Source organism: Marmota monax, unplaced genomic scaffold, assembly GCF_021218885.2.
Source record: "Marmota monax isolate L192 unplaced genomic scaffold, Marmota_monax_Labrador192_F-V1.1 WCK01_AAM20220418_F8-fsc00019, whole genome shotgun sequence".
Lineage (NCBI taxonomy): Eukaryota > Metazoa > Chordata > Mammalia > Rodentia > Sciuridae > Marmota > Marmota monax.
The window spans coordinates 7,879,294-8,023,472 of NW_026695242.1; the positions used below are offsets into that span (position 1 = coordinate 7,879,294).

Sequence of the window (144,179 nt, forward strand, 5' to 3'; positions counted from 1 at the left end):
CTACTCGGCTTCTCACTACTGGGACCAAAAGACCTGACAAGAACAACTTTAGAGGAGGGAAAGGTTATTTGGGGCTCATCGTTTCAGGGGCTCAGTTTGCAGACAGCCAGCTCCGTTCCTTGGGGCCCAAGGTGAGGCTGGGCATTTGATCCAAGGTCACGGCAGAGGACAGTGGCTCAGGACATCACACCAGGAAGCAGAGAGAGACTCTCCTCACTACACACCTCAAGGCGCGCCCCTGCCTCCTCCAGCCACACCCTCCTGCCTCCCAGTGGCCCCCCTTCCCCCCCACCCCGTCCGTCCCTATCTGGGTACCGAGGCTCTGGCTGGGCTGACCCTCTCCTAGCCACCACCTCACCTCTCAGCCTCTGGCAGGGTCTCACACGTGAGCTCATATCACCTTCCCACAGCGCGTATCCCTCCGTCCCCTCCCAGAGCCAGCTCTCCAGCCTTCCACACCAGAGCTCAGCGGCTCGGGCCCCCAGGTTCCTTTGCTTAAATCCTCCTTGGTCTCCCAGGGTGGCCTTCTGGCTTCTGATGAGTGTCCCTAAAGGATAGACCACACTGTGCCCAAGGTAGTGTGACACGTGAGATTGCTCTGAGCCTACCTGGGCCAGCCACACATCCTGGTTCCCAGTGAGTCCCCATGCTGTGGCCACCACCCAGAGTCCTGGCCTGAGTCCACATTTCTCTGGGCTTTCAATTAGGGTGCCTTGGGGAAAGCGAACCCAAAGACTGAGCCAACCCGGGTATCACTCTCCCTTCACTCTTTCCCCGGAACCCCCTCCCCGGAGGCTCCTGAGCCTCCTGAGTGCCACAGAGGGGACAGTAATGTCACAGTCCTAACAAGCATTCCCTCTTCAGGGCTTCTGTATTGGAAGCTGGGACCACTGACCTGAATTCAGCCAAAGAAATGACTTTCTAACGGTGGAATCTTGGACATGGGCATCTTGGCAGCAGGACAATTCGGGGATGGGAGCCTTCTTAGTGCCCTTCCCTTTACCTCTGGGCTGACACACTCCCATTTGGGGAGTAAGATTTTTCCTACACAGGGACAATGGATCTGGAAGGGGGTCACCAGCCCTACCAGTCCCGGGCACGCACTGGGACCCGCAGCCTGCTTTTCAACAGCAGGGTTTAGCAGAGCAGCCAGGACAGCTATCGCTTTAAGAATAACTCCTGAGCCTGAGAAGCGACAGTGGAGGGGATTGATTTTTGGGTCCTCCTGGAGACTGGGATCCAAAATCAATCTGGCAATTACCAGGCAAGGTGTGAAGTGGCCGCGGGTTCCACCCCCACCTCCAGGTCGCCTCCTTCGCTGCAGGCGGGGCCCCCACCCTCACCCCCACCCGGGTGCCACACACACACTGTGGGGCCCTGGCAGCTCCTGAGGACTCAGCCAGCCTGGCCTCTCTGGCCCTTGTCACCTGGGCAGGCACAGGAGAGCTGGGCTCTACAGCAGGAGGCCAGTCCCCCGGGCCCCAGGGCATCCTCATCCTCCACCCAGCCTGCTGCCCAGGCCTGGTTAATGGGCAGCTGGAACACTTAAGCTCAGCACCCCACTCCCTGTGAGCCCCCAGCCCACCCTGCCACCTACATCTGGGAAGACAGTGGCTCCAGAGGAGAGGGATGGGTTCCAGAGAAGGAAGGGCTGCCCCCAGAGAGGGGACCTGGTTTGAAGAAGCTCAGGAGGAGGAGGGCCCAGCTTTTCATTTCTGCCCCTCTCCTGTGCTGTGTGATGCTGGATGATTTCCCTGCCCTCTCTGGGCCTCAAGTCCTATCTATAACATGGGATTGAGACTGGAAGATCCGACGAAATGGGTGAGACAGGACAGGGGACACTCAGGACGTGAACCATGACACTACGTAGGATTTTCCAAAGCACACGTGGGCTTTGACAAATTTAGCCTCTAGGGTCCCCAGCAGAGGCAGGTATGGTTGAAGAGGCAGGGACATCCTTAGCCAGGTCCCCAGCGAATAAGGGCTCATCTGGGATCTTGAACCCTAGCTCCTGGCTCAGCCTCTTCCCTTCCCCCTGGCCTGGCTAGGGTGGGGGCCACTCCCTGGAGGGGCTCAGCTCAACCCTGAGCCGCCACACTCCAGGACCCAGGGCCACGGCTGTGAGGGACACTCCTTTGGGCCCAGAGCAGGATGGTCAGGCCTTGAGATTCCTCCCCAGGGCTCCCAGGCCCCTCCTGTAGCCGGAGCAGGGCCAGCCCCACCCAGCAGAGCGGGGGCCTGAGGTCGAGGTGCAGGGGGGAGCTCAGTGGTGGAGCGCTGGCCTAACAGGCTCCATCCCCAGCACCACACACACACACACACACACACACACACACACACACACACGCAGTCCACACCCGTCCAGCACAGACCCTCCGCCACCTCCTTTGATCCGAGACAGAATCTCCGACACCCAACACAAGACCTGCAGCACCTCTGGCTGAGAGACAGGGCCTTCCTCTTCCTCGGGGACCTGGAGGCTCAGGTCTGAGAGAGCTCTGACTCCTGCCCCCCTCCCCCTCAGCCTCCCCTCCCCCACCCTCCCGCCTAGCCAAGGACAAGGTTCCTCTAGCACCGCCAGCTGTACCCTAGGCCAGCAGTATGCAGGTCCACCGGCAGAACGGATCTGTCCATCCGCCATCCGTCCACTCCACACGCCCTCTGCCCAGTATCAGACCAGAAAGAAATCCAGCAGATCCTCTGTCCCCAGGGAGCCCTGTGGACCAGGCCACCTGGCCTGGGCCAGAGGGGAGGGCCCCAGGGCACCCAGCCACCAGCCCATACTCTTCCCCAAAGGTCAAGAGTGAAGGTCACCAGTCCCCCAGGGAATGACGCAGGCAGCCCCTACTCCCACCATTCCAGGGACCTCAGAGTGGCCAAGCAGAAGGACCCTCGGTGGTCATCTCGGAGAAGCCCCCTGTGCAGGCCACTGGGCCCCTGAGAAGGTGTGTCCATCTCCATGCCAAGCGGATGGCTGGCCCCCAATGCCCAGGCAGAACTGGGTGTGGACTCTGAGCCACTGGAGAAGTCCTCCTGGAGAGGGGGACACCACTGGGTCCTTGGGGAGGACCCCAGAGGCACAAAGCAGAAAAGTGGTGCTGGAGAAGAAGGTCCTGGGCGCAGAGCAGAGAGTAGGATGAGTCAGCGCGCAGGGCCTGAGGGTGGCCGACTAAAGCGCTGACGTGTGGACATCCCTCAGGCACGGGCAGGACACGGTCACCCCGGCTGCTGCCACCAGCCTTGCACTGGCCAACTCCTGTCTGCCCTGCATGGCACGCAGGGGTCACCTGAGACCTGCTGATCTGCATCTCTTCCTTGTTCTCTAGGAGGCCGGTTGATAGCTACCTTCACAATCTCCATGATCTCTTCAGTGCCCACATTTCTTTCCCTCGTTTTTCTTGCTCAGAGACAGTTTTTAAAAAATGAGTCCCTGAGCTCAGCCCTTCCCAGCCTCGTTAATTTTGTGCCCCACCTCATCTGTTCCAAGGACCTCCTTTCCCCCTGCCTGCCGCCGCCTTCCTCCCAACAGCTATATCCGGATTTCGGCTCGTCCTCGGTGACCTTGTGTGCCACTTAGAGTTCTGCGGGTGCTTTCTCTGCCAAGGAACGCTGGACGCCGGGGAACCACAGAGGTCATCTGCTCCTCACCCCCGACACTGGAGGCTCTTCCAGCATCCCCTGCCCAAGGTGAGCCGGCCTGGAGCCCTATCCTCCAAGGACAGGCTGCTGGCTGTCCACAGGGCAGCGGGTGTCACTGCACAGCCTCGCAGGGTGGCGCTAACCTGAGCCTCCCGTGCTCCTCTGACATCGTCCCCCTGTGACTTTCAGGATCCTGTCCACCGCCCCCACCATCAGCAGGGATCAGGACCCATCGTTCACTCCCTGGGACTCCTTCGGACCAGATGTCCCTTGGGTGCTTTGAATGTCCAGGACACGTGACAGTGGCCCTCCACCCTTTCTTGCGTTCCTGCTGGGGGTGACACAATCACCCTGATATCTCCAGCAGCTACCCGGGGACAGGGGTGACTTCTTCCTCATTTAAGCAGGAAGTTGCCACTGCCTCCCCACCTCTGGTGCCAGCGCTGCCTGCAGGGATCCCTGGAGCAGGTGGAACTCCTCTGCCCAGGACAGACCTCAGACACAGACACCAGCATGTTCCCTCCTCGTCAGACGTCCTCTACCACCCTGTCCCCCTGGCTCTGGGGCCCGAGCATGTCAGCATCTATCCAAGGGTAAGTCCCTCGGGCCATGTTCTGAGCAATGGCAGGACAGATGTCCCCTGTTACTGAGGCTCCCGCTTGTGCCAGACCTTTGGCAGCAGCTGCTCCCGCTTTGGGCTCTTGAGAAGCCAATGGAAGTCCCAAGTAGATTTTTCATGAATGTCCTACAAGCGATGCTTGAGCAATCGGCCATTCATCCCTGGATGGCGGACCACATTCTTTCTGCTGAATCCCGTGTCCTGGTTTTACCCCGGCGTCTCGCCCTGCAGAAGGAAACCTGTTGGGGCTTCCCTTGGTTGGGCTGTCCCTCACAGCCTGGTGACACAGCCAGACCCCACCTTCAGAGGCCACCCCACTCCTCGAAGGCAGAACTTCCCACATCTCACCCTCAGTCAGCCACGCACTCTGCGCTCTCTCTAACCCACCCCTGGCTTCAAAGTCCCCTAGTGGCTGTCCCCCGTCTGCATTCCAGCATCCCTAGGCTGGGGACAGAACATTCTCCATGCCTTGAAATCCTGCTCCTCCCTCATCTCCAGCCCCCCTCTTCTGGAGGCCATGCACAGATCCCCCAGGTACTGCCATGACCCTGAGAATGCCAGCCAAGTCCTGTCCCCTAGCTGCAATGGCCCTGCCCATATCCACACGTGACCCTGCACAGACAGTTTGGGGCCCAGGGGCTCTGCCACGTGGGGCAGTAGACCACCAGGCAAGGCACTTGAGGGTGTGGAGCGCAGGTATGGATAGAACCAGGAGTCAGGCAGGCAGAGGGCGGAGGTGGTGAGATCACCAGAGAGCAAAGGCAGGGAGCTGCCTGGCTCCTGGCTTTCCTCCTGCCCTGCCTTTATCTCCAGGCCACCGGGAGGAAGCTCTGGCCTTCATGAGGACCACGCCCCATGCCCCAGACAGACGGAAGCCTCCTCCTGCAGGTCCCTCTGCAACTTTGTCACACCAGGCCCCGCAGCTAGAACCTCAGGTGCCTCGGTGCTTCCAGGGGGCTTCTTAGCTCTGAGCGGGCACGTGCCCCTCCCTGGGAACAGAGACCAGACCCTGGCAGCCCCAGAACACTGGAGAGGAGAATTCCGAGGTTCAGAGAGGACACTCGCACGGCTCACCCTGGCTCTGGGGCCCATCAGGATCACCTACTATGGCCCAGAGTTCAGCCTCCTGTCCCCAGGAGCCTCTCTTTCCCCGAGGACACACAGGAGTCCTAGTCAGTTGAGGCCCTTTGGCTAAAGATCTCTCAGAGGAGTTGAGGCAAGGAAAGGGCTGAAAAGTGTGGCCTGGAGAGAAGCCATTGTTGACAGGAGGAACTGAGGCCCGGGGAGGAGGCCCAGGTGGAGCGTGCCGGTCGGCAGGCCCCCTGGCGCAGCTCCTGATGGAGGCCGCAGCTCCTTGCTCCGCAGCCTCTCGGGGGAGATCCGGTTTCCTTGCTGGTTTCAGCACGACCTTGGGCCAGTCACCTTCTCTCCCCACCTCACTTCCTCCTGCATTTTAAAGAGGCCTCCAGCTCAGCCTCGGCCTGCGAACCCGGCTGTGAGAGGGGGAGCAGGGCCGCGTGACCCTTCAGGACAGGGTCCCCCTGGCGCCCGGCAGGGCTGGTCTGAGGGACCAGGACTCCTCACAGACAGAGGGGCCCTGCCCATTGCTCCCCGCGTCTGTGCGTCCCGCCCAAGCCAGTCTCTCCAGCAGCTTTCCATCCTGATGTAGCCCTGTCCTTTAGGCGCACGTGTGCAAGAAGGTGTGTGTGGCCGGATGCTGGCTCGCACCAGCACACACAGGGGCCGGGCAGTGAGCCACAAGGAATGGGCGTGCTGCTCAGGGCGTGTGGGATATGAGGGAAAGCGACACAAGGCCCACTGAGAGCCACACAGAGCAGCCAGGGACCCGGCCGAGGATGGCGGAGGACACTGGGGAGGGCAACCTTAGGAACTGGCCGAAGACAGGCCCTCAGCCCCCTGCACAGCTGCAGAGAAAGAGGGAAAGAGCACAGGCCCCCAGACCCACAGCCACCCCGACCCCTCTCCTGTACCCTAGGCACAATAAGGGACCTTGAAAGCTGGCCTCAGGCCGGGAGGAGAAGAAGGGTCACTGGGGGGGGGGCGGAATTACCTCGGAGCACCCTCTCCAGCCACCAGCCGCACCTCCCCATTTCACAGAAGGGAAAGAGAGGCCCAGTGAAGGGAACAAATGTGAAGGGCCTTTGTCCCCCGATCTGCTGGCCCTGGCCGCCCCTCAGCCAGGTGGGCTGTGTTCCTGTGGGTCGGGAAGTGGGAGGAGGGCCAGACATCCGGGCGGCCTCGTTGCTCACTCTGAGGACCAGAGCCAGCCAGCCGGGACAGGCACGTCCCACAGGGCACTTTCTGTGGGATGACCAGCTCGGCCTGACTGCCCGAGACGTTCCTGATGTCAGCACTGAAACCCCAGATTCCTGGAGACCCCTCAGTCCCCGGCAAACCAGGACAACCAGTCCCCTCTCCGCCCCCCTGGAGGACCCTCCCACCGGCTTCCGTGCAGGGCAGGGCCAGGAAGGGACCAGGGGGACTGAGGAAGCTCTTCCCTCTGCTAGAACGTCCCCAGCTCCAGGGAGCCCATGACACCAGCTGGCCCTTCAGGGCCTCTCTCAGCACTGAAAGCTCTGGCTGGCAGCGGCCACTTTCCCGCCCCCTCCCCAGCTTTGTCCCATTCTGAGAGCTGATGGACAGACACCCGGCCTTCTTTTTCTTCCCTGACACCGTCCTTCAGGCCCTTGAAGGCTGTGGTCACACCCCATGGGTTAGTCTTTTCCAGAAAGTGATGTCCACCCTCAAAGTGCTGGGGATGAGCAGGGAGTGGACGTCAGGAGCCACATCACGGCCCCACTCTCACCCTGCCGCCCCCACCTCCTCACCCCCGGGGACCTCACCTCCCCACCCCCTCACCTCCCCACCCCGGGGCCTCTCTGTCTGAATCCACCAGGCCAGCCGTGCCCTCCTGGGGGGTTGGAGGCAGGGAGGGACCCCAGTGGCAGGGAGCAGGTGAGAGTGAAGGAGAAAGGCACAGGCCCTAGACACACAGGGACGCTGTGCTCTCGAGGGTCTGGCAGCAGATTCCACGTAGGGGAGGAGAGGGAGGCACAGAGGGTTCCTGGCCCTAAATGCCAACCTCGCCCTCCCAGCTGGCGTCTGATGCTGAGCCTGCCTCTGCTGTGGCTGCGGGGCCTGGAGGTGTCTCCTCCTGCTCCTCACGACACCTGGGCCCAGGTGACTCTGCTTCCAGGCAAGGACTGGGGACCCAGGAAGCACCGCAGACTCCTGAACTCACCAGCCGGCCGTCCCATGGCTCTCGAAGGTCCTCAGCCCAAGGCTGCCCACCAGAATCACAGTGGCGCCTTCTCGAGACCCCACCCCAGAGCCGCCGGACCAGGTCCCTGCCACCACGCAGAGCTCCCAGTCAGAGGTTGCTGGCTTCCTCTGGGGCTCGGCAAGGGTGCAGAACCACTGCCCCAGGCTTCCCCAGGGTCTGTCAGTCCCTGTCTGAGCCCCAGGTGGAACAGCACTCCCCTCCTTCCCTGTCCCCATCTCTGCGCTATAAACCTGTCCTGTAAAAGCCCATCAGAGTCCTGGCTGCCAGCCACCCGTGGCTGCTAGAGAAAGAGGAGGAGGCGAGAGGCTGCACCCTGCTGCTCTGTGACTCCCTCAGAGGTGTGCTTTATCACTTCCCAACATGCTCTGTAAACGCCACTCAGCTGCGTTTACAAATCACGGAATTCATTTGATACTGGGGACCTGGCTAGTGGCCTGGGAGAATCCAGCAGGAACAGATGGGGGCCCTGCAGGTTCAGCTCCAATCTAACTGTGCCATCGTTGGCCACCAAGTCACAGTGTCTCAGCAGCCTCTGCCTCACCATCTGTAAAATGGGGATGCAGGTGACAGGGGGGATTTAGAGATCCCAGGTGTACATTCAGGGCTCAAGGCCTGGCACAGAGGAGGCCTCAATGAAGGAGATGGCAGTGACAAGTGTTGGAGCGTCTTTGGGACCAAGGGTCGGAGAAGGTAACAGGGTTTCCAAACCCAAGGCTCCCATCTTGCACCTCTCTGGAGACTGGCCTTTGGGTGGGTTAGTCTGTTTTGTGGAACTGGGATCAAACCCAGGGATGTTCTACCCACTAAGCTACCAGCCCTTTTTATTTTGAGACAGGATCATGCTAAGTCGCCCAGTCTGGCCTCCAACTTGTGAGTCTCCTGATTCAGCCTCCCGAGTTGCTGGGATTACATGTGTGGGCCACCCTGCCCGCAACGGCCCCTTCTGTATCCCAACCCCAGGGTGAAAATGATCTGAAAACAGGGCACATGGGGTATCGCCATATCCCCCCCCCCGCTCCTCCTCCTTGTCTTCCTCCTCCTCCTCCTGATCTTCTTCCTCCTCTTTTTATACAGCAGCTTTAGGTTCTCTTCCCACATGACATGCTGTAGCCTCCCCACCTCCGAACTCTTTCATCCCTTTCAAGCCCTCCACGTTGATCCCTGGCTCCTGGATTAAGAAGGATTTTGCAGCCGATGCAGTGAGGCACGCCTGTCATCCCAGCAGTTTGAGGCTGAGGCAGGAGGATTGCGAGTTCAAGGACAGCCTCAGCAACTTAGCAAGGCACTAAGCAACTCAGCAAGACCCTGTTTCTAAATAAAGTACAAAAGGGGACTGGGGATGTGGCTCAGTGGTTATGCCCCCCTGGGTTCAATCCCTGGTACCAAAGTAGAAGAAGGATTCTGCAGCTTCCCCCACCCCACCCCACCCCGCCCAGGGTTTTATTTTTTCCCATAGTTTTACTGGTGCATGTAATATACATAACGATGGACTCATCATCACATACTCATACCTGCACACAATTGACTGCCTCGGTTTTGAGCCCTGTCTGCCACTGACCTTAGAGGGTATAGGGTGGCCCCGAGAGTGGCCTCCCCCTTGACCCTCCCTTAAGTTCCGATCTCCTCTCTCCCCAGGTGAGGGAGCTGCTGATGAAGAAGGGGAGGCCCTGGAGAGCCCGGGGCCCGCTCCTCCCTAAGCTCTCACTGGGGTCTGCGCGCCCACCACGTCCACACCAGTCACTTTGGATCCTGCAGCAGTTTGACAAAGCAGGCGGGGAGGTCAGAGCCGTGGCCCAGCGAGCTGGCGGTGCCGGGGCTTCGGGAGCCATCACGCTGGACCCTGGGCACTCAAACAGCAGAGAACAACCAGAGAGCAGGTGCCCGGAGCAGCAAGGGCCAGAGCCCAGGAGGCCAGTGGGCAGGAGCCCGGAACCTCACAGGAGGGGAGCCTTCCAGCTGAGACCCCTCTGCACCCCTTGTTTTCGCCACTTGGAGTGTAGACGGCGATGAGCAGGTGGGGGCCGTGCAGGGGAACTTCTGGGGCTTCCAGACCCCCGCCCCCGCCAGACCTTGTTCCAGCTCCTGGGGGGCCCGGGAGGGTGGGCAGTGGTAGGTCAGCCTCCTGCTTCATAAAGAAAGAATGGAGGCTCGGGGAGGGGACCTGGCCCTACCTCCCCATCTCCTGGCCGAGCCCATGGCCTCCCATCCCCAGGGCAGGACCGTGAAGCGTGCTGCTCAACTGTCGCTCTGCAGCAGGGCGCCGCGTGTCCCCACTTCCCCTCTGCCCTGGCATGTCACCCCACCTGCCCTGTGCCCACGCTGCACTGGGGGCTCTGTGCACGCCATCTCTGTCCCTTTCACCAAAGCCTCATGCAGAGGACACTCAGGAGCCCCTGTGTGCGCAGGAGGGAACCTGAGGCTCAGAGCAGTTGAGAGGCCAACTCCAGCCGGGGACTCCCAAGGTGTGTTCCCTTGTGGCCCTCAGCTCTCCCGCTGCCACCTCCAGCCAAGGACACATGTGCTGTGACCACGTGTTGCAGGGACTCCCTGAACGGTCTCCCCAGGGAAGGTGGGGAGAGGATCTGGGTGGACACTGAGCTGGACACCGACAGACGTGGGCTTTGTTATTCGACCATCTGTGCTGCCCGGTGCCCGCCCTCTTGATGTCACACGAGACGCCCGGCGAAGTCTCGAGACCCCAACGTGCCATATCCAAGGCAAGGACAGAGCGGGGTGGGCTGCTGCCTGAGGATGTGGGGCCTTGAGGGCCCAGGGGAGGCAGGAACAGAAGGACTGAGGCTCTGCGTCTTCAGGCAGGATCCTGTGGGCATGGAGACTGTGAGGCAAGGGGCCCAGGACCGCCACCAGCCCAAGATCGGAGTCCACACGTCCCTGGACCAGGCTCTGCCTCCAGCCCTGGTCCAGCCCGGCCACCCAGGAGCCGGTCCCCTGCACTGTCATCTCCTTGGGCTCTTCATTCAGGAATATGGGGGCCTTTATCAAGTCTCAGCGAGGTGCCACCTTCTGAGCAGCAGTGACACAGGGGACAGCAGCCCACAACAGAGCCAAGGTCAAGGTCTGGGCCCAGCCAAGTAGTTTCCACCAGCCCCCCAGCTTCCCAGCAGGCACCCCGCACACGGAGGGCTCACAAAAAAGATTCTGAAGGACACACAGTTGGCTGGGTACAGTGGCGCACGCCTCAGCTCCCAGCGGCTCTGGAGGCTGAGGCAGGAGGATTGCAGGTTCAAGGCCAGCCTCAGCAACTCAGTGAATCCCCAAACAACTTAGCAAGACCCCGTCTCTAAATAAAATATAAAAAGGGCTGGGGATGTGGCTCAGTGGTTAAGCGCCCTTGAGTTCAATCCCCAGTACCAAAAAAGTCAAAGCGTGGTTGAATGAGCCAATAAATGCCGTGCCCTGTGCTCAGTGCTGTCGCTTTTAAGCAGAATAGTGGCAGCTACCGGGAAGGTCGCTGTGAGGTTCAGAAGCCGTGCACAGTGTCTCCAGCACCACGTTCAGGGGCACGCAGAGAGTCAATAAACAGGAGCCATGGTTACAAGCAAAGGCCTTTGCCCTTCGGGGGCCACCAGCTAATCGCCTCTCGATGGCCAGGCCTCACCCCTCAACTTGGGCATGAGCCACAGGTCAGGCCACAGCCCCCGAGACTCCATCACTGTCTAATACAGTCCGGGGCTCTCCGAGCACACGCAGAGCACGGAGCAGAGGGTACAGAAATCCTGGTCGGCCTCGACTAGACAAACCCCACACAGATTTCTGAGTTTTGCTTCATCAGGGTGACACAGACCCATCGTGACATAAATACCACCACTCGGGCCGGGAAGTGGCACAGAGGTCACAGGCTGTTGGGCCAGACTGCACGTGTGCTCGGTCTCCACCTGCTCAACTGCTGTCCCCCCACTCTCAGGTAGGTCTGGGGAGACTCTCCCATGGGCTCCTGTGCTGCCCAGGCAAATGGCCTCGTGAGAAGGAGCTGGGAGTGACCCCCCTGATCCCTTCCCTGCCAACCTGACTGGTCCCCTGCAGCCCTGTGCAGCCCAAGGTCCCCTGTGTGTTCAGGCAGCCGTGAGCAGGAGGGTGCCTCCCTCTCTAGGACATGTCCCCCCAGTGTGGCCTGCCCTCTCTCCTTCAGCACACAACTTCCCTTGCAGAGTGGCCCAAAAGCCACAGGCCTGGCTGCCCGAAGGGAGCATGACCCCACCAAGTCCGAATGGAAATCAGCTCCTGGGGAAGAGGGCACCAAGCTAGGAGGGCAGAGCAAGGACCTGGCCTCACTAGAGCAGGGAGGCAGAAGCTGAGACTGCTGGATGACTCAGGTGATGTGGGGTAGAGGAAGGCAGGGAACAGCATGTGCAAAGGCCCAGGGGTTGGAAGAGAACAGGAAGAAAAATCATGCTCAAATGTAGAGGGCTCAAGCTGGGGACAGGGGGCTGAATCTCATCCCAGGCTCTGGACTCCCTGGGTCCCCTTTCCCCATCTCTGTGACCTAGAACCAAGTCCTTTCCACATATATACTTCCCTCACATGTCAGCATGTACACAGGTGCCCCTGTTGTCCCTGGCCTGAAGTAGCTCTGAGTCCTGGGTCAGACTCACCAGGGAACCTTTCTGGGAGATGTCCCCATTACACCCCCGCCCAGCCAGTCAGAGGAAGGCTGGTGCCTCACCAGCGACCTACCTGAAGCAACATCACACAGTATGGTCACTGTGCCAAAGCCTTGGACGCTGGCTGTGTGACCAGCAACTTAGTGAACTTGGCAGTGAGTCATGGGGGCACTTGCAGCCCAGGCTTGAGGATCTACTCGGCCCCTTTCTGGAACCAAAGAGGGGCAGGTCACGCTCCAGGTCCAAGCTCTCTGCAGCCCAACCTCGTCCCCATCACCACCTCCTCCAGGGAGCCACCCTTCCCTCTCCACCCCCATAGTTGCCGTTGCCCACATTAGAGGCTGAACTGAGGGCTTCATTTATCCTCTAGGGCTTGGTGACCTGGGCTGAGGCCACCCTCTTCTTGGCAAGCTGGCTCAGGGGAGAGTCACAGTGAACGATTCAAGAGGAGCTTAGAGCCCATGACCTCCAGTCAGCAACCCTGAGCCGGGCTCGGGCACACGCCTGTCAGACCAGCAGCTCAGGAGGCTGAGGTGGGAGGATGGCAAGTTCAAAGCCAGCCTCAGCAACGCAGCGAGACCCTGAGCAACTCAGCGAGACCCTGTCCGTAAATAAAATGCAAAAGAGGACTGGGGATGTGGCTCCGTGGTTGAGTGCCCCTGAGTTCACTCCCCAGTAGCCCCCCCCCAAAAAAAAAAATCAATCCTGGCGCCCACTGGGAGAAAGGCCCGCTCCCCTGGTATAGAGAGGAAGAGGTGGACTCCAGCACCCAGGCCAGGAGGGGCCCAGAGCACGAGTGTTAAGTGAAACAAGGAGATGAGTCCTAGGCCCGAGTCTCCCGCCCCCTCCACCAGCCGAGCCTCTGCCCAGCCAGGGAGCCCCGCTGACCAGATCCTCCCTACTCACCCGAGGCAGCAGAGGGGCCACCAGGCTGGGCAGCGCGGCCGGTCCTCTGGGTGGATCCACGCTGCCCATGTGCCGAGGAAACAAAGCAGCCACGTGGGCGGGTGTGACTTATGGCTTTAATCTCCTGATAGAGGCCTTTAAAAATTATTTCAGGGATGAGAAAAAATAATCCTGGGTAATGAATCACGGCCCTAAGAAGCTGATAAGCAGCCAGGAATCTGGTGGGGCCTGAGTTCCTGATTTAATTAAAGTCTCCCAGATCCTCCCTGAAACAAAATCCATTGTGGCCATCAAGGTGATAAAAAGACTGCAGTCCCTTTAAACTAACTCACCTGCCTCGTGAATCTTCTTCCTAGCGAGAGGGCGGAGGAGGCCACGGCTTCAGGATCCAGGACTCCATCCCTGCAGATGGCCTGTTCAGGGTCTGCTAGGGACCTCTGAGGGACAGGGGGTAGCACCCAAGAGCCAAGACAGACCAGCACCTAGAGGACACAGGGGGACAGGTCAGACAGCGGGCAGGATGCTGTGTGTCCTTGGGTTATCGCTGCCCCTCTCGGGTTCAGCTTCCACACCTGGCGTCCAGCAAGGGGTGAAGCCAACCAGTCTCCACCTAAAGCCCCACCTTCCCACGAGGTGAGGAGGGGGCGGCGGGTCCACGTGGCTGAGGTTCCCTCCTGGCCCCCAGTGGTTGCCTCAGAACCCTGCCCACGGCCCAGGCCTCCCTGTCCATGTGCCCTCTCCTCCTCCCCGTCCTTCTCCGTGTCCTGCTCGTGCATACACCAACCCAGGGAAGGCTCACTGCCAACACCCGCGGAGACTTGGAGCCACCCGTCCCTCTGGAACTCACCATCCAGTCAGGGGTGGTGACTTGTACAATGTCCAGCCAGAGTCACAACAGGGACAAGCAAAGGGCAGGCTCCTGGAGCAGGCAGGAGCTGGGGACGCCATGTGGCCTGACCACCAGGTTCTACAATGGATCCAGAAGGAAGCCAGTGGTCTGGGCCTGGGAGGGTGGACGTGAGTCCCAGAGAATGTGAGGGCAGCCAGTGACCTCCACAGCCTCAAAGTCCAGCACATGCCCTTAGGGAGGATAGACTTACAGGGGGACAGGCTTCCGGGGAGGTGGTCATGGTTGAAACCTTGTCAGCCTTGGCCCTGGTGGCCCAGGCCTGTGTCCTGTGCTGGGGACAACTAGCAACTAGCCCTGCTCCTCAGAGGGCCAGCGAGGCAGGGTCAGGGTTGCTGGGTAAGTTTGATTTTCAGATTAAAGACAGTGATGTCCAGTGTAAAGGTGTCCCCAATGCTCCAATTTTTTGGTTACATCTGGCAACCTCGTGAGGGTCCCCTGAGCCCCAAACCTGCCCCAGAACTGCCCCAGAAAGTAGCCCCACACAGGCAGCCTGGATGGCGAGCTTCTAGCACATGGCCTCCCCTCGGGGCCCGAGGGTCCTGGAGCCCCGAGCTGGTGGGACAGTAAAGAGAGAAGATGCCACCCTGAAGCTGGACCCTGGGACGGGGGTGTGAGCCTGGTCCCCACACAGGCAAGTCCTCTTGGGCCCTTCCCAGGTCTGTGGTGGGGAGCCAGGTGCTGGCTGCCACCTAGTGACCAGCATTGGAATGGCAGGCTGTGGCATCCAGGTGGCCGCCCCTGACCAGACGCTCCTGTGGTGCAAGGTTAGGATTTTCACCCCACTAGACAGAAAAGAAAGCTGAAGTCCAAGGTCACCTTGGGATTTGTCAAGCCCCTATCCTTGGTTCAGCCTAGTCCCCTGCTCCAGGCCTGCCTCTCTCCTGTTCAGTTCCTAAGTGGGCCTCGTCCTGCCGTGTCTACCAACCATCAGTGGCTCCCTAGTGCCCACAGATGAAACCACCCTTCTCTGTGCTGATGCGCAGAGCCCTCTAGGACAGCCCAACTGTCATCCCTCACTCTGCCTCTGCACCTGCTCTGCCTTGGCCTCCTGGGGTCTCCCAGCCCTCCTCTCCCACCAGCGGGCACCTGCCACCATGCCCTCTCCCCTGTCCTGTCCTGTGGCCGCTTGCTCCCTGTGTCCTCCAGCCCTGACCTTCTAAGTCTAAAGGCCCTGGAGAGCAGGCTTCCCATGTCTTTTCTAAGTTCATCTAACTCCATAGCTTTGAATTCCATCTATCTAGTAATTCTGTCCCCTGGGCCACATGTCCCCTGAATTCCAGACTCTCACGTTTGCCCACCATTCACCCCCATGCGGGGACTCGCAGGCAGCTCTAGCCTCCTTCTAAACCTGCTTCTCCATTCTCCCCACATCTCCGTCTTCCCGGTTATTCAAGCCAAAAATCTCTTTCCCGTGTACCCACACCAACCTGCCCATGGGCCGCCCTCAACCCAGCCGGCTCTGACCACTTCTCACGACCAAGCCCTGGCCCAGGGGGGCCACCCATCCACACTCACCACTCAGGACAAGCCCAGGCTCCTGCGCCCACGCTCGCCGGCCTGGACCCACACGGCCCTTCTGGCTGACCTTCCCCTCAGTCTCTTCTACACGTTCATTTTGTCATTCATCCATTCGAGGAGGGGCAGGGCCCACACAGTCACAGAGAGTCCACGGCACGGGACAAAGCCACAGGGGAGCTATTGAACAGCCAGTGCCAGGAGTCGTCATTTCATGGGGACTGAGGTGGCGGCTACAGAGGAGAAGCAGAGGGAGTCCGAAGCCAGCGGAGATGGGATGGCCAGGTCTGAAGCTGGCTCAGAGGACGACGCATCCCCGACGAGGGGGACTGGGAGAGAGGGGAGGGTCCAGGAGGAGATGACCAGGAGGGAGCCTGGGGGGAGGAAGAGCCCAGAGTGAGGCTGGGGTGGGCAGGGGTCAGATCCTCCTGGCCCTCCAGGCCACTGGTGGCAGTCGGGGTCTATCCTGAGAGCTGCCAGGAGCCTTAGAGGGTGTGTCTCTGCCCAGGTCCCTGGACACCTCCAGATGGGCTTGCCCGCTCAGCCTCCGGCCCCACAGCAGAGTGAGCGCTGAACGAGACTCGTGAGAATCAGTCAGTCAGGCCCGTGAGTTTATGCACCAGTTCTAAGCCCAGCAGCTCAGAGTGTCTCTCTCCCCAGGGTCCCCAGAGTCCCTAGGTACAGAGGTCCCAACCAGCCCAGACAATGAAGACGGTGCCTGGGCTGTGGCCTCCATGGCAGAGGCTGGCCTTCCCAGAGGCAGGGGATGGACTGAAGGACCCCAGCTGTCCTCCTGGCCTCTCACACACACTGATGTGCACCTCCAGGGCGTGATCCGGGTTTGCCCTAAGGGCTCCCAGGGAGCAGTTTCCAAGGGGCTCCAGGGGGCCCTGGGCGCTCACAGGCTGACCCGCAGGTCCATGTGGGGATCCGAGGCTCCCTGGAGGAGGACGTGGAGGACAGTCTTGGGTGGGTTCAGGAATAGCCTAGGGGAGGGGGCTGTGTCTGCCTGGTGTGCACCCTCCCTGGGGGGACAAGAACTAGGTGTGGAGGACAAACACAGATTGTTGGGGAGGTGGCGGGAGAGCACAGGGCCGCGGATGGGCGAGACGACTGAGGAGTGTCCCCAGCTCAGGGCATGGGCAGCACTCTGAGGTCAGCACGGGCCTTCTCAGTAGAGACAGGGGCACAGTGTGTTGGCCCCACGCAGCGTCACCATGGGGCACACTGATTTGGGAAGACTCTCTCCCCAGCAGGCCCAGCAGATCCCGAGGAAACCAGGCCCTCGGCACAGGGCTGCAGAGGTTACCCGAGGCCAGAGCAGTGGACACAGCGGCTCTTGCCTCAGCTCCCCCTGGGAAGGTGGCAGAGACAGGACAAGGAGACCAGGACGGGCATTTTGGAGGTGGCGGAGTCTGGGAAGCACTCGCGCCCGGGGCCAGGAGCTCCTAGGACTCTGACCTGGCGCTTCCTCTCCCTGAGCCTCGGTTGCCTCATCTGCTAAACGGGCAGATGACCCTCCACCCCTCCAAACCAATGGGTGACCGGGCAGACACAGCTGCGTGTGGACAGCAGGCCTCGGGCAGGGGGACCTGGTGGAGCCGGGATGGAGCCGGAGGCACTCGCTGTCCTTCTAGAGAAGAATCCGGAAGGGCAGGGCGCGCTCCTGTGTCTGGCCTCCTTCCAGAACCCACAATGGCCCATTGTGGCATCTATCAGCCCCACCCAGCTGACTGGGCAGGAGCCGTTGTCTCCTTTCCCACAGGATCCCAGGTGGAAGCTGGCTCCAGCCCCCTACGCCACCCAAGGTGCTCGTTCCTGAAGGAGCGCTAAGTTCTTGGGTAGCTTCTGGTGGATCCTTCCTATCAGAAAGGGAAACCGAGGTCTCTTCCCCACCACTAAAGAACCAAGAGGGGATTAGGACCAGAGCTCTGTTGCCTGTCTTGTCCCCAGGGCAGGAAGAAGGAGCCCCACCCCCACCCCAGGTCCTGCAGATCAGCCTGGAGCAAGTCCCCAGTGAAGCCCAGCCCACAGGTCATCTCAGACTGTTCCAGGTACCCCAGATCAGGAAGGTCAGCCAAGGTTAGTCCAGAGACACAGGCATCCCAGAATACTTGGGTAGGCATGGGACGCCTGTTCCTCGGGATAGCTCCTCTGGAGACTCCCCATGACTCCAAAGACCTCCAAGCCCAGATGGCAGGCACAGAGGCCAGCCTAGGTCTGGGGGGTCGCAGGACAGTGTCAAGGGGAAGCCTCTGGACTCCAGCAATTGGGGGACAAGTGGGAAATGGGGCCAGTGGTAGAAACCAGACCCCAACACCTCTCCCCGTGACCTTGACAAGTCCTTTGTGCCTTCTGTGTCTCAGTCTCCCATCTGTTCAATTGAGACCTGAGTGCTGTGACCTGTGTGGGTTTATCTGTGACCTTTGGAGGTCTGCCAAGCTCCTTTGTCACTTCCTTCTCTGCCACTGCCCCAGGCCTGACCCATACCCTGGGGCAGAGTCCCAGGTGCTAAGTCACTGTCCCTCTGCCCCTGCACACCTGTCCTCAGCCAGCTGTCTCTGAAGTTGTTCACAGAGTCCTCTGATGAGGGGCCACGTGTGAAGGGTACAGAGACAGGTGACAGCATCCCAGGAAAACAGCCCAGTCCACCCACAAGGCCCAAGCAAGCCACAGGGGGGACTCCCCACAGGCAGCCTGGGGCTGGGCGTCAGGAGAGCCCAAATTATGCCATGTTGGTTTGTTTGATTCTTCTTGTTTCTTTTTCTTTTTGATACAGGATCTGGGAGATTGAACCCAGAGGTGCTTAACCACTGAGCCACATCCCTCCCCAGCCCTTTTTTATATTTTATTTAGAAACAGGGTCTCACTGATTTGCTTAGGGCCAAGCTAAATTGCTGAGGCTGGCGTTGAACTCACAATCCTCCTGCCTCAGCCTCCGGAGCCGCTGGGATTAAAGGCATGTGCCACCGTGCCCAGAATGATTTTTTTTAATTAAGAATTTTTTAATTAAATTGAGATTGGATCAAAGGGTCCAAAATTGCAGTTAGATGGAATAAATAAGTTCTAGGGATCTACTGCACAGCATGGTGACTATAGTTAATAATAATATATTGTATACTGTACTTGAAAATTGCTGAGAAAGTAGATCTTTAAATGTTCCCTCTGCAAAAAGAAGTAATTATTCAAGGTGATGTATATGTTAATTAGCTTGATGGTGGTTAACATTTCACCCTGTGTGCATACATCAAAACATCACACTGACACCATAAATAAATACAATTTTTATTTGTCAAGTATACTTCAATAAAGAAAAAAAAATGTTACTTGCGAAATATTTTAAACATTCAGAAAAGGACAGAAAAGAACATTAGGACACCACCTGGATTGTACTGATGCTAATATCAGCCAGTTGTCGGCTCCGGGCACGCCCCTGCCCCTCTGAGCATGCGCAGTGCCTCCGGAGCCCGGTCCTCCCCTCGCAGGACTTGAGGTGAGGCTGACGCGCCCCCTGCAGGCAGAGGCGGCAGGAGGACGGGAGCTGTTTTTCTGAACCTCTGTAGTCACATTCTGAATCTGGTGTAGGGAGGTCTGTCCTCCCGACTTAACGTAGGAGAAAACTGACAAGGGGCTCATCTGAGGGCACGCAGCACCCTGGAGGCCGGTCCAGACCAGACCCCAGGACTGTCCCGGGCACAGTGTCCTCTTCTTCATCCACCCCTTGGTTCCTCTCCCGCCTCCCTCCACTGGGGCTCCGGGAGGGGATGTTGAGGACCCTGCAGGATCAACAGGTGGGATTGGGACTGCCCCAGTCTGCCTTCTTCCCCTGCACACCTGTCCTCAGCCTACTCCCCCCTGCCTCTGGAATTCCAACACAGAGTTGGTTGAGGTCCAGCATCATGGAGGCGCAGGGCAGAGGTGGCGGAGAGACCGGCCCTGCCCCAGTGGTGCACACAGGAACCAAGACACCCCCTCATCCTTCCATTAGGGCGTCCAGTGATGCTGGCAGAACAGAGCAGCCACAGTGGGTAAGGGAGTGAGCTGAGAGGCTGATTTTCTGGATGTGGATTTTGATTCGGGTCTTGGAGAGCAAGCCCTGATGACGTGGAAAAGAGGTGAAGTCCCACCTGGTAGGGGGCACCCCACACTGAGGTCCCTGGAAACTTTGGGGGTGGCAAGGGATTCTTAGAGGGTAGGGAGGTAGGTGACTGGGGAAGACAGAAAAGCACCTTTCCTAAGCACATACCTGATAAATGGCTCAAGTCCAGAATATTTAAAGAGAGAGAGAGAAGAAACTCTAAATCAAGAAAAAAATCAGATGATCCACTTCTTACAACAAATAGGCCCTCTACAAAGACAGTATCCAGCTATGGAATAATTAGGAGAAAAGTTCTCAACCGCATCGATCATTAAGGAAACACAAAACCACAATGAGATGCTATTATACTCCCACCAAACATGCTAAGATTAAAAACAATGGTAACTCCAAGTGTTGGCAAGAATGTGGTGCTACCAGAATGAATATACACCACTGGTGGCAGTATTAATTAGTCTAATCCCTTGGGAAACAGTTGGGCAATATTTATTGACGCTAAGTACATGCCTGTGTATAACTCAGCAATTCCACTCCTAAGTATTTACCCAAGAGAAATGAAAGCAGATGACTGCCAAAGAACATCTTCAAAATGGTCATCAACATCTTATTCCTAATAGCCCAAAACAGAAAACAACTCCAAAGCCCATCTCTTATAGAATGAATAAATAAATGATGGTACATTCAATCAATGAAATACTATTCGGCAAGGGAAAAGAACAAAGTACAGATGCATGCAACCATATGGATGGGTCTCAGGGAAGGCAGGCAGGAGACCTGTGTGAAGCTCAAGGAAAGATGAATTTAACTCTGGGGGTTTAAGTCTGAATAGTGGTTTTTCAAGAGCATTGATTGGGGAGATTATTGGCTGGAAGGAGCACAAGGCATTTCCTGGGCTATTGAAGTCTGGCATCTGTGGGCCGTTTGCACAGTTTATCGTATGTACAAACCCATCAGCTATACACTAAGAATATGAGCACTTTATACCAAGAAATACTGCAGGGCAAGGGAGATGGAACGACCAGTTTGGGAGCTTTTGCAACTTTGCAGGTGAGGAAGAGTGAGCAAACCACCTGGATGCAGGTGCTGGGCGTGGGCGGGACCAGGAAAGGTGTGGCAGGGGAGGGTTCAGTAGGAGGAGCCAGCCCATGGTCAGGGCTGTGCCTCTCTGGCATCCTGGAGGAGGCACCGAGGGCCCTGCAGGATCTCTGTAGAGGCCCAGGAAGGCCTTACTCTCCCTGTTCTGCAGATGAGCAAACTGAACTTAGGGAGCTCAGTCGGGTGTCAGAAGCCCCATCTGTGACCGACCTGCAAATGATCATGTCGCCCCCAGGTGGAGACCACTTCCCTGGGATGACTCGATGGATGCAGATGGGGCCCAGTGGGTAGGTTCAAGCTGGGGGAACGAGTTGGGAAGCTGTATCCTCCAGGGCTGCCAGGAGTCCTGAGGTGCGTCCAGGCCTGGGAACAGGTGGTAGCTGTGAATCTGGACATGGCAGAGCACTGTCCTCGGCCTTCACCCCCCCAGACCAGCCACAGCTCCTCTGCCCACTTTGCAGATGAGGAGGCAGAGGCTCAGGGAGATCGGCCGTGGAAGGCAAGTCCCCCTGCCTTGCACCCTGAGCCCAGTGATCCCATCTAGGCTCCCCCTCCCCCAGGGGTCCTGAGCACACTAAGGGGCCCAGACGACCCAGTCCGAGAGACCCAGGAAGGGAAGAGGGTGGAGAGAGGAAGAAGCCGAGATGCAGGAAGCTGAGAAAAATAGCAAAGAGAACTAGGCAGACTGGGGAAGGGAGAGACGAGGAACATTCCAGAAAGAAGCAGGCAGCCAGGAATGAGAGGCTGAGTGGGGCTTGGGTGGGAGGCAGCGGCCAGGGTGGGAGACGGAGCAGATGTGCTGCTGCTAGCTTAGGCTCAAGGGGCGGCTCCTGCCCGCCCTCCTGCCCTCTACCTCATGCCCACCTGGTCCCCAGCAAGCTAACTTTGCCCACCTTGGTCCAGGCTAGGTATGTAAAAAGAGGGAGGGTGAGCGGGCGGGGCTGAGACTCAGAGAGTTGAGCGGGTGGCAGAAGTCCCATCTGGTAACAGCCCTGATCACATCACACCAGGGGTGGTGGCCACTTGCCTGGGACAGCTTGGCAGGAATGGGCTGGGCCCTCTGGACAGCATCAAGCTGGGGAAATGGGCTTGGGAACCTACATCCAGGGTTCCAGGAGCCCCGAAGTGTGCCCAGGCCTGGGAGCAGACGGGTTGGGTGACTGAGGCAACACCCCTGACCCTGCCCATGAGAGACCACCGGGCCTGTGTGACCTTGGGCCTCGGCATTCTCGGGGGTTCTGTTAGGCTCTGAGCCATGAGGCATGGCCCCCGCACCCAGGTCCTGCAGACACCACTGCCGTGTTCTGCCCCCTCGCCCAGTCTCCCGGCTCCCAGAGAAGTGTGGACAGCTCCGTCCCACCAACCTGGGCCTCAGTCTTCCTCTCCAAAGGATGGGGCCAAAGACCTCCTGTACTTCTCTGTCCCCAGGCTCCTCCCACAGCCCAGGCAGACCTTTCCTTGGAGCTCTGGGGACAGGCAGGGTGGGGAGGATATCAAACCAAACTCTGCACCTCAGTGTGACCGAGGAGCCTGTTTGGCAGAGCCAGTGTGGACTGGCTGGCCCCACGGGGTGTGAGGACTCTACCAGCCCAGCGCTCCGCACCCCCCAACTTAAGAACATCTCCCCAGGCATGCGCAGAAAGACTCAGCTAGACAGGGCTTTGAACAGCCTCATCCTGACATCCAGAAAGAGCGCAGGAGAGCAGCCGGAGGTGCAGCTGGGCCGGGACTCAGCCAGGGGAAGGCGGTGGGGAGTATGGAGATCATCTAAAGTCACTCCTTCCTCTTTTGCAGATGCAGCAAATGCCCCTTCATGTTGGCATCTGGAGATGCCAAGCAAGAGTGGGCAGGGAGCACGGGCACAGGCCTCCAGGACTGCAGATCTGGTGGAGGAGGAAGGAGGACCTCTGCAGAGCTTGGGGCGGAGCACCCCAGGGAGGAGGACCGGGAGCCAGATCCAGACCAGGGCAGGGGTTAGCCTGAGGGAGGGCTGAGCCTCCCTGGCCCTTCTGCCACCGTCCTCAAGGTCCTCTCCCCCTCGCAGAGGCTCTGAGCTGTGATGGAGCTGGGCCCACCATGTGCAATGGCACCGCTGCTGGAATTCCAGAGGGATGGTCAGACGGAGGTTGCAGGAACCACGGTCCCCAAACAGGCTGCCCCTGAAGCCAGCAGCCTCCTTGGGTATTTAATAACAGCCATTTGCCCTGTGAATGCCCATCCGGCTCTGCCCAGCCTCACACCAAGGAGGGGGACACCCCTTACAGCCCCTGCTTAATTAAATCAATAAACCATCAATGCAAATCTGGCTGGGGGCCAACTCTACAGTAACCGACACTGAGGGAGGGCGGAATTAACAGCTGCCACAGGAGAGCAGAGGAGGGGAGCAGGAGGAGGTGCCCAGGAGGAGGACAGGGAAGGGGAGGAGGAGAGGGAGGAGGAGGAGAGGGAGTAAGTGGGAGCAGGAGGAGGAGGAGGAGGAGGAGGAGGGAGGAGGAGCAGGAGGAGGAGGAGCAGGAGGAGGAGGAGGAGAAGGAGGGGGGAGGAGGAGCAGGAGGAGGAGGAGGAGGGGAAGGGGGAGGGGGAGGGGAGATGGGGAGGAGGGGAGGGGAGGGGGGGAGGGGCTGGCCTGGGAGGGGAGGGCAGAGGTGGCTTGGTGTCTAGGCCCTCAGGCTTCCCTGGACCACACCATTGCCCTGTCCAGGCAGCACCCCAGCCTTCTACCCCCTCTTTCAGGTGCTCCCCTGCCCAGCAACATGGCTGCCGGGATGGTTCTGCCACCAGCCACTACACCAAAGCGAGAATCTGACACCACACAGGCTCTGGAGTCGCCTGGATTCCACCTGTATTTGGGGACCAGGGAGCTGAGGCTCAGTGGGCAAGGGGCCCAGGGTTCCAGTCAGTGGCCAAGCTGAAAACTTGTGAGCCCGGCCTGTGCCGTGGCCTTACACTGCTCGGGCTCCCCACTCCTGAGTCTTGATCTCAGAAAGGGTGGGATACAAAAGCATCCACCTGGGGGGAGAGGAAGCCAAGCAGTGTGCCATGCTGGCTCAGGGTGGTGCCACAGGGTCCTGAGAGTCTTTTTTGGTGTCTTGTCCCCAGGCAGGGAGGGCCCTAGCGAGAGCCCAAGCCAGAAGCCCCCGCTCTCCCTCCACACTACACTCCCCGGCAGGCCTGGCAGCCAGGAAGCCTGTGGTTAGGGGAGCCCTGCCTCCTGGCGCCAGCCCCTGATCTCTCTGGGACCCCTCTCCTTCATCTTCATCACAAGGTGCTCAGTAACCATGACTGCCAGTGACTTCCCAGCCTGAACACTCTGCATTAGGACATAGGGGCCCCCTCGGTCCCCTGCAGGGACTTCCCAGCCCTCCCTCCTCCAGGACCACGAGGAAAGGCCTTTTCCCCTCCAGACCCTGTGACCCAGTTCCCCAACTCGTGGGAAGTGGCAGCATTTTTACTCTCTACCCCTCCACTGACTGGGGTTTTCGGAGTTCTCTTGTGTGCCTAGCGTGAGGAGGGACACAGGAAGCAGGAGGCGGGGTGCCTGCTGTCAGGAGGATATGCCTCCCCTGGGCAGAAGGGATTAAAGAAGTGAGAAGCAGACAGGCCCTCCAGTCCCACCCCTGACCATGGCAGACATCACCAATCCACCACAGATCTGCCTCAGTAGCTACATGGAGCCTGCAGGCCACCTTCTGTAATCCTGTCAGGTGCTCCGAGCAGCCACCAGCCAGACCTCTAGCATCAGAAGGCACCGTGAGTACTCAGCTCCCTGGGGGGGTCTAAGGGTTATGCCTAGGACAACACAGGAGGTTTCCTAGAAACAGAAGTCTTCACTGAGGCTTAAAGAAAGAATCTGGATAGTCAGGGCTAGGGCTGGGGCTCAGTGGTAGAGCACTTGCCTCGCATGTGTGAGGCACTGGGTTTGATCCTCAGCAGCACATAAAAATGAATGAACAAAATAAAATTATTGAAAAAAAAGATTCTGGATAGTCAAAGGGAAAGAAGGCGGTGTTTGGGTAGCAGCGCCCATGTGGGTGGAGATCTGGACAGGAAAATTGGCACAGAAGACTCATGGACAGTGGATTGGCTGCCAGAGGAGAGAGCCTAGGAGACCAGAGGGAGGGAGGTGGGTTGGGAGACCAAACCTCAGAGGCTGGCCACCCCCTCCCCAGCCTTGTGGACTGGACTTGCTACCTGCGCCCTCTGCACCCACGCCACAGCCCGGGGAGGCTCCCGAGGGGTCTGGGATTCAGTGAGGTAGTGCCGGCTGTCAACCTCCTGGGTGACAAGGAAATTTGCAGCCTTGTTAAAATGACATGTTGCTGCCTATTCTGGGTTGTGGGGGTTGGGGGGCCTGGGATGCATTTACATTACACAGATTTACAGCTGCATCCAGCCCGGCTAAGCCACTGCTCCAGAGGATTCCTCCGTCACTGTCCATCAAGGACCAAACACAAGACAGCCCACCCAGATGCCCGGCCTTGCCCGGGGCTTCCGGAAGACCTGCCAGTTACACCCACCCCTCCACCTCTTCCTACTCTCTTTCCTCCAGAACCTATCTCAGTTTTCACCTCCATCAGGGAGGCTGCCAGAACTTACCCTCAAGACCCAGCTAACCACACAGAGTGGCAGGAGGCCCCCAGGCTAACCTGCTGTGGGCCTCGGGCCAGCCTCTCCTCTGCCCAGACCTGTTTCTGTACCTGTCACCGAGGGAACTGGATGAAAGAGGGTCAGAGGCCTCTGGCTCCAAGAACGCTCCTGTTCCTTCCAGATTGAGGAGTCTGGTTTTCTTCTGGCCTCAGACCACTGGGTTCTCAGGAGTCCAACCACCTTGTCCTGCACTTAAGGCCTGGCCCAGGTCCTAAGGAGGGTCTAAGGTCCAAACCTCAGATGGTCACAAGTGAAGGGCCTTCGAAGACCCTGCCTTTCCTGCATGGGCAATGCAGGCCCAGAAAAGGCGTGACTTGCCCAATGGCCGACAGCAAGCCACCCACAGCTGGACCCTGAGCTGGTACTTGCTTGGTGCTGAGGCTCACGGGTACAAAGGCCTGGGAAGCTGTTCTGTCCCTGCCAAGAGCCTCCAGCTCTGATGAGAGGAAGAGATTCCAGTGGGAAATGAGAGCCAGAGACGTGGCCTTCCCCCAGGCTTCTCCCCACCCCATGGCCTGCCCCTCCCCCATGAGTGGAGTCCCGCTTTGGGTTCCAACTGCCCTCTTCAGAGGGAGGCAGGGACTGATTTCCTAGCATCTCTGTATAAATGGATTTGTCGGAAGTCCTTGTGCAGAGCAGAAATTGCTTATGATCAAATAAGGGGAAAAGAGAAACACCACCTCCGCTTATTTTGGGGGTACAGGGAAAAGTTGCTAGAATTCTGTCTCTGGACAGCCCAGGGCCTCGGGCTGCCTTACAGCTGGCTCCCACCCATGCACTCAGACATCGCACACACGCCACACAGTCGAGACTGCCACAGCGACACTGTCAGCCCGGCGAGGACCTTCTCACCATCGGAGCAGGCTTTGAGGAGCTAGGAGCTGCCTGACCATGGAGACCTTCAAGCCAAGAACACAGAAGGGACTCTCCACTCCAGAAAGACTCCCGCATCTGACCACTCGCCCTCCTCCCCCTCCTCAAAGCCGGCTGGCCTAAAGACAAGAGCACAGACGTCCCTCCTCTGCCCCACCCCAGCTCTTCCACCAGGGCCTGGGGTCTCTGGATGGCCTGTCCCAGAGCTTCAGAGCTCCCAGAGCCCCCACTGATCGGGCCATAGCCAGCTCCTTGGCCGTAGCTCTGGGCAGCAGGACTCCAGGGTGGCATTCATTCCAGAGGCCCTTCTGCCCTGGGATCCTATCAATCCCACAGAGGACTGGGAAGTTATGATCCGACTGGACCAAGGTGGGGCCTCCAGCAAGGCCCAGACAGCCCCTGTTTGCCAACTAGGAGGCCAGAGCCAGTGTGTGACTGAGTCAGACCCTGGGGCTGAGCATGGAACTCAGGCCTTCTAAGTCCTGTCCCAGAGCCCCCAAAGCTGCTGCCGGGGCAGCTGCATCTTCGCCTGGGCAGCATCCCACCCCGGACAACTGCCAGCGCTGTGGGAGGTGCAGGAACCCATTGGCTGGGGGGGACTGCCCCCTCCTCAGGCTGAGTAGGCATCTGGTCCTCCTGGACAGTCCGTGAAGGATAGATGGGAGAAGGCACCTGGATGAGCAGGAAGGGGAGAGGGGAGGACGAGTCTCAGGCCCCGGGAAGCCCTGAGGACATCTCAGCCAGGCCAAGGGGACCCGGGCACAAGCTGCCCACTTAGTGAGTTCTGCGTCTGCAACACGGCCCGGCTCTGTCAGCCCTGGGCTCAGCCCTCCGCCAGAGCCTGGGGAAAGGCAGGGTGGACCGTGGATGCCACAGTAAGCCAGGGGTGCCCCTTGGGTAGCTTCTCGTGCAGGGAGGTCTAAGGAGGGCACCCCATGGCTGCCACACTGGACTCCCAGGGCCAGTCCAGTATGGGAACAGCCCCTCCCAGTCCCTCCTGAGATAGCCCAGCACGTGCCTCAGCCTCTTGCCAAAGGCCATGTTGCTGACTGGGGCTGGGACAGCTGGACACAGAGCAGACCGGGCCCCCAGGCCTGCCAGAGGGAACCCCACTCCCACCAGACCCCAGACTCATCATGGCAGCCTGAAAGGTGGGCTCTGTACCTCTGCCACCCCCAAACTGACCTCAGCTTCAGGACCAAGGGTACATCAGCAGATGGTTCCCTACTTAGGGGCAACCACCTGGGGTGAGAGTAGGGACAGATACCCAGAGTCCCCCAGCTCCCCCAGCCCTGGGTATTCTTTACCCAAGAGGGAGAGGGTTGGGGGACTCAGACTGTTGGGGGGTGGACATAGGTGCTGAGCTGAACGAAAGGCCCTTGGGCATTTGACGGTGTCTGGCGCGCCCTCACCCGTGCTGAGACTGCAGGAGCTGTCCCATTAGAGTGGACTGCAGGGAGAGGACACCCATAACCGGGGGCTTCAGTACACCAGGGACACCTTCTCCCGAAAGCCCACTGGCCGAGTCCAAGTGCGCTGGGCACCTGGTGATCCCCAAGCTGTCACTTGTGCCTATTTTCATTCCACAGTGTTTAGAAAGTGCCCGGGGGACCAGGCACTGAGCAGAGTACAGGGTCACGAGAGACCCACGTGGCCTCAGCTCCACAGCACGTGCGTGAGTTCTCAGCAAGGTCCCCGCCTGCCTGGGCCGCGGGCTCTTGTGGAGGGTCACCCAGCAGGGCAGACCCGACTGAGCATCGAAGGGGAAGAGAGCGCGAGAGACCAGAGGCCACAGTGAGAGAAATGAGCCAGTTTGAGGTGACTTTGAAGGCAGAGTTGGCTGGATGTGGTGACAGATCAGGGAGAGTGGGGGCCAGGGGACAATGCCCTGGTCTCCTGCCTGAACAGCAAGGATTTCTGGCTTCTCCACTTACCGACTGCAGGTGATTTAACCCCTGTGGGCCTTCATCTCCTGGTCTTTAAGATGGTGGTGAAGACGAGACCTCTGTCGCATAGGTTTGTTTTGAGAGTTAAATAAGTTAGTACGGGTGCATTAGTTAGAACTCCACCTGGTGCCAAGCAAGCGCCCCGTAAATTTAAGATAGTTTTAGCATCTTTGTTGTTGGGCGGAAGGAGGGATGGGTGGGTGGGTGGGTGGGTGGATGGACAGACGGATGGATGTGTGTGAGTGGACACCGATCCCCCTGTCCGCAGGGTGAGTTTAGCCCCGGGCACGCTGTGTTCTGAGAACCTCCAGGGCATTCCGTCAACAGCATCTGGGGCGACCAGTAACAGGCCTGAGGCCCAAGGGCACAGCCTGGGCTGGGAGTTGGTGGATTCTTAGCCATTAGGAAAGGGCGGGGCAGAGAGGTGGGGTGAACTGGGAAGAGAAACCAGAGGGAACCCCAGCGACAGCCAGGGTTCTTGCAGTAACTGGTGTCAGTTACAAATGCCAAATGGTTTCAGAGGAACAGTATGAGTTCATGTATCTGAAACGCTGAGATCAGGGACAGTGGGCCCAGGTGCTACGGTGGGGTCCCGGGGTCCTCCGTCACTGGCTCTATTCTCCTTCCTGTTTCCTCCCTGCTGTGGCCAACATGGCCGGGGAGTCTCCAAGAGGAAAGACCCCTTTTCCTTCCCAGCAAGAACCCTCAGCTGGGCTTGCTCTGGCCAGGCCTGGTCACATGCACATCTCTGAAATCAGGGGGTTAGCCCACGGGGACAAGAGGGACTGAGACGCACAGGAGGTGGGCAGGGGGCGGAGGAGGTCCAGGGAATCCTGGGGTTGGTCTCCAAAGACTGCGGAAGGGCTGCCCAGGCACCCACAGCAGTTAATTCAAGGGACACTGAAGGGACAGCAAGGGCACTCACAAAAGTATGCCCTGCTCCACAGACAGTTCAAGGTCAGGAACACCAAGAAAAGACCAGGCTTCCAGGAGGAAGAAGGGGTCACCCGTGTCGACTGCCACCACGAATAATCCACCAAACTAGCCACGTGGCCAAGAGTGATGACGGCAAGAAGGGGCACCAGGGACCAACTGCTGCCCTGGGGGACTGTGGGAGAGGACATCGGATGGGGTGGGGCCGAGGAGGGACCTCAGGAGGGGCAGCTGGTGAGGACAGGGAAGAGGGATGAGGGACTGGACAGCCAGACCCAGAGGCGGAGAGAGGATGAAGGGGCCGAGGAGGAGGGACAGGAGGGACAGGAGAGCCATGAGCAACCTGGGAGGGTGGGACAGCCGGAGGAGGGCAGGGACAGCCGCAGAGGAGGACAGGAAAAGAAAAGAGGCAAAGACAAAGGAGAAGGGGGTTCACCACCAAGCCGCCTCCCTCCCTCCCTGCCTCCCTCCCCCAAGGCCCAAAGATAAAAATAGGCCGTGAGGAAGAAGACAGAATGGGGGCAGCCCACGAGGAGAGGGGGCCTGCAGCCAGGCACCCAGGGAAGTCCCCTCAGGCCTCCGCCATATGGAAAATGACAGGGCAGAGGGGCTCTCCTCCCCCCACCGCCACCCGGAGCCACCAGAGGACTGTCCTGCAGCACAGGGGGCCCCCGGAGGTCTCCCCCGCCCAAGTCAGGCCAGGACGGGCACTGTGACCCCACAGCACCCAGGGGGAGAAAGGCTCCGATCACAGGAGGTGCCCACTGACTCTGGGCACTGCCAGGAGGACCTGGCCACCGAGAAGTGCCAGTGGGATTCCCCAGACTCCAGATGCAAGGCCACATTGAGTGGCCTTCCCAGGTGTGCTGACACTGCATGAGTGCCCAGGACATGGTGAGGACAGAAGAAGGTGATCCGGGGTCACGTGTCCCGCCTACTGGCACCAGCAGCTCTGGTGGGGAAACTGAGGCCCAGAACAAGAATACTACTGCCCGCGGGCCTCAGGGCAGCAGCAGAAGTGGTGCTGAGAGCCTGGAGAACGCCCTCCCCAGCCCTGCCACACCCCACCCCGGGCAGAGGGGCAGCCAGACTCCCTCCCTGCCCCACGCCCTTCCTGCCCACCTCCTGGGCACCCTGGGCAGGAACTAATGAGTGGTTGGTCTGCAGAGGAGAAACCCACATGGACAGATGCGGGTTCTCAGCCTCAGAGCCCAGAGGAGTCCGGCCAGAGCCACCCTGGCTGCCAGGCTGCTCCCCGCCCAGCTTGGGGGACATTACTTTTGCCGGCAGGCAGCAGGATTATTAGAGGTTGTTAATAATCCCTTAGGTTTATGGATGGACTTTCTTCCAAGGATCTTAAAGCCCTTCTGCATTTAGCTTCCCCTTGTTGCCAGGAGGTCGAGACCATAGCCTAGAGAAGCATTGATCTCCATGTTTCTATGAAGCCCAGAGAGGTCAGACCACTTACATGGAACCACACAGCAAATCAACAACAGAGCTGGAATTAAGACTCACAGTCTTCTGGGGCCCAAGAGGACTGTGAAGTCTTCTGGCTTTAGGACACTCGGTAATTTGGTCAAGCTCTCTATCCATCTCAGGACAGGCCCACTCCTTATACTTATCCAGGGGTGTCTTTCCAGATTTGACTCATTTGCTCAGGGCAAGGTTAAGGGGACTATTATCATTGTGTGGGATCAGAGAATCGAAGTGACTTACTGAAGATCACACGGCAGTGGGCAGGTTGTCGACCTGAATCCAAGTGTCTGCACTCCCTGTCCCCCTGTCCCATTCCCCCCCAAAGGTGAGTTGAGGTGCTCTGGAGGAGAACGAGATGGAGGAAGATTGTCCTGTTACACCATCCTGCAGGAGGAGGACAGGGGACAAAGGCAGGGCCACTGCACTCTGGGACCCACTCACAGGGATGGCCAGGGTGGCCAGCTCCCTCCCTTGGCCTGCAGGGGGTTGGAAGGAGGGCAGCGAGGCAGAAGTGGGGGTGCAGGTGGAGGAGACCTTCATGGGCTGCCGAGCGGCAGAACCGTCCCTCCCTGGGCCTTGCTCCGCAGCAGAGGGGAGAAGCTGGCCTGGCAGGGGCAGGGTGAAGCAGGACAGGGGGCCAGGGCCTGGCCCACTTGCCCTCCAACGGGCAGGAACCTTGGGCAAGTCCCTCACCCCATGGTCATCTGTCTCCTCGTCTCCAGGGACGACCTGAGTCCCTCTGACACCTGGAGCCATGATTCCCTGAGCTCTACAATGGCCAGGCCCTGGAGGACCCTCCCCTCTATAGAGGGGAACCCGCCAGGCTATGTCCACCCTCCTCCAGAGCCACTCGGCCCGGGTGCCCATCCCTGGGAGGCCCCGATGGGGAGGGCTGGCTGCTCAGATCTCTGGTAATGTAGACGCATGGGGCCACTTAGGTGGCAGGGGAGGTGGGGTGGGCAGGGCTGGGACTAATGGGAGCTGCTCAGTGGGCGGGCACTGGAGGGAAGGAGCATTCATTATCAAGGACAGGAGGAAAGGGAGCCGAAGGCCTGGAGGGTGACCCCCGGCCTCCTCCCCAGAAAGACACTCATTGGGGGGACACAGGGCTCCAGCCCCAGAGGGCAGCTGGCTGGTGTCTCAGGTGGGCAGAGCCCCTCCCTGGACTTTGAGGAGGGACGAAAGAGCAGAAATGGTCTCCGTAGAAGCCATGGAGGATAATCCAGCGCCTGCCCCTCACCAGGCCCAGCACCGCAGAGTTTGCAAGTGGCTCTGATGGGGGTGATCTCCCAGGGGCCTCAGGACCCTTCCATGAGCCTCATGTGACAGATGGGAAGGGGAGGCCCAGAGGGTGTAAGCAGTGGCCGGGAGACTAACTCCCAGCCAGGAAGGCCCCCCACTCGCTCTCAACCTGCAACCTGAGCCCGCGGGGGTCGTCATGCCCACTCTCCCAACTGCAGGTCCCTCCCTGTCCCTGGGTCGTGTGGGGGCCGCCCTGGGAAGACCCTCCTCGTCCCTGAAGGCCTTGCTGGCCCAGGTAGACAAGCCCCAGGAAGAGGGGTACTCCACCAGCCCCCGGTGCCCAGGAGAGCTGGCCGCCCTGCTGACAGGCTTGGGATTTCAGGGGTGGCGTGAGGGAGCTGAAGAGTGGGAGAGCATGGCCTTGTCCTAGGAGTGTTGTGACGTGGAACCAGGGCGGGGGGGGCAGCTCAGCTGAGCTACATTCTGTGCCCAGAATCCCCCCTGGGCGACGACCCCAGTGTGATCTCTTCCTCCAAGACGGGAACCTACAGATGGTCCAGCCCTCCTGGGACCTGTTGGGACCCTGACCAAGATGGGACTGGGAGAAGAAAGGGAAGGGTAGGTGGCTTGAAGGCCTGCACAGAGTCACCTGGGACAGCTGGCATGTTGCTGGCTACGGTAGGAAGGTGTCCCTGCTCCCCTCACCACCACCTCCACTCCCCTCCGGGCACCCAGGACTGCCCAGTCCGCCCAGAAGAAGTGGAACAGACAGCTCCCTCCTCTGCCTGGGGGAGACCTGTGCAGGACTGGGGCCCCTTTGGGCCTTGTGTTTTCCACGGGTCACACAAGGCTCACGGAGTGGTCATGAGGCCCCAGGGAGGTCACCTCTGTGGAAGTCACTTGCAAATTCTGAAGTGTCATGACTAGTGAGAGGAGAGGGTGCTAGATTTGTCCCCCACGGCTTCTGGAGCTTTAAATGCAGGCCAAAATCTATTTCCTCCAGGCCTCACGTCCAGGCAGGCAGGGCTCTGCAGAGCTGCCCCCTGCTGGGCCCCCAGGCTGTGTCCCCTGGTTAGGAGTCAGGGCTTCAGGAACACCCAGACCCGAGTTCAAATCCCAGCTCTGCAACTTGGCTCTGTGGTTTCTGCTGTGGGGCCCTGAGCAATTCGATCTCTCTGAGCCACTGTCTCCTCATGTGTAACCAGGGACATGATAAACCCCCTCATGGGACGATTTACGACATCACAAGCAGAGTGGCCTTGGTGAGCCCCCCATAGCTCACCCCCCTCCCCCGCTTGCTCTGCCTTAGCCAAGTCCAGGCCCTCTGGCTCTTCTTCCAGGCCCTCCCAGGAGTCTCCTGGCGCCTGCTCTGCCAGCCCCTCTCCCTCCTTCCTCCCCTCACTCTGCCAGTGAGCTTCCTGTAGTGCCCGGGTCAGCTTCCAGGGCTTGGTCAATCCTGGATGTGAGAGGAATAGAAAGAAGACTATTGCTGGCTTTATTCAGGTGTGATCATAACAGGGCAATGAAGATGGTCTTTCTCTAACTTTTAGAGATCATACTAAAATATTTATATATGAGACAATAAGGGATTTACTTTAAAATAACCTGAGGGCAAGGAGCACGGGTAGGCATAGAGCTGAACCAAGGTGGGCTTAGTGCTCCTTGTGGAGCTGGGGAGGTTTGTGGGGATCGTGACTCCTCTCCCTACTTTTGTGGGTTCAAATTTTCTATAATTAAAAAAAAAGTTTATTTTAGATGGGGAGGGGGAGAATGGGTGACAAAATGGATGTGATCACGTTGAAGCTAGGTGATGGGGACATGGGGTTCATGAAATCTTCTCTGTATTCTGATGCATATGTGAAAGGTTTTTATGATAAAAATGGGTGTGTGTGTGTGTGTTTCCAAAAGAGAGTCTGTCTGATTCTCCCTGTTGCCTCAGAGGCTCCTGGGCTCTCTAAGTCATGGCCCATCACCCCTGTGCCTGTCCCCTGCCCTCCAAGATGCAGGACCAGTCAGCTGCCAGACACCCAGGTCCCACCGCCTAGCCTCCTGCTCTGCCCCTCCCCTTGGAGGGCACCTCTCCGTTGGTAGAGGGGGCACTTCTCATGTTGGCTCAGCTCAGGGATCATCTCCTCTGGGAAGCTAGTCCTAATTCTCCTTTGGCCTCCCTGCTGACAGAACGGCCCTTTGCCTCCTGGAGTCCCCACAATCTCTGCAGCCTGAGACACTGGGCACACATCTTACAGGATATGGGGCTCATCTTAATTCACGCCAGGTCCCAGCACAGAGCCTGAAAATGTCCACTGAGCATTGAAAGGTCTCACCTAACTCAAGACTTCAACTTGGTGGCAATATCCTAAAGAATGGGTATCATTTCCTGAGGGCGCCCTGCCCCCTGTTGGTGGAAAGAAGTGTTGCAGGACAGCTGGAAGGGAAGCGGGGCAGGGGGTGGGGTGGTGTGGGAGTTGGGGGGGTCCGAGTCAACCACCTCCTGCCCAGAGCAGAGCTGAGACTGAGATCCAGGCAGCAAGCTCATGGGAGAATATGCAGAGCCTGCCATCTCTCCAGCTCTCTAGGGACTGACCTGAGGAGCATACGGTGCCCATGCAGACCCAGGGCCTTTGCTCAGGCTGCCTTCCCTCTTGGGGTGCCCATGACTCCACCACACCCATCTCTACCTCACCAAGCCCTAGTGACCTTTCAGGGGGGCAACAAACCCCCTCCTGGGTAAGTGCTTCCCACATGGAGAGTTACCCAATGTCACCTGCTTCATATAGCCTGACACATGCCCTGGATGAGAGTGCTTGTCACCTATAGCACTGGTGACCATCTCTTTCCAAATCAGGAGGCCCTGACAGAAAACACTGGCTCTCAGCATTACTGTGACCCATTACCAAGTGAACTTGTGTGTCTAGCTTCCACCAGTGGTAGAAAGTCCCTCTGTCCTTGGGAAGGCAGGCTGGCCCAAGGGAAAGGACAAGGGGCAGTTTTTGCCTCCCTGAGGAAGAAACTGGGGCTTTCTTTTCTAACGTCCAGACCTGGGCTGTCCAATACAGCAGCTATACTCGTGTTAGGGAACAGGCAGAACCACGGGAACACAAGGTTAACAGAATAATTCTAGGAAATGCGTCCACTCTGCTGACCCCTACATTCTTTCTTTTCCAAAAAGCAATTTACCTGCAGTCCTGCCTGGCTTGGTTGACAGAATATGTCACATTCTGTTTCCTGCAGGAGAAATATAGGCCCAAAATAATGTTGATAAGAGGAACCCAAGTTTCCCTGAAGGAGGAGACTTTTGTGATCAGATCCTGAAACTCTGGGAGATAAGGATAGTCCCTCCTAAGCATAAAATCTGTTGGAATATATGGTTAAGAATCCAGTCAGAACCAGGCAGCATGGGCCAAGGAGACCTACAGTGCCACAATAGGACTTGAAAGTCTGATGTCACCAGCTGTCATTCAAAAGTCAAAAGGTGGACCTGGGACTCTAGAAACTTCTTTGGGGTCCCCAATAAAACTGGAATGCAGGAGAGGTACATGATCCCTCTTCTCTCTGAGGGGATCCTCCGTCTCCCTTGAAAGTGTCCCCTTCCCCTTTCCTGTCCTTCCATAAGCTCATTCCTGTTACTCTAAGCAACTTGTCTGAAATCTTTCTGACTTGATGGTAAGAATTGGGGTTTGAAGAGGGGGTCTTCATACTGCCTCAATTTCTCAGAAGGCCCTAGCTTTATAACAGTCACATGTGGCCACTGAGCACTTGAAATATGACCAAGAGACAAAGGAATTCGACATTTTATTTAATTTCGATTGATTTTAATTCACATGTAAATATTCACACCCAATGACTTGGGTGTGCAAATCTACTTCTTCAATTGCAAATTTCATGAAATCTAAATATAGATCATGTATTTCTGATGAAAATTTAGCATCCAGATGAAGCTGTTCCCTAATTGTAAGACACATATTGGATTTCAAAGACTTAGTATAAACATTTAATATCTCAACTTTCCGCTGATTATAGGTTGAAATGATAAAATTTTGGTAAAATAGAAGAGGACATTGAAAGTAATTTCATGTTTCCTTTTGCTTTTTTAAAAATGGAGCCATTAGAAAATTTAAAGTTCACACATGGCTCCCTGTGCCGTGTCTGTCGAGCTTCTGCTGGACAGCGCCCCGCTGACAGAGGTCTCTCAGCCTCAGCACCTCTGAGGCACTGGAGATGGAAATTACTGGTGTTTTCTTGCAAGCAGCTGCGCCACACCCTGCAGGACGCTTAGCAGCACCCTTGGGCGGTACCCACTACATGGCAATAGCACCCCATCCCCAGTTGTGACAACCAGAAAGCGTTTCCAAACACTGCCAACCGTCGCCTAGGGAACAAAACTCACAGCCACTCCAGTTGAGAACAAGTGCCCCAGAGCCTTCTGCTCATGTCCCCTGGGAGAGCCAGGTAGGAAGAGGCGTTTGTGTGGCAGGGAGGGAAGGGAACAGCAGACCTGGAGGAGCTCCATGGGCCTAAGGGAGGGACCAGAGGTGGCCAGTTCAGGCTCACCAGGCCAGGGCCTGCCCCGCTGTCCTTGCCCTCTGGCTCTGAGTCTGCATGCACTTAGAGAAGGAGGGCAGAGAGGTCCCTGAGGTCCCTGAGGGAAAGGGAGCCTCCTTCGGGGCCCTATCATTGAAGGCTGGTTCCCGTGGGGTTGCCACCTCCATGCAGGACTCAGAAGATTTTCCCAGCCCCACAGTGGGACAATAGGTGGGAAGTCCAGGGCCCCAAAACAGCACCATGTGTATCAAAGGCAAGGACAGCATCCAGGGACAGCCGCGGGGCTCTTGGGTCACTGAGTGTGGCAGCCCTCCTTTGGGACGAGGCAAACCCCTGGGGTTCATGAGCCACCTGAGGAGGAGAGAAGCCCCCAGATACAGATGGCACCAAAGCCAGGCTCTACCCATGTTAGTCTGAGAATCTTGTCACCCTGCTTGCGTCCTTGCAAGGACATCTGTGAGCATCATCCCAATCTCCTTCCCCGCCTTCCCAGCCCCTGCCACAGAGCTTGGCACCTAGAATCAAGTACTCTTAAGGAAGGAAGGAAAGGGAGCTTGCCCTCGAGCACCAGGCAGCTCGGGAGACAGGGCACGGAAACAGACCTCGGGGCCACAATTAGGCACTCCTGTGGGTTCAAAAGCAGTCACTGGAAGGCCCGCCCCACGTGGCCTGGGCAGTACTGGTTCAAAGGTCTTCCAATCCACTGGCAAATAGTAGGATTCAGCAGAGGGCTGATGTGCCAACTGGAGACAAGATAACATATTGAGAGCCACACCCCCCCATAGCTCAGCCAGGGCCCATTAGAAATGTAATGGAGAAAACATCCCATATGCAGTGGCCAACCGAGACTATAAAAAACCTAAGGATAACTGTAACGAGAAACATCCGAGTCCTATATGAGGAAGACCATAAAACTTTACTGAAGGACATAAAGAAGCTCTGAATAAATGGAGTAATATATCATGTTCCGCGATGGGGAGACTCGATAATACGGAGATGTCAATTCCTCCCAAATTAAATCTATAAAGTCAATGCATTCCCAATCAGACTCCTAAAGGGATTTATAGATTTTATAGAACTTGACAAGCTGATTTTCAAGCTCACCCGAAGGAGTAAACAAGCAAGATCAGGCAAGAACGTTTTGAAGAAGAAAAATGAGGAGGGATGTGACCTACCAGCCATCAAAACGAACTACAAAGCTAGAGAAATTAAAACAGGGTGGAGCTGCCGGATCAAAGGAGCGGAGAAGAATGAGGAAACCAATGAGGGGATTATGGGAAGGCAGCACACACAAGCAAAGGATGTGTCACCCTGCTTGCGTCCTTGCAAGGACATCTGTGAGCATCATCCCAATCTCCTTCCTCAGTGTATTAACAAAATTGCCTGGATGCGTGCTGGCCCTCCTAGAGAGTAAACAACAAACATTGTTATTGTTATTACTGCTCCTCACATAAGGCCGCAAAGTAAATCCCAGAGAAACAAGCCTCTTTCCAACTTTTTACTCACTGTAAAGTTTGAGAATGCAATCAAGACACATGTTTGTCACCGGGTGGCGCATGCCTGTAATCCTAGCAACTCAGGAGGCTGGGACAGGAGGAATGCAAGTTCAAAGCCAGCCTCAACAACTTGGTGAGGCACTTAGCAACTCAGCAAGACCCTGTCTCTAAATAAAATACAAAAAAAAAAAAAAAAAGAGCTGGGGATGTGTGGTCCAATGGTTAAGTGCCCCTGGGTTCAATCCCCTGTACCCCACCCAAAAAAAGGACACTTTTTTTTTTTAATCTTGGGGCCAGAAAGTCGAATTCCTAAACCAGAAACATGAAGGAAAAGTCAGGCAGGTTTGGCTATCTAAGAATTAAGCATTTCTCTGTATTAATGAGCCAAAAAGCAAATGAGATTTGGAGAAAATATTTATAACATAAATAATAAATGAAGGGCTATTATCCTACAAATCCAAGAGAAAAAGATAACCTTGAAATAGGAAAGAGAATAAAAGGAGTGATGGCAGGTGGGTTATTGGGGTGGGGGGACCAAGACGAAAGGGCTTGTGAGCAGCTGATCACAGAACCCTGCTGGGGACCCCACGAGAGACCTTGTGCAGTGCCAGAGGAGCGTTGAGGGTGGGTCTCCATCCTGGAACTCCCGCTGGACATTGGAAGGCTGAGGATAGGGCACTGACTCCCATCCCCTGCGGTCTGCCTAGTACCTGGGCACAGCCCATCCTGCATGCAGAAGAGGCAGAAAGCCACATTGTGAAGGTGACCTTCAGCATGGGGTGGAGAGGACCTGGATGACAATGCTAGGCACCGGATGTGGAATATCTCAGTTAATCACTAGAATAATCCTCCAAGGCAGCTGTCATTGCCATCCCCATTTTTACAGGTGAGGAAACTGATACTCCAAAGGTAAATCTCACAACGATGGAGTGAAGGAACCTGACCTCAGAGCAGACGCTCTCTCTAAAGGCAGTGGACACCTGCATGGTAACCCTGGGCATTTTTCCTCACACCCCAACCATATGGTCCCCTGCACCATGAGTACAAGTTTCCTTCTGTGATTTTTTAAAAAGCTTTAAAAAAAAAAATCTTTGGATTTTCAGCCCAGGGCCTGGCAAAACATGAACACTACCTAAATGGCAGAGTGTCAGAGTCATCATTGTTAAACGTTTCTTCTTGAATATAGTTTATAAGGTGCTGAGTGGCCATCGCTGCCACCCAAAACCAGAAACAAGGATTTGGGAAACGTTTGTCGAAAGGTATTAAATCCAGGGCAGAGCACCAGGCACTGTGGAGACCCGAGATGCTCCGTTTTCATCCTTCAGGTGCAAGAGAAAGAAACAAAGGAAATACGGAGGAAAGGGACCTCATAACATGGTCTGAAGGAAGCGGGCTCAACGGCTAATGCTGGGTGTCCTGGGAAGCAAGTGAGGCCTGAGCCTGGGAGCTCCTCCTTGAATGGGACCCGTCTGAGGAGCAACATGTCATGTGTTTTTCGTTTGTTTGTTTTGGTACCAGGGACTGAACCCAGGGGTGCTTAACCACTGAGCCACATCCCCAGCCCCAGGGCCTCACACATACTAGGTAAGCACTCTACCACTGAGCTACAGCCCCAGCCCCTGTGTCTTAAAGAACAAAACTTGAGAAGAATCAAAATCCTAGATCTGCCCCTGGTCCTTGGAAGAGGTGACTACTAAGTCACTTTAACGGAGGGGCAAAATTCTGGGGTAGAATGGGACAATCAGATGGTCCAAACAAATCCAGGTATCCCTGACCTGTAGTCTCCATCAGGAGGCATCACTGGGGTCCTTTGGGGCGCAGTTCATGCCCTAGAAGCGATAAGGCTTCCATCAGCCTTCTTCTTTGGCAATGTCGTTCCAAGAGTGTCATCATGGAGATTCTTAGAAACCTGATCGTTTCCCTGAATGCAACAGAGCCTCAAATCTTTCCAAGGTCCCAACAGAAGGTCTTTTGGGTTCATCTTGACCTTTACCATAAAACAATTCTTACTTGGAAAACCATTTTGCCAGCTGGGAAGACTGTCCCGGGCCTCCTACATTTCCTCTAAATTGTACGGGGTCTTGCTAAGTTGATTAAGGCCTCACTAAGTTGCTGAGGCTGGCTTTGAACTCGTGATCCTCCTGCCTCAGCCTCTGGAGCCACTGGGATTACAGGTGTGCACCACCACGCCCTCTAAATTCTGTTCAAAAACAGAACTGTTCATTTTTAAACTCACAGTTTACTCTTCTCAATCTTATCACAGGTCACTACAAGTTTAGGACTGACTTCAATATGTGCCATTTCTCTCTCCAAGGCTACTCAAGAGTCATGTTTCTGATTGTTCTTGAGTTTTCTTTGTCCTAACAATTTCCTCACTCTTTTTAAAAAAAAAAAGAAAGAAAGAAAAAGGAAAAAAAACTTTAAAAATGATTTACAATGTTATTTGAATGATTTATTGTAAATGCTATGAATCTATATTTGTTTTGTATCTGTATGTTAAAATTAATTTCTAAAAAACAGGTAAGAAACCATGCATGGTGGCACATGCTTATAATCCCAGAGGCTCAGGAGGCTGAGGCAGGAGGATCGCGATTTCAAAGCCAGCCTCGGTAAAACCGAGGTGCTAAGCAACTCAGTGAGTCCCTGTCTCTAAGTAAAAGATAAAATAGGGCTGGGAATGTGGCTCAGTGGTCACGTGCCCCTGAGTTCAATTCTTAGTATAAAAAAAAAAAACCTGAAAGAAAATAAAACTTTTTATGGAGATACAACATACATATAAAACTGCATAATTCAAAGGTGTACAGATTGAATAATTTTCACAAACTAACAGACCAATGTGCCCAATATGGGGACCAAGACATAGAACATTACAGAAGTCCACTTAAGGCCTTTTTTTGTCACTAATTCCCAATGGTAACTGTTTTTCGTTTATTGAGAGCTAATTTACATATCCATTCTTTATGACTAAGGCATCCAGTCACGTGAGCACACCATGGTCAAGGCAGACTACTCCCATTACCTCAGAACGTTCCCTGTGCCCTGCTGTGGTGGACCCCGGTCCCCCCACCACCTTCAGGCCCTTACAGTCGCTCACCTCTTCTCTCCCTATTGTTCTGTGGTTTTCAGAATGTCCTAGAAGAATACAGTATGGCTGCCTTTGAGTCTGAGATCCATTCCTGTTGCTGAAGATGAAAGTCGCCGGTGCCTTCACTGTTGAGTAGACTCCAGGGCACCAACGCACCAGTTGGTTACTCCTGTCCAGGCCACTGGGGTGCTTCCACGTGTAGCTGCTCTAACCATCAGCACAGAGGTTTTTGGGGGGACTTGTTTCCATGGCTCTTGGAGTGGACTTGCTGGTTCAGGAGTGTTTAAGAAATTGTGATTGTTTCCAGAGTGGCTAAAGCAATTTGCATCAGCAAAGTCAGCGAGTTCCAGGGGCTGCGCGTGCCCGTGGAGTCCTCAGGTGGGTCCCTGAGGTTTGCAGGGGTCTCTTGGTGGGATGTTAATTGCCATTTCTTCATTGATCCCCAGGGAAGGGGATCTCTAGGAATTCCCCATCTCGGACCTTCTTCCAGTGTGACAGCGGCTACTACCTGGTGCTAGGCAAGTGGTGGAGATGTGAGCTGGTTGCCCCAGGCAGCCCAGTGCTAAGCCTTCCCGCTCACCCTCTGAGTAGGTGAGACTTTCCAGCTCTGAGGTGGCCTTTCCAGCTCTTCACAGCGGTCCCGTCCTCTACGGGATTTGGTGTAGGACTTGGGCCCAGTATGGCTTCCTGAGCCTTGCCAGGGTCAGAGGGCATTTTCTTCTACCAGAAGCTCTGTTGGCCGCTCCTCCAGGCTGACCACTTTTACTCTGTGCTCCCTCAAGCAGCACTTAAAAAAAAAAAAAAGATTTTGGCCACTCAGCACTGGGTCAGGGCTAGATCAGCACGGGACTGGTTTGGTGTCTTCCCACGGTGGCAGCAGCCCTGGAGGTGTCTCTCCCTCTGTCGCCCTTCCCTACCTGGATAAAAACCTGTTAGTGTGGTCAGCTCTCCCCAGCTCTAGCCCCGGCTATCTAGACCGACAGGCAGCCCACACCTGGCTTCCAGCAGTTGGTTCAAATTGAACCAATGTTTTCTCAGCCCCTTTTACGAAGGGCACCCCTTCTTAGTACCACCCAAGTGACCAGTCACCTGTGTCCCTGTGAACAGGCCTGCCCAGGTAGAATTCAGTCTCCTTGTTGCCCTTCCCTTACTTTCTTGGTGAGCTTGGGAAAAGGGCCGAGCCTGTAGCACAGTGGCCTTTTGTATCTGTGGGTTTATCATCTGTCCCTTCAACCAACTGCCAACTGAAGATATTCTACAAAAACTTGCATGCAGGGCTGGGGCTGGGGCTCCATGGTAGGGAAAATTCGCATAACCAAGGCTCCGTGGCTGGCCAATGATTCACAGAAGTCCTTGGCTGGTTTTGACCTCGATTTTGAAATTACGTGGTGATATTTTACCATATTCAGTTGGTCATGCAGGGCCACCCCAGATTCAACATGGAAGAACTGCACAGAGTATGACTATTGGGAGTCAAGGGTCAGTTGAGGGACCATGTGGAGACTAGCTAATATCCCAAGTAATGAAAAGGGAACTTTCAAGCTGGGTATCATGACATGTGCCTAGAATCCCAGCTACTCAGGAGGCTGAGCGGGAGGACGGGGAGTTGGAGAGCAGCCTCAGCAATTTCGCGAGACCCTGTCTCAAAATCAAAAAAATAAAAAGGGTTGGGGATATAGCTCAGTGGTAGAGCATCCTGGGGTCAATCCCCCGTACTGGGGGGAAAAAAAAGTCATAATCTAAAAATGAAGTTAACAGAAGTAAAGGGAGAATATTTTTGTGACCCGGGGAGGAGAGGACTTTATTAATAAATCTTTTTTTTTTTTTCCTTTTCTTGGTACTAGGGATTGAACCCAGGGGCACTGAACCACTGAGCCACATCCCCAGTCCTTTTTTAAGATTTTATTTAGAGACAGGGTCTCGCTGAGTTGCTTAGGGCCTCACTAAGTTGCTAAGGCTGGCTTTGAACTTGCAATCCTCCTGCCTCAGCCTCCTGAGCCACTGGGATTACAGATGTGCACCATCACATCGAGCTTATTAAATGTCTTGAAAAACACAAAATTATAAGGCAGTGTGGGTTGAGAAGATAAGTCTTATTGGGTTAAAATATAAGATTTCTACCTACAAAGAACATCAAGACTGAAGTTAGTTTACGGATGGGAGAATGGAAGGAAATATTTGCAACATCTTAAATTGATAAGCAATTTGTCCAAATATAAACGCCTACAGAATCAACTAAAAAAAGAACTATAAATTGTTTTAAAAAATGGCAAAGGATATTAAAAAGCAGTTTACAAACAGCAAGTCCCTTAGAGTAAAACAGTGAGCTCTCATTTTGTAGCTATTAGCCTAACCAAAATAAATAAAAAGGGTAAGCCCACGTGAGATGTGGAGGGAAATAGGAATGCTCATGCAGCACAGGTGAGTGGGACTGATATGGCCATTCTGGACAACATCTGGAACTATTTTGAGATTCACACCCATGAGGGGAATTGCTGGCTGATGGGTTATGCAGATACTAAAGTTAAGAAGCTTCCTGCAGACCAGGGAGCTCCTGGAGCTGTTCACTGCAGAATCACTGTCTACTGCTGTGCACAGGCATGAGGGACCGACCACCTGCCACAGTCTAGGGCCCGAGAATGATGGCGGTGGTGTTAAGTATGAGCAGTACTATGTTTAACCACAGTGGAGACTCATCAAGGAATACCAAGCAGCAGTGACAACACTTAGTACTGCAGATTAAATATATGCTTGGAAATATCTTAATTTTCCACTAACTGTTCTATTTTATAAGAAACTGAATGTGACAGGTAACACCATCACTTACAGAAATTTAGCACATTAGAGAGGTTGCTACTATAGGGAGAAGAAGAATGGATTACAGGAATAAAAGTTAATAGAAGCAGGCATGGTTGTGCACACCTATTATCCCAGCAGCTCAGTAGGCTGAGGCAGGAGGATCACAAGTTCAAAGCCAGCCTCAGCAACGGCAAGGCACTAAGCAACTCAGTGAGACCCTGTCTCCAAATAAAATATAAAAAAAGGGCTGGGAATGTGGCTCAGTGGTCTATGTGCCCCTGAGTTCAACACCCCTATACCAAAAAAAAAAAAAAAGTTAATAGAAAAAAATTTTTATAATGTTTAGAGAAGTGATATTACCTGATTCTAAGACTTATTTTAAAGCTACAGGACAGGCATATTGGTGCACACCTGTAATCCCAGCTATCCCAGAGGCTGAGGCAGGAGAATCACAAATTTGTGGCCAACCTTGGCAACTTAGTGAGACCCTGTCTCAAAAAATAAAAAGGGCTGTAGCGTACTTCAGCATTAGAGCATCCCTGGGTTCAATCCACATTATTTATATAAAAAATAAATTTTATTTTTATTCAAATAAAATAATAACAATAAACTTATAGTAATCAAGACAGTGTGGTATTGGTGTCAAGATGAACATATACATCAATGGAACAGAAGAGCAAGTGCAGAATAAATCCACAAGTATGTGGTGGCACGTGCCTGTAATCCCAGCCACTTGGGAGGCTGAAGCAAGATGATTTCGAGTCTGAAGCAGGTGGAGAAGGACTGGGAGTTTAGTTCTAAGGTAAATCATCCTTGGTTTCAATCTGGGAGGGGGAGGGGCAGGGGGAGGAAGAAAAAAAACCCGGCTGTGCCAAGTGTCTGTGAGAGTGTAAAATGTAGAACTGGAACTCCGGCCTAGCGGGAATGTAAAATAATACAACCTCTCAGAAAACAAGTGTTATTCCCAAGATTATAAACATGCACTGTCATAGGACCCAAACATTCCATTCCTAGGTATTGACCCAAGAAACATGAAAGCAGGTGTCCACACAAAATCTTGTGCATGCAATTCCTAAGGGTTTTGTTAGTAATAGCCCAACTGGAAACAACCCAAAGGTCCCTCAACAGTGAATTGCTCAACAATTTGGGGTGTACCCATACAAAGCAAGACTATTAAATAAATTTTACTTTATTATAGAAACAAGGAACTATTGATACACACAACATGGATGAACCGCAAAAGACTTATGCTGAGTGGGTACAGTACGGTTCCATCTTCTCTACATAAGATTCTAAAAAATGCAAACTACAGTGACAAATTACATCAGTGGTCGCCTAGGGAGGGGGAGAGTTTCCTAAGTGGCATGAGGAAACTTTTAGCACTGATGGGATGTTTTCATGATCTTGATCGTGGTAATGGCTCCATGGCGGTCACATGTCAAATTGTGCTCTAAATATGTGCCATTTATCCCAGTCAATTATATCCGATTGTTTTTCAAGATAAAGTCAGGTGACTTAGAGCCCAGGATCACCCAGTCGGGAACTGGGGGCGTGATTCAGAAGGGCCAGCCATCGGGAGCGGCTCTCTGGCCCAGGAAAGTGCTGGAAGGCCCCGAGCTGCGCGCGGCCGCCGTTAATCATTACCAGTGGGCGGCCCGAGCGCGGCTCCGCCCCGGGGCAGCCTCCAGAGCGCCCCGCGCGCTCGCCGTGCCTCCGCCACCTGCTGCCCGCCCGGCCACCTGCCCGCGCGCCGCGCCCGACATGGTGAGCTCGAGATCGCGCCGCGCCGGGGCGGGGAAGGGCCGGGCGTGGGGAGGGCGGTGGGGTCCCTTCAAGCCTCTGCAGAGCCTACGTGGCCCGCCTTGGACGGTCGGGTCTCCCTGGCGGGGGTGGCCACCGGGCTGTTGAGGGGCGGTGGCGGGCAGGCACTGCGAGGCGGCAGCTGGGCCTGGCCTTGGCTCCCTGTCGCACAGCTGCGCGCCCGCGCCAGAGGCGGGGCGGAGAGCGGGGGCAGCTGCTGTGCGCGCCCGGGCAGGGCCTGATCCAGGCCCCTTCCTGCCCCCACTAAGGTTGGGGGTCTAGCAGGGATTCAGACCTGGTACCAATACACCTGGCCTCAGACCCCGCCCCTGCTCCTGATTGGAGGTCAGTGCCCTGCGTGGGCTCCTGATGGCCCCGGATCATCCTTCTTCCAGGCTGAACTCCCCCCCGGGGCGGGCTATCAGACCCTTCCGGGCTGTGCATCCGGGAGCGTCTAGGCCAGGAACCGTCGTTGGGAGCATCCAGGACTGGAAGGGCATTTTGGCAGTTACAGCTTGGTGATAGGGGCTGAGATGCAGGTTTGGGTAATCAGTAACCCCTCCGCACACTCCCCCAGAGACCAGAGGTGGGTCTAGGCCTGACCCTGATTTACTAAGCAAACAAGGCTCCTTCCCTCTGACCCCAGAGTTCAGTTTTGTCAGTCTGCCCAGGCTATGGGACTTTGGAAATCCTAGAAGATTCTAAAAAGATATAGGGGCCCTTCAGGAGCTCACCTGTACCTGCCTGCCCCCTTTCAGAGCAAAGAAAATAAACTGGTCTCTGATGTCTTGGCTGACATTTGGTTGCCTGGAAACAGACCAGGCTTATCAGCCCCAGAAAAGGCAGCTCTGGAAAGGCGACCTTGTTGTCAGGTGGACCATGCACATCTCAGCTGCCATCCCTGTCCCTGTCTGTAGCCATGGCAAGAGAAGGACCAAGCCTCATCCAGTTCAGAGAAAGATCCCACATTTTCTGGAGGGAGAAAATCTTCTACCCAAAGTGCTAGGTCAATGCAGTGAACCCATCATGGCCTCTGGGGATTGAACCCAGGGGCGCTCAACCACTGTCACATCCCGAGCCCTTTTTATATTTTATCTAGAGACAGGGTCTCGCTGACTTGCTTAGGGCCTCGGTAAGCTGAGGCTGGCTTTGAACTTGCAATCCTCCTGCCTCAGCCTCCTGAACCGCTGGGATTATAGGCCTATGCCACCGAACCTGACCCAGGAGGTATTTTTAAAAACCCATGCATTTACTTAGTAGCCGTGTGGTTTATTAAAGTGTTGCACTGGCACTTCTGGATGATTCGTGAGGTAGAGCTCTTGTTGCTTGACCCATGAATCCAAAATTCTCTGAGTGCCACAGGGCCACCTAACTGGTAAATGGTGAAAACTGAGACTTAAACCAGCTGGGCCAACTCCCCCCAGGGCGTCCAGACTGTGGGCTGCTTCCTAAAACCTCAAGGAAACTCCCTTGCTTTCTCTCCCCAGACCTAATTGATTTCAGCTTGGCCCCTGTCCCTGTCTGCTCTTGGGTGGTTTTATTTTAGAAGTCTAGCTTCTGGGGTCCTTTAAGCTCCTGGGTCCCTCTAGAGGACAGAACTGACCCTGGTTTCTTCTCTGAGGGTTCATTCGTGGCCTGACCCGTGTCACGTCGGGCTTCCTCCAGTGTGCCCTACCAATAGACAAACAGGATGGGGTTTGCCAGCTGCCTCAGGAGAAGTTACTCCCCCTCTGGGACTGAGCCCCGTGGCCAGAGCTCCCCAAGCTTCCAGGAGACAGAAAGCCTGAGAACCTAGGCCTGGCAGCTGGGGACCAGAGGCTAGGTGGTGGTGTGGTTAAGTGCCTTTGGGGCGCAGAGCCATGGCAGTCGGCTGCAGTGTGGTTAAGAATCACTGGAAACGCGTTCTACATGCTGTGCCCAGCACAGCCCAGGGATGCAGATGCACAGACCACACTTTTGAGAACCTCCTAGTGCTGGGGTGAGAGGGGTGGAGAAGCCCTGTCTCCTCTCTACACCTCCGCTTTCTCTGAAAGCTCTGGAGGGGTGGGGGTGGGGGGCGCAGAGAGGACAGAGTTGATACCAAGGGAGGCTGGAGCAAGGAGTGGCAGTGCAGGTCTAATCCCAGCCACTCGGGAGGCTGTGGTGGGAGGATCATGAGTTGAAAGCCAGCCTCAGCAACTTAGCAAGACCCTTTTAAAAATAAAAAGGGCTGGAGATGTGGCTCACTGGTTGAGCGTCCCTGGGTTCAATCCTTGGTACCAAAAAAAAAAAAAGGAAGATTGATAAAGGGAGGCCTGATAGTTGGTGCCCTTTTCCTGAATCTTGTGTGAGATCTGGGCAGGATTTTGCTTTTACTCCTCATCATAGATATAATCCACACAGCTGGGGGGCTGGGGGCAGGTTGGAGGGGGGAGTGCTGCTTCATCTTGTGATTGGCATTACACTTCCTTTGGGATCTTTCTCTCTCTGAGGGGAGTGTAAAACTCAACACCTGAGAGCCTATCAGTGAGTAAGCCCAGACCCCACCTCCTGGGTGAAGCACCCCTCTCAAGTCCTGCTGGTCTGTTGCCTAGAGAGCTGCTGCCCTTTGGTCATCCGTGTCCAGAGCAGCCAGCACAGGCTGGCTCAGTTCCCTGTGGTCTGGGGCCCTCTCTTTTGACCTATGAAAGAAATGCCCTTGGGCCTCTGCTCTCTTCCTCTTCTAGGCTGGCAAAGCACACAGGCTAAGTGCTGAGGAGAGAGACCAGCTGCTGCCAAACCTGAGGGCTGTGGGGTGGAATGAGATGGAAGGCCGAGACGCCATCTTCAAGCAGTTCCATTTCAAAGACTTCAATAGGGTGTGTCCAGGGTGGGAGGGTTTGCCCATTCTGGGGCTGGTGGGCCACACCTGTCCCTCCCTTCAAGTCCTACAGTGCCAGACACAATAATCCAGTTTATTCAGGCACCACTGGTGGGGAAATTCATTTCCTTAAATAACTTGGAAAGTGGCATCCTCAGGAATCACAGAGTAGGAATGTGGGTCTTGGACTCTCCCTACCTGGAACAGTCCTCAGAAAAGACAGCCCAAGTAGCAAACAAAGATACATCGGAGGATGTTTTCATAGTCAAAAGACTAAGACTTTAACCTCTTGAAGTTGTTAGGGATCCTAGTATAAGACCTTCTTCCTGCTATAGAGAGACAACCTGGAAGTCAGATCTCAGAGCAGGGGCAGGTTGTCATGGGAAATGATTAGAGCTAAGGGAAGCTGGTCCAGCCTCCTGTATCAATCGACCAGTAAAAGGTGCCCAGGAGTCCTTTCTCTTAGAGCGCTAACCTGGGTTTCACTTCACTTAAATAGGCTTTTGGCTTCATGACCAGAGTGGCCCTGCAGGCAGAGAAGCTGGACCACCATCCTGAGTGGTTTAACATGTACAACAAGGTGAGCAAGGTTGTGTGCCTGTGTTGTGCTCTGTCTCCATCCACATCTGAGCACTTGGGCGCTTTCTGAAGGCTCTCCCTTGAACTGGACTCTGCCCCCCACCACAGGTTGACTGTCCATTCAATCTGTCTACCTCCTTCCTAGAATCAACATTAAGTGGTCAGTCTCACTACATATTAAGGACATTCAAATTAAAACACTTTGAGATACTTGTGGTTAAAGTAGATATCAATAAGGCAAAACCCAAGAAAGGAAAGGCTGTGGGAATCAGGCATAATTATTAATAGCTCCATGTGGTTTTAATCTTTCTGGGGGGATAGAAGAATAAAAAAGTAATAAACTTGAACTGAGAATCCCCATGCATAACAAACAGATCTGTCTGCTTAATCAATTGAATAGTCATACCTAGCATGTGCCAAGAATTCTGCAGGCCTGTTTAAAAACATTAAAGATGGAAGAGGCTCTTTGTAAATGGGTAGTTTAGGAGCCAGCAGTAGTTTGGGTTCTGCCTTTAGCTTTTAGGTTGCTCTTGAGATCTGGATGTTAAATTTTTATTCTGTAGTTGAAGTCACCATTGTTTTTGGAAAACATTAAGGAGAGGTGCAGTACAAGATGGCTTTGCACTGCTGTCACAGACCTGTCAGGGCAGCAGGACCCAGGAAAGATGGCAGTGACCAGCTGCTGTTCTGGAGCGCTTAGTGGGGCTGAGCCCAAGTTAGTGAGTCTTCTACTCTTAGATGAAGTCAGTGGAGTTGCCCTGAACTTCTGTTTGTTTGTTTGTTTCAGGTGCACATCACCCTGAGCACCCATGAATGTGCGGGCCTTTCAGAACGGGACATAAATCTGGCCAGCTTCATCGAACAAGTAGCAGTGTCCATGACATAGACCCTGCCCTTCTTTGCATTCTTCAGGGGAAGGGCGGGTGACTGAACTGGGAATCCAGGTAGGGAGCCCTTGGTCCCTGAGACTGCTGAAGTCGTCCCTCCTGTGTCCACCCTTCTTGCCTCCATGTAGGGGCAGAGTCCATGTTGTGGGAAGATGGCAGCGTCACTGCCAACACCAGGAACTGAGCCCCTTCCCCTCTGCCACTCTTCATCCTTGGGCTATTACATTAGAGTGAGCCCTTCCTTTCCTGGCAGGTTCCCAACAACAATAGTGATTTGCTTCCCAGGATGTGTCTTGATCCCAAATCCGTTTCCCAAGCAGCTGTGACACAGGGTGAAATAAAATCCTATCTTAGGAAACACATGTGTTTTTATTCTTCTAATAAAATCTAATGCATCATGTGGTCCTACTGGGGATGGAACCAGGGCCTTGCACACACCAGGCAACTTCAGGTTCATTATCATGTAGGGGACTTAATCAGGAAGACTATCGACTAGGCAGAGGAAAACTACGTTAAGGCTAAATGTAGGAAAAGAAATGAGCAGTGACTAATGGTGACAAGGATGATTCTGAGTCAAAGACCCAAGGAGGGTTTCTTGAGAGGCAGAGATGGCTACGGGGGCATCATGAACACAGGTAAAGATGAATAGGGCATGGGACCTCCATCTAGACTGTCTGGGACGATGTTGTCGTCTTCTTGCAGTCATGACTAATTTTATGTGTCAATTTGGCTGGGCCATGGGGTGCCCAGACCTTGGGTCAAGTATTATTCTGAGTGTATCAGTGTTGATGTTTTGGATGAGATTCGTGTGTTGGTATTGAGTACAGCAGAGTGCCCTCCCTAAGGCAGAAGGCTGACATAGAGCAAAAGGGCTGGCCCACTTCCACATAGAGAACACTTGCCTATCTGCCTTGAGATGGGACATTGGTCTTTTCCTGCTTTCAGATTCAAACTGAACAGTCCTTGCTCCATGGGTCTCAAGCCTGCAGGCCTCTGTACTGAGGCTGCACCTCAGGTCTCCTGGGGCTCCAGCTTGCCAACCACAGATCTTGGGACTTGCTGATCTCTAGTCACATGAGCCAGTTCCTCCTGTGTGTATACTGGCTGTTTTAACCTCATACACTGACCTGTAACACCAAAGGAGAGCTCCTAATCCTGATGACCTTTGCATTTCTTGAAATCTTAGCCAAGGTCTCAGGGCTCACCTGCTTTTATTCTATAAGACAGGAAATGAGCTGTGGTTTAGGAGTCAGTTAAGGGCTGATTTGCACAGGACTGGTCCCCAGTCAGTAACTCCAAGACAGAATAGGTCTACAGATGTACCATGACTGGGAAGGGGACAGTCAAAGCAGACTCACCTTCACCCCAGTGTGCATGCCACATAGACCCCCCACCTTGCATGTGCTGTGAGACAGACAGGGAAGCTCTCTCCCAGGATCGCTCACCTGTGGTGCCAACCTGAAGCACTGCCTGGGCCCTGAGATGCCTGGCAAATGCCAGAGTCATTAGGAGCAGGCATCCTGCAAGATCCCAACTCAGGCAGTCAAGATGAGTCAAACCCCAGGACCACAAAAGAGGCAGAGGTTGGTGGCTGAGAAATAACCTTGCTGTCTAAAGAGGGTAAGCAGGACCCTTTCCTAGCCTACATGCCGTAAAAGACAATCAAGACCCATGTAGATGGTGATTTCTCTGCAATGCTTAACATCAAGACCAGCAAGATTCAGACAGAGGTCTCTTATATCTGATGACTGAGGATTACAGGACAGAAGACACCAGACATGGAGTTGTGGACGGTGCCTCTGCTTTTATCATGGATCAAGAGTCAAAAAATTGACACCCATGCAGCCCTCCATTTGTATAAGGTAACTGTGTGGGACAAAGACATAGGCAACACTTTTTAGAAACATATGTTTATTCTAAAACTAATCCCAATAATTGAAAATAAGAGGGGATATTAAGCAGAGAAAAGATGATGTCAAACACAAAAGCACAAGTGAAAACTAAGGCCATTAAAACCCCAAGTCAAGAAAGGGCTATCAAAGCCTTCTGCCCATCCAGGCTATGGCCTGTCATCATTTCTGTCACTGTTGGGACCAGCTATAAGCTGCTTGGTGCCTCCAAGAACCCTACAGAGAAGGCAAAGGGGTCTAGAGCTGCAGAGGCAGTGCCAGGCCTCCCGGTCACTACCTGTTAGATGGGCCAGGCCCCGGCTGCAAGCACACCCTGGCCTCTCCTTAGGGTTTATATGCGGCTCAGGGGACCAGGCCATTTGACAGTAGCTACAACGAAGCCAGCACTCCTTACCTTCGTTCTGGAAAAGTCTGAATGGGATGAAAATCAGAATGGAAAGCTAGGCTACCTGAAGACAGCCTTAGATCCTGACCAGCCCTTGGGAAGCCTCCTCTTCCTCTTTCAGAATGAAACAAGATGCCCAGTAGTGACATGTGAAGATCACCAGAGCTCTGTCAGCCCCAAGACCAAATGCCAGGCTCAGAGCCATGACATGTCCTTTGGTCAGATAGAGCTGTGTGGCCCAGCTGGCCGAAGACCATCCAGGTGGCTTATTCCTTGGTACATGGCAAGTAGAGTAGATGAAGATGGCAGGAAACAGAAGATAGCGCTGGTCCTGGGGAACTGATGTCCTGTCCTCCAGGACTCCCAGAACAGGTGTGTCTACCAGTCCTGGTGTAGAGAGACCAATCAGCTACCTACTGAAGCTCCTAGACACCAGCCCGATTGCTGCTAGCTTGTGTCCCTTGGCCCTGCCAATTAGCAGCCACATGACGATTCACCACCAGGGGGCGATCCCTCACCACAGCCCATTGGAGCGCTGCCATCAGGGCATGATGATCTGGTTTGTGTGCACCCCAGTAAACAAATGAATGCAACCATCCACAGTGGGACATTTAATTGTTTAATTTCTTTTAAAGAGATTATTGCTGCAATTAGGAAGGGAGCTTATTTTTGAAGAGGGGGAAGGTTAGAGAAGACAAAAAAGATTTAAAAGAGGCAAGTACCATTTTCCAAGTATAAAACTGGTAATATTAAAAGTGACGTGGCAGTATTTTCACAGGACTACTTACTTCTAATGCAGAAACAAGACAGTATAGTTTTTGCAGAAGCCAATGTGACATCTGTTAGCAACATGATACCATTAATAGATACCCTACTCACCTGAGCCACATACTAGGAATTATGTGCACACCCACCCACACACACACACACACACAAATCTACACAAAATGAAAGCCTACACAAGTGTTAAGTCAAACTAAGGCTCTTAATAATAAATTAAAGTGGTTACAGTCGGTCCCTTTGAAAACCACCACAGCCCCCAGCACCAGTGCTGTCACAGTACAGAGGAAGTGAGTAGCTCACGGTCTGGTCCTGGGGAAACAGAAAGGGCATGTGCTTCTCCTTTTTAGCAGCTAGCAAGCCATGGTGCAGCTTGTTGGGTGGCCCCGACTCCCTGGACCACCTCCAACATGATGCCTGGAGGCCTGGGACAATTCTTGGCTCCAACCACAGCTACTCTCTCAAGGAAGTGCCCACCAGTTCAGCAAGTAGGAGGAAGTGTGTGACTCCCACATCCTAAAGATCTCAGCCTCTTCCTGACACACACACACAAAGGTACATCAACCGCTCTTGAACCCCACAACGCACTGCAGAGCAAACAGGAGGGAAGCAAGCACGTGAGCGCACACTCACACACACCAGCCCTGCAATGATGTGGCCAGCTTGTCACAGTTACTGGGTGAAAAGTACAGTGCTAAAGAACACCTGTGACAGACGTGCTAAGGAACTCGAGGGCAGCTTGAGGACAGCAGCCTGGGAGGCACAAGTCCCTGAGAAGGGGAGGGAACAGAGTGAAGTTGCTCTGGACTTGTTCCTAAGTTCTTGCCACCAGAACAGCGACTTCTAAGACTGGTCCACTTCCCCTAGGACTGGGTCAGGAAGAGCTCACTGCTGGGGAGAAAGGCACATGGTATAATGTCATTAGAGAAGGACAGTGTCTCAACCTAGATCAGGGCCCCCCAAAAGGGAGAAAAGTACGAAGTGAGCGCAGGATTGGCTCTTTCCCTCTGTACACCCTGAGTAACTAGTCTCCTGGAGGAACTCCAGGCCCTAGACTATAATGGCTGCTGGAAGTCGTACATTCCTATTCCAAAATGTTTGTTGTTCCCCTGCTGCTCCCTTTTAGCCAGGGCTGCGGAGCATCCAGTACCTGAGGCTAAATTGCCTAGTACCTTTGGAAAGTAAATCAAAGAAGAAGAGGCAGGAAGATGTGGAGAGAGGAAATGTTCTCCACGCCCTTCCACACCCATCTAGGGTAAATCAAGGCAACTTGTGGAGGTGCTCTGAGCTTTCCTTCAGCAGACAGAATTCCTTAGGGCGAGGCAGAACCACCACTAACTTTGGTGACCCATACGGAACCTGGATGCTCACCTATGCTGATATTCAGGGAAGTATAGAAAACCATTTGGTTTTTGCTCATCACCGAAAGGACTCAAGTATACTCTGGCCATTGCCAACGCAGGGAGGCAGCACCACAACCAAAAAGCCCTAGATGCTCTGGAAACCATTCTCTTCGTACTCTAGGGAAACAGTAACAAACCCATGGGCACATCATTTCAAATAAGCATCTCCAGAGATGGCGACAACCAACATTTCATAGGGCCTGTCAGCAAACAAGAGGACAATGGAGCACTCCATACCCTGCCGTGGGCAATGGAGCAGACGTGGTCAACCACTCCAGTGCTGCACAACAGGGAACAGCAACCTGGCCAACCTGTGTCCCAGAAAAACAGAACGAGCTGCAATGAAAGAGATTTTGAAAGATAACTGAAATACTCTTGAGCAGAGGGCTGCGAGAGACTCCTACTTAGAATGTACCTAACACCCACCCAAGGAAATACCTGTTACATACTCTGTGCTGCCTAGCTAGCCAAAACACCTACCTAGGTAACAAGGAAACCCTTTTGCTATCTTACAGCTTCCCTATAGAATCAAGACAGGCCAGAGCCACCACATAAGAACTGAGCAAAGATGAAAGCTGAGAAGTTAGAGAAGGAAAAAGTTAAAACAATTCCTAGGGTAACATTTATGACAAAGGAAGAATCATTATGCAAGTAGAATCCTCTGGGGGTCTTCAAATTAAAAATCATTAAAAAGTAACAAGAGGAACCAACGTCCTGAGGCGCAAGCTGTCTCGTGGTCTACCTCGTGGTGCTCTATGGAGCAGGAATAGATGTCAAAGTTGCACGCAGCCTGTTCCATCCCTCGAGAACCTTCTAAAGACCAGACGCTCCTTGGGACTGGAAAGGGTCCGTGCTCAGCGGGGTTTTGGAGAACCATTCATTTGGCTGCCCTTGGTCACAGCGTCCGTACTATACAGGCTGTCCAAGAAGACTGAGGACAATTCCACAACCAGATTCCTGTCAACAGTTGCCTGGGCCATGCCGTAAATGGCACCCTATAAATCCAATCAAGGATACGTTATCAGTGGTGATGAATAAGGAACAAGGATGAAACTGTGCTTATGATCCCTGCTCCCCCAGTCCTAGCTCTCCATGTGCACCCACTGACCTTCCTGACTCAGGCTCATTGTATCAGATAAACAGCTGGCACAGTGTACTATGCAAAGGTATTTTCCCGTCTGCCTTTCTGCATAAAGGAACTATTCTACAGGATTTGCTGTTAAAAAAACTCCAGAGAAAATGTGTCTGTTGACTTTTCTGTGTCAAATTATTTTTTCAAATGGACACTGTTTTCACCTGCTTTTGTACAGCACTTTCTAATCCACAATTATAGAAGCTTTATATGTAATATATGTCGGTTGAGACTCCCAGACAACCCTGGGAATGGGCAGGGAGAGATCATCCACAACGATTAACTAACAAAGAGGGAAGTTTGTGAAAAGGGACAGAGACAGGAACACACTCCCAAGTGTCTGATTCTTTCAGACCCCACACCAAAGCCAAAACCTTCCAAGGAGGGAAAAAAATCTCCATGTGTCCTCACCATTCCCGTGGTCTTGGCTTTAGGATTCTTCATGATTTGGGTGACAGATTCTCGGACGTCCTTTAGGAACTGGATTGCTACTCGCTTCCGGGTATGTACTAATGTGATGCAGAAATGAATACTATGGGAAGAGAAAAAGAGATAAACCTTGAAAAAAGAAAAATATGCTCTAAAATAAAGCATTTCCCAATACAGGAATCGACTGGTTGCCTCTTCCCATCGTTCCCAGTCCTATGGGTCAGGGCTCTCAAATCCTTGGATTGTCGAGCACAGGCTGGCATCGGGGCTTCTTGGCAGAATCAAGAACCATCCTAAGAGAATGAACACAGCTGCTTGTCCTGTGCCACCCCTCCCTTCAAGCTGTCCATCATGATTCCTCCAACCCCAGGACCACCAGCGGGATGCTTTATTTTAGATGAAATGCCTTCATAGGGAAAGGACCATGTGGCTTGGGTCTCAAAGGACTCCAGGGCAATGAGGAAACTCATTCACCCTGAAGGGAGGATAAGGGCAGAATTATGAAGAGGAAAAGGCTGGGTATGACTCAGTGGTAGAGCACTTGCCCAGCTTTTGAGAGGCCCTCGGTTCAATTGCCAGTACCAGAAGAAAAAAAAAGGAGATAGGGCTGGCAATGGCAGCCATCCACAAAAGACAGGCTCTACGTAAAGAACACTGAGCAGACCCATTCAGCTGGAGCAAAGGACCTAAGGGTATCGTGAAAGACAGGTTAGAAAAGCATACGAAGAACACAGGGGCAGGCCTGGATGTCAGAGACCTTTCTAGAGGGTTGTGAGATAAATATTACCAGGCCACAAGTATTTTATTAGCAATCTCATGACTGTATACAAAAGAGATCAGAAAGTATAATGACTTGAGAGAGAGTGGGGGGTGGTTCTCATAGCTGACCACTTATCTCAGGTGGCTGCTACCTGATTCTGCTAAAATCGACAGCAAATCTCTTAATGCCTAATTAAATTGCAGGTGGTGAGACAGAAATCCTACAGATAATGAGGTCACCAAGAAAATGCTAGGCTCCAGCAGTCAAACTGTGCATCAGGTTACCTTGCTACCCAAGTTCTTCAAAAGCCATGGAGTGAAGGGGGGAAAAGAGGCTTCTTCAAGCATACCTGGGTGGGAACTGCAACTGGTTCAAGTTCCACCCCTTGGCAGTCATCAAATTAGACAGTCGGTAGATGTCAAAATCATGAGAGCCCAGAGCAATGACTGACAGCTGAGGATTTCCAAAAACGAAGATGCCTTTGATATTCTCCAGTCTGAAAATAAGCAAACAAAAAGGAAATTCAGCCACATATGTCCTTTGGCTATCATCTCTCAATCATCCAAAGCCTTCCCTATAACACAGTCTACCTTCTGGGGCTTTGGTCTTCTCATCTTCTACACTAAAGCAGCTAGGCTGGGATCAGTGTTTCTTAGAAGACCAGAATTACAGGAGAACACTACAAATCCCAAATCCAAACTCCATCAAGACCTAAAGAATCAGAACCACTGGCTTCTATCCCTCTACCCACTCCCAAGTCACAGCAGAGAAGGGAAGCGTCTCCTCCCGCCAGCACTGACACCTGAGCTACTGTCCTCTACCCAGATCTCCCAGGAGATGTCAAAGGGGTCAGGCTATGGGGGCATGGCCAGGCAGATGCCTTAAGCCAACTAGCAGAAAGAGCAAGAGGCAAGGCAGAGTCCCCGTCCTCCACACATACTCTGACTTGAGGAAGCGAGCGGTTTTGATGATCTGTTTGGTAGCTTCAACATAGCCGTTCTCACCGAAGTGCATCAGGGCCGCCCAACAGGCCGCAATGATGCCACCAGGCCGTGAGCCAGCGATGCTTGGGGAAGCATAGATGCCACCCTGCCAATCTGTGCCAATGAAGAACTGGTAGCTCCTGTACTTCTTGTCACTGTATAACAACACTGACGAGCCTTTGGGGGCATAGCCGTACTGAAGAGAGAAGGTGACATGTCAGAGTGGCTCTGCCCAGCAGCACTGGCCCTGAACACAAGGCACAGCGATGTTCGGCACTCACACTAAGGGTTCACACTTAGAGTGTTGAAAGGCAGAAGGAACTTAATGGGTGGAATTCAGATTCTCTCTGTGAGTGAGGGGTGAGGAACTGAGGCCAGAGAAGAATGGTGCCTCGCTCAGTTGATGGGTTTCCTCTCGAGCCTAGCATGGGGTTTTCCTTATTTAAAAACTTTCTCTGGATGATACATCAGGATGGAAACAAGGATGAATTTCTACTGGAAACCAGGAAAGCATGAAGTCACTCAGAGCAACTAAAATCACAATCTGACCACTTTCCCATCTTTTTTTTGCTTAATATTATATTTCTTTTTAAGAACATTGTGGTGCTCAGAATCTAAAAGCTACTTGATCCAGCATGAAAATACACTGTGTAACTGGTTTCCTAATAGAAAATGTGCTCTCCTAATTAACTCTTACTGAAGATAATATGGAACCAATTTCATCCCCAGACCCACCCAAAAATGCATGGTGAAGAAGCAGGGGCCCAGAAGCAGCTGGTGTGGTAAGGCAAGACAGATCTTGATTGAAAACTGACTGCAGATCATTTAGAGTTTGAAAAACAAATCTTCCTATGTTATGAAATCTTCTTAATTTAAAATAAGCTCTTACTTTAAAACATGCACTCTCAACAAGGCTCAGCTTCCTGAGGCCGAATACTCCTACATCTGGATACACTGTCAAGAATGGCCAGCTGATCTCAACTTCACCTTGGCTCACCAACAGCACAGGCACAGGCATTTCAAACATCATAAGCCAAACACCTGAGCACACAGGCACCCTCTTCCCCAAGGATTCTCCCATCAGTGCACCCCAGTCATGCACAGTACTCAGTCCAGGGCCCCAGCACAGGAGCTGCAGCATCAACAGCCACCTGCTAAGGAACTCCAGGATCAACACTCGCCAACTCCACCACCACCTCAAGTAGCCTCAAAGCTTCAGCGAACCCTGTTACAATGGCCACTGAGCTGGCATGCCCTGGTTACATGCAGTGAGTGACAGGGAAGGTCTCTTAGCCACTGTGAGGCAAAGACACCAGATCCTTTCCACTATGGCTTATCACCTGTACCACTACAATCCCATCACCTGAATGGTTGACGAGATGAGAGCAAAGAGCCAGATTTAATTTTATGCTTATAGGACAAACTAATGCATTAGCCAATTTATTTTATAGATAACAGTCAAAATAACCAACTGTCAGTATTTGATTTCCTCCCTAACTCACCTTGTGGGTATCAGCTGAAATGCTGGTCACACCTTTCACCCGGAAATCAAATGGTTTCTCCAGTGGATATCCTGCTTTCTCCATAAAGACGATGAGAAAGCCTCCCAGACACGCATCTACATGAAGAGGTATTTTGTACTTGACAGCCAGCTGGTTCCAAAAAACAAAGAATATCAGAGAATTTCATTATAACCCTATAATAAAAACTTTGTAGGACATGGGTGGAAAGGTGGGCTACAAAGGCACAGCCATCCTGTACCATGTCTCCCCTGTGGTCAAACCTGGCTATTTTTTATATTTCTAACACAGTTATCTTTCAATTGTATTTAGCCTTCAGTCGATGGTGTCCGTGTTCCTAAATGCAGATTACTTCCTGATCTAAATCTAAAAGTCAACACTATTTCAGAATATCTAGTTTAAAGAGACACCTTGGTCATGTATTAATTACACTCCCCAAAGCATAAACTAATGACTTTCAGAGGTCCCAAACAGGGCTGCAAGGCTTACCCTAGGGGCTGATGAGAGCAATTCATCACCACTGTGCTCAAACCTAAAATCAAAACCACTTCTGTCCGCCAAGTATTGCACCATTAGATTCTATTTTTATATCATCTGCTTTTCTTTTTTCTTTTTTTTCCTTGTAGTACTGGGGATTGGACCCAGGGCCCCACATCTAGGCAAGTCCTCTTCCACTCTGCTACATCCCCAACCCTCCATTTGATTCTATTTTAAAATATCAGTCTGACCACCATATTAGCTCAATTATCTCATCACCTTGGCCACTTCGGAGATAGGATCTATCACACCATGAGGAAACTGTGGAGCAGAGCAGACCAGCATAGCAGTGTTCCTGGAGATGGCTCTTCTCATTGCCTAGGGATTTAAAGTTTCAAGAAACATGGGAATCTATGTTTCTGCAAAAAGAGTAATCTACAGTTACTCTTCTCTTCTGCTGTGGTGCAATCTGGGCCACAACTTAGTGTTTTGCACCAGTGTCCCCTCCACTGCTGCAGCCTGGGGAAAGACTTCCTCCCACCATGGGGGACAGAGAAGGCTATTCAGGGAACTGTCCAGAGCACAAGATAAGAAGTGAAAAGAAATACCGACGTAAGAGGCAGAGAGCCCAAATTTAGTCCCAGCCCCACAATGCACTAAGCAATAGTAAATCATTTAACCTCACAGTATATTTCCTCATCTGTGGACTACAATAATAAAACAGCTTCCACAACCCCTTGGACTCTCGCAAGGTTCTCAAGTGTGATTCTGACAGCACTCTGCAGTTAGAAATGTTCTTCCACACAAAGGTGAAGCTTAAAAACAATTACTACTGGGAATGACAATGGCACTAATTCAGGCCAATCAAAAACACAGCTGAGTCTTGGAGTGGCTCATTCACATTGACTTCATGTTAGAAGTAAAATCCAGAGAAAGGAAAATAAAGTGAAGGCGTTGAAAGCAAAATGCAAGTCTTTAAGGTCCCAACCTAGGGGCTTGGTCATATTCTAGGATTCACAGATCTAGGAAAAGATGGAAGCACAGTCCATCACCACGGTCAGGGGCAGCTGCTGGTACTCTGCGACAGTGGGGCTGTCTGTGTGTGACTGGGAAGGCAAGTGGTGCACATCCTGCCCCCATGCCCCCAGAGCACTCACCCGCACGTCCACCTCCATCATCTTATTCAGGCCAACCCTCACAATCTTCATCCCAAAATAACTGGCAGCTTTGTCAAAGGCGGCATGGGCACTTTGGGGAGCCACACTAGATGACGGGGGAAAGGAGAATAATGAAACTCAGACTTGACAGGGTTCAAGAGAGGGCACAGTTAGCAGCCAACTAACTCATCAGAAGTAAACTTATTTTTTCCTCAAATTACTGGAAGTATTCACATTGTTTTCTAAGTGTAAACAAAAAGAAGTCTGATCATTTTCTGTAGAAACCTTCTCCCCACTATTTAGTTAGAAAATCCTTCTGGCAAAAGAAAGAACTCAGAAGTAATTCCAAAGGGAGAGAATCAAAGCACAAATTAGGCATGGCAGGAGGAATTCAGCGACAAGGGGCTTAGATAAGAGCAGGACAAGGCGGAGCATTCTAAAGGCTGGCTATGCTAAGGCACCTCAAAGAGAAGCAGCTTCCCGACCTATGCTCCCTCAGGGACTCAGGGTTCCTGGCAGGGATGCTAAAGTGGTCAAGCACCAGGCCAGCTGTCCCTCCCAACTCTGAAAGATCATGAGCCTATGAGAAACTAAAATCTCTACTTCTCCTTTACTCTTGGAAGCAGCATGTCAAACAGTATTGCAAGAGGAGCTGTGCATAGACACACTTGCTCTCTGACTTTCCTCACTCACCCTCACAACTGCTCTGTTCCCTTTAAGACAGAAAACTCTTATTATGGTAAGTATAAAGCACCAAAGACTTACACATGAAGCAAGAATGGCAGCCTGATTTATTCTCTTAGGCTAAGTATGAGTCACATTCTAAGATCACATGTAACAGAAACTCCTTCGTCACTGCCACTTACAGAAAACACATTAACCCAAACAGTCCAGAGTAATTAGACTGTAGGAGATGGTCTATAGAAAAAAAAATATATAACTAAACACCAAAATTATGTTCACAGGTAGATACATGAGTAAATCTCAAACAGATTTTTAAATAATTTGTCCTTCCAGAATAGCCCTCAGATTGAATTTTTTCTAGGGAGCACCCTAATACATTCAGCCTGAAACATTTGAGAAACTTCCACTGAACTAAGTAGACAGTTTTCCTTAGGCTTCAGAAAACTTAAAAACCATAGGATTCAAACCACAGGATTCAACTCTGTCACTTTTGGAAACAGGATGTCATTCTTCCTAGTAATACATTATCATACACAAACTTGCAGGAGTGGGAACGGTCTGTAACAGTAACAGAATTTTGTTGAATGGGAAAGGACGGGGAGAGGAGCCAGGAGAGAGGGAGAGGAGACTGGATTGTTAGAAGAAGAGAGGCAGCAGGAAATGGGCCACCAGCAGACAAATAGCAGCACTCAACAGGGACAATCTCAGAAGGGAAACAGACACACATACATACATTTCTGGAGTTTTGATCCCTTTCTCTAAGGCCAGGTCCCGATAAGCTTTGCAGGCCATCAGGATGCTTTCTGTTCCCCCAGAGGTCACCTATAATAAAGAAAAGAAGCCATCAATAGGGGGAGTTAGGGACAGATATCAAAATGTACTACCTGCCCTAATCTTGACACTGTTTGGTGCAGAAACATATAAGGATTTGGGTCCATACTACAGGGCAGACACTGCTCTGTCTTCCAGAAGGCACACTGGCTATGTTGCAAAGCCTAATCTTGCTTCAGAAAAAGAAAGAAAACTCTAAATAAGTGAGTGCTTAGCACTGTCTGGAGAAACACGTATCTGCCCAGATTCACCCTGTTTACAATCCACTTATTTTTCTGCATTAATTCATCGATTTTCAGAGAGGATAGTGCATTTTATCCCATTCACAAGTATGAGGATTACTGATTTATTTTATTCATGGTTGGAAGTCAAATCCAGTGCCTTACACATGCTAAGCACACACTCTTACCACTAAACTACAGCCCTAGCCCCATATTATTGATATTTTTGTGTTGGGGGGTTTGGCACTGCAGATTGTGCCTTCACCACTGAGCTACATTCCCAGCCCTTTTTAATTATTATTTTGAGACAGAAGCTTGCTCTGTTGCCCAGGCTGAACTTGAACTTGTGATCCTCCGCCTCAGCCTCTCAAGTCAATGGAATTATACTCATGTACCATTGCACCCAGCCCAGGATTGTTGATTTTAATTTAAAATTTCAAAGCCTGTTTAAGAATGTGAAGTTGTGAAGTTACAAGTCTAGTAAAGTATGCAATACATTAGAAGATCAGAAAAAAGAAATTTGGACTTTCCAAAGTGAACCTGTGGCTTTGACAAGTCTGGAAGATAGAAAAATGCAGAAGTTTCCACTTAGAAGTTTGTTGCTTTACTTATCTGAAAGCAAAACAAAAATCCTAATGTTTTTAAGGGAAATAAAAGATTTTTGAAAGCAAGGCTTAGCCCTACTGATAGGTGAATTTCTTTACCAGAGTTCAAAAAACATGCAGAACTCTTTTCATTTATTCTGTTTTCCTCACTTGACTACAGACCCCTGAAGGTACAGGCCAATCTGTTCCTAACTATATTCCTAGAATCAGCTGAGAGCTGACACCTAACAGACCCTCAGTCAACACTTCTTTTCTTTTTTTTTTCCCAAGCCAAACTGTATCCAGCTTTACGAAAAATACTTTTCAAAAAGAATCATGGTATTTCAGGCAGGACATGAACAATCATTAATAGTATATAACTTTCAAACTCCCTTCTTAGATGGACTATCAAAATCAGAAAGCCACTATAAAACCCAATGAAATCTTGATTTGATGGTCTGAATACAGAAAACTTAGAGTGAGAGTTGACATTTCACATTAACATGTTAACAACTTTTCAACTTTCAGAAAATGAAATAAAAATGGCAGAATTATTAATCTGAAGATCCACAATCCAGAAAAGGAACTGCTGCTTTTCTGAGGGACACAATCTCGATGATGTCACTGGAAGTCCAGACTGCCCTACACACTAAGGGTAAAACCAGTTGTTGGGAGTCAGGTCCCAACAGGTCTGAGTTTAGAAGAGCTAAGTCTATGCCAATGGCAGAGAAGGAGACAAGGATATAAAAATGAATTTGAGTTTTCCATACCACAAGGCTTTGTGCCAAGGCTCTGTGTGCCAATATCAGGGAGTCCCTCTTCCTGGGAGCCAGGGGGAAGTCTTTTAAAATTATCAGGGAAAGATGTTTTCCCCCACAGCAATCCAGCTTTGGAGACATTCTACTAGTGACGTATGCTCCTTCCCCCAAAACCACAATGACATGTTCTATGTGCTAACAACATAGCTTAAAAAAAAAGAAGTAAACCAAAATTCTGTATTTTTATAAAACTTGATAAAAATAGTATTTCAAACTGAACAGTCACCCAAAATAGACAGTTATCAAAGCATCTCCACTTTCTGCAGGGTTATTCGCGTCCTTGCCGGCATCAGCTCTTCCCTTTTTCCCTGTGGGTACCTTCTCTCGCTTCTCTGCAGGGGTCTCTTTAGGCTTGGGCTCTGGCTCAGGAGGTGCAGGTTTGGCAGACAACCCTGCAGATCTTCTCTATGGTTCGTCCTTCACCTTGGCTTCATCTCCTTTAACATCCCCTTCAGCCTTTTTCCTGGGCACGGTGGCGATGGCAGAGGGACCAGGTGCTGGACGTGGGGACACAGCTACTTTGGTCAGTCTAGGGGTGGTTCCTGCCTTTTCTTCCTGACATTTCTTGATGCCTGACTTGATCTCCGTAAACTGTGACCAGCACAGGCATATCATAGCCACTTGGCTATCTTCTAAAAATATCTGAGAAGGAATAATTCCCAAACAAAGACTACAGCACTTAGCTAGCAGAATATCTTCTTAGATTTACCATTTCTGAAAATTCAGACCATCTCGGGCTTTTCTTTTCAAAGGTAAGAAAACTGAATCCCTAACAATTCATTCAGTGTCTTATGTTAGCATCTGGTGGTGAGTAGTAGCCCATCTATGTTTTGATATTTAGTGTAGCTTAATACAAGATGGAAAGAGAAAGGGTGATTATTTCCTAATATCCATCCATATACAGGACAAAAATACCATTGGATACAGAATCCTAGTGACCAGGGGTTATATGAAAACTAACTCAGAAAAGTTAAGCCATTTTTGGACTCAGGAAGCCTTCATGGAACATGTGATTATCATCCGCAAAATAACACATGCAGAGCGGGCATGGGACACTTGTTTGTAGGTCTCTGCATTTCCATGCGGGAGAAGATAAAGTGCTCAGAGTTGAGACCAGCTCTACACATCAGCAGGCCGTCCTGTGGCCTAGCACAAAACCTCAGAATGTCATGTGAGGAGCCAGCCAGCTGTGAAGAAAGTCAGGGAAGTGCCAGCAAAGCCAATCTCCAGCACGTCAATCTCAGGTTCCTAAGGTTTGGTAATAACCGAAGCAAAAAACATTTTCAAATTACGATGCACCCACTTCATGTGTCCTGTTTTTTGATCAATAACTAATCAAATCAACATCATTACTTTGTTGGGCAAGCATGAGTGTACTGTGAAAGCAGGAATGCCTAAATCCTACTTCTAATTTTTACTTCTGATTCCTAAATTCTGCTTTTAAAAATGTTGTTACTCTCCCACTTCTATCTAAACAGGTATTTAATTGTGAGGTAAGAAAACGGAGGTGCCAGTTAAGTACTTGTTATGTTATTCAACTTCTTTCAGCATGTATAAAAACTCTCACTCTAATGTATATATTAAGAAAACAAGATATTTTCTTTCAGACGCTTTTGGTCCTGATGATATTTGTATAAGCCAGCAATGTTCCACATGACAACCAGATTTCTTCAATGTATGGAGTCACCGCTCATACACAATAGCTGAGGCAAACAGAGTTAATAAAAGGAAAGTTTCAAGGTTAAAAAATTAAGAACGAGAAGAGTAAAAGACCCTTAGGAATAGTCTAAAGATGGCCCAGTCATTTGGCCTTCACTTGCTTCCTACTTCTCAACACTAAACTTTTCCTTCACCAAAAGCGACTCCTCAAGAGAAAGACAGAGCAAAATAAAGATAAAGAAACAGAAATAAGAGCAGAGACTAAGGGAGGAGAGAGGGAAACAGGAGACAGGAAGAGCTGGGGGTGAGAGAGACACTCAGATAATGCCAGAGCTAATTAGTTATCTTATAGAAGTCTAAGTACTAGAAGAGACTGGGAATCAGACTATCCCCTGGTTCCTACCCCAGTCACCAGAAAAGATCATGATGGGAGAGACTTAGTTTAATTGTCACAATATAAAAAGCTCCTAGGGTTGGATTTCTGGATTAAAATGGAAAATTGAAATTACTTCACCGAGTTTCCTCTCCCCTTTACATATAAAATAGGAAGCAAAGAAGAAAAAAAAAGAGTGAGTGAATGAATGAGAGAGAGAGAGAGAGAGAGAGAGACATAGCATTGAAAGAGTTACATAGCAAAACATAGTTCCTAATCTGCAAGGAAAATGTACTAGGAAGTCAAGAAAATCTGGAGAATTCTCATTAACAGCCTATAAAAACCTTCAGAGAAACAAATGGAGAGAGCTTCCTGACCTTCCCTCTCTTCTGATCAGTGAATACTGGACATGGCTGCTCAGGAGAAATGAGTGAACCGGGGAGAGACAGAACACCAGGCCTGACTCTTTGAATGAAGACTTCAGGGATACAGGGGGGATTAAAGCAATAATCAAAGCTCAAAGCAAGTTGCTCTTTTCCAACTGGCCAGAAAGAACAATAACATAATCTCAGAAATACAGACTAGAAATTCTAACAGATAGAATAAAGCTTTAGCTGACTCCCGCCACCAACCAAATAGTGACAGACAAGAAGTCATCCAGTGTGTGTCAGAATAGACTGAAGAGAGTCACCCCAGGATGAGCCAAGACGAAGAAACAGCAACTGTGCAACCTATGAAATGGGGGAGGTAGGATAGTATGCAGTATGCAAAATAAAAGCTCTACTCAAGGAACAAGCCAAAGTACAGAAGGCAATTCCTTATGGCTGCCTCTCACTCTAGGACACTACCACAGGATTGCAATTCAAGAAAACCAGAGTTCAAAGACTGAGCAATGAAACTACAGACCTAAAAAACAGAAGTAGCAAATGGCACCAATACAGAAATAATAAATTCATTAGGAACAGCAAGAAACAGAACAAACACTACTGAGAATAAAGATAAAACTACTGATTTAGAGATAAAAGTTTGAGATAAATTTAGTGAACCCAGATTTTAAAAAGAGAGACTGAAAGATCAATGACACCTTCCACTTAGAGAGCATGCTCATCTGACCAGAGATATAGCCAAGGGCATTCAGAGAAGGACTGCAATGGCTGGTAACCCATGAAATAATACAAATACCCAGGCCACTTAGAAAAGATGTGAAAGACAAGATTCAGAAAGAAAGGGGCTTTCAAATATACAAAGACCTGTCACGTGGGGGGGAAAATTATGGAATTTCTATTTCCAGCAACACAGATTAATACCCTGAGCAATCCTTCTAACTAAAATAAGTAAAAAGGCGGATAAAACATTTAAAAAAATTTTTTTACATCCAGGACTGGGGTTGTAGCTCAGTGATAGAGCTCCTGCCTAGCACACATGAGGTACTGGTTCAATTCTCAGAACCACATAAAAATAAATAAAATAAAGGTACTGTGTCTATCTACACCTAAAAAAAATTACACCCATCACTGAGTTAACATAAAGAAATATACTAAGCTCCAAAACAAAGTGAAATCCAGAATCCTGCAAGACAAAGTGACTGCCAAAACTAGCTCTTTTCCTGAGGAGGAACCAACCCCAGGAGACAAATGAACAGCTTGTGGACCAGGAGCTAATCTGAGGGCCTATCCAAGGAGGGCTCTAACAGAAGATGGCTGAAGACCCACACACTCTTAGGTGCAAGAGAAACAAACTCCTCTAGAACAAAAGGATGTTGCCTTTCTCAATCTCACACTAAGGGAAAGAAAAAGACTAGAATTTGAGACAAGACAGCTTTATGTGAGTCTGTGGTCTGAACTGACATGACCTCCGTGCTACAAAATTATTTCCAACCTGAGAACTGTACAATACTCAGTAACCTCCCAGCAACTGGCAAAAGTAATTCAAAATGTTCTCTGCAAGAACTTAACTTCAATCTAGGCTCAAAGAATCCCTATAGGTGAAGTTCCCAGGAAAATGAGTGACTCAAATGGGCAGAGGGGAGCAATCATGGATAAAAGGAAATAAAAAGTGAAAAGGAGCAGAGTAAGACAGGTAAGGCTCATGGATATAAAAATCATCACGCAGAACATAAAGTATGCATGTGCAACATATTTAAACAAATAATCTATAAACCAAGGAAAGGAACTTTAAAGAACCAAGCAGACTTAAAACAAGGAAACAAAAATAAACAAATGGGGCACAGTAGCACATGCCTACATTCCTAGCTACTCAGAGGCTAAGGCAGATTTAAGTGCAATCTGGGCAACTTAGCAAGACCCTGTCTCAATAAATAAATAAATAAGACTGGAGATGTGACTCAGAGAGAGAGTGCTTGCCTACCATGTGCAAGCCCAGGGTTCAATCCCAAGTATGGCAAAAAAACAATATCATAAAATAAGAGCAGAATTCTCAAAGAATGAAAAGTACAGTAAGTGAATTCAAAAGCCCAATGGAACAACTAAGCAGATTAGCCATGATTAAAGAGGGAATTAATAAAACTCTCTACTTACCATCTACCTCCAATAATTCTCCAGCTCATAAGGGATCTTTCAACTACCCAAACAGCCCCCATGAGTAGCTACTGAGAACATCAGTTGTTTAAAGTTCTCCCTTTATAGGTCATCTGTTTTCTCTGGCTGTTCTCAAATAGCCAAATCACATGTGCTGGCTCTTCTCTTTCTGTCCCTCTTATGTCTTAGCCTCTCTTTTGTACTTTCTATTTCTTTCTTCTTCTCGTTGTGTTCAAGTTTTTCCAGAATTTGTCATGTTCCATAAATGTGACTCTGAAACCATGTAAATATTTTACATAGCTGTAACTAAACCAGAGCTCCTTGAAGAAACAGCTGATTCTGAGTCTGCAAGGAAGTTTTCAAAGGCTACTTGGTTAGTTGAATCATGAAAAAAGACCCAAGAGCCAAAATGAAGATATTCCCACTGGCCAAAAATGGGTAATTTGAGTGTGAATATGAATAAAAACTACAATGGACTGAGATATTTGAATTACTTCCAGTTTTTAGCCATCACAAATAATGCTGCTATGAACATTCATGTACATATATCCTGATACCCATGTGCACTAATTTTTCTAAAGTCTATCCTGAGTAGCAGAATTTCTAGGTCACAAGGCGTATGTATCTTCAAGTTTACTAGAAAAGGTCAAATTATTTTGTGGATGTTTAACTTGTGGTCACTTCAAAAAGTTCATAGTCTAATAGTGAAAAGAATACCCACCTGGTGCAAGTACGTCACTATGTCCCCTAAGTCATTACCCCTTCAGTAGGGCCTGTATTGTGTATTGTGATTAGCTGTATTGTGATTAGTTCAGTTCCTAACAGTTTCAGAATTTTGTTATGAAAAGAAATACCAGGAATACCACTTTGGTTAATTAGTGAATACCAGAATATGCTGATTTTCATGATGCTAATACAGTAATTAAAAAAATACTACTTGGGGCTGGGGTTATGGCTCAGTGGTAGAGCACTTGCCTAGGCACTAGATTCAATCCTCAGCACCACATAAACAAAATAAAAGTATAAAAAAAATACAAAAACACTATTTTTTTTTTAAAAAAAGGACTATTAAAGGGTTTGATAGAATTAAGATAAATGGGTGATAGGTAGGTATGTCAATGACTAAGCTTGAAAAGAAAGAGGGAGGGAATGAAAGCAGTGGAGAACAGATTTGGCAAAATATTTACATTTGGTGGATCTGGAATATTCTTTAAACATGCTAGAAACTCTAGGTAGGTTTAAAAATTTTTTAAACAGGTAAAGAGAAAAAAATGTCTAAAAGAATATATACCAGAGCTAGGGTTGTAGCTCAGTGGTAGAGTGCTTGCCTAGCACGTGTGAGGCTCTGGCACCACATAAAAATAAATAAATAAAATAAAGGTACTGTGTCCATCCACAAGTAAAAAAAAAACATTGAAAAAAGAATACATACCAAAATGTTGATATTCTGGATTACTAAATTACAAGTAACATTTTAAAACTGCACTTAATCTAGATCTTTCTACAATAGCCATACATTACTTGTATAATAAAACATTTTTAATAAACTATTGTCTTCAAAGCTAAGTATATGTCACTTTTGTATACTTACACAGCCACAGGAATCTGGACCTCCATTGAACAGGGAACAAGTCATGCGCACAATTTCTGCCTCGATCTTACGTAGTCCTGGGAATATATCTGGATGTAGTGGGTTACTCCATGCAAAATTTCCATAAGCCTGCAAAGAAGTGTAAGATGTGAGACAAGATTTTTGCACTCTATAGGACAAAAAATCATGCACTAAATAAAAGTTTCAAAATATTAGACCCAATGTTAGGAGATGGAAAAAAAGGTTATATATGTTCTACAACTAAAGATCAAATTATACCGGAGGAGACAGACATGCATAAATGATTTTATAATGTGGTAAGGGAAGAATTATAAATGTAGTAAATGTACAGACTATGACACCAACAGATGCAGTTTGAAATCGTAGCTTTGCCTATCACTTTTAGCTGTGTAGGTCAAATAATTCCTTGAGACTGACTTTCCTCATATGCAAAGGGGGAAAATCACCGTACACACTTTATAGAGCTCTAGCAATAATTAAATAACATACCGAATGTAAAGCATTTCGTAGAGCACCTGGCACAAAGCTGCAGTTATTACTGAGTACAATACTGGGTTTACGTGCACAATGTGAGGGCCTCTAAGGAGGGCATAACTAACACCTGAGCACTCTGGAAGTGTCCATTGAGTGGAACCTTGAGAGATGTAAGGTTCATCTAGAACAGGAGGAATTGAATGTGGAAGAAAACATTGAGATAGAGTAAGTGCATTGATTAAAGAAAAATGGAAGGTAAGTGTTTACATGGGAAGGTATCGGGAGTGTTTAAAACAACAGGAGGGAGCTGCTTGTGTATTCTCTGATGATTGAGATCCAGGCTTCATCTGACAGATGGAGAGCTAACTGAAAGATTTAAGCATAGAAGACAGACTAGAGCATAGCCAACATATAGCTAAGCAAAACTGTAACAACTGAGTAAATTGTGTGCAATTTTGTAATTACAGTAATCAAACACAAAGGACTTAGAGATCATCAGTCAAATCCTAACTTTATATGATGAAGTAGGGTTATGATGAATCTAGGGCTGGGGATTAGCTCAGTGCTAGAGCACTTGCCTAGAATGTGTGAGGTCCTGGGTTTAATCCAAACCTAAACATATAAAATAAATAAATAAAACTGACTGGGGCTGGGGACATGGCTCGTGGTAGGGCAGTTGCCTAGTTTGCACAAGGCCCTAGGTCAATCCCCAGCACCATGAATAAATTTTAAAAAGAAAAAAAATTATTAGGAATGAAAGAAGCTAAGGACCATCCTAAAGTCAACAAAAAATGAGAATAATATGAAGTATAAGTGAGAATACTGCTCATCTCAGGTTGTGTGATTTGAGGAAATTATGACTAAATGACACTATGCTGTGTCTTCTTGTCAAATCAATTCTGTCCTACCATTAAAAGCTCAAATGATAGGACTACCTTCCCTAGTACTCTGCCTTTTTCATAGGGATTCTCCAAAACATAGAAACATAAATAACATTTTACTTTTTGTTACAGACTGAAGAGGTAACAATATTATGCATATTCATGAATGTCTGTGTAAAGAGAAAATTTCTAAACCTCTGTGGTTTTATTCAGCAAGCAGCTTTTTCTTAACTAAGTTTATTTAATTACAAGGAGGAGAAAAATGAGGTCAAGTACACAGAGCAGCACCCAGGCTCTAGAGCTGCATCTTCACCTGCACAAGCAGCTCCGTGAGCTTCTCCTCCCCACTGTAGACTGCTCCCGAGGCTCTTCCTTCTTGCCAGAAGACATCTGTGGAGAAAGTCAAGGTCACTCCATCAGCAGGCAGGTGCCCAGGGAAGACAGCTAGGTTCTAAAAGAGCAAATACGCAGAAACCCCTCTGGGCACAGGAGAAAACAAAAGTTGGGTGAAATCATGTCATTCTTACACTAAATTAAGAAAGAAAAAAACTTGTTCAGACAGTCTAGTGATAATGCTGCCCCCATCCTCAGCCCCTTCTCTCAGCAGAAAAGCTACCTATACTTATTCTCTGTTCTCTGTATGGCTTTAGAGTGACTGTTTTCTGTTAACGAACCCTCCTTCCCTACCTTCCTGTCCAGTCACAAGTGTAAGAACTGCTGTGGGCAGGTCGGCAGAACAACACAAAAGTGTGAATTCTCAGGACACTATCCTCAGGGCTGGAGCCACACAGAGCACTGGCCATGAGGAGGGACAAGCGGAGAGCATCTGGCCTCAGGGCCCTTTCTTCTATAAGCCTGGAAACCCACAGAGAAGCAGCCTCCTGTTTCCAGCTGCATATGCCAACCACTCAAAATGAGGAGCACAGTCACCCCGAGATGAGGCTGGCTAAAAGGGGGATCAGAATGCGGGTCGGACTTCCCACTTCCTGTCTTTGGTGCTCTCCAGAGACATTCCACCTTATACCAACACATTTGCTGATGTGGGTGTCTCGGGTCCTTTTTTGCTATAGCGTGACTGTGCCCTACTGAAAGTGAATAGTGAGACAGCTCTCACAGAAACACACTAACTGAAAACCGCACAGAGCCACAGGCCCCACAAAACAAAGACCTTCAGCTTTACAAGACAGAAGGCTGAGAAGCAAGTACACTAACAAATTCCTCACTCTTAAGGTCATCTGCCAAGCTCTGGCTCACTACTGGCTTGACTCTCATTCTTTCCTTAGAGGACACTGCTGGGTACCAGATGTATCTTCAGACCCACAGTCACCAGCCTTTTAAGAATAGGACACGTGGCTTTATCTCCTGTTCTTTTACTATGTTAGAGAGTATAGTAAGGAACCATGACTTAAAAACCAAAGAGGAAGGAATGGTGGCAGCAACCAGCCCTCATAATCATGTAAATCTTTAAACAGGGTATTAAACCCTGCTCTATACCATCACATATTGCACTATATCTAATGCTGTACCATCTAACACCAGTAATTCAATATACATTGATTAGAAATTTGTAAAGTTGTCAAAATGCAACATAATATTCTGGACTGGATTCCAGAGTAGAAAAAAGGGCATTTGTAGAAAAACTGATTGAATGGGGGGCTGGGGCTGGGGCTCAGCAGTCGAGTGCTCACCTAGCACATGCCAGGTGCTGGGTTCGATCCTCAACACCACATAAAAATAAATAAATAAAATAAAGGTACTGTGTAGAACTACAACTCAAAAACAAGAAAAAGAAAAACTGATTGCACGGAATGTATAGTTTGGATAACAGTCCTGTCCCCAGATGAATTTTTTAGTTTTGACAAATGTGCCACGGTCATGTACAACTTTAACATCAGGAGAAGCTGGATGAAGGACATAGAGGACATCTCTGTATCATCTTTGCTACTTTTCCATAAATCAAAACGTAAACCAAATTAAAAAGCATATTTTAAATAAAGTAATTGTAATATAATCTTACTCTATAATAAACATGAATGTGTGTTAAAAATAGCAGCAATAATTGTGAACATTTACTGAACACCTGCTACATGCCAGGTATGCCACACAACATTTCTATGTATGATCTAATTTAATCCCCACAGTCACCAGGGAAGTAGAGACTGTAGAAATGGAGCAAATGGGGCAGACAGAGGGTTAATAACTCTCCCAGGATTACCATGTAAGTGGCAAAACCAGTATAGGAATCCAGGCCGATTCCAGGGGTTACACTCTTAAACCTCAAGCTATTTGTTGTCTTTATCCTTCCCATATATGTTCATGCACATGTGCATACACACACACACACACACACAAAGCACTGTGTAACTGTGAGATACACAGGGACATCAGGTAGAGTTAGAGAGAAAGACCATACCTACTTTTACCTATCTGATATACGTGACCTGTGTTCACCTTCTGACTATGAAATCAGAATGACTTTTATTTTCTTTCGTGCCTTCATACAGACTTTGTAATTTCAATACGATTCTGTGTTCCACTTGTATTACATATATTGTTTTTTAAACACAAATGTATGTTTTATTTATGCTTCCAGAAAGAAACGAAACCAAGTTCCACTGTCTGTGAGATTTGCTTGCTTTATGGATGAAAGATGAATCTAAAAATAATTTTCAAATTATGTAATTTGGCCCTCTTGAAAATATAAAGATTAGAGATGAGCTATTTTTATTTTTATTTTATTTATTTATTTGTTGGGGGGTAACCGGGGATTGAACTCAGAGGCACTCAACCACTGAGCCACATCATCCCCAGCCTATTTTGTATTTTATTTAGTGACAGGGTCTCACTGAGTTGCTTAGTGCCTTGATATTGCTAAGGCTGGCTTTGAATTCACCATCCTCCTGCCCCTCAGCCTCCCAAGTTGCTGGGATTACATGTGTGCACCTCCATACCCAGCTATTTTATTTTAATTGCTATACAGGGAATTGAAGCCAGAGGTGCTCTACCACTGAACTACATCCCCAGCCCTTTCTATTTCAGAGAAAGGGTCTTGCTAAGTTGCTGAGGCTAGCTTTGAAACTGCAACCCTCCTGACGTGGCTTTCTGAGTCGCTGAGAGTATAGGTTGTACCACTGCACCTAGCTGTGCAGGAATGAGTTACTCTTAACCAACATGAACATTACACAATGACAAAATCAGCATCTGCAAGGAAGGAGACAAAACACACTTGAACAGCATCTTACCCATAGAGCTGTACTCCTTGAGTTTCTCCAGAACTGCAGATGAGCTCAGACCCTGGGAGGGGAGAACTTTCACATATTCTTTGTCCACTTTCAAGAATGACATGTTTTTGTTGATATCCTCCTTAGTCTTGTTCAGCTTGTCTTGGATCTTTAAAGGTAGAAAGACAAAGTTTAAAAAAAAAAGGAGAGAAAAAAATTAGCAAGAAGACGCATTAGAGAGTATACAAACGCCAGTTATTAGACAGTCAATCAACTGCTCAACACTAAGCAATGCATGAGGAGTACTGAACCAGGTTATTTTTTTCATAAAAAGATGTGATATTTTGACGGTTTACCGAGCATATTCAACAGTCTCTTAGAAGTTTGAAGAGTCAACCATCTCTCTACAGGTCAAAGATATGCTCAATTTCTTCCTACACCCCTTTTCTCTGCCACGCTGACATCACCACTGCCTTACTTTGTTTGCAGTTGCTGAAATCAGCAATAATCTGAATGCAATATTTGGACTTTGTCCCTGTCTTGGTAGCAGCCTGAAGTGCATATATGGAAAAAGAAAAAGCAGAGTCAAGAAACCCACCACACTGTATTAAAGGGATCTTGGTCACTGTGCAAGTGATAAGCAACTTCAGGAGACATTCACAGTACACATTAGGACTCTGGAGAGCCCCTTCAAGTGCCCATGAATAAGCACAAGACTTCAGGAGCTGCCGGATAACTGTATCCTCCTCAAGCTGCTCTCAACAGCTTGTACTATCTGACCCTGAAATCCTAGAGGAACTAAGGGCTTTTCTGCTAAGTAATTTATCAATTAAGGTTATTTCTTTTCCATTCCCATAACCACAGCTTCTGAGCCATTTTCTTTCATTCATTCCCTTACTTATTTGTTCAACAAATATTTGCTGCAGGTCAGGGTTACACAGTGAACAAAACAAACTTAGGCAGTGGGAAACAGCAAAAAAAAAACCACTCCTGATCTCAAGGGGTGTACTTTTAGTCAAAGAGACAGAAAATGAAAAGCCATGTAATGAAAAGTGCTAGGGGAAAAAAAACAATAGAGCAGAGTAAGAGGCAGGTCTCTGGTGGTAAGTTTGGGGAGGGGCTAAGTGTTGCAATTTGTGCCATGTTACAGTGCTAGAGCTTCAGTGATGTATTTGTTAAAGTCCGATTCCAAGATCTCACTCTAAACTATTTAGACTTTCTCAGTCCAAGTCATGGACGATTAGAATACAAGATCTTCTTAGGCCCTCAGAGAAACCACAGGAAAAACACTTCTTTAAAGCATGTCTACATAGCATCCCATGTCAGCGCTGGCAGGTAGCAGAGTCCACACTCTCAGGCAATGCCGAGGCATCTATGGACATAGAGATATTTTAAAAGTTGTAAATAAAAAATTATGCTGAATACACAGTGACCCCACAACAGGAAGAAACCAGGAAAGCTGAGCTTTTGTGTGGACTATGATACTATAATAAAAGAAAGCAGACTAAAAACAACAATGAGAGGAATATTAGAAAACACAGCAAGCACTTTCCCACCTCCAATTCCTGCCTCAGAGTTTCTATCACATTACCCAATTTTAATCTGTTCATTTATTTCAAAATAAAATTGTTATGAACTTGTTTACTTGTTTATTTTCTGTCATCATTACTAAACTATTAATTCCACAAGGAGGAAGGACTTGCTCTTGTTCACCACCCTATCCCCAGCACCAGGGAAGTACATGATGACACTGAGCAAATGTCAATAACACGTGTTGCATAAGTGAATAACAGATTCTTGCATGTGTACATACAGAAGAAATAAATAACTTTTTGCCTTTAAGCCTCAGAATCTGTGTCTGAAAAATGGAGGGTAACCAGATCATCTCTAAGGATCTCCCAATTCTGTTATTTTATAAATTTAAAGATGGGTTCTGGAACCCTAGAATTTATTTGTCTCGAAATTCTGAAATTGAAGAAGAAAATGAGAAGCCTAAGAGGAAAAAAAATGCAGGGAATGCTAAGGGGGAATCCTGCTAACCTCTATGAGCCAGCCTATCTTCCAGCCTCTCCCCTCCCCACCCAGGAAAGGATAAACTGAAAAAACACTTGAAGGCAGGTAAAGTTGGAAAAAATCAAAGGAAGGTGAGGGGCAAGGTACAGCAGGGTATGATAATAGCAAGGCCTCAACTGCCATCCTTAGAGCTTGCAAGAGGCCTGCCCTGTTTTATCTTTGCCTATGATAAGGAGTCTGAGGACACCAAGGAACATATCTTATCCCAATGTGGGTGAGAATAGAGAGGACACAGTGGAGAGGGCAAACAGGTTCAAAGAGCAAGAGAATGGCTGTTATCTCTTGACATTTCTAAACCTGGGATAAGCAAACTGCATCCAGAGGCCAAAGCTGGCTTGTTTTTGTGAACAGTTTTCCCAGAACACAACCAGACTCATTCCTTAACCTGTGTCCTCCTGCTGCAACACAGTATGGCCTGCAGGGTCTAAAATGCTTCCTAGGTAGGCCTTTATATAAGTGTGCCAATCCCAATCTAACCCCTAGATAAATGTCCAACTCAGCCCTGCCAAATGATGTTCTAAAGCTCAGTAACACTTCAGGGTTTCTATTTTCAAATTCGTCTGAAACAGGCCTCTCATCATCCCTCCTATAGCCAAATATGTTGGAGAAAGGGTTAAGTCAAGGTTTCTCAACCTTGTCCCCTTTTGACTTTTTTTTTTTTTCCACTAGAGATTAAACTCAGGCTCTCTTGTAGGCAAGTGTTCTACTTCTGATCTGTATCCTCATGATCTATACACTAGCCCTTTTTAAACTTTTGTTTAGAGATTAGGGTCCTTCTCACTAAGTTGGCCAGGATAACCTTGAATTTGAGACTCTTCTGCCTCAGCCTCCTGAGCAGCTAGATTACAAGCATGTGCCACCACCCTGACATCCCTTTTGACATCTGGAGCCAGAGAATCTCTGCTGTGGTGTATCCTGTACACTGCAGGATATGTCACAGCACACCTGGCCTCTATCCACTAGATGCCAATACCATGCCACAAAGTTGTGACAATCTAAAACTGTCTCCAGATACTGCCACCAAATCTTCCCTGGAGGTAAGCAACAAAATCACCCCTCCACCTTAAGAATCTAACAAAAACAGAAAGAAGTATGATTATTGAGGGGTGAGAAAAGACCTAAGGAAAGTTCACTTACCTTGCGACCAATAAATGGCATCTTCCTGGTAAGCTTAAAAAATTTCTTCTTGAGGCGTGACCATAAACCTATAAGAAGAAAATTAGTCAAATAAATTTTCATAGATATGATCTGCTAGTCCAAGAGAGCAATTATTCAATGTCTCTCACAACCTCACTTGCCTATGAACTATGGAATTTTTTTATTACCAAAAAAAAAACAAAAACTTTTAAATTCAGTTTTACATAGTCGAAAATTTAAACATATTTACAATGAAAGTTTTTCTCTTGTATTTCTCTTCCAGGCCTCATCTTGCCCTCAAGTAAACACTTCTATTAGTTTCTAGCCTACGTTTCAATGGTTTCTTTACACATATGAAGTAAAAGCAAAAGTACATTCCTAGCCAGTATGGTGGTGCACATCTGTAATCCAAGCTAATCAGGAAGGCTAAAGCAGGAGAATCACAAGTTCCAGGCTAGTCTGAGCAACTTAGCAAGACCCTGTCTCAAAAGAAAAGAAAGAAAGGGCTGGGGGCATAGCCCAGTGGGGTGCCTGCCTAGTATGCATGAGGCATTGGACTCAACTCCCAGTACCAGAAAAAAAGGCATCTTCTTATCTGTTGCCCTTATTACACAAAAGGTAACCATCTACCACCATATGAGACTTTGTTTTTCCACTCAGAAATGTCTTAAAGACTGTATTTCCTCCATGAATGTGGTAGCACACGTCAGTCATCCCAGCTACATGGGAGGCTGAGGCAGGAAGAGCACCAGTTCAAGGCTAGTATTGGCAAGAGAGAACCTGTCTCAAAAAATAAAAAGGACTGGGGACATAGCTCAGTGGAACAGTACCTCTGGGTTTAATCCCTAGTACTGCAATGAAAAAAAGAAAGACAAAAGATCAGTGCTACCTCACTCATTCATTTTTAAAACTGCAAATTATCCCACTATATGAATGTACCATGATCCGTTTAACCTTCCCCTGACAGATATATAGATAATTTCTAATAGTACTATTACAAATCAGGCTAAAACAACTAACGTTGTAACATATACCACAGTGCATACATACAAGAATATCTACAGGATAGACTCAGAAGCAGAATTGTTCAGTTAAATGTCAGATGTATTCTTCCCAGAGTTCTTGACTTTCCCAGGGTTTCCACAGATGACCAACAATTCTCTTCCTTTCCCTGAACCAAATGGCTGAGCATGTTTGTGTTTTTGTTTTTGTTTTCTGGATCTATGCTCCAGTCTCTCAACCAACACAGATCCTAGCAACATTTTTTGAATCTAAAAAGAGCTTGAAAATCATAGAAACCAAAGTCCATATTGTCAGGCAGTATAAAGGATAAACACAGAAATCTGATTTTGTCAATTATAATAATTACAAATACATGGCAGGCATCTAAATAGACAGATATGCCTTCTAATATATTCACATTTGAAAATGTCTCAACTGACTGACCACAATATTCTGAAGTTGGTCTAAAAGGTTTTACACACCATCCAATAGAAAAAAAGGCACAGATGACCCAGCTTGAGCACTAGCTGAAGGCCACAGATGAGATCAATGACAACAGGGATTTAACTGAAGTCTTCATTTTTTAAGTCCAGGATTTCCAGGAATCTATGCTACTTCAAATGCACAGTAGGAATTTTCTATTATCCCAAGTCAGACTGTAATAATCTAGACCCAGCTGTTATCCAGACATGAACTTTTCCTGCATGTCTAGGAGACCGGGCATTCCCACTCGCTCTCCATTCCACTACCATGGAGAGCGACCTCCCTCTTCTCGTGTTTTATTACGTGACAGCTTGCAGCTCTGCTAGTTGTTTTGGCTTCTGTTTTTGCTCAGGCCATTCCCTGTCTTTCCACCTCCCTCTATCATCAACACTCTGTGGATGCCTGGGACAAAACCAGTCACCAAGGCACACAGTCTGAATAGTAAGACAAAGGAACTAAAACCATTAATTTGTAGTTACTTTTCTGTGTGAATTTCAGAGCATTTCCTTCCAGTCCTAAGTTCTACACATTGTAATACACAACCGAGGCCTTCTTTATGTAACCACAAACTCTTCTCATGGTGAGCGTTTTCTACATTATTAAAAATTCTCCCCAAGCACATTTTAATATTATCAAATAAGAATAACAACATGGGATTCTTAAGCTGCTTGTTATTTAACTCTTTTTCTTTCTCAGCCTCCTGAGTTCCTGGAATTACAGGTGGGCACCACTATAACCAGCTTATTCAACTTTAACGATGTTACTTAATAAAGACTCAGAACTGCTTCTTTAACAGATGAATTAACTAATTAATTAATGAGGTAGAAAATTATCTAAAAATCAGCAGACTGGGCCAGCCTTCCTTAAGTATAGTAATGTGTCCACGGAGGAAAGTAAAAGAATAAACTACTTCTGTGAAAGTTGTAAGGAAAAAAAGGGACAGAGCAAAAGAAATGGATACAGCATAATAATGGAGAAATTTAAAGTGAAATATCATGTGAACTTAAGCGATCACCTCAGAAGTAAAGTCCCTGGAGATACAGAAAGAAAAGTAAACAAAACTTTTTAGTGGTGGTTACCAAGCATGGTTGGGAAGTGAGATTTGAGGAGATGTTGGTCAAGGGATACAAAATTCTAGTCAGACAGGAGGAATAACTTCAAGAGATTCATTAACAGCACGGTGAGTTCAGTAAATAATGACGTATTATATACTTGAAAATTGCTAGAGAGTAGATTTTAAGTGTTCTCATTACAAAAAAGGCATGGGAGATAAAGTGTATGTTTAGTTTGACTTAGCCATTCCACAATGTATACATATTTCAAAATATCACTTTGTACATCACAAATATAATTTTTGTCAATTTTTAAAAATATTTTTAAATTTTTTAGTTATAGATGAACACAGTATCTTTGTTTATTTTTATGTGGTGCTGAGGATCAAATCCAGTGCCTCACAAGTGCGAGACAAGTGCTCTGCCACTAAGCCACAACTCCAGCCCTAATTTTTGTCTATTTTTAAGAAAGAATTTTAATAAGAATTTTTTAAGCTAAAATAAGAAGTGCCAATGTAAGAACAACAATGTTTGGCTCTTGACAGTTTACAAATTCCTTTCACACAAATAACTAATTAGGGTAGGTAATATTATGCCCATTTGATTGTGAGGAAGCCAGGCTAAAGACCCCCCCCATAAAACTGGTTTCTATTAATGTGCTATGGACAATCCCACAGTTAGAATCAACACTACTGTATGGAGGCATCGCTATGACTGATCACCACAGAGAATTAGGAAGACTGTGCCTTCCAGAACGGCTGACCTCTGCTCAGATTCTTGTTGCTCCCACTTCTTACCTTCACTAGTCTCCACCCTGAGGTTCCAGAATGACTATCTCCCCCGCAGAAAGGAATGCAGAGTGTAAAAATCAGCCAAATTTGATATGAGTCCAGATTTCAGACTCCTCTAGTGCCATACACTAAAAATAACTTGATTGTTTAGCAATAGGTAGCATATTTCTACCTTATCAAGGTGCTAAGGGGGAAAAAAACCCCTCAATTCCATTAAAATTATCCCTAATCTTTGGAGGAAAGATATTATGATCTGCATCTCAAATTCAATGTGGAATTTACAAAGTAATAACTGCTTTTTGTGTGTATGTGTAAAGGAGTATAAAACTATCAGTGTTCAACAATTTTTGACATAAAAACTACCTTTTGTATGGGTCAACCTGATTGAAATTAAACATAGAAAAAGATACAAATAGCGGTATCCTTTGGTAGCAAGATTTTAATTTTGTTCCTATGGCTTATTCATATATCTAGATTTCCTACAATAAACATGAACTATTTTTACAAAAAGAAAAATATGTATTATTAAAAACAAAACAGCCAGGTATGGTGACACAAGCTTATAATCCCAGTGGCTTGGGAGGCTGAAGCAGGAGGATCACGAATTCAAAGCCAGCCTCAGCAACTTAGTGAGGTCCTAAGCAACTTAGCAAGGCCCTGTCATAAAATAAAATATAAGAAACACTGAGTATGTGGCTCAGCACAAATGTGTTTAAGCACCTCTGGGTTTAGTCTCTGGTACCAAAACACAAAAACAAATAAAAACAAAACAACTTTGGCTTGGAATTCAGCCCACAAAGATTTAGATGGCACAACTTATTAATATACTATCGTTAACTTTTCTCATGGAATGCAAGGATACATTCCCTTTTAAACATAAAAAGGAGGTAAGTAAATACCAGGTGCAGAAGACTGTGCCTCAGTTAAGTTACATGCCTGGCACAGTGAGCTGCAAAACTGAAAATGCAAGTAGATATCTAACTGTAAAAAAATGGAAAGCGTTAGGTAATGCCTATGTTAACTAGCTCAATTTAGCCATTCCACAATGTATACATAGTTCAATACAGCATGTGATGCACAATAGATATGATTTTTGTTTGTTAATTAAAACAAATTAACAAAAATTTTTAAAGCATACCTAAGATTACTACTAATTATAGCAAAGAAATATAAAAAGCTCTAAATTTAGTCTGGTTTCATAAATACACTATTTTAAAAGAAAAGTGTAGCACCGGCAAGGTAGAGGGAACTGTGACCACGCACAGAGCAGGCCCAGCGGCCTGCTGAGGGGCAGAGCCACCCCCCACCCCCCGCGCCTGCCAGGTGACCACCGACAGAAAAGGCCCAGTGGCCCGCGGTGGGGCAGAGCTTCCAATCACTCCTGCAAGGTAGGCGGGCCTGCGACCCACCGGCAGAAGAGGAGCAGCGTCCTGCTGAGACGCAGAGCCGCCCCCTCCCCCTGCACCGGCAAGGTAGAGGGAACTGTGACCACGCACAGAGCAGGCCCAGCAGCCTGCTGAGGGGCAGAGCCGCCCCCCACCCCCCGCACCTGCCAGGTAGGGGAACTGTGACCACTGACAGAAAAGGCCCAGTGGCCCGCGGCGGGACAGAGCTTCCAATCACTCCTGCAAGGTAGGCGGGCCTGCGACCCACCGGCAGAAGAGGAGCAGCGACCTGCTGAGAGGCAGAGCCGCCCCCTCCCCCTGCACCGGCAAGGTAGAGGGAACTGTGACCACGCACAGAGCAGGCCCAGCGGCCTGCTGAGGGGCAGAGCCGCCCCCACCCCCGCGCCTGCCAGGTGACCACCGACAGAAGGCCAGTGGCCCGCGGTGGGGCAGAGCTTCCAATCACTCCTGCAAGGTAGGCGGGCCTGCGACCCACCTGCAGAAGAGGAGCAGCGGCCTGCTGAGAGGCTGAGCCGCCCCCTCCCCCTGCGGCGGCAAGGTAGAGGGAACTGTGACCACCCACAGAACAGGCCCAGCAGCCTGCTGAGGGGCAGAGCCGCCCCCCACCCCCCGCGCCTGTCAGGTAGGCGGAACTGTGACCACTGACAGAAAAGGCCCAGTGGCCCGCGGAGTGGCAGAGCTTCCAATCACTCCTGCAAGGTAGGCGGGCCTGCGACCCACCGGCAGAAGAGGAGCAGCGGCCTGCTGAGAGGCAGAGCCGCCCCCTCCCCCCAGCGCCTGCAAGGTAGACGGAACTGTGACCACCATCAGAACAGACCAGACCTGCAACCGAGAGACAGAACAGGCCCAGTGGCCTGAGGAAGGGTAGAGCCGCCCCCCCCCCACGCCTGCAAGGTAGGCGCACCTGCGACCCACTGGCAGTGCAGCCCCAGAGGCCTGCAGAGGGGCACTGCCGCTGCCTGCGCCTGCAAAGTAGACAGAACTGTGACCACCGACAGAACAAGCCTAGCGGCCCGCAGAGGGACAGAGCCGCCACCCGCGCCTGCGAGGGAGACTTTGCAACTATACAAGACCAATATAAATTTATAGGGGGAAAATTCAATAGCACAACAGTTTCACCAAGTAGAAAGGAACGCGAACAGTATGAAGAGACAAGGAAAGAAAGGACCACAAGCATTGCAGGTCAACTCAACGTTAGAAGAGGTAATAGCTGCAGCAGATGGAATGTCAGATAAAGAATTCAGGATATACATGCTTCAGATGATCTGGAGTCTCAAGGAAGACATCAGACAGCAAAATCAGACAATGAAAGATCACTTCAACAATGAATTACATAAACAAATCCAAGAAGCAAAAGATCAACTATACAGGGAAATAGAGGTTATAAAAAACAAACAAACAGAAATCCTAGAAATGCAGGAAGCAATAAGCCAACTTAAAAACTCAATTGAGAATACTACCAGCAGAGTAGAACACTTAGAAGACAGAACATCAGACAATGAAGATAAAGTATTTCAACTTGAAAAGAACATAGACAGCTCAGCAAGACTGTTAAGAAACCATGAGCAGAACATCCAAGAAATATGGGATAACATCAAGAGACCAAATTTAAGAGTCATTGGGATACAGGAAGGGACAGAGTTTCAAACCAAAGGAATGAGCAATCTATTCAATGAAATAATACGAGAAAACTTCCCAGACTTGAAGAATGAGACAGAACCCCAAATCCTAGAAGCCTACAGGATGCCGAATGTGCAAAATCATAAGAGACCCACACCTAGACACATTATAATGAAGATGCCCAACATACAGAATAAGGAGAGAATTTTAAAAGCTACAAGAGAAAGGAAGCAGATCACATTTAGGGGTAAGCCAATCAGGATAACAGCTGATCTTTCAACACAGACTCTGAAAGCTAGAAGATCCTGGAATAACATATTTCAAGCACTGAAAGAAAATGGGTTCCAACCAAGAATTGTGTTTCCAGCCAAATTAAGCTTCAGGATGGAAGATGAAATTAAAACCTTCCACGATAAACAAAAGTTAAAAGAATTTGCAGCTAGAAAACCATCTCTTCAAAACATCCTTGGCAAAACATTACAGGAAGAGGAAATGGAAAATAACAATGAAAACCAACAGTGGGAGGTAGGACACTAAAGGGGGGAAAATAATCAAAGAGGAAAACAAACCATGTTTAGTAACATAAATAAACAAATATGGCTGGAAGAACAACCCATATCTCAATAATAACCCTAAACGTTAATGGCTTAAACTCACCAATCAAGAGACACAGGCTAGTAGAATGGATCACAAAACAAGACCCAACAATATGCTGCCTACAGGAGACGCATTTGATAGGAAAAGACATACATAGGCTGAAGGTGAAAGGTTGGGAAAAATCATATCACTCATATGGACTTCGGAAACAAGCAGGAGTATCCATACTCATATCAAATAAAATAGATTTCAAGCCCAAGTTAATCAAAAGGGATAAAGAGGGACACTACATACTGCTCAAGGGAACCATACACCAACAAGACATAACAATCATAAATATATATGCCCCAAACAATGGTGCAGCTATGTTCATCAAACAAACTGTTCTCAAGTTCAAGAGTCTAATAGACCACCATACAATAATCATGAGAGATTTCAACACACCTCTATCACCACTGGACAGATCTTCCAAACAAAAGTTGAATAAGGAAACTATAGAACTCAATAACACAATTAATAACCTAGACTTAATTGACATATATAGAATACACCACCCAACATCAAGCAGTTACACTTTTTTCTCAGCAGCACATGGATCCTTCTCAAAAATAGATCATATATTATGTCACAGGGAAACTCTTAGACAATATAAAGGAGTAGAGATAATACCATGCATCCTATCTGATCATAATGGAATGGAACTGAAAATCAATGATAAAAGAAGGAAGGGAAAAGAATACATCACTTGGAGAATGAACAATAGGTTACTGAATGATCAATGGGTTATAGAAGACATCAAGGAAGAAATTAAAAAATTCTTAGAGATTAATGAAAACACAGACACAACATATCGGAATCTATGGGACACATTGAAAGCAGTTCTAAGAGGAAAATTCATTGCTTGGAGTTCATTCCTTAAAAAAAGAAAAAACCAACAAATAAATGATCTCATACTTCATCTCAAAATCCTAGAAAAAGAAGAGCAAAACAACAGCAAAAGAAGTAGAAGGCAAGAAATAATTAAAATCAGAGCTGAAATTAATGAAATCGAAACAAAAGAAACAATTGAAAAAATTGACAAAACTAAAAGTTGGTTCTTTGAAAAAATAAACAAAATCGACAGACCCTTAGCCATGCTAGCGAAGAGAAGAAGAGAGAGAACTCAAATTACTAACATACGGGATGAAAGAGGCAATATCACAACAGACACTTCAGAAATACAGAAGATAATCAAAAATTATTTTGAATCCTTATACTCCAATAAATTAGAAGATAGTGAAGGCATAGATAAATTTCTTAAGTCATATGATCTGCCCAGATTGAGTCAGGAGGATATAGACAACCTAAACAGACCAATATCAATTGAGGAAATAGAAGAAACCATCAAAAGACTACCAACTAAGAAAAGCCCAGGACCGGATGGGTATACAGCAGAGTTTTACAAAACCTTTAAAGAGTAACTAATACCAATACTTTTCAAGCTACTTCGGGAAATAGAAAAAGAGGGAGAACTTCCAAATTCATTCTACGAGGCCAACATCACCCTGATACCTAAACCAGACAAAGACACTTCAAAGAAAGAAAACTACAGACCAATATCTCTAATGAACCTAGATGCAAAAATCCTCAATAAAATTCTGGCCACTCGGATACAAAAACTTATCAAAAAAATTGTGCACCATGATCAAGTAGGATTCATCCCTGGGATGCAAGGCTGGTTCAATATACGGAAATCAATAAATGTTATTCAACACATCAATAGACTTAAAAATAAGAATCATATGATCATCTCGATACATGCGGAAAAAGCATTCGACAAAGTACAGCATCCCTTTATGTTCAAAACTCTAGAAAAACTAGGGATAACAGGAACATACCTCAATATTGTAAAAGCAATCTATGCTAAGCCTCAGGCTAGCATCATTCTGAATGGAGAAAAATTGAAGGCATTCCCTCTAAAATCTGGAACAAGACAGGGATGCCCTCTCTCACCACTTCTGTTCAACATAGTTCTCCAAACACTGGCCAGAGCAATTAGACAGAAGAAAGAAATTAAAGGCATAAAAATAGGAAAAGAAGAACTTAAATTATCACTATTTGCAGATGACATGATTCTATACCTAGCAGACCCAAAAGGGTCTACAAAGAAACTATTAGAGCTAATAAATGAATTCAGCAAAGTGGCAGGATATAAAATCAACACGCATAAATCAAAGGCATTCCTGTATATCAGCGACAAAGCCTCTGAAATGGAAATGAGGACAACCACTCCATTCACAACATCTTCAAAAAAAATAAAATACTTGGGAATCAACCTAACAAAAGAGGTGAAAGACTTATACAATGAAAACTACAGAACCCTAAAGAGAGAAATAGAAGAAGATCTTAGAAGATGGAAAAATATACCCTGTTCATGGATAGGCAGAACTAACATCATCAAAATGGCGATATTACCAAAAGTTCTCTATAGGTTTAATGCAATGCCAATCAAAATCCCAACGGCATTTCTTGTAGAAATAGAGAAAGCAATCATGAAATTCATATGGAAAAACAAAAGACCCAGAATAGCAAAAACAATGCTAAGCAGGAAGTGTGAATCAGGCGGTATAGCGATACCAGACTTCAAACTATACTACAGAGCAATAGTAACAAAAACAGCATGGTACTGGTACCAAAACAGGCGGGTGGACCAATGGTACAGAATAGAGGACACAGAAACCAATCCACAAAACTACAACTATCTTATATTTGATAAAGGGGCTAAAAGCATGCAATGGAGGAAGGATAGCATCTTCAACAAATGGTGCTGGGAAAACTGGAAATCCATATGCAACAAAATGAAACTGAATCCCTTTCTCTCGCCATGCACAAAAGTGAATTCAAAATGGATCAAGGAGCTTGATATCAAATCAGAGACACGCCGTCTGATAGAAGAAAAAGTTGGCTACGATCTACATACTGTGGGGTCGGGCTCCAAATTCCTCAATAGGACACCCATAGCACAAAAGTTAATAACTAGAATCAACAAATGGGACTTACTCAAACTAAAAAGTTTTTTCTCAGCAAAAGATACAATAAGAGAGGTAAATAGAGAGCCTACATCCTGGGAACAAATCTTTACTCCTCACACCTCAGATAGAGCCCTAATATCCAGAGTATACAAAGAACTCAAAAAATTAGACAATAAGAGAACAAACAACCCAATCAACAAATGGGCCAAGGACCTGAACAGACACTTCTCAGAGGAGGACATACAATCAATCAACAAGTACATGAAAAAATGCTCACCATCTCTAGCAGTCAGAGAAATGCAAATCAAAACCACCCTAAGATACCATCTCACTCCAGTTAGATTGGCAGCCATTATGAAGTCAAACAACAACAAGTGCTGGCGAGGATGTGGGGAAAAGGGTACACTTGTACATTGCTGGTGGGACTGCAAATTGGTGCAGCCAATTTGGAAAGCAGTATGGAGATTTCTTGGAAAGCTGGGAATGGAGCCACCATTTGACCCAGCTATTCCCCTTCTCGGTCTATTCCCTAAAGACCTAAAAAGAGCATGCTACAGGGACACTGCTACATCGATGTTCATAGCAGCACAATTCACAATAGCTAGACTGTGGAACCAACCTAGATGCCCTTCAATGGATGAATGGATAAAAAAAATGTGGCATTTATACACAATGGAGTATTACTCTGCATTAAAAAATGACAAAATCATAGAATTTACAGGGAAATGGATGGCATTAGAGCAGATTATGCTAAGTGAAGCTAGCCAATCCCTAAAAAACAAATGCCAAATGTCTTCTTTGATATAAGGAGAGTAACTAAGAACAGAGTAGGGTCGAAGAGCATGAGAAGAAGATTAACATTAAACAGGGATGAGAGGTGGGAGGGAAAGGGAGAGAGAAGGGAAAATGCATGGAAATGGAAGGAGACCCTCAGAGTTATACAAAAGTACATACAAGAGGAAGTGAGGGGAAGGGGAAAAATAATATAAGGGGGACAAACGAATGTCAGTAGAGGGAGCAGAGAGAGAAGAGGGGAGGGGAGGGGAGGGGAGGGGAGGGGAGGGGGGATAGTAGAGGATAGGAAAGGCAGCAGAATACAACAGACACTAGTATGGCAATATGTAAATCAATGGATGTGTAACTGATGTGATTCTGCAATCTGTATATGGGGTAAAAATGGGAGCTCATAACCCACTTGAATCAAATTGTGAAATATGATATATCAAGAACTATGTAATGTTTTGAACAGCCAACAATAAAAAATTAAAAAAAAAAAAAAAAAAGAAAAGAAAAGTGTACAGAATGATGGTTGCCAGGGGCTAGAGGGAAAGTAATAAGATAATTACTTTTTAAAGAAATAGTTTCAGTTTACAATGATAAAAACGTTCTGTAGGGGCTGGGATTGTGGCTCAGTGGTAGAGCATTTGCCTAGCACATGTGAGGCATTGGGTTTGATCCTCAGCACCACAAAAATAAAAAAGGTATTGTGACCATCTACAACTAAAAAAAATATATTAAAAAAAAGTTCTGTAGTTGGATAGTGGTGGTGGTTACACAACAGTGTGCACGTACTCAATGCAACTGAATTTAAAAGTGGTTAAAATGGTAAATTTTATGTTATGTTTATCCCATTAGAAAGAAAGAACATTTACTGCTACTTCTTGGAGCCCTCTGGAATGGGGCACTTCACCTTGCAGTCACTGACTCAAATCTTCCTGGGAAAGGAAGATGCTTGGATAGACAAACACAGGCAGCATCCACACCAAACCACTGAGTGGATGCAGTAGGAAGGCCAGTCTACTCTGTCAAAATTAATGATAAAATCTTGAAAGGACTGGGAACAGAAACTCAGGACAGGGTTTTTAAAGATACAGTGAACAATAATTTTAGGCAAGACAGTCATCTCCCATTTCCACTTTAGTTTTAAAGCTCAAAAGCAGTGGAACTTGCTCCCTGGTTGTCATGTTCTGCAATGTTTGTTATGCCCTAACTCTGCAATGCTACACGAATAGCTCAATGGCTATCTGCATGGTAAAGAGAAAAAAACTGGCTTCTAAATTGACTTTCCTGGGGAAGAGAATGAAAAGCAGAAAAATTACAGATAAACAGATATTATCAGGGAGATCAGAGTGACAAAAGCATTGCAAACATTTTGAACAAATGTTCAAATACCAAGGGCATTAACTAAGACAATAAGCAATGGTACTGGTTTCTTATACCAAGGGCATTAACTAAGACAACCTCATAAGAATGGGGAAAGGGTGGATGAGGGTGTTCCAGAATCTCCACTACCACATCTACTATTTGTATTTAGGTGTGATCAGATAAAACTTACCCAGCAAAACCTGCAGGGGGGAAAATAATTCACAAGAAGGTTACATGCAATTATGTTTCTAAGTGGGGAGGAGATAAGTTGGCAGGGTCAAAGCTTACACATTAGGAAGGGTGGAGGATTCACAAGCAGATCACTAAGAAACTTCTCTTCTGCATTCCCTGAGAATAGCCTCCTTCTTCCCCATGGTGATCTGGCTCCCTCAGTCACTACCACTGTCCCCTGACGTCAGAAGTTCAACTCTAAGAGGAGAGGGACCCTATACTATTTATGCAGATATCCCCAGAGCCTAGTTCAGTGACTGGCAGGTAACAGGCACGCAAATGGTAGTTGCATGAGTGCTGTTCCACTTTCATTTAGTCTTTACTGAAAAGGATGGTCCTAAATGAAAGCAAGAAATTTCTGCTCTGGGAACTCCAGGTGACACAATTATGTTCTAGGTACTGAAGAAGGCATATGCCACACTGAGACATCTGTGGATCCTTACAATGACTAATTTTCTGAGGAGTTTTTATATAAGGTACAAATGCAAAAAAAAAAAAAAAAAAAAATCAATATAAACAGTAATGGTTACCCAAAAATCCTATTTGGTTTCTTTTACCAACCAGGAAACAATCTATCACTCTCCGTTTAAAAAAAAAAATTAAAAACTGGAACTGAACCAAAAGTCAAGAAACTAGTCCAAACCCATCAGCCATGACTTCCACAGCTAGTGACACTCCACTATGCCTTTACAGAAGGAACAGTATACTCACTCTCTGGCTGGAAGATAAACTCGTACACCCAGACTATCAACAGGGTCCATGCGACACTCCATGCAATTAGCTGCCAGGGCTCATATTTGGTGCAATGCCCATTTACATAATTCTTGGCTTTTGTGGAGTATACTTCCAAAATCTCGAAGTAGGGCTCAAAGGCCTTCTAGAAATACAAGAGAAAGAAAAAAAGAAAAAGAAACATTACATTCAAAGTCAGAAAAGAAGCCTGTTCTTATTTTGTTCCTCAGCTCTCATTTTTCAAGGGCAAGGCCATTCATGATGCAGCCCTACTCAGCAATAATCTTATCATCCTCTACAGCCCTGAAAGCTTCTGCACCATTCATTCCAGTGTAACACTGCCACTTGTGAGCCCTGTGGACTTTGACACAATTTTTGATCTTCTGCTTATTTTGCAAAATAAGAGGGCTAAATTTGATCATCATATGAGTTCTAAAGCTTTTATACAACTGCCAATATTCTCTGTTCCCCCCACCCTTTTCTTGGACAGTACTGGGGATTAAATCCAGGTCAATCTCCAGCCCTATTAATTAAATTAGACAGACTCTCACTAAGTTGCCCAGGCTGGCCTAAAACTTGTGATTCCCAAGGCTTCTGAGTAGCTCAGATTATAGGCGTATGCCACCATTCTCAATAAAAATGTCATTTCTCTTCTTCTCTAACCCAACAGTCAGCAGACTGGTTCTGTAAAGGGCCAGACATAGCAAATCAATCATTCTGTCATAAATATTCTGCTGCTGCTGCAGTGCAAGCAGTCATAGATGGTATGTGAACAAACGAATGCGGCTGTGTTCCTACAGAATTTAATAATGCACACTAAAATCTCAACTTCATATTAATCTTCTCACATCAAAATCTTTTTCCTCCCAACAATTTAAAAAGTGTAAGAATCACTTAGTTCATGGCCTAGATTTAGCCTGTAGGCTACAGATTGCTAATCCCTGTTGTAAGGCTCTACTTGAGTTGTAAAATTCTACATCAGGTTCCATATTTTATCATCATTTCTATCCCTCACAATGTATCCCTGTCATAAACAAGAAAACACTGTCATCTGTAAACTTACCAGAATATTTTTTGTGAGAATTCATCTCTCCCTTTAAATTCAAGTATTCACTCATGATAAGCTCCATATAGAACTGATCCCAACCTGCCTTGCAGTCTACTCATCTATTTCTTATCTCGCTGGCTACAAGGTTAGGGCCTTGAAGGAAGACTGGCTCTTTTCTTATTTACAACCCCCATAGTGCCCTGCAAAAATAAGTTCATCTGATAGCTTCTTATTCACTCACTTATTCAGCATTTTGAAGGCACAAAGCTGGAGAAGCTTTGGGTAAGCAGCATAGCTCCTGATCCTTACTGAGATTACAACCTAGCAGGAGAGGCATCTGTGTGTTGCTATATACCTGGTGCGTGCATACCTACACAGGCTCTCTCTCGCGTGCACACACACACACACACAACGAAAACTCTTCAGAGGAAAAGCCATAGAAGGACATAGGTAAGATCTAAGAGATCACTGAGGAAGCCCTACCTCACTCTACTTGAGATAATGAAAATCAGGATAAAACCTCATCTAGTTACAAAGGTAAAAGAAAATTCTCTAGGCAGAAAAGTTAAAAAAAAAAAAAAGTCACACCAGAAGAGAAAAGAACAGCTGCAAAAGCATAAAAGAAACTGGGAATGGCAAAGGTTCCGTGTGGTAAAAATAAAGCTAGAGGACGGTAGGGACCACATCTGTCTTACATCAGTACTCAAGCCCCAACACACAGCACAGTGCCCAGCACACAACTTGTACTGAATAAAACTTGGACAGTGTGGGCAGGGCCAAGTAAATTAATAAACTCATTAGTCAGAGTACTAAGGCCAGAAGAAAGACAGTAGGCCTATATTTAAAATGGACTTGGAGCTGGGCATGGTAGTGCACACCTGTAATCCCAGTGGCTCGGGAGGTTGAGGCAGGAGGATCATGAGTTCAAAGCCAGTCTCAGCAAAAGCAAGGCGCTAAGCAACTCAGTGAGACCCTGTCTCTAAATAAAATTCAAAATAGGGCTGGGGATGTGACTCAGTGATGGAATGCCCCTGAGTTCAATCCCCGGTCCAAAAAAAAAAATGGGTTTGGGCAGGGGTTTCTATACTCAGATTAGATTAAGTGGATTTTAAGCCAAAGTTAATCAGAAGGGACAAAGAAGGCCATTTCATACTGTTTAAGGGAATTATACACCAACAAGACATGACAATCACAAATATTTATGCCCCAAACAATGGAGCATTTATGTACATCAAACAAACCCTTCTCAATTTCAAGAATCAAATAAACCACAACACAATAATCCTGGATGACTTTAACATGCCTTTGTCACTACTGGATAGATGCTCCAAACAAAAACTAAATAAAAAAGCTACAGAAGTAAAAAATACAATTGATAATTAAGACTAACAGACACATATAGAATATTTCATCCATCAATGACTGAATACACTTTGTTCTCAGCACATGGAATCTTCTCTAATATAGACCATATTATGTAAGCTATCATATATGTTGGTATACAATAGTAATATTACCTTAATATATTTTTAGCATCTGTAGGGTTACTCTGATAGCTCCCTTTCTACTGATATTGATTTTTGTATTCTTGCTTTTTTCTTGATTAGACTTGATTGATTTTTATCAAATTTTACCTGCATTATTTCTTCTCTTTTTCATATATTTCTGCTCCTATCCATATACACTGATCATGAAAGCTTAGAGAGGCCAGGTGCTTAACAGGTGCTTCTTGAAAACATTTACACCTGCCATCGACCAAATGTTTATGTTCCCCCAAAATTCCACCTTGAAACCTACTGCTCTAATGCTGGTGGTGTAAGAAGTGGAAGCTTTTGGGAAATGATTGGGTCAGGAAGGCAGAGGCTCTCATCATAGGAGCAGTGCTCTTATACAAGAGAGCCCAAAGAGCTAATTCATCCCTTTTACCAGGTGAAGACACAGAAAGAAGACAGTTTTTATGAAGCATTTGTATGAACTCACTTCTATGAGAGAGACCTTTTAGCCCCTCATCAGACCCCCAATCTGCTGTTGCTTTGATCTTATACATTCAAGTCCTCAGAACTATAAGAAATTATTTTTTGTTGTTTATAAGCCACTCAGTTTATGGCATTTTGTTATCACAGCCCAAATAGACTAGGACAATACCCTTAGTAATTAGAATGTGGTACAGACAATTACTGCAAGTACTGAGTTCCCTTGAGGGCCATCCATGGAAACAACCAAATCTGCAATGTCCACCCCCCACAGTTCTTGGTGGCCATCCCCTAGAGCCTACTATTGCTATCAATAACCTCAATCCTACAAAGCAGTGGCAGTATCATTCAGAATCTTGGAAAGACCACAGAGTCTGTCATCAAAGGTATAAGAGTGGGGATGTGGTTCAATGGTACAGCACTTGCCCAGCATGTGTAAATCCCTGGGTGTGATCCCCAGCATATCTCCTCCCCGCCCCCCACCGCCCCCCGCCACACATGTAGGTAGTGTGCATAATAATGAATACAATGATGCAAAGATGAAAGAATAATCACTCAGATCAGCTTTTCTTTTGCAGATACTAACTTCTAATTTGCTCAGAAATTAGAGATTACCAGTGTCAAAAAATGACTGCAATCAATTCTTCCTAGCACAAAACTGAAAAATAACAGAGCCTATATTAGGGAGAAAGCAAAGAACAACAAATGCAATCTAATTTTTTAAATGTTTTTAAATTAAAATATGAAGACATGCCTCATTAACATTTATATAATTAAATTCAGAGAAAATATATTTTCTTGTTAATAGGTTTGATTCTTAAGATCAAATGATAATGGGAATCCCTGAATTCAAAAGGGATACTTTAAGAGGAGATAATCTCTAAATTCTCTAATTCTGAAGACAGCATGAGGTTGTAACTGGATGGGTCTTGACAACTTTTTGAGTAGGTGACTAGCTGGTCATAGAAATTACATCTCCTGGCATCATTCTAAGGTCCTTCTAGGTTACTACAAACAATCTAGATTCAGTCCCCAGTGGGAGAAGCACCTCATAGCACTGAGAGCTCACTGAATTATTGGGCTCTGTGGGGTAACGCATCCTATCTTGAAAAAAAGGACAAGGTAGTTCCTTTGGGCCTTGAAAACAGCACAAACCTCAGGTTGGATCCTGATGCAATACCCCAGCCCTTGGGAAGCATCAGATTTAGGAGCTGAAAGAGAGCATTAGAGATCAAGTTCAGTATTCCCACTTCACAGGCTGAGGCCCGAAGAGAAATGGGTGGCTGACCTTGCACAGACAGGCTCATGCTGGGTGAAACCTAGGAACCCAAGCCCCTTGACTCAGTATTCAGCACTCTTTCAACCCATAATTCAGTGTCCCTGGGCAGAGGATCCCTTAACACATTTCAGTCCAGTGACACCCCAAGAGTTTTCCTGTTATGATTCATATTCTGGGCAGAATCTATCCCGGATATATGGTGTAGCTAGGGGTTGGGGTTGTGGCTCAGCGGTTGAGCCTAGCATATGCAAAGACCTGGGTTCGATCCTCAGCACCACATAAAAATAAACAAATAAATATACAAAAAAAATTGTGTAGCTAGGTTACAACTACAGATTAACATTTAGGGGGAGCTGGCATGAGAACTTAATATAATCACTATTTCTCATAACAGCAATTTCAGTGTTGATGTTTACACAGTACAAAACTACAGTTTGTACAGTCAAAAGCAAAATGCACACAAGCCAGCTTCCTTGGGCTCCTTAAATAACACGTACCTTTCAAATGTGCTTGACCCAATGCAGATTGCTGACCACCACAGAGACTTGGGGGCAGAGAGTCCCAAGAAAGTTTGTCACTTACTCAAGGAGACACTCAAAACAGTAAAGTCTAATGTTATTGATCACTGCAGATTAACTATAACACTTGGGCTCTGGGAAAGTTCCTTCCCTATTCACACCATGTTAGTCTTCTTTGAATATCTGATATGCTAAATACCTGAGATGCCTCAATTCAGGTTATTTCTGAGGAGCTAAACAGGGGCAAACTAATTAGCCTATTGGATTGTGGGTTAATCTGACCTAGAGGCAAAGCATTCAATCCCAGTGAGGGAGAATAAGTAAAAGATTTCAACACATGACCTCTCTTATGGTACTGGATGCTGATAAAAATGCAAATAAGAGGGAGTATATAGGGGCTGTGTTTGTGGCTCAATGGTAGAGCACTTGCCTAGCACAGGTGAGACATGGGCTCGATCCTCGGCACCACGTTAAAAAAGAAGAACATGAGATAAAGGTATTGTATCATCTATAACTAAAAATATATTTTTTTAAAAAGAAAGTATATAGGTCTCATAACCCCTGCACCTCCTAAAACAGCATCTTTAACACAGCAGGAGCTCAACATTTGTTTGATTAAAATAAAATAATTACAATGGCGCACTAATTTTTGACAGCTTTGTTTTGTTAATATCCCAGGAAGTCTCTGCCTCCCCATCTCCCACATCTCTCTTATTTAAGCTGTGTAGACAGTAGTAGTGGGTTGAATCTGAAGAGAAAGGCTGGTTATTTGTAACCACGCTGCATACATAGGCACTATTCTGACAAGCCACACCACAGGCTATCAGAGGTGATATGTACTTCATAGACAAGGGCACTGAGTCCAAAGGTCACACAGCTCAAAATGCCATAGAAAGGACTCAAACCTCCTGTTTCAAAAGTACATTATTTTTTCCACATTTTCCACTCTGCAGTTTTCCAGAAACAAACTATTTGTGGTACAAATCAGAAGACCAATAGGTTCAAAACTAACAATTCTCTAAGTCCATTCATCTAGTTTACTCCAAGAGCCAAATTAAGAGCCCACAGCTTCGCTACTCTCAAGAAAGCCAACACTGCCAGATGATGAGGTGTCCACAAAGGCTGGACTCTTCTGGGATGTGGGAAGCTACTCAATGGCCTTCTCAAACTACAAGCTTCATTCTGCCAGACTTTCACCACTCACACTATTCATCTGCTCCCAAAAGACTGAAAGAAAGAAAGTCAGAAAGTTCTTTGGAAAGTACTTTGGAAGAGTTGTCTTCAAAAATCACAAAATGAGCTGAGCATGGCAACACATGCCTGTAAGGATTTTAAGTCTGAGACCAGCCTAGACAACTCAGGGAGACCCTGTCTCAAGATAATTTTTTAAAAGTGTTAGGGATGTAGATCAGGGATACAGAACTTGCCTGGCATGCAAAAGGTGTTGGGTTCAATCACCAGTACCACAAAAAAAAAAAAAAAAAGGTTAGATTCTGATATGTCTCTGACTCTAGTTTGAGCCCAGGGAAGGCATATTTTGTTATTAGTGCTTAAACCCAGGGGCACTCTATCACTGAGCCATATCCTCAGCCCTTTTAATCTTTATTTTAAGACTGGGTCTTGCTAATCTGCTTAGGGCCTAAGTTGCTGAGGATAGCCTCAAACGTGATCCTCCTGCCTCAGCCTCCAGAGTCTCTGGATTTAGAGGTGTACACTACCATAGGCTGGCCAGAATATAACTTCTTATTCAACACTTTCCTTAAACCAGGTGCATCAACATCATCCAAGGAGCTTAATGAACCTTCCAGAGGTTCTTTAAAAGTGCAGTATGGAGCCCAGAAATGTGTCTTTTGAAAAACCTCCCCCAGGTGTTTCTGACAGGCATCCCATGATTTAAAAATGTTCCCATCTCTTTCTTTTATAAAAGAATCATCCAACAGCTAACTTAACATAATACTTAGACATAATCATCAAAGTTAGTGACTACCCAGATCTCCAAGGGGGAAACAGATACCCACTAAGCTTTCTTGCCAACTGTCCAAGTAAGAGACTAGCCACATCAATCCACTAGATCAACTAATTATTCCTGGCTAATATTTATTCCTTGGTCAGACACTAATGAAAATCAAAATCTTCCATCCTGCAATCCTTTCACTTTCTTCACCTCTAATACAAATGCATGATTCAACATCCAGCAGTTCTTCCAGAAAGCAGAAATCTGAGCTTTAAAGCAAGAATGGGCTATTGAGGAAAGGAAAAACCTGTTTTCACCCACTGCCTTAGTCCTAAGATCAAATGGTCTAAGGACCAAACCTCAGTTTAGAGGGTGAAGTTAAAATATAAAATAAACCCGAAGAGTTAGTATATTTATCCTTACTGCACTTATGTTCTAAAAATACACAAACCAAAGGTAACTCAACATGGTTGTCTTTCATGTTACATTCTGCAGAACTTCAAGTGCAAAGCAAACAGGTAAGAAAACACTATTGTCTTTAGAGCTTCAAAAGGCATTAGAGTTTATCAGCAAAACAGATCACAAGCCCAAAGGGAAAACTCCCTTGGGTCATTAAAGAAGTGAGAACTGAGCAACAAAACTAAACATCATTCCAAGTAACCAGTAGTTACTGCAGATAAAGGAAAGGAAAATGTACGTACACACACACGTAATTTTTCTTTTTTTTTTTTTTCCTTTTGAGACAGAGTCTTGTTATGTTGCCCAGGTTGGTTTCCAACTCCTGGGCTCAAGCAATCCGCCTGCCTCAGCCTCCCAAGTAACTGCAAGCACAGGGGCACCACCATGCTTGGTATGATTCAGAAATGTTTGGAGTGACTGAATCATCGCTTCTTAGGCAATCAACAGCAAAACCACATACTTCCCCTAAGATTCCACTATGTGAGTCAATATGTCAGTAACTGAGGAGTTCATCTTGAAAAGTTTAACAATCCACAGGTTCCCTTCCAGCCATACTTTGTCAGGGTCAGATATGCATACTCAGTACTATTCAACAAGCACTTCCAAAATTAACAGCTTTTCACTTAATACTGGAATAATCAGGAAAGCATCTTTCCATCTGAGATACAAAATAATCCTGGCTACAGAAAGGAGACAGAATACAATGTGCCCACGTCATCAGGAGGGCACTCAGAGAAAACCAATGTGACTAAGCTTATAAAACCTAATGAGCGAAACATTGCTTTAAGGTCATTTTATTTATTTGTTTTTATTTATTTACTTGTTATCAGGACAAAGAATGAAGTAAAGACATAGGATGATTATGTCAAGTTAAATTCTTAGAACCTCTCTTCTAAAATACATCATGTAGCTCAGCGGTACATGGTACTCTAAGGAACTTAAAAGAGGAGAGAAGAGTAAAATGCATAAAATTAAGTTCCATAAGCAGAAGATCATGCCAAGCAATACAGAGGAAAAGAGTGATTATGGGCTTTTTAGGTAAATACACTCTTGGCCTAAGGTAACTAGGTAAGACAAAGGGAAAAACTCATTCAAGCTTGCACATGATGTCTTATTAAATTTGCTATGAACTCTCAGAGTCTATTAAAATATATAGCTAAGTGACTTACTGTGCATATGCACAGAGGCTATCTTTCAAAGTACAAAAGAAGTGTATTGACTTCTGAAGACTAGAAAAGGGAATTTCTTGGATAGTAAGATCTATTGAAATAAGCCCATGTTCTTCACCCAGAACAGCCTTAATTTCTCTGAACACATCAACAGCTAGGGAAGAAGAGAGCTGAGTTTCTCCCTCCATTTACCTGTCTTACTAACAGGATTATCTACCTTTGTCATTAAGAAACACAGATTTTTCCAAATTTTTAACTATTTGTAAAAATACCATCCCTTTGAAAGTCATGCTGCTATCAGAGATGAGAAATACTAAACATCTGAACAACCTAAGTAAGTTGCTAAGGCTACTTCCCTAGAGATTTCTGAAATGCAAATTTGTTCTAAAGAATAAAACAGGTACCTATCTGCCGGTCTCCAACTGACCCTCAGCCTATATAAATTGCCTTTGAAAAGTCTGCCTTCCAAGTCCAGTCTCCAAGGAGCCACTTTTAAAGACTGACAGCAATACAAATTACCTTTCATCTATAAACCAGTGAACTGTGCCAGGTCCTGTAAGGTTCAGCTGACTTCCCTCCCCACTGTGGAAACTAGTTCTGCCTCCATCTGCACATTCATTTCAATATTACTGGCCTTTGAACTAGTTAAAACATGTGCCTGATTTCCTCATTCTGAGTAAAATCTTCTTTTTAAAAATAAGACTTTTTGGACAATTTTAGGTTCACAGAAAAACTGATAGAAAGGTACAGAAAATCCTCATATAACCCCTGTGGCACTCATGTATAAATAAAAATAACATGTATAAATAACCTTTAAAATAAAATCCTCGACTTGTTCATTTTATATCTATATGCAGGTCATGATTTTACTTGATGAACATTATCTTTTAACAAAAGCTAGAGATCTTTATAATTCCTCCAATTTCAACCCCTCCCCAGAAATGATTAGAAACATAAAAGCTTGTATAAATAATTATAAAAGAGTTAAGGATATCCTGAAGGCCAGTCATTGGGGCCCATATTCCCTAATTAACAATGCATGGCCTTAGTATTATAAAAAGCCCTATTACAATTCAAATAAGCCCAAGATTCCTATGTCTTTGGTAGGTGAGAATTTTAGAAACACTATTGTATATAGCCACTATTTAAAATTCTCCAGGAAAAGCCCTACAGCCAAAATAAAAAGGAAAGCAGTTCTGACCCATACTAAACATGGATGAACCTTGAAAACACTGTAATAAATGAAAACAATCCCAAAAGATCATATCATGAGAAACTACATATATGAAATTCAATGAAACTTTTTTTAATATAAAATGTCCTGAACAAGCAAATCAGCAGACAGAAGTAGACTGGTAGTTTCCTAGAAGTAGAGGAAAATAAGGAAATGACTGCAGAATACAAGGTTTCTTTGGAAAGTGTTCTAAAATTGACTGTGGTGATGGCTGCACAAATCTCTGAATATACAAAACATTCACTGAGCTGTACACTTAAAAAGCACCATGACCCAGCAATGCTATCTGTGATCACTGGATGTTCTCTTAGCTAAGACTAGCTCCCTAAGATTCTTTGGATTCACGAGCTTTCTTTAAGAAAGAAAAGGTAGGGGGGACTCTTCTGAAAAGTTTCCAAATGAGCCAAAGACAGCAGAAACTGCAATTCCAGAATTGAGAGTACAATTCTGAACTCCAAATAAGATTGAACATAAGTTTCTAAGCAACTTAGACATTTGCAGAACAGGCTGGATGTGGTGGCACACGGCTGCAATGCCAGCAGCTTGGGAGGCTGAGACAGGAAGATGGCAAGTTCAAAGCCAGTCTCAGCAACTTAGCAAAGCCCTAAGCAACTTAGCAAGACCCCATCTCAAAATAAAAACAGGTTGGGCATCTGTTGGGTTCAATCCCTGGTACTGAAAAAGAGGAAAAACAAAAAAGGAGAAAAATAAATTTGTAGGACAATTATGTATAAAACTAGACAAAGAAAGTCATTACTGTCTAAAAGCATATTTTTAAGAACTTAGAAACATAATTACTGTTAAAATGATGAAACTTTGTAAAACCATTGTTTTTCTTTGGCAATTCCTGAGTACACACTACAGCAACTCCCTAGGACATGTGAGAAAGACAGTCACCTTAGAGTCCTCCCAGAACTGACTTCTTATCACTTCTATGACTCTGAAAGACATGTTGATGTGTTCTGCAGAAAGGCAGCTATGTGGCCCTAGAAAGTCACCACTGGTAATCAAAAGCTCCAATTTTAGCAATCACTAAGAAGCTGTGAGACTTTGTCACATTACTGAACTTCTATGTGACTGGAATTTGCTCATCTGCAAAAATAAAAAATTCACAGGGGAAAAAAAAAAACACTACCATCTACTCCTAGGGTTATTATAAATATTAAATGAGGTAAGAAAATGACTGCAGATAATAAATACTTAATAAATATTGATAAGCCTGAATTCTCTGATGGTAAACATTTTCCTTTCCTCTAAGCAATCAGCTAGGAGAAGCAACCTTTGCTGAGTTCAACCAAAATAACAAAGAAGTCAGAGAGGCTCTCAACAGGTCAACTCCCACACCTCTGTTATATTTTCTTGCAGATGGTGGTAATAAAATGCATTTAGAGAGGAGCTGCGCCTCAGTTTGGTAAGAATTATGTTGAGTCAACAACCTACTAAATCAGTCAGAAGGCTGCAAGTGCCCTCTTACCTACCAAAAAAATAGAATTAAATCACATACCCACTATGTTTGCAAATCATAAACTTGTATATTTTCCGTCATTCAAACAGAAGCTATTAACTGTTACATCATGATTCTTGGAAAATCATCTGAAGAAAATGCTTTTCAAAATGGACTGAGTGATACACCCCAAGTTTTCTTCCACCCTGAACAAACAAACTGACTCATACACACACACACACACACACACACACACAAACATTTTTAAAAATAAAAAAAATTAAAACTAGATAAGGAACAAGTCCTCCACAGCATTCTCATATCTGCCCTGGACTGCCTTCTCTTAAGAGTTAGAAAACTTGTTTTCTATTTGCCTCAAATGTCTCAAAGACTAGACACCATTAAGACTGGAATTCAGAAACTAAATCTATTCGATTTTAGAACCATCTGCCAAAATGCAGTTCAAAACAGTACATTTAAATACTTCAGAAGAAGCATCCAGATACCATGGGCTCCCCAATACTGAGCATAGAGTGTAAATAAACCACAAGAGCTACTTTAACTCTAAAATGTTCCAGAGGATTATGATTTTAGCCATGAAATTAACTATTAAAAATGGTTTTTTACAACTCTACATTTGACTTTTAACAGGACCTTTTAAATAATAAAAATCAAGGCTTTTTTGTTCCCATCAAATGTTATTAATATTTATAGATATTATAAATATTATAACATAGGCTCTACTCAAAAGGAAGGGCATCTCATATTTACAAAGTACCTATGCTGCTTCAGGAAGCGTTCTTGGTGCTCTCTTCAAGTGTTCACTTGCAGATGACAGAAATTAACATTTGTTGCCCAAAGCTAAATCTAAAAGTTCTATATTAAGAAAACCCAATAGGTATGAAAAGTGGGACAACCACTTTGGAAACCTGTTTGGCATAATACACTGTGATACAGGAAGTGTACTTACGTATTTATGTTTTAGGGTTACAAAAGGCAATTCAAGAATGTAACAGTAACATTCATAATAACCAAAACACTAGAAACACAAATGTTCTTCAACTACAGAATGAATAAATTAACTGTGATACATTATACATTGTATAAACACACTGCATTGCTACATAAGAGCCTAGCTAGATCTCACAGACAAAATGTTGAAAAAAAAGATCAATCATAGCCCAGCACAATGGTGCATGCCTATAATCCCAGCTACTTAGGAGGCTGAGTCAGAAGGATCACAAGTTCAAGGCCAGCCTGTGCAATTTAGCAAGATCTTATCTCAAAACAAAAAATGAGAAGGGTTAGGAATTAGCTTGGTAATTTTAAAAAAGTGGTGGTTGTGGGGTGGGATGTAAGTTGATGGTAGAGCAACCCTGGGTTCAATTCTCAGTACCACAAATTAAATTTTTTTTAAATGTCATTCACAGAAGAGAATATACTGTATATTTCCATTTAAAGTTCAAAATCACCAAACCTAATCTACAGTGAGAAGAATGATTACCTTTGGTAGATATCAATTGGGAAGGAATGTGGGAAGCCCACTAGAGTGCTGAAAATTTTTAGACCTTCTTCTGGACAGTAGTATAGTGCATCCATATGGAAATATTTACTGACCTATACAGTTAAGATTTGTGCCCTTCGTTGTATTTTTTGTTTGTTTTTTAATTCAAATATGATTTACTCACTTCATGGGACAACAGGACACACAAATGACAATATGACAGAAGACTGGGCTAGGAGGACTATTCTGCATCTTCTGCCTATACAACAGGAAATTCATTCATTCATCAAATTTTACATATGCCTATTTCATGTCAAAAAAACTAATGTGGCTATATTAAGTTTTAAAAAGTTATTAGATTAAAAACTTGACTCACTAGGTAAGATGTAACAATCCAAAATCTGTACACATCTAGCACAAAATTTCAACATATACTACAACAAAATCTAATATAATCACAAGGAGAAACAGACGATTGTTAAAACACATGTTTTAAAGAGACACCCACAAAATAGGAAATCCAAACCGTTAACAGACATTTAAAAGGGCACTTGACCTCAACAGTAACCAGGAAATGTACATGAAAACCACATTAAGTCTTACCTGTTGTGCTCTGTATGTGTAATAAGAATTGTAATGCATTCCACTGTCATGTTATTTAAAAAAATAAAACCAATTAAAAAAGGAAAAAAAAAGTCTTACCTGCCTACCAGACTGGCAAAAAAAAAAAAAAAAAATTCAAAAGACTTATAAATGTCAAATTCATCAAGGCTGTACAGAAATAAGAACTCCCACAAACTGTTGACAGTATGCATTGGCCTTTTTTAGAAAAGTGTGGCAGCATCTAGCAAATTCAAGGGTGTATGGGCTTTACAATCCAGCAATGTCACTCCTGGGTACAAATGAGGATAAATAAATTACAGTTTAGTCCTACAATGAAATGCCATATAGCAATGAAAATGAGTCCAACTAAGTGACATGTGACAATGTGGACAAATCTCAAATACTGAACAACAAAGAAAAAAAATACACATAAATCCATTTACTTCAAACTAAAAGAAACGAAACTTAATGACGCACACATAGGTGATAACACGGCTTTAAAAAAAATGGCAAGGAAATAATTATCCTAACAGGACAGTGGTTACCCCTAGAAGGAACGGAAGGAGATGTCTGTAACAGGGTGGGCACAAGAGGTTCAGGGTAAATGTTCTATTTCTTAATATGCATATTACACGATTGTTTTCTTTATTATTCTGTAAAATATAGATATGTGCTTTAAAGGCTCTTCTGTATGTATAATAAACTTCATATAAAAGCATCTATAATTTCAATGGAGAGTGAGCCCTTCTTCTTCCCTTTCCTCATCATGCTGAATGAAACATGAACCTCATTAAGTGGAACCCAGAGCAGCTACCCTCGACCAGAAGGGGATTCCACTACTGATGGTGGGATCACAAGACAGAGGTGGCCTGGAACCTCAAAGACCCAGAGGAATGGTCATATCAGGCAGGAGTGCCTACTCCTAATTTCTTTTACTTTAAAGAAATACATCCTTGTCTTTTAAAAACTCTACTAAGCTTTTTCTGTTATATATAGTCAAGCCTAATCCTTACACATGCAGTAATTTGGACAAATGAACAACTTTCCCACAATGAAGTCATCCAACAGCACAAAGACTCCCCGAGAGCATCATCAGCACTCACACCCACAGGGCAGTGTAGAAGGGACTGCTGTGTACCAAGGCAGCTGGACCACAGGGCTTTGAAAGGCCCTTCATGAAGGCAGTTAAGATGCTAAGGTTACCACTGGGACAAAGCAGCTCTGGGCGTGCCAAAGCCTGACAACACTTTGCCTCTCAATCTACTCTTCCATTGTGACCAGTGGGAATATTTCTTTTCCATAACAGTTACATCCTATCCATTTTTAAGATTCTGCTCAAGCATTAACTTGTACCTTTTAAAACTAATTTGACCTCAACTTCAGCATGCTGGTTACTCTCCCTTTCTCCTCCAGATCCTCCATTCAACTTTCTCCAACTCTGCTGTGCGTCTCACAAGGCTGCCCTCAGAATTAAATCAACCCAGGCTTCCTTCTCCTCCGGTTTCCAGCTGGGCGGGGTAGGGAATCAGAGGGTGGGAAAACATGATGCCCTTCCTCCTGGGCTACTGGTGACAGTGGCTGTAATCCTTCAGGCTAGCCCCTCCTTTAGCCAAACTCTGTCAAGTTTCCAGAAACTACTTTTTTCCCTGCCCTCTCAAGCCTAAGAATGGCAAAGGCTCCCCCCAGCCCTGGGACGTCTGGCCATCCCCTATTGGTTTTCCTTAACCCTGACCAGCCTTCGTAAACAGTCTCTTAACCTCAATCACGATGTGGGGGTGTGCGGAGAGAAGAGGTACATTCAACACACTACTTATGGCTTTCACTATTACATCTTTCCAGAAGATTCCTATCTCCCCTCACCCCACAGTATGGTTTTCCTTTCAGTAATTGGGTTCTCGATGTTTACACAAGTGGACTAATTCACTACAAATCAATTCTCTATAGAAAATTCTTAACCCCAGGATGGTTCTTAACTCTGCCACCTAGGTGTACAAACTGTATATAATATTAGATTGGGCAATGCCGAATTAAGAAGACAAATGTTACTAAAAATTCTTTACACACAGACTGCAAAGCTAAGCCAAATACTGGGATTTGGGGGTTTATCTATTTATAACTCCCCTTTTCTTTAGACCAAAGGCTGTAGAAGTTATCACAGTACCACTTCATTTATAAGATTGAAACAATACCAAATATTATTGTTCATCCTATAATGGCCACCCAAATGTCAATAAATTTTAAATGTCCTATCTACCAGTTCCAGTGAATTTTACCTTTCTTCTAATTTCATAAACAAACAAAAAATAGGCACAAATAATATAAATGAGCTTTTAATGTCAGTTTATTGCTTACATTCCATTTGAAATTCAGGGGGAAAAAAATCCTGAAAAAGGTTTCAGGGAGTTCAAAGATAAAACTCAAAGACATGTAAAGATTTGATTTTGAACCAAGAACCAAAACCCCAAACTGAGGGAGGTTTGCTGTTCTTGAAATCAAGAAGACTGCTGAAATACTGAGAAGAAAAGCATTTCTTAAGAATTCTGCTCTGCTGCAGTCCATGCTACACACTCTCCAAGGTCTATTCTAAAGCAGCAGGGCTTGATTCACAGTCACAACAACTGTAAGTAACAAGGGAACAGACCCACCAACTCTAAGAAAAGACTCATTTGCCAACCTACAGTAAAGCACAGACTACACTGACACCCAGTTATCTCTGTTAGGAAACTTCTGACTATGGTTTCTCAACCTCAGCATTACTGACATTCCTAGTTAGATCATTCTATTTGTGAACTGTGTACATTGTAGGATGTTTGGTTGCATTCTTCATTCCCACCTTCATTCCAGATGAAGGTCTCAGGTGTGCCAACCAAAAAGGTCCCCAAAGATTGCTAGATGTTCCTCGGGAGCAAACATGCTCCAGGTTGAGAACCACTGCCCTAGATAAACAATTACCACTCAAACCCCACGCAGTACTACCAGGCCACAAATGCTAACCTTGATTTACCTGTGATACCAACTAATTTAATCATCATCTTTGAATGGGAAAAGAGAAAAGTGATCTACGGGGTACACCTGGCTTTATTAAGTACCTTTTCCTTTAAACTACAAGTATTTGGCAACTTGCAAAGTAACGCCGCCCACTTGCACTGAGAAGAATATGGATGAAAAGAAAGGCTGCTGAAGGAGAGAGAGGAGGCTACCAAGTTGCCGGATCTGAATTCCCTTTGAAAGCATCACGACTCTCAGAAGAGGAACATACTTGTTTTATTTTCACTGGGACACAGGTGGAAAATATTAGCAGTCATTGACATGCACATATGAGCAAATGGGAAAAGGCAGGCAAACCACCCTCCTCAAATGAGTACAAAATTGAGAGGAGAAATGCACTGAGGAGTGACAGCCCAAGCTCCCTTGGATTCAGCTGTTACGTGTGAGTGTCAGATGATTTCAGGTGTTCTCTCAGCATCTGTCCACACAAGCGGTTTTCACCCCTATCAAACCCAATCTTTTTTAATAACAAATATTTTATAATGCCCCTTTACTATTCTGAAGTGAAATCCAAAGATTATAATATTGCATCTATAGAGATACAAACTTTAAATTTCAATATAATGACCTAACTACAATGTAGAATAAACAAGATTTTAATGTTTTTCTTTTTTTACTGGTGTATTATAATTATACATAATAGTGGAATTCATTATATCTTATTTGTGCACGCACATAACATAAAATAATCAATCTCACTCCCCAACACCTTCCCTCCTGCCTCCCTCAAACCACTTGCTCTGCTCTATTAATCTCCCTTCTATTATTATCATAGCTATTTTAATTAGTGCATTATAAGTATATATAATCATATGTGTGTGTATACACACGCACGCACACACACAGAGACATGAGATTCATTGCGGTATACTCACATAAGGACACAGTATAACTTGGTAGATTTCATTCCTCTGTACTTCCCCAGAATGCAGAATGGCTTATATCAATTGTGTTTTGTTGAATAAATCACTACTCTGAGTCTGGTATCTCCTTCCTCCCTCCTTCTCAATCCCTTCTTCTACATAGTGTTCCTAACAAGAAAATTTTATAATGAAACGTATTTTCAGACAAGACTATATTAGAAGACAAAGACTCCCTTCTCCTTCACCCCAACATTTCCAAAGTACTCCCTAGAGGGCAGAGCAATCCAATCTTTGTGTTCTACACTAACCCTCTCCTGTCAGTCCCAGTGGATAGTCAGCAAACTCAGTTCCATATCATGAACATACACCATTGGCACAAGGTAGATAAGAGGGAGGGATCTGAAGTCAGACCATCTGAGGTATGATCTGGCCCTCTACTTCACTGTTGTGATATCTGCTATAAGCATAGTTTTTCAACTATTAAAGAAGGATACCAGCATATTTTTCAAATGGTTTTTATGAAAATTGAGTAAATATGTAGAATATATATATTTTGCACTTAGTATATAATATATGCTCAATAAGAGTTAACTATAAGAGTGATGCTATTATTGCTGACTCCACCTTGTATTGGTTCCTGGCTTTTGCTCCTCTTATTCTGCTAGCAGAAAGGATGAGTGACTTGGGTATCCATTTAACAGAGACGTTCCAAAAAAGGATTCATATGCAATATAAGAAGCTGCATCATATAATTATATGATCAATATCATAATTAACAGTTTTTAATTGTGAGAGTCTATGAGATACTGCCCTGCACCAAGGTTATTTTTCATTCACTTGCATCCTTTCTTCCCAGTCAGAGGCCCAAGAACTTGTCCTATATATCACATAAACTATTTAGAGCATGCTGAACTTAGATCATGACAGTTTAGTGTCCTGTTGAAAACCCCAGTGCTGGTCATTGGTTCTTTACCATTTAGCCTATAGAACATTGCAATCAAGGAGGGGATGACAGCTTTTCCAGTACAAGCATTTCACGCAACCTGTACATTATCTTCAGGAAATGATAACTATCAAGGGCCACTCACACCTACATAAATTAATCCTTACAGCAAAAAGCAAAGCAATACTGAACATTCTAGATTATTAGGTGAGGAAGTAAAAGATATGGCAACAGCTGAGAAATATTTCAAAAGAAAACTGACTCCAAAGTTAATACTCTAAATAAATGCAATCACTGCTTTGACTGCTAAAGTACACTCATAAGCCCCAGAAGAAATAAGCACAACTCTGTATATGGAGAAATATCCTACTTAAATATAGATATCTATAATTTATGTAAACATGTCAATCTATAAGAGGAAAATCAAAAACTTTTGATTTAACAATTGATATAAGCCATTCTGCATGAACATTCCAAAACGCTAATAGTGATTATGTCTGGGTGATGAAATTATTGCAAGCAGGAGAGGACATGAGAGATTTGTCTCCTTCTCTTATTTACAGTTTACAATGTTTCTAACATAATGCTCTTATAATACAAGTTTTAAATTACATAAGGCTATTTATCATCTACTGAAAATCCATGACATTTGGGGCAAGAATATATTTTGAGAACTTATCATCAGGCTCTGTATATAAACCAAGTATTCCTTTGCTCTTACATTCAGGAAAAAACCACTTTAAACCAGGAGGGATCACAACTTAGTTTCCCTCTTCATTATCCCTCCTGAAGATCTTACAGGTTTACCACTACAGAAAGTCAGTGCTAATATAAGAACCATACAACTAGTTTTTGACAATTTCTCAATGACAACAACCAACTCTCTAGGTTAATGAGATAAAGAGAAACTTGTTATTTTTTTTAAAAAATTATACCTTTATTTTATTTATTCATTTTTATGTGGTGCTGAGGATTGAACCCAGTGCCTTGCATATAGTAGGCAAGCACTCTCCCATTGAACCATAACCACAGCCGTGGGAAACTTGTTCTTAAATCACTGATAGTGCACAAGGAGATACCAGACTCAGAGTAGTGATTTATTCAACAAAACACTAAACCCAGATAATTTTTCTGTACTGCTGTGGGCTCCCCACAACTTTCACGATAAAGAGCCTATGCAGAATCATGGAATCATAAATATCCTAAAAATAGAATGTCATTGTGCATTTTGTAATGCTTTTCTTCCTGCTCAGTAAAAAAAAAAAAAAAAAAAAAACATAAAGATTTCAGGAGGGGCTGGGGTTGTGGCTCAGTGGCAGAGAGCTTGCCTCGCACATGTGAGGCACTGGGTTCAATCCTCAGCACCACATTAAAAAAAATGAAAAAACAAAATAAAGATATCGCATCCATCTATAACTAAAAAAATATTTTAAAAAGATTTCAGGAAGCAAGAAAACGGCTTCCACAAAATCAGGCAACAACTTAAATCCAGACTAGTTAAAAAAAAATTCAACAAGCATTTATTAAGCACTTACTATATTCAGAGCCCTTTGATACTTGTTCACTCACCTCTAAACATATAAACCATGTTATCTGCCTTCCAAGGAATCAAAACTCTAGGAGACAAATACTGCTAAACTAATACATGAAAGAGCAGCATAAAATGAATAAATAGGAGTTTTTAAACTGCTCTGGTAGTATGAAAGAAAGAGATTAAAATCATCTGCAAGAATTTTCAAAAAGATTTAAGAATTTTAAAGGGACTGGGGATGCAGCACAGTGGTAAAGAACTTGCCTAGTGTGGGCAAGGTGCCGAGTTGATCTCCAGCACAGAGGCGGGGATTCTAAGGTCTCTGTGTGCTGTATCAATATATTTCAGTCAATCATTTATTCATCCTGATCATGACTCTCCCCCAAAAGATGGCAACAACGCTCAGCTACCAAAAGAAAACATCAGGGGTAAAATCCCCACACTCAGATCCTTCAGACTAAAAATAAAAATTCCGGAACAAGAACCGTCTAAGGAGGAGGACATCGAGGAAAGACTCACCAACATCAGAAGGTCGGTATTAGGCATCTTCCTCTTCCGACGTCCTCTCGGCGCCCCGCTTTTGCAGCTTCTGAAAAAGGGAAACAGGTTTGTTTACTTCTAAAGCTTGAGACGGCCCCGATGGTCCACCTAGATTCACCAAAGCAGCCAAGACAGAATATTCTCCCTTTCTGGACTGCTTCGATTTCACTCCCTGATATCACACTCCACCCCAAACCAGAAAATCAGAATCCTGCTGCAACTTGCTTTCCTCCCACAGCAGGCGACACGGACCCAGATCCAGCCTCCCACAAAGCAGTGCACACGGGCAGACACCAGGGGAGACGCCCCGCCCACCCTCGTCAGGGGTCGCCGAGTCCCAGCCCCCCAAGCCCCTAACCCGGGCCGAGGGTCGGACCCGGGGTCCCCCCGCCCCGGCTCCCTCCAGAACAGAAGGGCCAGCGAGCCCGGGCGGCCCGGCCCCTGCTCCCGCGCTCCGTCCACTCCGGGCCTCCCATCCGCTCAGCCCGGACCCCCGGCCCGCGCCCGCCCGGCCACGGCCGCCCGCCTCCCGGGCTCACGGCGGGCCGGCTCTCCCCAGCCCGAGCCCGCGGGGCCCCTCCACCTCCTCAGCCGGAACCAGCTGGCCGGTTCCTGCCCAGGGTACTCTCCCTCGCCGGCCGTCCCACCTCCCGCGTCTCCTCCACAGCGCACGACTGACTCGCGGACCGCAGGGCTGGAGCTCTCAGGGCGGCCGCAGCCGCAGAGATTGGAGGTCGGCCCGCCGCCGGCCCCGCCCCTCCCGGAAGTGGCTCTCTGAGGCGCCTGCTGCCTCCCGGAGCCCCGGCGTGCGCGGTCCCGCCGCTGCCGGCCGCGAGCACGTCCTGTCGCGGCGCCAGGTCCCCCTTCTCCTCCGGGCCCCACGGCGCGTGCGCGCCGCCTGCTGGCCAGGCAGGGGTTCCCGGGCCTTCCAGGGAAGGTCTCCCGCACTGTGGCCTGGGACTGCAGTTGGTCCCTGTTGGTTACCAGCTTCTCATTCAGGCCACGTTATTAAAAACAACTTTAGGTCACTTTTGGTAACTTTAAGCCCCTGAGAGAGTAGGCCAACATGATCTCTAGGGGAGAGCTTGGAGGTTTTAAAGTATGTTGCCCCTTGTCGCTTTCCTAGCTCAGAGACGATTTGTTCCATTGAGTGCCTGACAAAAGGGCACATGTAAACTGTTTAATGGAAATACCACGCCCTACTGCCCCTTTCCTTCCTCTCCTACACCAGGGGTTGGGCAAACATGCTACCCACTTTATTTTCATTAGCAATGTTGAGAATCATCTAACAACAGTCAAGTGAAACGACCCATCAGGGTCACAAAGGGCACCCTTCATTTCCATTTGACTATCAAATAGGTTTTCCATGACTTTGCCCATATTGTCATGACACTGATTAAGTGGAAGTCAAAGGTAGCATAGTTGCATCCAGGACCTGCATACAGTATGTTTTTATCAGTAAATAAATTTTTAAAATAAAATAAATTTAAAATTTTTTAAAACACCTACATGGAATCTTGAGAGCTTCCAAACAGAAATGTCATCAGTGAGGGTATCCATTTCCATTCCCCTGGTGAAATGTCATGACATTAAAATTAGGGCATGTCATCACCACCATCATTATCCTGATTTGGTGCTTTTAGGATGAAATTCCTTGTTATCACAGCTGCCCTCTGCTGCACACCCTGTCAGCACTTTCCAGTTTCCCAGCCAGAATGATTAAGGCCCAGAAGAAGTCAGGCAGAGATTATCCCTGACCTTCCTCACCCTCATCCCATCAGAAGTCCTACACATTTCTACCATCTAAAGCCCCCAAATCTAGATACCCCCATACTCCTGCCCCTCTTGCTGCGGTTCCCCCAACAAACATGCATTTTCAGTGTTTGAGTCAGAATATGGTCAGGGGTCTCCTACCAATGCCTGCTCATCAGGAGTTACATCAGGCATGCCCTCCCCACTCACCATCCTCTACCCTTCTTTTATTTCTTCTTCAGATCACAGGAAAGGCATCCCCTCCCGGTCTCCTTAGCTGCCACCTCCCATCCTTTAACCTGGAATCTGTGTACTCTGATGACTGGAGGGCAGGGTCAAGTTTGATTCCACTCTACAGCGACACGGGGTAGGCAGTCTGATTCTCCCCACAAGCATGAACCAATCCAAACACATCGACTGATCCTTACTTTGCCAAGAACTATGCTAGGCACCTTTCGGTACAAGGCCCTGTTTACATCCTGACTTGCCCAGATAAGGTGCCTTGTCATCCCCTACCTGGTAAACAAGGGCACCAAGACCGGAGGAGGTAATGGTCCTTCAAAGGTGCATAAGCAAAATGGGGTGGAGTTTGCATGGGAAGCCAAGGCCTCAGATTTGTAGGGAGGGGTTCAGATATGCTTGTTGATAAATTAGAAACAATGTTGGCACTAAAGGAGCTTCAGCTCTTTCTCAGATCAAGCCCACTGAATGCCGGTGAGAAGACTGAGGCCCAGAGAAGGATGCAACTCCTGGAAACTCCCTGCTGAGCCGAGACTATGGCTTGGGTCTGGACTTGCAATCTGAGTCTCTGAGGTGTGTGTGTATGAGACAGAGATGGAGACAGACAGAAAGACTCTGACTTCAGGGCACCCTCTTCCTACCCTACAGCCCTCCCAGAAGTCTGTGGAATAAGATCAGGAGGCATTTAGCTGACCGGTGGGAGGCAGGGATGGGGTTGCCTGGAGCTTCCAGAAACAAAGTGTGGTTTCTCCAGAGCTGCTTTAGTATCCTCTGGGAGCTCGTTAGAAATGCAGGTTTGGGGGGCCCCAATTCAGATCTCTTGAATCAGAATCTACATTTTAACAAGATCCCCAGGTGCTGTATATGCACAATAAAATTTGAGAAGTTCTTCCCTGGACACCCTGTTTTCAGAGAAAGCACAATGTTTTTATTGATTGTTGTGTTTGGGTTAGTTTCAGGAGGTTAATGAAGAAAATGTATGTGTGTCAGGGGAGGGCAGGGCTAATGCTCCCCAAAGTGTCCTCTGGTACCCTCCTGGTACCTTCCAACATAACCAAAAATTGGGAGGAACTGGAAGTTTCTGTGGGGAACCAGTGAGAAGCTGACATTCCTGTCGATGGCACTGGGTTTGGGTGGGGTGGGGAGAGTGGAGGAAGATGCCGTAGGATTTTTCCCATGTGACATCTTTAATTGAGGCTGATCTCACTGTAGTGCCTGCATCTACTGCTTGCTTAAAAATATTTTTTTTTCATGCCAGCAAACCTGGTTCTGCTTAAAATGACAGCCACCCATGGCCAAGATAATGACATCCCCCCCATACTTGAGCACACATTCCCTACTCTGACAAGAAGGACTTCCCCATCCAGGCCTCCTCTCCTGTCCCTGATATCCTTTCTCAGCTGGAAGTTCACCCCAGGACAGTCAGGGTTAGGGGGTTTGCAGCCTCTCAGCCTCTACTGGAAAGGAATGACCCACAGGAGCGCCCCCAAGCCAGAATGCCCAAGCAAGGACAGAAGCCCGGAAGTCAGTTCCAGTTACAGGCTGGGCGGATCCCAATAGAGACGTGGGAGCACCCACGCAGGAAGCCAGTGCCCAGACTTGACCACACTGCAGTGAGCATCAAGGGGCAGAGTCACCGAATTCTAATGCCTCGAGTGGGCCCCCTGGCCTTCCCAGGTACATACTCCAGGTGCCAATTCAACCCAAGTCAGTGTGGCCAAACCCTCAGAGGACTGAGACTTATTTCCCAAGGAAACACCACGCTTCCCAAAGAGGCCACCATGGAGCCGCCCTTTCACCCCTAGCAAAACATCAAAAACAGCGACTTTATCAAAAAGCAAAGAAATACAAACTTCCTCTGCCAGAAGGAAACCAGCTGGGACCTTCGATGACAAAACAGCTCTGAAGGCAGCCAGATGGGCCTCTCCTCGGGGGCTATTGTGTGGTCCTCAGCAAAGTTGTATTTTTCCCTCCAAATTTTAAAAACTTCTACTTGCATATTTAACATTCGTTCATCCCAATACTTAAAATCATTTGCACACCTGCACGCACACACACACACACACACGCACACACACACACACACACACACGAGATGGCACTCTTATTAAACTGGGTTGATTGTACAGCCTGCAGGACAACTTGGACGGTTACCACCACCCAGCCAGGGCGGCTTCCTGGATCCCAGCTGGCCAGACTCAGCCGCCTGCCTGCAGAAGAAAGTGATGGAGACAAGAGTAATGAATTTTATGCAGTTGGATCAAACTGGGGAGAAGCAGCTAGATGGCTTCTTTGGGGTCCCCCAGAAGCCATGGCAATTGATAGAACAAAGCCTGGTGATGTGTGTGCGTAGCTAGTCTGTGCTAGCCGAGGAGGCCTCACTTCTTGGCACTGGGACAGGCCAGGGGTGGTTTATACTCTCGGCGTGAGGGAGTTGGAGCTCTGGGTTTCGGGAACAGCTTGGATTTCACCCCGGAGCTCACCAGCAGCCCGGCCAGAGCTGCTTCCTTCACCAACATGGAAGTTCCTTTTCCTTCTCTGCCAGGCAGGAGGCGGGCAGATGGGAGAGGCAGGCACGGCCTTCCTTTTCACAAGTTCTTGATTCTTTGATGTGAAAAGGGGCTGCTGAGTCATTTAAAGTGGACTGGATCCAACCTCTCTGCATCTTACAAAATGACAGCCACCCATGGGGCCAAGATAATGACATCCCTTCCCCCTCAGACTTGAGCACACATTCCCTACTCTGAAAAGATAAGTGAGATAAGGAGGCTCCCACCTCCAGTAGCTTTTAGCCCTCCTTCCCTCAGTGGCCAGCTCTGCGTTGTGCACCGTGCATCTAGCCCTCTTTTGGATTGGTCTGCTTGCTTCTTCCATTCCGTTGTTTCTCTGGAAGGCAGTGGGTTTTTCTCCTGTGTGGCTGTGTTCTTCAGTTTCACCTTATCAAGTTTCCTGTCTCCGCCATATGCTGCCAGGGAAGCAGAGCAAGGCACAGCGAGGCTCTTTAGCCATCTGAGCTGGGATTTTGCAGTTGTAAAAAGAGGGTGAATCACATCTCCCCTAGGACTGGCTAGACAACTGCATCACACGTGGGACCTGACCCAGGGGAGGCTTGCCAGAATTATTAATGGAACCCTTCCCCCACACCGTGGATGTGTGCAAACAAGATCCCAATCAGAGCTCTGTGATCAGCTAAGCCCAGTCCAGCTTTTGCCATTAGTCTGGCTCCCATCCCCTTTAGGATCTGATCGGGACATGACGATTAGTGAGCCTCTGCCCTCTCCAGGATACCCTGGGCCTTTGCTAGGCTTGTCCGAGAGCCACAGAGCTGTCAAGTCCCGAATCAACAAATCCAACATCCTTGTTTACAACAAACATTTTTTTTCTGCTACCAGGATTGAACCCAGGGCACTCTACCCCAGAGCTACCCCCCACTATTCACATTTGATTCTGAAACAAGATCGTGCTAATTTGCCCAACATGACCAGGAACTTGGGATCCTCCCGCCTCAGCCTCCTGAGTAGCTGGAGTTACAGGCATACACCACTGCTTCAGGCTGATTCCCTTTCATTGTTCTAAAATCAAATTCCTATAACTACAGAGGATAAAATACCTTCTTTCTATCTTCTAAAGGTTCGATAATTTGTCTATGAATAAACTGGCAGATTAATAGGAGGGGAAGCATGTTGGTTATGTGCTTAGACACAGAAGCCCCACAAAATTATGAGGCTCAAGGAGAGCCACATGGTTGAAGTTTATATAGCGTCCTGAGTTACAGAAAGTAAGAGGGGCTTGGGGCTTCTGCGGGGAATGGGGGGGGACACAAGGTATGGGGACATCTATAGTAAATAAAGCTTGTCTTAGTATACAGATAAATATATCTTTCTCAGGTAGTAAAGGTGGCCTAACAACTCTCAGAAGTATAGATGCCTGTGCCAGGCACAGTGGCACATGTCTGTCATTCCAGTGTCTCGGGAGACTGAGGCAGGAGGATTGCAAGCACGAGGCCAGCCTCAGCAAATTAACTGGCAATGTAGCTCAGTGCTAAAGCACCCCCGGTTCAATCCCTAGTACCCGTACCCCCCCCAAAAAAAAAGTACAAGTTCTAGCCTGTGACAGAGTTGGTGGTGTCACCTCCAGTGTCTTCTCCTGTGACACAATTAGTTCTTTTTCCCTGGTTGATGAGATTGCTGAGGGGGGTGCATAGCAATTGAGTTACTTGTAGTAGGATCTGTCAAGTGCATAAGGGAAATTTGGAAAAAGTCTCTTTTTATACTTCAGAGGAGAAGGAAGGGCAAGAGAGGAGGGCAGGAGAAGGTCAGAGAGACCTTGGTCCTTTAGTTCAAATACCAGAGCATTAAGAACTAGATCAGAATGTCATACAGCAGGCACAATCACCATGAATGGGAAGCTGACCAAGCAGATCAGGAAAGAGGAGGTGTCTCGGTGACTCAATTACCATGTGAGCATTTTTGCCACAAGTGATGTTATTGTCCAACACTATGGTTGAGCTGATGAAGTTCTAAACACAATGAAGAATAGTGTACATGCAACTTTTCACGTGGTAATTGTGCTCTAGAAAGTGCCTGGAATAAAATTGTGCTACCACTTAGGAAAGCAGTATGGAGATTCCTTACAAAACCTGGAATGAAACCACCATTTGACTCAGCTATCTCACTCCCCAGTCTATACTCAAAGGACTTAAAATCAGCATGCTACAGTGATGTAGCCACCTCAATGTCTATAGCAGCTCAATTCACAATAGCTAAACTATGGAACCAACCTAGGTGCCCTTCAAATAGATGACTGGATAAAGAAACTGTGGTATATATAAACAATGGAATATTACTCAGCCTTAAAGAAGAATGAAATTATGGCATTTATGAATAAATAGACGGAGTTGGAGGATACCATGCTAAGCAAAATAAGCCAATCTCTAAAAACCAAAGGCCAAGAGTTTTCTCTGATAAGAGGATGCTGATCCATAATGGGACAGGGGGGCAAGGGAAGAATAGAAGAACTTTGGAGTGAGCAGTGGGGAGGGTGGGGAGGGTGGGGAGGTAGATGGTGGAATGAGATGGACATTATTACCCCTATGTATGGATATGATTGCATGAATGGTGGGACTCTACATCATGTACAACCAGGGAAATGAAAAGTTGTGTTCCATCTGTATAAAAACTAAAATGAATTAATTAAAAAAAAACTGTAGTTTACAAAAACAGAACTGCACTTTTTGTATGTAAAGTCAAGATTTTGGCTCCTGTGCCTACGAACTGGCTTTTCATGCAGGTGAGTGTTCTGGCAGGATGGAAGAGGTACAGGTCTCCAGACAGTTTTTCATTGTGCAGAGCTGTGTCCCAGCACCGAGGGCCAGAGGGTTCACATCCTCGAGACCACCAGACTTTTTTTCATTTCCAGGATGCTCTCTGGGAGCCAGACGGCCCCGCTGAGGACGCCATTGCAAGCGGACGTCAGGAATATACTCCGGCTGGATATTCATCAAGCCAAAAAGGACCGAAGCACCCTCCAGGCCTGTGTTTGTTGTCTAGCACTGAATACCAGAATCTGCCAGGAGATTTTCCAAATTCCCATGTTGGAGCTCTCTTGCGGACTGAGGGAATCATGGGGCCTAGACATCTGTGTATAGTGCACTCCTGGAAAACAGCTGTTGATTCTAATTTCATCTATTTCTAGGCTTTAGTCCTGCAACTGGAAGAGACTGAACCTAGATCTCCCGGTATTCCAGCTCCAAAAGCCCACACTCAGAAAATGTAGTGAAACTTACGGTTTCTTGCAGTGACTTTGAGACTCCTATGCTGTGTGGCTTTGGGTGCCCTGCTTACTGTCTCTGAACTACAATTTTGTCATCTCAAAGTTTGGAAGAGAGAGGAAACTCCTGTCCACCTCTATCAGTCTAGAATTCTCTGAGACCCACTGGGTTCTGCTTCTCAGAAACCCCTGTTTGGTAACTTTACCTCTCTTTCTCTCTGCAGTTTCCCAGGAAGGGCCATCTGTCACAAGGTTATTTGGTTGGGGAGGGTGTCTGTCCTGTTCCTGCTGTGAGGATGAGCGGTATTGCCAGAATGCCCTGGGAGGCCAGGCAGGCGGGCTCTCTGCTTTGTTGACACAGATGGGACCTAGTGAAGAGGCCCAAGGTAAAATAAGTCCTGGGTAAACAGAGGATCAATGGGGTAATTACCAGCCTTGGAGCATGGTTTCTCCTTGCCTGGCCCTGCAGAACCCGTTCCCAGGGCTGACTCAGAGGGCCTGGCCTTTGGGAGGCTGGGCAGCACCTACAGCCCCAGCTCAGAGGTCAGGGGAGGGAGTGGGGAGGCCCCCTCCACAGAGGATGAGAAGACGTTTATGTCTTTAAAAACTGAATAAAAGGAATTTTCTGTAGTAGGTTTGAAACTCTAAGGGCAGAGTTCTCCTCCTTGCTCAGGGGGGTTGACCTAGGCAGAGGGATGCAGGAGGGTCTGAGCGGGGGAGTGCAGGCAAGCAGGAGTTAACCAGGCAGAGAGTGGCAGGGATCAGGTTCATCCATCAAAGGTACCTGCCCAGCCAACAGTGGGGGCAGGGAGGCCAGTGCAGCCAGGGAGGGAAGGCCCCGCATGCAGGTCAGGTCAGCATGCAGGTCAGGTCATCGAGACCAGAGGTGAAGGGCAGAGGTAAAGGTGTGGCAAATTCACTGACTTCAGTGGCCCAGCAGATAATACACTTGCCATTTGGGAATAGAGATCTTGGGCACCTTAATTCATTCATTCACTCATTCAGCTATTAAATGCGAGGTTGCCATATTAAATGCTAGGGCATGGGATGATCACTAAGCAAATCAAAGCACCCTGCCCCACGCAGCTGACACTCCATGGAAGGAGACCGATAAATAATCATAATAAATAAGTCAACTCTAGGGCCAGTGAGCAGGTCCTGAGGACCATAGGAAAGAAGCCAAGCGGAGCACAGGGCACGGGGGGGCGGGGCCTCCGGCTGGACGTCATGGGTGCTGCAGATTTAAATACAGTGGTAGAGGAGGCCCAACCTTCAATTTTCCAAGACAAAAATCGTTGAAGGGTGTTAAATTCTCCTAATTTTAAAAATTTATTTTATTTTTGGAAGTGGGTGGGTCAAACCCAGAGTTTCCTGTGTGTTAGGCAAATACTCTGAGCTCCACCCCAAGCCCTCTCTCGGTTTTAATATTGTGATGTCCTGGGAGCCTAGGAGAGCCCGGGAGGATTCTCATTCTCTTCTCTTTGTGGGGCCTACTTGGTGGGTTTTTTGTTTGGTTGGTTTTGTTTGGTTTTGGTACTAGGGATTGAACCCAGGGCCTTGTGCATGTGAGACAAGCACTCTACCAGCTGAGCTGTGTCCCCAGCCCATAGTTGGGTTCTTTATGTTAAGCAATGGAAGCAGTTTCAGTACTTCAAGGGCTGTCCGTGAGGAGGACTTCCTTTTTTCCATCTGCCCCAGCTGCTCAGAGCGCCTGTATTTTGGTGGCAGATGCAGAGAGGTTTCCTGCAGCCCTCTGCTCGCCCAAGCTTTGTTGGGAAGACAGGACTGTTGCTTCCATGGGGAATGATGTCCCCGTAGCAGAAGAAAGATGTACAGTGCTGCCATCCACAGCACCTCCTTCATGTCCTCTGAGCACTAGGGCGGACGGAAGAGTGCTTGATTCTCAGTTAGCAACAGGAAATTGCCTGTCATCACAATTTCTGGACAAAAAGAGCACAGGATTTTGACCATATTGTTTTCTTGTTGCAATATGCAGAGTTTATCTTGTGACCATGATGTTATTGAATGAATCACTTCTGTTTGTTAATCCTGTCTTTTGTTTATCCCCAAAATGGAGGTTTGGGGGTAGGGGTGGGGGAGTCTCTCATTGATTGTCCAAAGAGATCCAAAAGGTTATAAGGCAGAGCTTCACCAAGGAATTTCCAGAACTTTGGGCATCTCCTTTGATTGTTTTAAAGTTTTGTTTTTGTATTTTAAATTGCAACATAAACATGTGCAGACGTGTCTGCACAACACTCCCAAGGGTAGAGTTATATGAATATTCACTGAGCGAACACCATCTTCAGCCCCACCCAGATCTAGAAGCACCATCCCCCGGTGCCATGAAAGGAAAAAAAAGAAACATCACCAGTTCAATTTTTTTTCAATAGATGCAACTGAGGTGGGAGTGGGTAGCAAGCCTCCTGTCTAGAACTTCAGGGTCCCACAGGACACAGTGTTTTGATCTTCAGCCAAAGAGCCACAAGTAACCATTGGGATCATTTGCATCAAGGGGCTACAATATCACATATGTGTTTTAAAAGGGTCCCTCTGCACAGCTTGGAGAGTGGCTGGGAGAGGATCCACATGAGAAGACCAGTGAAGAGGCTTTTTGCATTTGCCCAGGTAAAGAAAGAAAGTAGCTGGGTCCTGGCAGAGAGTGGCAGAAATCAGGTTCCAACGGATCCAACTGTACAGCTCAGAAGATGAAACCCTGGAAAGTGAGACAACAGATTACAACAACACTCCCAAGCCATGGGTCACCCTGTGCCTAAAAAGCAGGCTCCCATCCTCCAGCCAAGAATAGGGGGTGAGGCAGGAGTCACACATGTGGCTCAAGGTAAAGAAGCCCACTCACCTTGTGGCTCTGCCTTTAACATGGTGCAGTAGAATTGGGGTGTCTCTTCCTCAACCATAAGAGTCTTTCTGACTCATGGTTTCCCATAAACTAGAGCTGTTTGCAATAGTAATGAATAGTGCTGTGCTATGCCCATCCACCTTGAGTGTGATGATTCAAATTATATTCCCCAACAGTTCCTGTGTTGAACTCCTAAACCCCCGTTTCCCAGAACATGATTGCGTTTGGAAATAGATCATTGCAGATGTAATTAGTCAGGATGTGGTCCTGGAACAGGATGGGCCCCTAACCCAACATGGCTGGTGCCCTAATCAAGAGGAGAAATTAGGACAGTCCTGCAGCTGGGAGGCAGAGATGGGGTGATGGTTTTAGAAGGCAGAGCACACGGGGTTGCTGGCAGACCCCACAGCGAGGGCGGAGATGTGGGTGTGCCCCTCTCACAGCCCTCAGGAAGAACCCACCTTGCGAACACTGTCTCAGACTTCCAGGCTCCAGAAGGGAGAGGCAGTCAATTTCTGTTGTTCACAGTTGATAGCACTTTATATCAACAAATATACCTAGGTGTACAAACTTACCTGCCATGGTTTGAGTGTGTCCTCAAAATTCATGTGTTGGAAACTGGATCCCCCGTGCAGCTGTGTTGGGAGGTGGAGCCTTAGAGGGGACCAGTAGGGCACCAGGGCTGTGCTTCACACGTGGATTAATGATGCCGTTATCATCATTGCAGAAGTGGAGTCTTGATGAAAGGACGAGTTTGGTCCCCTCTTGTCCTCTCTTACCCCCTTGCCCTTCCACTGTGGGAGGACACAGTAAATTGCAAATTGCCACTGCAAGTTGGTGCAACCACTCTGGAAAGGAGTATGGAGATTCCTCAGAAAACTTGGAATGGAACCACCCTTTGACCCAGTTGCCCCACTCCTTGGTGTATACCCAAAGAACTTAAAATCAGCATACCATAGTGACAGGGCCACATCAATGCTTATTGCAGCTCAATTCACAATAGCTAAGCTATGGAACCAACCCAGATGCCCTACAAGATGAATGGATGAAGAAATTGTGGCATATATACACAATGGAATATCACTCAGCCTGAAGGAAGAATGAAATCATGGCATTTGCTGGTAAATGAGTGGAACTGGAGACTATCATGTTAAGTGAAATAAGCTAATGCCCAAACACCAAGGCAGAATGTTCTCTCTGATATGTGGGTGCTAACACACAATAATGGAGGAGGAAGTAATAATAGAAGTTCATTGTATTAGACAAAGGAGAATGAAGGGAAGGAAGGGGGATGGGAACGAGAAAGATAGTAGAATGAATCGGACAATGTTCACACATGAATACACGAAAAGTGTAACTCCACACCATATACACCCACAAGAATGGGACTCTACTTAGAATAAGTTATACTCCATGTATGTATAATATGTCAAACCCACTCAACAGTCATATATATCTGCAAGGAACAAATTAAAATTAAATAAATAAGAAGGACTCTGCCAGATGCCTGTCCCCAATCTTGGACTTTTTAGCTTCCAGAATCATCAGTCAATAAATTTTTGGTCATTATACATTACCCAGTCTGTGATATTCTATTAAAGCAGCACAAAAGGGACTAATGACACAGCTCCAGCCCTTAGTGCTGGCCGAGGAGACTGGAAAGGGCAGGGCGACATGGCCATTCTCAGTAGAGAGTAGCTCAGGTCCCTTCTGAGCCTCATGTGGGGCAGTGGCTGGGTTGGGAAGCGCCCAGAGCCCTGCTGCAGCCACCCTCTCCCTCCCCGCCCCACTACCCCCAGCTTTCTGGGAGAGGGAGAAGCAGCCTGAAGCTCGTCCTTGGGGATTCTGTGACTTTCAGCTCTGGGTGCAACCCAATGCCTGCCACCTAGGGGCAGATGTTGCAGGGGGTACTGGGAGGAAACCACTAGACACAGTTCAGGTGTGCACTCTAACTATCCACTATCCACTTAATCAAATATTTCAAATGTTTAAACCATTTCTACTGGCCGTCCATCCAAACAGCCAGCTCCATGTCCCTGTAATCACATCATTATCTTGAAGTCCATTAAACTCACTTCACGGAACATTCTCACAAGTCCCTTCAATACACAAATCATACCAGTCCTTTGTTTTGATTAATCATTTATTTTTTGAGACAGGGTCTTCTTATGTCTCTGTGTTGCCCAGTTTGGCCTTGAACTTGCAATTCCCCTTCCTTAGCCTTCTGAGTAGCTGAGATGACAGGTGTGTGACAATGCCTAACATTCCTTTAAAACACTTTTTTATAGCTAGTAGGCCTACTTCTGACCCCAGCTGCCCTCTTTACAAAGTTTCTAGCTGGGAGCAGAAGGCCCTTTAGATAGTACCCAGTGTTGTCTCCAGACTCAAACTTAACAACGGTAAAAACGAATCAGAACCTAAGGTCTGTTGGCAGAGCGTAATGGTTTAGATGTGAGGTGTCCCCCAAAAGTTCAGATGTGAGACTTTGCAAGAAAGTACAGAGGAGAAATGACTGGGTGTCAAGAGCCTTCACCCAACAGTGAATGAATGCCTGATGGGATTAACTGAGTGGTGACTGAAGGTGGATGGGGTGTGACTGGAGGTGGTGGGCACTGGGGACATGCCTTTGGGGTACCTATTTTGTATCTGGAGAATGGAGTCTCTCTCTGCTTCCTGATCATCACGTGAGCTGCTTCCCTCTGCCACACTCTTCTGCCATGATGTCCTGCCTCACCTCGAGCCCGAGGAATGGAGCCAGCTCTCTATGGACTGAGACCTCTGAAACCATGAGCCCCCAAATAACCTTTTCCTGCTCTAAAATTGTTCTTGTCAGGTCTTTTAGTCACAGCAATCCAAAAGCTGACTAAAACACAGAGAATCAGTTACAGCATGTGCATCAACAAGGGTCAGCAGAGCTTGCCTGGGCTCACCCCAAGCCATGTGGAAAGCACCTACCTGTAAGCTGTCCTTAAGCAGCAACTCATAGCCGTGATCATCTGTCAGTGGACGGTGGAGATCCCTGTGAATCGGGTCACATTGAAGGGAAGGACTCCATACAAAGCCCAGTTAATAAAGTGTTTTTATTGAACTTGGTACACACACAAGGCCCCTTATGATCCGCCTCTGCCTCTCTCCACCTTCTTCTCTTCCGTTCCCACCTCACCCTTACACTTTGTGACCCAACCAAATTTATAGTGACCCTACAATTTTTCATCCAGTCTGAGAACTTTTGAGACTGAAGACAGATCCTTAAGTTTTCTGGGACAACAGTCATGAATCAGACTACTCTGAGAAACCTTGGAAATCTGGTGTCTCTAGCCATGTGGAACTACTTAGAATTCCCATAATATGCCACAGGCTTTTACAACCCCATATTTTTGCATATGCTATTCTCTTTTCTTGGCTTATCCACCCCCTTTCTGGTCTACTTGTAGTAAGTTCTGTAGCCCACTCCTCGGTGGAGCCTCTCTAAGGCTCCTAGAGGGGGCTTAGACTCTCTTTTCCTATTTTCCTACCACTTAATCACTGTCTATCCTAGTTTCTTTGATTCCCCAGAAGGCCAGTAACTACTGACTCAGGTATTATATTTTTTCACCTTTGTACTCTCTAACCTACTCTGGTTGTAGATGCTCAACAAATACATGTCTAATAAATGATTTTGTGATTATCCTGGAGAAGAGGTGGGTGAGAAAACTAACTTCCAACATCAGGAGTGTTTTCATCTCAGTGAAGGCCTCTATTTGATTTGTGTGGCCATAAAGACTAGAACAAGAATAGCCACTGAAGGTCCCAAGGAAATACATTTCACCTCAATATTAAGAACTTTCCAGTGAACAAAACTATACAGAAAATGAAGAGAAAGCCTTGGGCAGATCAGAGCTCTGCAACGAGAGGTGATGGATTGGTAAATGCTAGCAAACACTTGGTAAGAATGGAGCCAGGGTTTGAGGATGCAGGAGACAAATAGTTTTGGGTAAATACCTAAGACTCTAGGATTGATTGATTCATCACTTCAGTCATTCACTTTTTCCTTATTCAGTGAATACTGGGCACCAGGCACTGTACCAGGAACTTGATGAGTTAGTGCAAAACAAACACACCCATGAAACCACCACACATATCAAGGTCCTACACTTGGTGATAAACCAGATAAATATGGCCTCTGACCTCTGGAAGCTCACAGGCCTGCAGAAGAGATATATATGATTATAAGAATCAACAGGCAGTGCGAAGGCAGAAGGAGGAGTGGAGGGAGAAGAGACTTAAGTTGGAAAGCGATACATGTTAAGAAGCTCATTTGGTTCCTGACCTGGGACTTTCTGGAGAGCTCAGGGTTTGTCTCTGCTCTGCCTGCTCTTCCAGTCCAGTGACCTTCCTAAGTGGCTGGATTAGAGCAGTCTGCCCCTGTTCTCAGATGACAGGTAACCAGGCAACTTGGTCATCCCAGGGGAGACAGGGGGTTGAGCTGTGTGGGGTCTTTAACCAGGGCCCCTTCTTTCCTCCCCCCTTCTCTGAAAGTCTGGCAGACTTGCCCTACTCGTCATGCAGACCTCGGGACAATAAAGGCACAGGAAATGCCATGGTAGGTGCACCTCAAGAGCCTGGCAAAGAATCAACCTCAGAGCAGCCAGCCCTCATCAGAGCATCCATCGGAACCGGTTGCAATCCAACAGGGAGGAGGAAAGACGTCAAGATGAGCCAGGAGAATGTGCTCACGGGATTTTCTCCTCCACACTGCAGGGAATAACATCAAAATACAAGAGCCACTTGGGAAACCCTTGTTCCATTTCTGGGAACAGTAATCAAAAACAAATACCTTACATTGTGCCTTTACTGTGGCCCAGGCTCTGTGCTAGGTGATCAGATAGGCACTAGCTTTGCTGTTGTTGTTGTTCTTTTTAGACACACATGACAGACACTACAGTGTATTTTGACATATTATACATACACGGGGTATGACTTATTCTAACTAGGGTCCCATTCTTGTGGTTATATGTGATGTGGAGTTTTACTGGTCGTGCATTCATATACGAACATAGGAAAGTTATATCTGATTCATTCTGCTGTCTTTCCTACTCCCTTCCCCTTTCTTCCCTAGACATTAATTTATTTAATCATCAAAAATCCCCATGGTTGTAGGTAAATCAAAATTTACCTACAGTCACATAGCTGGAGAATGGATGCCTGTGTCTCTCTGGAATCTGTGTTTTGGGGCTCTGTAGGGGTTAAATGAGAGCCCAATAAAACACACTGAGTTGATGTGAGATCTCCTCTCTGAGCTCCAAAGCTAAGTGCATCCCCACTGGAGTAGCAGTTTAGCAGGAGAAGCATCTGGAATATGAATTTATAGCATCGGGAAACCAGAAAAAATTATTACTCATATTACAAGAGGATAAACTCTCTAGTACATAAATCCATCTGTCCATGTAAGAAGACTAATGAACTAACAGGTAACAAAAACTATACAAATGGCACTTACACATATGAAAAGATGATTAATTTCACTCATCAAAGAAATGCAAATTAAAGCCATACTGATGTAGCATTTGTCTCCCAAAAGTTTGGCCAATAAGTTTCTCCAATAACTATGGCCCTAAAGATATAATATATTTGAAAGGAAGGTAACTAAAAACAATGAGTTAAATATCCATCTCAAGAAGCTATGAAAAGAACAGCAAACTAAATCCAAGGAGAGTAGAAAAATGATAATAATTAAGAGGACAAACGGAGCAAAACATTGCTTCTTTGAAAAAATAATTAATAAAAAATAATAACCCCTTGCAGGATTAAAAAAGGAAAGGAGGGGGGAGGAGACAAATTCAGTCCAACATCGGGCATGAAAAGAAACATTATTATTATAATTCCTAGAAACATTACAAATATAGTCTATGCAACAAATTTGAAAATATACTTGATATGGAAAAATCCTAGAAAAAAACATAATATATACAATATCTTTATTTTATTTATTTATTTTTATGTGGCACTAAGAATTGAACCCAGCACCTCGCATGTGCTAGGCAAGCGCTCTACTGCTGAGCCCCAGCCCCAGTCCCCAAACCATAATATATACAAATACTGAAATAACAGGGATGTTAGAATTATCTGACACATATATCATAGCAGCTATGTTTTTTTTTTTGAAGAAAGATTTCAGTGAGCACTTGGGAACACAAATGAAAGAAAAAAAAGGAAAATCTCAACAAAGAAATAGAAGATACAGTCATCACAGTGTTGCACACCTGGAATCCAGGTGACTTAGGAGGCTGAAGCAGAAGAGTCACAAGTTCGAGGCCAGACTCAGCAACTTAATGAGACCCTGTCTCAAAATAAAATTTTAAAAGGGCTGAGGATGTATGTAGTTCATGGTAAAGCACTTCTAGACTCAAACCCCAGTAAAACACACACACACACACACACACACACTTACCAAAAATAGAAAAAAGAAAAAGAAAGAAAGAAAGGGGGAAAAAGGGAGGAGGGGGAGGGGAAGAAGAAAAAGAAGGGGGAGGAAAAAAGGAAATAAAGAAAGAAATAGAAGAGATAAAAGAATGAATTTGAAATTTTAGGACTGAAAAATACAATAACTGAAGTAAAAAAAAATCTCTATACATGGGCTCAACCAAAGAAGAATGGAAGAGGCAGAGGAAGAAATTAGTGAACTGGAAAACAGAACAATAGTAAATACTCAGTCTGAAAAACAGAGACTTAGAGCAAAAAGAAAAAAGATGAACAGAGCCTTGGTGATTTCTAACATTTGTGTCATCAGAAATGTCCCAGAAGAATAAGAGAAACAGACCACGCTGATAAAGTACTTAAAAGTAAAGGCTGAAAACTCTCACAATTTGAGAAAAGACATAAACCTAAAGATTTAAGAAGACGAGCAAACCAAACAGAATAAATCCAAAGAAATACACATCAAGATGCATCATTATTAGCTTTGGCCGGGACAGCATCTTCCAATAATTCGCCAAAATGACGAACACAAAGGGAAAGAGGAGAGGAACCCGATATATGTTCTCTAGGCCTTGTAGAAAACATGGAGCTGTTCCTTTGGCCACATATATGCGAATCTACAAGAAGGGTGATGTTGTAGACATCAAGGGAATGGGTATTGTTCAAAAAGGAATGCCCCACAAATGTTATCATGGCAAAACTGGGAGAGTCTACAATGGTACCCAGCATGCTGTTGGCACTGTTGTGAATAAGCAAGTTAAGGGCAAGGTCCTTGCCAAGAGAATTAATGTGCGTATTGAGAATATTAAGCATCTAAGAGCCGAGATAGCTTCCTGAAACGTGTGAAGGAAAATGATCAGAAAAAGAAGGAAGCCAAAGAGAAAGGTACCTGGGTTCAGCTGAAGGGCCAGCCTGCCCCACCCAGAAAAGCACATTTTGTGAGAACAAATGGAAAGGAGCCCGAACTGCTGGAACCTATTCCCTATGAATTCATGGCATAATAAATGTAAAAAAAAAATTAAAGGTCTGTGGACTATAAAAATTATTTTCTTAAAAAAAAAGATGCATCATTATTATATGTCTGACAACTAAAGACAAAGGGGAAAAGAAAAGAAAAAAATTCTTGAAAACAGAGAAGAATTAAGACCTTAACTAAGAGGAGAAAATAAACTAGATTGACAGCATTTTTTTTTTCAAATAAGAAATCTTGGCAGTTAAAAGGAAGTGGTGGGACATTGTTCAGAACTGTCAACCCAGCATCCTAAACCTAAGTAAAAATATCCAACAAGGCCTAGCACAGTGGCACATGCCTGGAATCCCAGCAGCTCAGGAGGCTGAGAGAAAGATCATAAGCTCAAAGCCAGTCAGCAGCTTAGTGAGGCCCTAAGCAACTCAGCAAGACCCTGTATCTAAATAAAATATTTTTAAAAAGGGCTGGGGATGCGCCTCAGTGGTTAATCAAGTACCTGTGGGTTCAATCCCTCATATCCTCATATGTATGTATGTATGTATGTCTGAATGAATGAATATATATATATATATATATATATATATATATATATATATATACACATATGTATATTGAATATATATATATATATATATATATATTCAATAGAAATGAAGGTAAAATCAAGATATTCTCAGGTGAAGGAAAACTAAGAGAATTTGACATCAGTAGACTACTCCATGAATAGGTAAAGGAAATTCTCTTAAGTACAAAGGACACAATAATAGAAGAACATCAAGAAGGAAGAAAGAACTTGGTAACTAAAAGTATGAGATTCCTCAAAAAACTAGGAATGGAACTACCATTTGACCCAGTTTTCCCACTCCTCAGTATATATCCAAAGGATTTTAAATCAGCCTACTACAGTGATATAGCCACATTAATGTTTATAGCAGTTCAATTCACAACAGCAAAGTTATGGAGCCAACCTACTTGCCCTTCAAATAGATGACTGGATAAAGAAAATGTGGTATATAATCACAGTGGAATATTACTTAGACCTAAAGAATGGCTTTATGATATTCACCAGTAAATGGATGGACCTGGAGACTATCATGCTAAGTGAAATAAGCCAATCCCAAACACCAAAGGTCGAATGTTTTCAGGGGAGTGGGAGAGAATGGAAATTCAGTGGATTAGACAAAGGGGAATAAAGGGAAGGGAGGGAAAATAGGAAAAGAAAAGACAGTGGAATTAATTGGACATAAATTTCTTATGGGTATATGTGAATACATCACAGTGAATCTCACCATAGTGTACATCCACAAGACTGGGGTCCTAATTAGTATAAGATATATTCCATAATACATAATAATTACATCAAGATGGACAAATGTATAACTAAAAATAACCAAAAAAAAAAAAAACATAGGCTTTCCTTCTCTTGATGTTTTAAAATTACTGCTGTGCTAATACGGCTCTAAATAAATATGAAATATATGAAATATGAAATATTTAAGACAATTATAAACAGGGAAGGCTAAAGAGACATAAAGGGAAGTAAGCCTCTATACTTCACCTGAACTGGTAAAGCAAGAGTACTAATGGTCTGTGATAAATTATATGCATATAATATAATACCTAATGCAATCACCAGTAACTACACAAAGAGATATGCTCAAAAACACTATAGATAAATCAAAAAATGCAATCACCAGTAACTACACAAAGAGATATGCTCAAAAACACTATAGATAAATCAAAATATGATTCTTCAAAAAGTCCAAATAATCCACAGGAAAGCAGGGAAAATAAAACGAAAAAAATTGGTTAAGTGAATCTAAAAACCTTATATACACTGTCTATAAGAAACTCATTTAATATTATCAATATAGATGCCCTTCAATAGACGAATGGGTAAAGAAAATGTGGTATATATACACAATGGAATATTTCTCAGCATTAAAAGAGAATAAAATTATGGCATTTGCAGGTAAATGGATGGAGTTGGAGAATATCATATAAGCAAAGTATGCCAATCCCCCCAAACCAAAGGCTGAATGTTCTCTCTGATAAGTGGATGCTAATCTATAATGTGGGGGATGGGGCATGAGAAAAATGGAGGAAATTTGGGCAAAGGAGAGGAAGGGGAGAAGAGGGGGTATGGGGCAGGAAAGATGGTGGAATGAGATGGACATCATTACCCTAGGTATATGTATGACTGCACATATGATGGGACACTACATCATGTACAGCCAGAGAAATGAAAAGTTGTGCTACAATTGTGTACAATGAATCAAAATGCATTCTGCTGTCATATATACCTAATTAAAATTGATTAATTAATTAATTAAAAAATAAAAGAACGTTGAAGAAAAAATATAGATAGGTTGAAAGTAAAATGATGGAACAAGATGAATCATGCAAACATTAATAAAGGAAAATAGGAATGGCTATGTTAATATCAGATAAAGTAAACTTCAGAGCAAAGAAAATCAGAGGGGAAATCATATAATGATGAGTGCCAACCCACTAAAAAGACAAAAAATTTCTAAATGTGTAGGCACCAAAAAAGAGTCATAAAAGAAAAAAAATGATTAAAATGAAAAGAGAACTAAGTAGACTTTTCAAAATTACAGTTGGAAGTTCCTAACGTCTCTCAATACTTGATAGAACCAGCCAGAAAATCAGCAAGGGTGTAGAAGAACCCAATAACATGACCAGTCAACATATCTAATCAGCATTATAGAAAACTTTACCCAGAAACAGCGTAATACACATTCTTTCAAGAATATGTAGAATATTCTATAGAATGTATATTAATATAGACCATAGACCATATCCTGAGCCATTAAACAAACCTCAACAAATTAAAAAAAATTAAAATAATTCAAATTCTAGTGGAATTGAACTAGAAACCAATAGTAGGATGATAACAGGGTAATCTCCAAATATTTGAAAGTTAAATAATAGACTTCTAAACAACCCATGGATCAAAGAGGAAGTTTCAAAGGAATTTAAAATATACATTGAACTGAATGAAAAATGAAGATAGCACATGTCCAAATTTGTGACACATTACTAAAGCAGGGTCAGGAGAGAATTTTAGTGTTAAATGCATACATTAGAAAAGAGAAAAAGTGTAACTCCTTTATCCTACATGAAAAAAATTTGATGATTTAGGAGTAATGGACCATGTCCTTGAAAAACACAAACTATTACAACTCACTCGATATGAAGTAGATCATTAGAATAGTAATATAACAAGCAAATGAATTTATAATTTTAACATTTCCCTCAAATAAATCTCCAGACCCAGATGGTTTCGCAGAAGAAATCTAACAAACGTTTTTAAAGAGGAATTAACACAAATATTGCACAACTTCTTCCAGAAAATAGAAAACTTCTCAATTCATTTTATGAAGCTAGTATTAATCTGATACCAAAATGAGACAAAGTCAGTACCTAAATACAATAATCCTTAAGAAAATATTAGCAAACAGAATTCTGTAAAACATAAAAGATATTATACACCATGACCAGTTGGGATTTATTCCAGGGATACAATACTGATTCACTATTTGAATATCTGTAATCAATCACAATAATAAGTTAAAGAAGAAAAATCAAATAATCATATAAACTGATGCAGAAAAAGTACTTGACAAAATTTAATAGTCATTCATGACAAAAAAATTCTCAGAAAAATGGAACAAGAAGGGAATTTCCTCAATTTGATACAAAACTTCTGCAAAAATCCTAAAATTACCATGATATTTAGTGATTAAGACTTAATGCTTAGCTCCTGAGATTAGGAAGAAGGCAATGATGTCCACTCTCACCACTTATTCAATATAGTATTAGAAGCTGTAGGAGTTCAATAAGGCAAGAAAGGGGAACTAAAAGCATATAGATTAGAAAGAAAGAAAGGAAATTATTTCTATTTGCAGATGATATTATTATTTACGTAGAAAATCTCAGTGAATCTACAACCTGTCTCCCAGAATTAATAAATGAGTTCAGCCAGATAATAGGATACAAAACTAATATACAAAAATCAATTGTATTTTCATATACTAACAATGTACACATGGACATTAAAATAAAAATTGAATACCATTTACAATCGTAAAAGTACTTGAAATAGGTAAAAAATCTCACATGGTTTATATTACAAAAACTACACAACATTGACTGAAGAAAGCAAAGAAGATTGAAATAAATAAGGGCTGGGGTATAGTTCAGTGGTAGAGTGCATATTTAGCATAAATGGGGCTGAGTTCAATCCCTAGCACCAATAAATAAATGGCAACATACCATGTTCACAGATTGAAAGTTTCAATATAGTAAAGACTTTAATTCTTCTCAAATAGATGCACAGGATTAACACAATACCTATTAAAATTCCAGCAAAGTCCTGGGCATGGTGGCATATGCTTGTAATTCCAAGTACTCAGGAGGCTAAGGCAGGAGGATCACAAGTTCAAGGTCAGCTTGGGCAACTAGAACCCTGTCTCAAAATAAAATAATAAGTAAGGTCCAAGGATACAGCTTAGTTGGAGAATGCCTCTGGGTTCAATCCCAGCACTGCAAAACAAAAGCAAAATCAAAATCCAGCAAAATTTGTTGTAGATATTGATATAATTACTCTAAAATTTATACAGAAAGGCAAAGGAACTAGAATAGTCAGATAATCTTGAAAAACAAAGATGGAAGTCTTACACCACCAAATATCAAGATGTATTTATAGGTACAGTAATTAAGAGAGTATAGTATTGGCCCAATGACAGGTGAAGTCCAGTCCCACAGATATATGGACAATTGAATTTTGATGAAGATGGTACTACAGGAAAGCAGGACAATGATAGTGTTTTAAATAATAATGCTGGGTTAAAAAGAACATTTGTGTGGAAAAAATATGAATCTTGACCCCTATTTTACACCATACTCAAAAACCTATTTTCAATTGATCATAGATTGCTGGGAGCCATTAGCCAAGTAGGTATGACAATTTCCTTGCCAGCGTACCCCATGTTGCTGACATTTTGCAGTGACATTGAATGTAGGTGACCTTGCTCAAGGACCAGGGCGGATTAGGGTGTTCCCGGTTTAAGATAATCGGGTTTAGGGCGTTCCCAGTTTAGGTTCCAGGTTTAAGGTTTAAGATTATTCCTGCTGGGAATAGGGCGTATCCTGCTGCCTGAGTTCCCCTTGAGTTCTCAAGGGATTCAGACAGTATTTTGGGGGAGATAGAAGCCCAGTGGATGTGGATTTGGGCAGAGAACGTGGATTTCCCCAGAACGTGATTGTAGACGGCTGGTGTGAGTTCGGGAATAAAGAGTTGCTGTTTGAATCTACGAGCTGTGTGGTGGCTCGTGATTGTGTGCCCAGCCAGACTGCGGCAATAGATATAAATTTGAAAGGTCAAACAATGAATCTTCTAGAAAACAATATGGAAACTGTCTTCATAAACTCAAGTAGGCAAAGATCTCTTAAATAGAACACATGACCCATTAACTATTAAGGACAAGGTTAATAAATTGGGCTATACTGAAATTAGGAATTTATCTTTCTCAGGAAATTGCATTAGAGACCAAAGAACAAGTCACAGATGGAGAATACATTAGCAACATAGAGCCAAGGATTCCTCTGATCATCAGTTTCCTCATCTCTAGGATTAAACGAGATAATCCACCTGAAGGCTTAGCACAGTGCTTGGTACAAAGGAAGTGTTCCTCAAAGTTTTACATTGCTCCTCTTACAACTGAGGCATCGAAGCAAAGGACTGTACCCCAAACCCTTCCCAAGTGGACAGATCTCTCTCCTGTTCCTGGTGTTCTGCAAAGAAGAACTCAGAGGGTTCTTCAGCTCTTCCAGGGTTAAAGATGGGTCTTTCGCGCCCCTCCCTCCGCCGCAGCTGCAGCTGGCTTACAGACTCCCTGTTCAGCTCTGAACACAAGGGAAGCCATCAAAGGCGCCCGGGGGAGGATGGGAGTGGGGGCATTGCATTCAGGTGTGTCAGCTCACAAGGTGGAAACTCCCCCAGAGAACTGAAAGCCACAGAGAGGGACTGGTCACAAGGAATAAAGCTTCTTTTCTTTCAAACCCAATATTATTTATCTCGATAGTCACTAGGATACCCAAAAGCAATGCAAGAGGGGGTTTTCCGAATGATTTCTAAAAGGTCACCTCAATCCTGGGCAGACTGGCCCAGGAAGTCAAAACTCAGGGAACATTCTGACCTGGGTGGATAGAGAAGCATTCGGAGCAAGGCCAAGACCAGAGGCCACCCTCGGTAGGTTTGAAGCACCCTCCCTTCCTGGCTGGGAGGAACAGAACTTCAGAAGAGCTTGGGTTTGCCTCCAGTGGCCCATCTTCCTTTCTTGCTTCCCAGGGGTTAGCCAGAGAGTCAGACTCCTCAAGGCGCTGGTCTGAAGCCCCAGGTGCTGAAAACCAAGCCCCTTGAATATTCAGTCCCAGCCCCACCGGTTTTGAGGGCCAGCAGCCTCATTCCTGGGCCAGCACCATCTGCAAACCTTCTGTAGTGTACACAGCCTGTGGCAGCCCGCACGGCTTCTGATCTCATCACAGCCCCGTGGGCCAGGGGTGGTCCTTACCCCCTCACTGAGCTTCAGAAATAAAGTGAATTATCCAAGGTGGTTCTGACTGTTATGGAAAATCCCACTCGGCAAGAGACCAAGCACCACTCAGAGGGTTGGAGAAGTCAAGTTTATTTACACCGAGGGACCCAGACGAGCTAGTGCTCTGAAGTTCTGAGTCATGAGCTGGGGTTGCGGGGCACTCTCTATAGGAAACTTGACATCAGTCCTTAACCATTACAGCTTTGGTGGGTTAGAGTTCTTGACCTTCAGGATCAAGGACCACGTACAGAAATTCTGCAATAAGTAGTTCACAGGCGCAGAACAAAGATGGCAAAGCATTTTTGTTTGTTTTGTTTTGCTTTTTTGGGGGGTGGGGGTTTTCGAGTGTCATCATGAAGTGTCCTTTTCCACCGGCAGCAGCTACTCAAGATGACTTGAGTTTATCTCCCTAAGAGCTCTATTTCTAAGAACTAAGCCTATGCGGTTACAGTTTAGACGGCAGTTAATTGGCATAATGACCTAAAAATTATACTAACCATTAAGTGATGTAGCTACATTTCCAGAAGGTGTACAGAGTATGAGAAGAAACTTCACGGGCATCGGTTGCATCTCTGGCCTTGAAATCCTGTCACAGAGATGTTGAGGTATCCAGGGAAAGTGGTCAGTCTCCTTGAGATAGCTATTTACAACCCAATAGGTAGGGACCCACGGATGATTAGGCTCTCTGAAGAGAGGCTGGCCTGGGGAAGGGCGAATGAACCCTCTCCCCAGGCATTGATTCTTTATCATAATGTTCTTATGATTTCATTTTATAATCGAGTCTGGTATCTCCGCCACATAAAGACTCACTCTGCTTGTATAATCCTGTCTTCATCAAGTTACCATAACAATGATAATGATCATCTTTGGTAGGCATCTCTTATGTACCAGGCTTAATACTAGGTACTTCACTTCCATTAGCTCTTCAGAACAAACCCAGGAGTCGGTGGGGGCCCCGTTTTACAGGCCCCGATGAGCTAACACTAGCCAGAGATCCTAGTCGGTGCCACATGTACTATTCTAAACGCTTTAACGTGTATCGACTCACTTAACAGTTCCAAGAGAGAATAAGTGGGAGTGTCATCTCTATTTCAGAGGCAGGGGAACTGGAACTCAGAGACATTATGTAAACTGTCTGGGGCCACACAGCTAGGAAGAAGCAGAACGGGAATTTAAGCAGAGTGTTCTCTCCACTGTCCCTCATCTCTGGCGGTACAGGCACCTCACCCAAGGTGACACATCTCAGGTGTAGAACTCTGATGGAACCTTAGCCTAGTTGAAAACTCAGTCTCTTCACCCAGCTATCGAGTGAGACTGCAGGGGACACTCTGGAGCTCACGGTCAGTTTCCTGTTCTCTAAGTGACATCCCCCTGGGCGTGCATCCTCAGAACCACGTGCACAGAGGCAGAGCTGTTCGTGGCAGCACCGGGCTGGGTTGGGTTGACAAGGCTGGCCCCCGCCCAGCCAGCATCCTTGGCCAGAGTTCCTCAGCTGCCCGGTGCCTGGTGCCGAACCAGATATTCCATCCCAGGGGGTTGGGGGGTCCCCATTGGAAGCTTTGATGGGAGGTGGAGGAGAAAGAGGAGCTGGTGGGTGGTGAGGGCGAGGGGTTCTGGGGAGTGCCTCTGGAGTTGTGGGGAGGGGTAACCTAGCAACCACCAGACCCACGTAGTCACAAAGCACAGACTTGCCCACAGACCGACAAAACCCACTCCTGGCTTGTCCTCGTGCTCCCCCCTGCTCGCTAAACAGGGGCTTCTTGCTCACATGCTATAGCAGCCACCTTCCCCGGTGAGTCCAGGGACCTTTCCCAGAGGAAAGAGATCCAAGAGCTCCAGACGGGGACCCAGGGAGGACCCAGGGGAGGGACAGAGGTGGTGGGGAAGTCCTATGGTAGACTAGATTGGTAGAAGCCTTGTGGCTGGCTCTCTGGAGCCCAGGGACAGAGGCAGGACAGGGCAGACACTGGCCACAGTGGCCCCTCCTGTGCTGCTCTGGAGATGGCAGACCTGGCCTGGGTCCCAGCTGATCTCTCTGAAGCAGCTGTGGGTAGGGATTCATCAGTAGCTTGTTGAAGCACTTTAATGAGCCATGTCTAATAGTCACCAATGAAAACAAAAATCAGTGTGTGTCCCGCGTACGTCTTGCATCGGGATAGTCTGGCTTCAGTTTCATATGCAACACAAGTGTACACACACGTGTGTGAATCGAGCCTTGATGGAAAGATGAATTTCTTCCTGTCCTCATGGGCAAAAGGATTGGGAAGTCTCTGTTACAAAGAGTCCCTTTTTTTGGTAGGCAGGTGGATTCGGGGCTTCCAAACACCCCCTCCTCAAGCATCAGCATCTAATGTGCCAGGGGCCGCCTCCTGTCTTCAGGACGCCCAAGCCTTCCTTAAAAGGAAGATGAGAGGTCTGAGAGTCCCCTGGGCTCTGGTCCCCTGGTTATGTGGCCTCAGCAAGTCTTTCCTCTTCCATGATCTCAGACAAGTCGAGCCCATTGTACCCTAACCCGGCAGAGGTGGGCACTGGGGCGGTTCTCTGGGGTCCATTTTCAGAATATGCTGATTTCCTAACCCAACCCCATCCCTAGCACTTGGGGATATATTTATTTATTTGTCAGGTCAATAGATTTAGCTAGATCATAATTTTTGGTTTCAACCTCTGCCGTCTTTCCCCTTGTGCTCACTTAGTTTATTCAATAGTCGAGCAAGCGCCCGTCAAGGTAGTGTCCACACCAAGGACTAGAATGTCTGCGCTGGACATCTCCGCTCTTTCCCTACCCAGAAATAGCCGCACTGGGAATTTCACATTTCCTCGCTTTTTTGTTTTGTCATTTGATCAAATTTATGATCATTTTGCTTACCTTTGAACTTCTAGTTATAGAAATCCTTTCGGCTACAAGGTCTTCTGAAACATGCTTTCCTCAACCTAGCATTGTATTTTTTTTGGGGGGTGGGTTTGTTGGGGATTGAACTCAGGGGCACTCGACCACTGAGCCACATTCCCCAGCCCTATTTTGTATTTTATTTAGAGACAGGGTTTCACTGAGTCGTGTAGCGGCTCGCCATTGCTGAGGCTGGCTTTGGATTCACGACCCCCTGTCTCAGCCTCCCGAGCCTCCGGTATTACAGGTGTGCGCCACTGCACCCGGCTTAGCATTATATTTAAAAGCTCATGTCATCATGCGTAGCCATGGTTCTCTTATTTTCCATAGCAACAGAATGTTCCCTGGTCTGAAGGTAACAAGGCATATTAGTTCACTCTCCTGTCATTGTACCCTTGGGTTGATGCGGGTCTTTGCTATTTGAGACAATGTAAGAAATATTCTTAAGAATAGTCGCCGCAGCACACCTGCAATATTTTCTCTCCTATCTGGGAAAGAAATGGCGGGGTGATATAGAAGTCAAGGTTCAATTTCACAAGATATTGACCCCTTTTGTTCTGTTTCTCCCTCCTGCCGCTAGTCCATGAGAGCTCCGGTTAACCATCTGGCACGCCTGGCTTACCCATTAGAAATCTTACAATGGCCACGGAGGTGAGGTCTCTGGATGAACAGCCACTGAGGTAAAGCCCTGAATTGTCACCTGCAGACTGAGGAGTGGGGGCAGCGCAGGGCAGGTGGATGACCAAGGCTGCCCTGGGGAAACTCCAAGAGTGGGGCTCCAAGAGAGGCAGCCCCTCCTCGCCTTCCGAGGCCATCAGCTAAGTGAACACAGGGTGCAGGCACCCCACCCCACACCCCTGCCCCAGCTGCCACCAGACAGGGAGAAGACATTAACAAGAGGCAGGCGCACTGATCACTGGCATGTGGGAACTTCAGGAGGCGGCTTCTGGGACAGAGGAAGCAGCTAACTGTGGCCTTCAGAGAAGGTTTGCTTTATTTCTTCAACTCTCAGATACCATAGAAGCAAATCAAGAATGGAACAGGAAACGCAGGGGCCCAGACACCAACGTCCTCGGAGGGTCCAAGGACATCCAGACTTGCTGAACATATCCAGGGTCCACCTACATGCCTCCAGAGGGATTTTCTTGAGCCAGGGACACCTGGAGAAGGAAATGCAGACAACTTCAGGCAGGTGGGAGTGGCCCGCTTTGGATCCTTGCTGAACTGACCTTGACCTCTTCCTCTGGGGCAGAGCCGGCTCCTCCAGAAGTGGCAGGGTGCAGGGACCTGAGAGGCTGGCCTTTAGCCGAGTCCAGTGAGAGCCTGTGGGAGGCTTCCCTGCAGTGTCACAGCCCTGACAGGTGCCCATCAGCTCTGCGTCTCCTGGGGGAGGATGACAGCCTGAGTTGGCTTCTCTGGAGCTGCCAACAGTTTGGCTTGGGGAGAGGCCCTTGCTGGGGCCAGCCCCTCTGCCCCGGTGGGTGTACATAAGGGGCCTGCGGCTCTATCCCAGCTGTCTGGAAAACTGGGTGGGTCTGAGGCTTCTCTTTCTGGTTTTAGATTTGATCTCTGGGAGAAAACTGGGGTCTTGAGAGATTTCCTCTGAGCTCTCTCAAATGGATCCTAGTTCCCTGCGGAGGCATCTTAGGAAGACAGAGGCTTCCCAGGACTGGATTGCACCATTGGGAAAGGCTCTGGGGGAGCTAAGCTGGATGCCGTGGGTGGGGGGAGAGGTTTGATTTCTGAGTGTCTGGGGAGCGGGCTCTAGGATGAGCTCGGAGCGCTGGGTTTGGGTAGGCCCTGCTGCCAGGAGGAGGCGCTGTTCATTTCTCTTTAAACACTCTCCTCCAGTCCAAAGGCTGAGCTGAACCTCGAGAAGAAGCCAAGGCACTGGCCACAGAGCCTAGGGGACAGTGGGCCACAGAAAGAGTCGGTGGTCCCAGGCATCGTGGATCTGGAGCTGACCCGAGAGAAGATGAGGAGCCCCAAGGCCATGCCCTCTGGCACCTACCGCTTTGGCCGGCTCAGCCACCACTCCTTCTTCTCCCGGCACCACCCCCACCCCCATCACGTGACCCACGTCCCAGGTAGGGCCAGGTCAACTGGGTCTGGCTGCGGGTGGGGGGATGACTGGGGAGACCACTAATTGACCCCGAGGACTGGAAAGGAAGTATTCAGTCCAGCCCACTTCCAGGCCCAGGCCCAGAGAGCAGGGGCCTGGCCAGTGACCAAGCCAGGATGACGTGCAGGACAGGCTCCAAAGGCAGCCCTGGGGCCCCCCATGGGGCTCCCTCACTGCTCTCTAACACAGGCCCTCGGCCACCTGCCTGCCTGTCACCAGCATTGACTGGGTATGAACTAGAGGATGACGTTTTCGAGGTCCTGAGGATAAAACAGACACAGGGGCTGCTGCCCTGGAGCTGGCACCTAGAGGGGAAAGGGTCGGAAGCAGGTCAGAGGCAAGTGCCATTTTTAAAAGGTGTCAGGCAAGACCAGGCCAATAACCAGACATTGAGTCAGGAACCAAAGGAAAGAAGTGTGGGGACTGTGTGCGTATCAGGGACAAGCCTGCCCCAGGCGGAGGGATCAGCACATATAGAACCTCGAGGCCAGAACACCCTGGTTGTGCCCGAGGGACAGCAAGGAGAAGTCGTCCCCACTGTGACCACAGCAGAGGAAGGACAGGGAGATGAAATGACATCAGAGGGCAGCAGGGCCAGATCAGGTGGGCCTTGCAGGCCCCTGGGTTCACCACTAAGCCACCTCACTGCATCAGATGGCATCTCCGTACCGCTCAGAGTACAGAAGTGAAGGAAGTGAGATATTTTTCTGGGCACAGTGGCGTAAGCCTGTCAGCATCTTTGGGATGGCGAGTTGGAGGCCAGCCTCAGTAACTTGGCAAGACCTTGGCTCAAAATTTAAAAATAAAAAGGGCCGGGGAGGTAGCTCAGTGGTAGCCCCCTGGGTTCAATCTCCAAGGCTTCACAAAGTAGAAAAATAAACAAAGAAGTGAGGCCTGGGGAGGGTGGGGAGGAACTGGTGTGGGTCATGGGCAGGAGAGATGTGAAATGCCAGGTGGCGTTCAGACGACAGGTGGAGGTTGATCCAGGTGGAAGCTGACTGAAATCAGAGGGAGGTGTCAATGTGACGGCCATGAGAGGACAGCTGGTGTTTGAAGTCAGAGTCACCCGGACTCTAGGTGGATACGTTCTCCACCCATGAGCCACCCCTCCCCATCTCCAGACTGATATAAGGCAGAAGTTCTCTCCAGAGGGTCTCTCCATCTCTTTCCCTGTGGATCCATTGCCCTGCCATAGGAAGCCAGAAGGACCCCAGGACCCGGGTCCCACGAAGGATGGGATCTTGTCTCGCCTCTGCCCAACTCACTGCATGACCCTGAGCAGGTCTCCCCTGACCCCCACCGATTCTCAGTGTCCTGTGGCTGAGGCGGTTGTTGGTTCAGGGGGTTGCAGGGGCCCTCCTGCCTCTGACGACCTATGGAGCCAGAGCTCTCCCTGCCCCACAGCCTTTCTCTGGCCTCCCGGAGTTCCCAGGGTCCCCTCAGACCCTCCATCCCACAACCTCTAACCCTTCACAGATTTCACCGGGAGGCCTGTCTGTATCGTCAGGAACAAGCTGTCTGCGAGCCCCTTGCCTCGTTCCTCAATCTTATCCCAGTGTCTGAAGGTGATACCCAGCATCTCTGTCCCCATTGGGGACCCACAGTCCAATCGGAACCCCCAGCTTTCTTATGGTGAGTACTTGGGCCACACCCTTCTCCTTGGGGGCTCCCACCTGTCCCCAGGGCTGCCTCACTTGGGTGAATGTCTGAGAAGGAAAGGGCCACTGCTCTTAGGTCAGCAGAGTCCATCAGGAGGACCCTGCTTCCCCACTTTCTTGGTGGGCCTCATCTCTATATCCCCACCTCAGCCCCAGGTCCTAGTCCTCAGAGAGGCACCCCTGCTTGGATTTGAGGTGGTTGACGAATAATAAAAAGCAGAAGACAAGTTGTTACTGGCAACAGTCATGTGACTGACAGCTACAGACAGGAATGACATTTAAAATATTTAGTATTTCAAAGACGCACAGGCCCCAGCCCATCCGAGCCAACCACCTGGGTGCTAGAGCAGCACTCGGCAGGCTTCCCCCTGCCAAGCTCTCCCTCCTCTGCTACTGCGGGGTGGGAGAGTCAGGTTAGTGGGGGGGGGGGGGTCTGGGGAAAGGGCTGGCCAGACAGACTTGGAGGGCTGGCTGCAGAGCTTTATGCCCACCCCTCTCAGAGTTGCTTGGGGTCTTAATAACTGGCTCAGCATACCTCCCGAATCTCAGTCCTGGCCTCAGGTTCCCCAGGAGGCACAGCTAGACAGACCCCAGGTATCTAGACGCAGTGGTCCAGTGTCCCCTGGAATTCCCAGCAATGCCGCAGGCAGGACAAGCAACATCAGTCCCCTGTAGAAGTGAAGTGACCACACACCTCCCACCTGTGGGGCAATTCCTAATGCTCCTCCTCCAGGACCCTACCCCCCCTCTCCCTTGAGACTGGGCAGGGAAGCCTGGAAAGGAGCCGGGAACTCTTCTACCTAGAACCTTCCCCACCTCCCAGCCCTGGGCCCCACAGGGGAGGAGCAGGGGCCCAGGATCTTCTCCCCTCCTCTCAGAGGCCTGGAAGAAGGAGCTGAAGGAGCTGACTTCAAGGGTGGCCATGTTCACCAAGGAGACAGAGCAGAACAACAAAGAGGTGGGTGCGGAACAAAAGTGCCAGGCGAGGGTGACAGGAAGTCAATCCGCGCCTTTGTACAGAAGTTCCTTCAGAGCATGGCTGGAGGCCCTGGGAGAAGGGGCCAGAACGCAAGCACTAGGAGGGGGGTGAGGGTCAGAGGAGGGCGGGAACAGACCTCCTGGAGAAACCCAAGCAGGGCTCCCAGAGAAGTGGGCGTTTCCCAGGGAGGCCTTCTGAGCAAAATCTCAGACAGCTGCAGGACCTCTCTAGACACCAGGAGCTGGAGGACAGGGAAGGAGTGGGCAGCGATAGGGGAGGAAGAGCCTGACTTTGAATGTGGGGAGCGCTTCACTTCCCAGCTTGGAGGGTCTGACCTCACGAGGAGCAGAGAATCATGGGAAGGCTTCAAACCAGATGGGGTGACCTCATGGGTACGTTTGATAAAATGGCAGAGACAATTCAAAGGCAACTGAAGGTGGTCCGAGGACAGGCCTGGACTCTTGCAGCAGAGGCTTGGACTCTTGCAGCTGAGGCTGGCCCTGACCCTTGTCTTGGGCAACCAGAGTGGAAAGGCCGGGGCCTGGCTTCTGGTTCCTACTCTGAGCACACTCACTCAGGGCAACTGAGCTGTCTGGGAGATGGATACTACAAGACTTAGCTGAAATTTTAAGGGAAGGAGGCCCCGGGCCTTGTGCCCAGAGGCCTGACTGTCCGAGACATAGAGAGGGGCAAGCTGAGGGGCCTGACTGGAGGTATCTGAGCTATGAATGGAGGCGGGCAGAGGGTCCTTGATGCAGGGTGCTGTGTTCCAATCTCTGATGGGCTGAGAGGAGGGGC

At 47.2% G+C, this 144,179-nt stretch overlaps 3 protein-coding genes and 1 pseudogene across 6 annotated transcripts in view; 3 read left to right on the forward strand and 1 right to left on the reverse strand.

Annotated features, from left to right (window-relative positions):
• The first annotated feature begins 45,146 nt into the window (after positions 1–45,146).
• Positions 45,147–50,208, forward strand: Pcbd1 (pterin-4 alpha-carbinolamine dehydratase 1). Its single transcript, XM_046419706.1, has 4 exons — positions 45,147–45,509; positions 48,251–48,382; positions 48,884–48,964; positions 49,751–50,208. The coding sequence occupies exons 1-4, from the start codon at positions 45,162–45,164 to the stop codon at positions 49,847–49,849; spliced, it is 660 nt and encodes a 219-aa protein (XP_046275662.1). The 5' UTR covers positions 45,147–45,161; the 3' UTR covers positions 49,850–50,208.
• Positions 50,209–52,751: 2,543 nt separating this feature from the next.
• Sgpl1 (sphingosine-1-phosphate lyase 1) lies at positions 52,752–111,844 on the reverse strand. 4 transcript variants are annotated; one of them, XM_046419704.2, is made up of 15 exons: positions 111,719–111,844; positions 111,051–111,120; positions 90,941–91,106; positions 77,892–77,959; positions 74,703–74,850; positions 71,774–71,850; positions 70,085–70,213; positions 62,204–62,292; positions 60,787–60,892; positions 59,909–60,007; positions 59,135–59,284; positions 57,590–57,828; positions 56,999–57,145; positions 55,872–55,992; positions 52,752–55,323 (listed from the first exon to the last, which is right to left on the reverse strand). In XM_046419704.2, exons 2-15 carry the CDS (start codon positions 111,075–111,077, stop codon positions 55,183–55,185), a joined length of 1,707 nt encoding a protein of 568 aa, XP_046275660.1. In that variant the 5' UTR covers positions 111,078–111,120; positions 111,719–111,844; the 3' UTR covers positions 52,752–55,182. The 4 variants fall into 4 exon arrangements, with proteins under 4 accessions (XP_046275660.1, XP_046275659.1, XP_058433887.1 ...); XM_046419703.2 differs by having other exon boundaries at positions 111,655–111,805; XM_058577904.1 differs by having other exon boundaries at positions 111,611–111,730.
• A 16,806-nt stretch (positions 111,845–128,650) lies between these two features.
• On the forward strand, positions 128,651–129,164 carry LOC124076150 (large ribosomal subunit protein eL21-like; annotated as a pseudogene).
• A 10,097-nt stretch (positions 129,165–139,261) lies between these two features.
• Positions 139,262–144,179, forward strand: part of Tbata (thymus, brain and testes associated) — an 11,715-nt gene continuing 6,797 nt past the window's right edge. Inside the window, exons 1-4 of the mRNA XM_046419590.1 lie at positions 139,262–139,302; positions 140,474–140,709; positions 142,221–142,376; positions 143,281–143,360. Of these exons, the coding sequence (XP_046275546.1) occupies positions 139,262–139,302; positions 140,474–140,709; positions 142,221–142,376; positions 143,281–143,360 (513 nt within the window). The remainder of the gene's footprint in view (positions 139,303–140,473; positions 140,710–142,220; positions 142,377–143,280; positions 143,361–144,179) is intronic.

Bases quoted from the DNA above. Each gene is read 5' to 3' on its own strand.
- Pcbd1 (XM_046419706.1), top strand. From the start codon at position 45,162: ATGGCTCCATGGCGGTCACATGTCAAATTGTGCTCTAAATATGTGCCA. The intron at 45,510-48,250 runs GTGAGCTCGAGA...TTCCTCTTCTAG, and splicing joins CGCGCGCCGCGCCCGACATG to GCTGGCAAAGCACACAGGCT. The intron at 48,965-49,750 runs GTGAGCAAGGTT...TGTTTGTTTCAG, and splicing joins GGTTTAACATGTACAACAAG to GTGCACATCACCCTGAGCAC.
- Sgpl1 (XM_046419704.2), bottom strand. From the start codon at position 111,077: ATGCCTAATACCGACCTTCTGATGTTG. The intron at 74,851-77,891 runs GTAAGTGAACTT...CTACCTTTAAAG, and splicing joins TGCCATTTATTGGTCGCAAG to ATCCAAGACAAGCTGAACAA. The intron at 62,293-70,084 runs GTAAGTATACAA...TCTTTATTATAG, and splicing joins GTCCAGATTCCTGTGGCTGT to GTGACCTCTGGGGGAACAGA.